Raw genomic sequence first — 113,730 nt, forward strand, 5'->3', positions numbered from 1 at the left:
CTTCCAAAAACTGGGCAGGGGCAAGAGAATAGCCCACAGAATGGTGGCCTTTTTGGTCAATACTAGGCCACTCCACCATCTGAGGCATCAGTGAGGGAATCCGTGAATTCCACATAGATATGATGGGCATAGACCTCTAATATAACCCTCTGTTCACCATCATTGGTCACTTTCATCAGGAGCATCATCATAAGCCCTCTTGTGGGGCTCTCCAGGACTTTACCCTCACTATAAAGTAGAAATGGTAGGGATTGCCCCACTCTACAAAGGGAGGCTGGCCCATCCTACTCTACCACTCAAGGTAGACTGGTCCTGAAATAAGTGCAGACTAGAATGTTCCTAGCTGTGACCATGGATTGGGAGCTCAGACTGAGGGACTCAGAGGTTACATAGGCTCCTGTGCCAAATGTGAATCAATATAGGTACTGGATCAGATTGGTAGAGTAAACAGTTAATTGTATTTATCTAAGTTCTTCAAGTTTGGAAGCCCCTCTCTACCCCAACTCAGCTTTCTAGCCCTATTCTCTACTCTCACACCATCTTCCCAGACAATATTTTCAGTCCACCTACATGTTAGATATCAAGCTCAAGCAAAAATTACTAAAGTCATGGCCCCCTAGGAAAATACATAAAATAGACCTTCTAGCTTCTTTCCACACTGAGATTTCTACTCTCATCTTCTCTATTCCTACTTTTTGGTTCTAGTTTATTAAATACTTTGCCTTCTTTATATCTTACAGTCACCAAGTTGTGGATGCTGTGATTCTGTCCTGACTTTCCTGGGCAGACTACCTCATCAGTGTGTCTTGGAACCTCATCTCTCCAGAGCCCTACCCCACTAGGAAAAGAGAGGAGACAGGCTGGCAGTATGAATTAACCTGCCAATGCCCATGTCCAGCAGAGAAGCAATTACAGAAGCCAGACCTCACCTTCTGCACCCCCAAAAGAATTTTGGCCTATATCCCCAGAGAAGGAAAAAAATGTTAGGGGAAGATGACCAGAGGTTCTGAACTGCAATTCTACCAAGACCCAGAAAAAGAGAGAGAAAAAAAGAACACCCAGAAGTAGCAATAGGTGAAGGTGTGACTTAAAAAGGAAGAGAAGGCAGGGCCATAGAAAAAATGGATATATATATATATATATATGTATATATATATATATATATTATTATATATATTATATATATATATTATATATATTAGTATATATTTTCTAATAATATATATATTAGAAAACCGATATCCCTGACTGTTGTTAAAATTCGGTGCTGGCCGGGCTAGCTTCACGGGCGGGTAACAGAGACGACCAGAGACGTACGGCTGGGCAGGGAAGCTGTATTTCTTTATTCAGGAACAACAATTTATAAACTAAGACAAACTAATCACCAAACAGAACTCTGCTGCCTCTTTCCCCCACGGCGGCACCAAGCACTCTCGAACTCTGCAACTCTGGAACTCTGGAACCCTCTCGGGGTTCCTTCAGGGCGGGGACAAGCGGGCCCGCAAAACTAGCAGGACTGAACCAATTTTCTTGGCAGGGGGAGAGCTAGAACAACCCAATGTAAAGCATACAACACCTGACCTTGCTACTGCAGTTTCCAATGAAGGGAATGGGGACACAGAACTCTAGTGGTGGGAATGGTGTGGAATTATACCCCTGTTATTTTGTAATTTTGTAAATTAATATTAAATCACCAACAACAAATTTTAAAGTACTGAGAAGGGAAAAAGACAAAGCTAGAATAAAAGAACTAATTATGGGGTCAGGTGGTGGCACACCCAGAAGAGCACATAGTACTAAACACAAGGACCCACACAAGGATCTGAGTTTGAGCCCCAGCTCCACACCTGCAGGAGTGAGGTTTCACGAGCAGTGAAGCAAGTCTGAAGGTGTCGATCTTCCCCGCCCCCTTCTCAATTTCTCTCTGTCCTGTCAAATAAAGTGGAAAAAATGGCCACAAAGAGCAGTGGATTTGTAGTGCCAGCACAGAGCCCCAAAGATAACCCTGGAGGTAAAATAATATAATAATAATAAGAAGAAGAAGAAGTTCCATAAAAGCAGTTTTGTATGCTTCAAAGATGAGAGTAGTTGTGAACAGATATTTCTTCCCACATGCTTTAATTATTATTTCTTGGGAGTCTACTCTGTGCATTATACAAATTTCCATGTAGGAGATACAGCAGTGGAGAAAACTAACAAAAGTCTGTCCTCGGAGCATGATAATTGGTCTGAATAATAATTTAGTCATATCTCTCTTACTCCTAACTAGAATAAAATATGGATTATGTAATTAAACACAAAACTACAAATCTACAACACAAAACTGGCTCTTCTAGTATTCATTTTAACTTGCACTGCATAGGAGTCAGGTGGTGTCTCACCAAGTAGATTGCACTTGTTGCCATGTTTGAGGACTTGAGTACCAGCCCTTGGTTCCCACAAACAGAGGGGGAACTTCATGAGCAATGGAACAGTGCTACAAGTGTCTCTTTTTTTCTACCTCTTCTTCTCTAAGTTACTCTCTCTCTCTCTGCATTATCTTTATTTATCTATTGGATAGAGATAGAAATCAAGAGGGAAAGGAGTGATAGAAAGGGAGAGACACTTGCAGCATGACTGGGATCCTTGCACATTATAACATGTGCACTCCACCAGGTGCACCACACTCAGTCCCTTCTGTCTTGTCTCTTATCGTCTGTAAAAAAAAAAAAAAAAAAAAAAGCCACTGGAAACAATGAATTTGTGCAGGTACCAAGACCTAGCTATAACCCTGGTAGCAAGGAAGTGATAAACAAAAGCTGTGCTATAAAGAGAGAAATTTCAAATACATACTTCTCATTTTAAGTGTTCATGATTTTCAAAATTCCATTTTTGCTATTTATTTCTCTCATGCTTTTTTTCTACATATATCCAAAAGCTGGACATTTTGATATACTAAAATTTACTTATATTTTCATAGTACTTTCAAACTCATTAACTTTTTCATAATGTAAATATACTTGTGTTAGTTTTGAATGGTTCGATAGCATCAATTTGCATAATATATTCTCTTTAAAAATCTATTCATTTTTTGATATGGGGAAGGGTAGAGAGCATAATAGGTATGCAAAGAAAGTCAGTCCTGTGGTTCCAAAGTCTCAGATTCCATCCCCCTGCACCACCATAAGCCAGAGCTGAGCAGTGTTCTGGTTTAAAGAGAGAGAGATGAAGAGAGGAAAAATCAAAGAAACACTCTAGCATATATGGTGCTAGGAACGAAACTTGAAATCTCATCAACATGAGTGTCTAAAGTTCTTACTACTATGCTTCCTTTTTTTTTTCCACTTTGGTCAACCTTTAATAATACATTGTAAATTATCTTCATGAAGAAAGCAGATAGGTTATCAAAACAATTTCATGCATTTTATGTCATCTTTACTATTTTTATTTCCTTTAAGTAAAGCTAGACTTGACTTTTAAAAAGGTAGTTTTTAAGACTTTCATATCACTTTGGAAATCTTTGCCAGCAAACAGTTAAGTACTACTTCATCGTAATCTATGTAAATGCTTTAAGTGGTTTAATATCTGTGACAAAACTTCCCAGAAATAAAATTTCTAAGGCAAAAAATATAAAAATGTACAATTTAATACCAGCAAGATATCTCAGTCAGCCAAGTTCCCCCCATAAAACAATCCTGGGAAGTTCTTGAAGACTTCCATGACACTTTCGACTGCCACAGGTACTTTCTGATGTATGGAAGTATGTATCCATCTCCCTCCTCAGCAATATGAGTTCATCCTAATTAAATTTTGCGTATTTCTCATTGTGCGAAAACCCTTATTCTTTTTAAACATAGTACACAATTTATCCATTCTAATCCTTTTGAGGGAATAACTGTTTATGATTATTATACTATAGTGGGTACAATTTCTCATCATCGTAAGTGTCTGAAGAAGATTTTCACTTCCAGTTTCGGTCCTTTTCCACCATCATGTACCAGGACTCCAGTGCCGTCTTGATCCCCATTCACCCCCTCCTTCCCCATAGTCCTTTGCTTTAGTGCAATATACGCTATGATTTTGTGTTTTCTCTCTGTTCTTGTTCATTAAGTGAGCTCTGGTTATGTGTTTACTTTTCCACCTATGAATGAGATCAAGTTTGATCCAATATAAGGCAAAAGAGATGATGCCATCATTTTCAACAGCACATTTAATAATGTGATACACACATATGTGCGCATGTGCATACAAAAACACACACACAGTGGTATATATATATATATATTGGTCCGGGAGGTGGTGCAGTGGACAAAGCGTTGGACTCCCAAGCATGAGGTCCCCAGTTCAATTCCTAGCAGTGCATGTACCAAAGTAATGTCTGGCTCTTTCTCATATCTTCCTCATTAGTAAATAAATAAAATCTTTAAATATATGTGTATGTGTGTGTGTGTGTCTGTGTGTGTGTCACTTCTTTCTTAGCTACTCATCTATTGCTGGACATCTACATCCCTTCCAACTTCGGGCTATTATGAACTATGCTGTTGTGAACATTGGTGTACATTGATCTCTCCTGATAGGTGTTTTTTCTTAAGCTTTATTTATTATTGGATAGAAAAAAACAAGAAATTGAGTAGGGAGGGGGAGATAGAAAGGGAGAAAGACAGAGACACACCTGCAGCCCTATTTCACCACTCATCAAGCTTTACCCCTGCAGGTGGGGCCTGGGGGCTTGAACCTGGGTCCTTGAACACTGTAACATGTGCGCTTAATTAGGTGCACCACCACCTGGTCCCGGTTTTTTATTTTTTACTACTATGCTTCCTTATAGGCCACATCTTACTACATTTTCAAGCTGTTATTTTCTTTATGAAGGAAAAGTATATACAAATAAGAAAATGACCAGGCAGGGGGAAACAGCAAAGAGACTCTTATGCTTGAGACTCCAAAATCCCAGGTTCAATCTCTTCCACCACCATAAACCAGAGCTGAGGAGTGCTCTGCAAAAAAAAAAAAAAAAAAAAATGACCAAAATGATATGTTGATAACAACTTAAAGGTGCTATAACTTAGAGGTGAAGAAAAGTTTTGGTATAAATAGTGAAAGTTTAGATGTGAGTATACTCCAGGGGATCAAAGGAAAGCAGGTAGAACAGTAGATCTTTATTTTTTAGTTATCAGTAGAGTTATAGAATGTTAAAACATACTAACAAAGACACCAATCTAAAATATTATTTAAAGCCCAGGTACAACAATGTATTTTTGTCATAAAAATTCTGTCCATATTCATTTATTATCCATATTCATTTTAGAAAACTTAACCACAATGCAGTCTGTGTCTTTTAAAATTATTTTCTATATTGTAAAAACCATCTATCACATTATCATCCATTTATCACAAAGTCAAAGATTCATATGGATTCATTCACTAGAATAACAAGTGAAAGTAGATGTACCAGTTTTAAAAGTTATTAGTCTTGATTCTTCCTCATTATTATTATTGACTTGAGTCCCTCTCTTCTTCAAGAGTCAACTTCATGTTGACTCTAAAGTATTATATTACAAGTGCGTATATAGTAAAATCATGATCATATTAAGGTCTAACTTTTTTAGTAGAAGTGGGGCCAAGATGGCTGAATAAAGTGAAGCTCTATGTCCTTTCCCTTGGTAGTGACAGTAATACATGAGGAAAATGTGTAGAAATGAACTTTCTACAGCAAGAGAAAAAAATAAAAATCCATGAAATGGGACATAGAAAAATTCCTTCTCCCAAGAAGGTAAAAAGCACCACCATTTAATGACAAACCACAAGTGGAGGAGATCTACAAAGCAGAGCACTTTGGTCAGTGGAAGTCAGGGGCAAGTTGTGCTGAACTCCAGGCACCCTAATCCTACAATTCTGCAACAATGTGAAATAGGAATTTAGAAGTCAAAGAAAAAGAGGGAGAATCTCATCTGCTCTAATCCTACTTTTTGGTTCCTGTTTATTGACCATCTTGTCTCAGCTGAAGTCATGCCACCTTCCAGACACCAAGTTACAGATGCTACCATGACTCCATCCTGACTTCTCTGGGCAGATGACCTCATCAATGTGTCCTCATCAATGTGTCCTCATCAATGTGTCCTAGACCCTCCAGAGCTCTGTTCCACTAGGGAAAGATAAAAACCAGCTGGGGATATGGATCAATCTGTTAGCACCCATGCTCAGCAGAGAAGTAGCTCCAGAAGCCAGAGCTCCTACCTTCTGCTCTCCATAAACAACCTTGATCCATACTCCCATCGGGGGAGAAGTGATAGGATAAAGATAAGAGGACTCTGCACTCCATCAGCACCCAGAGAGAGAGAAGGAAAAGGAGAGGGACATAATGGACGAAGCTACGATGTCATGAGTGGCTTAGAGGGGAAGAGAGGATTAAATCAGAAAAAGAAGGAGCAACTATGTATAAATGTGGACAGACAGTTATAGAGAAGATGGTTGGTCCAAGTCTACAACTTTAGGGGAACTGTGGTGGATTGCAGCGGGGAGAGTGAAGATTCAGAACTCTGGTGGTGAAAATGGTGTGGATTCAAACCCCTGTCAACATGTAATTCTGTAATATAAAAATAAATAAATAAGAGAGGGAGGGGCTGGATGGTGGCACACCTGGTTGAGCACACACGTTACAAGAAAGAGAGGGTGAGTCAAGGTAGACTCTCTCCCTGGGCATCTGCAGAAGCTTGTCAGAGCTCTAGTGGAGACAGTCACATCAGAATTCAGTTTCCTAATAACAGGTCCTGGAGTTGGACCCCCAGCTCAACCTGTCAGAATCTATGCCCTGCCAAAACCAGTGCATGCAGAACCTTGGGTGGCAGGTATGGTGTGGGATATACAGTGTAATCTTAACAATCGTACAGCCCAATATTAATCATAAATTAAAAAAAAAAAACAGTGGTCCAGGAGGTGGCACAGTGTTTATAAAGCATTGGATTCTCAGCCATGAGGTCTCGAGTTCGATCCCAGGCTGCACATGTACCAGAGTGATGGCTGGTTCTTTCTCTCCTCCTATCTTTCTCATGAATAAATAAATAATTTAAAAAAATAAATTAAAACTTAGTGCATTGTAGAGCTTTAAAATGAAATACTAGGTACATGTCAGACTTGAACCCCTCTCAGATCACCTAGTGACTGCTGAGCACTAGCCAACACTGAGTTTTTCTCACTGATACCCAGGTTCTAAATCTAGTCTGGACATATTAATTGTTGGAGTTAAATTCTACCTAATTTGGTTTTTTAAATTTTTTTAATTTTATTATCTTTATTTATTTGATAGAGACAGACAGAAATTAAAAGGAATGGAAAGATACAGAGGGAGAGAGACCAAGAGACACTTGCAGCCCTGATTCACCACTTGTGGTAACTGGGGACTTGAACCCAAGTCCTTGAGCACTGTAACATGTGCACTCAGCCAGGTGCACTACCACCCAGGTCCTGCAGTTCTACTTAATTTGATAATATCAGGTCATCTCCTCCCCCAGGGTCATACGAGACAGTACAGTCTTTTGAGGTATCTAGGACTCATTAATAAAATAAAACTTTTTCATTAAAGAAATATAACTATGAACCTTGACCTCTAAAACAAGTCTGTACTTAGAGGCTAGCATTTTAAAATTGGGACTGTTAGTAAAAATATTAAATAAAAATAAACAATAAATGGGGGCCAGGTGGTGGCGCACCTGGTTGAGTGCACATATTACAATGCACAAGGACCCGGGTTTGAGCCCCCGGTCCCCACCTGCAGTGGGAAAGCTTCATAAGTAGTGAAGCAGGGCTGAAGTTGTCTCTCTGTCTCTCTCCCTCTCTATCACCCCCTTCCCTCTTGATTTCTGGCTGACTACCCAATAAATAAAGATAATAAAAAAATTTTAATAAAAAAATAAACAATAAATATCCTAAATGGTCTCACTAGCTCTGCATCTCTTCTATTACTTTGTTCTATTGACAAAATAATCTTCTTGCACCATTAATATATTATCATCATATGTAACTCAAAGTCCTGTGTACTATGACAGCAGTACCCTCATATCTCAATTTATCCTTGCATACACAATATAATCACAAATCATGAGACTACTTGCAATTTCTGCAGCGCTCCGTGAACCTCTCCCATCTCCTTGTTACTTTTCAACTATTTCATCAATTTAGAGGGTTTTGTAAAAGTCTATCTGTACACCATTACACACCTACTCCTGGACTTCACATAAAATTGACTTCCTGGGACTGTGTGGTAGTGCAATGGGTTAAGCACACAGTGTGCAAAGCGCAAGGACTGACATAAGGAACCCAGTTCGAGCCCCAGGCTCCCCACCTTCAGGAGAGTCACTTCACAGGCAGTGAAGTAGGTCTGCAGGTATTTATCTTTCTCTCCCCCTCTCTGTCGTCCCTTCTCTCAATTTCTCTCTGTCCTATCCAACAATAACAACAGCACTGGCAACAACAAGGGCAACAAAATGGGAAAAAAATGGCCTCCAGGAACAGTGGATGCATAGTGAAGGCACCAAGCCCCAGCAATAATCCTAGAGGCCAAAAAAAAAAAAAAAAAACAGAACACACATGTCTTCTATTTGTGAATTTGCCCAGTTGACCCCATACTCTGAAACTATAATCAGTTAGAATTTCTGTTCCCAATAAAACTAAGCCATCTTTGGGGATTTTCAGTGGAAACTATATTCATGGAAAGTTTCCCACAATGAGTAAATCAATTATCATGTTAAAATATTAGGACTGTAGTTGAATAATATATTTTATTTTACTAAGTATATTTAGTATGTGTTAGTTTCTGATTTATTCTTATTGAAGGTTATACAGTCACTGAAGTATCATACAAAAGAGTTGAACTGATATAAAAAATTCTAGTTCTTTTTACAACTATGACACTATCTCCCCAGACAATAACTTGAGTCCACCTGCATATCACATGTCAAGCTCAGGCAAAAACTAGTAAAGTCATAGGCCCTTTGGAATATACCTAAAATAGACCTACTAGTTTTTTTCCAAAACAGAGACACCCAAATTTCCATCTGCAATATTCTTGCCTTCAGGTTCATGATTAGTCAACAATTCAGCTACCAGGTTCCAGATGCTACCATGATGCCAACCAGACTTCCCTGGGCAGACAACCCCACCAATGAATCCTGGAGCCCCTCCTCCCTCCAGAACCTGCCCCACTAGGGAAAGAGAGACACAGGCTGAGAGTATGGATCGACCTGTCAATGCCCATGTTCAGTGGAAAAGCAGTTACAGAAGCCAGACTTTCCACCCTCTGCACCCCATAATGACCCTGGGTCCATACTCCCAGAGAGATAAAGAATAGGAAAGCTATCAAGGTAGGGGATGGGATATGGAATTCTGGTAGTGAGAATTGTATGGAATTGTATCCCTCTTATCCTATGGTCTTGTCAATATTTCCATTTATAAATAAAAATTACATAAATTTTTTAAAAATTCCTTCCTTTTGGAAGTCTGTGGTTTACATTAGCTCAATTTCCACATTTCTCTCCCCTCTCTTAATCTCATTTCCCTTGTATATAAGGATTTCAGCTTTTTTCACACTGAATTGTCAAAAACATCTTCCTCTCTTAGTTCTAGTGCACATCAACTTTCTGACTACTTACATGGTTTCTGGGCGCCTTGAAACCAGGAAGAGTTGTATACTACAGAAAGGACTAAATTATAATAATAGGAAATATATATCTCTATATATTCAGTCTTATGAGATATATTCTGTGCCTGAGAAACTGATCACCTTGAAGTTATAATAAAAGTCAAAATTTTCAATAAGGCTAAGACTCAAAGAAAGACTTCAGTTTAGATATTCAGTTCTTCACTAAAGATTTATAGTGGTCGACCAGTTCATTATCACTATCTCAGCACACTCTTATTTAATTCCAGTGGAGAATCCTAATGGAATTTATTTTTTTGATGAGAGAAATGAAGCTATATTTATAATTGCAATGGGTACACTCAATCACTTCCTAAGTTTAAATAATAATTGCACAATATAGTATGAAATGTTGGGTTTAATTTAAAAAATTCTTCCCTTCAAATGTTTTTCAACCATAGAATAAAATATGTTCAGTAGATTGTTCTCAGTGCCAACTTCCTTATAAAAACTGAGAATATGAGAATAAAAGTGAATCAGAAGTGTTTATATTTACAAATAAAAGTACCCAGAGAAGTAAGACTTTGTTAACATATTACCATGATTCCATTCACAATATGATAGGAGGAATTATAACACCAATTTTCCATTGTGATTGTCTACTATTAGTAAGAAAAATTCCAATCACTGGCTATAATATCAATTTTAAACGTACTGATTTATCTTTTACTATATAAAACATTTTAAGCACAGTTTTTTTTTTAAAAAAAAGTGTTTAAATACAAAAAGTCTAACAATAAGAGCTGCTATAACTAACCAAATTTTTTATAATAGTACTATGGTATAATCAAGCCCATTAAAAACAAGTTTTAAGTTAGGACACAAGAGAAAGTAGAGGGAAATGTAAATAAAATATTAAGGGCTTTAAATTTAAACAACATTACAATGTAATTATTTAATTTATAGACTTTGTAATAGATAAAGAAAAAATATTTTCAAAAAAATTTTGATATATCTTTCCTTTTCGGAAAAGATACATTTCTCTCTATAACCCAGTGGCCACCTTACAACAATGACAATTTCAGTTTTAAATGAATCCCAAATAATTTTTTACTTTTTCAAAAGTCACACAACTGATGATTACTGCTGGAAGCACTTTTATGATGTTGGGGGTGAGACCCCTAAAAAATCCTCTTGCTCCTTCTTTGTTATAAACATCTTGAATGAAATCAATCATAGAAGGTGGGCTTTCTTCCAGTGCTATAAATTGAAGAAAAAAACCAATGTAATGTAATGGTTAATATACATTTAGTTCAGTGGTCAATGAGAATTTACAGATTAAAATTACTTCTGAGAACATTTCTCTCTACTTCTAGTTCATTGTTCAATAAGGTACACACTAGAAATATGTGGCTATGTAAAGTTAAGTGAAATTAAAGATACAATTTTACTTTTCCACTTGCACTAGCAACACTGCTAGTATTGAAGAGTCATGTGGGACTGACTAGTGGCAACTATAATGAATAACAGATATAAAATATTACGAGTTTTTTGCAGAAAATTATACTAAACAACACTTGAAAATCATAAGACACCTCAAAGGGGCATTTAAAATAAGGATATCACATAGTTTAATAGGGAAAATGAGTGGGTGATGGGATGAATAAACCTAGGCTATGTTGCTCAGTTTCAAGCCTGGAGTACCCACCACACTGAAGTATGTTTTAAAACTGTGGTATCTTTCCCTTCTTTCTATCTGGGAAGGAAAATAAAGTGCAAAGTGGTGAAGCTCCAGTGATGAGAAAAAAAAAAAATCTGGGAGCCAGATGGTGGCACACTTGGCTAAACACACAGTGCTAAACTCAAGGGCCCATACAAGGATCCATGTTCGAGCTCCAGGCTCTCCACCTGCAGGGAGGACACTTCACAAGCAGTGAAGCAGGTCTGCAGATGTCTATCTCTCTCTCCCTCTCTATCTCCCCCTCGACTCTCAGTTGCTCTCTGTCCTATCCAATAAAGTGGGGGGTGGGGGGATGGCCACCAGGAGCAGTGGATTTGTAATGCTGGCACCAAGCCCTGGAAGTGATAAAACCCTGGAAGCAAAAAAGTAAAACATAAAAATTCAAACTTCTTACTAAAAAAAAAAAAAAAAAATGGAGGAAAATGGTAGGTAAATTGGTTTGAAACATGCAAACGAATGAAATTGAACCACCATATATTCAACTCTGAGTGAATCAAAGACATGAAAATTTGACCAGAAGCTATCAAATGCATAGAAGAGTGCATTGGCAAGACACTTCACAATCTATGCTTTGGAAATATCTTCAAAGACTCAAGAGCAACAGCAAAGAAAAAACAAAAATAAACAAATGGGACAACATCAAACTAAAAAGCTTCTGCACAGCAAAAAAGGACCATCACCCAATGAGAAATGGGTGAAGGTCTTTATATGACATACTTCAAATAAAGAATTAATAACCAAAATGCATTTTTTTATTTTTATTATTTATTTATTTATTTATTACCAGAGCACTGCTCAGCTCTGGCTTATGTTGGTGCAGGGGATTGAACCTGGGACTTTGGAGCCTCAGGAATGAGAGTCTGCTTACATAACCATTATGCTATCTACCCCTGCCCCCAAAATACATTTTTTTTTAAAAAGGTAAATTTATGCACCATAGCTCATGCACACACACACAAGGAAACCCATTAGAAAATGGGCAGTGACATAGACAGAAACTTCACCAAGGAAGAGAACCAGAGGGCAAAGAGATACATTAAAAAGTGTTGAAAGTCACTGATTATCAGAGAAATGCACTTTATACCTATGAGAATGTGACAGATTAGAAAGGAAAGAAACATCGAGTGTTGGAGAGAATGTAGGGGGAAAGGCACACTTCTTAACTGCTCGTGGGAATGTGTAAATTGGTCCAATCCTTGTGGATAACAGTCTGGAGATTTTTCAGAGTACTAGAAATGAACCTTCCCTGTGACCCAGAATTCTTCCCCTGAAGATTTGCCCAAATAAAACAAAAACTATCAGAAGGGATCTATGGCTGTAGAGTAGCAGCAGACTTCCTTCGCTCTCCCAAGTAAACTAGGAAAAGCAACAAAAGTACATGAAAATTCAATAAAATACAACTAGGATTTCTTCAGAAATTCACCAAGCTCCAGGTGATATGTGTGGCTTATGGACAGAAAAGGGGTGAGAAGAAGAATCCTGGAACTAAAAGGCTGGTGTCAGCGACAGCTGGTATCAATGGGGAGATTGGCAACTGAGGCATATCACTTTTGGATCCAATTTAAAGAAACAGTTGTTGGGGGTCAGGCGGTGGTGCACTCGGTTAAGCACACATAGTACAAAGTGAAAGGACCCTCAAAAGGATCAGGATTCAAGCTCCTGGCTTGAAGGGAGGAAGCTTCACAAGCGGCAAAGCATGCCTGCAGGTGTCTGTCTTCCTCTCTCTCTCTCTATTTCCCTCTCCCCTCTCAATTTCTCTGTCTTATCCAATAAAGTAGAAAAAACGTCAAAAAAAAAAACTGTTTAAAAAGAAAATTACCTAAGCTACAGGTGAGTACAGACATGTGAGGCTTGTGGACAGAAAGGGGATGAAACTGTCAAATGTAAAACAATCTCCCAATAAAGAAAAAAAAGCGGGGGGATGAGGGAGCAATTTCCAGGACTAAAAGGCAGTGCTCAGGGACAGCTGGCACCAAATGGAAGACTGTTGGTTGAGGCACACCACTTCCAGGTCAAAAATAAAGCAACAAAAAACTGGTAATAATAATAATAAATCACAGGGGTAGATAGCATGATGATTATGCAAAGAGACTCCGAACAAAATCTTGACAAATTGAATCCAACAGCATATCAAGAGAATAATTCACCAAGACGAAGTGAGATTCATCCCTGGAACACAGGGATAGTTTAACATCTAAAAATTAATCAACGTAATTCATCATATCAGTAAAAAGAAAGATAAAAATCACATGCTTATATCAACTGATGCTAAAAAAAAAAAAAAGGCATTCGACAAGATCCAACACCCACTTATAACAAAGACCCTCTAGAAACTGGAAATAGAAGGATCACTCCTCGACATTTATGACAAATACAAAGCTAACATCATTTTCACTGGAGAAAACTGAAAGCTTTTCATCTAAAATTGAGAACCAGACAAGGAAGTCTACTATCTCTACTGATAGTTAGTCCATATGGTTCTCATGGTCCTCACCACTGCAATCATACAGGAAAGACATATCAAAGGCATACAGATTGAAAAAGAAGAAATCGACATATCACTATTTCCTGATGACATGATATATACCTAGAGAACCCCAGAGACTCCACCAAAAAGCTATTTGAAATAATTTGTAACTTCTGTAGAGTAGCAGGATACAAAATCGATACACATAAATCTGTGGCATTTCTATACACAAACAAGCAGTCAGAGGAAAGGGAAACAAAATACTTAATTCCATTTACAACTGAGCCCCAAAAGATAAAATATCTTAGGATAAGCCTCATGAAGGGAGAGAAGGACCTTTACAACAAAAACTATAGGACATTGCTAAAAGAAATAAAGAAGGTCACACAGTCGTGAAAGAACTTTCTTTGTTCCTGGACTGGAAGAATAAACATTTATAATGGCCATTCTACCAAAAACAATCTACAGATTCAATGCAATCCCTATCAAAATTCCAGTGGCATTTTTAAAGCAAATTGAAAAACTTGTCCAAAAATTTGTGTGGAACAACCAAAGGGTACAAATTGCCACAGCACTTCTGAGAAAAAATGAAAAATATGGAGGTCTCACGCTCCCCAACTTCAGTTTATACTAAAAATAGTAATCAAAACAGCATAGTACTGGAATAACAATGGACTTCTGGGTCAATGGAGCAGAGTCAAAAGCCCAAAAATTACCCTACCTTATATCTGGCAAAGGGGCTAAAACCATTCAATGTGGTAAAGAAGGTATCTTCAACAAATGATGCTAGAAAATTGGACAGCCCCGTGTAGAAAAGTGGAACTAGACCACCACCTAACATCATACACCAAGATCAAATCAAAATGGATTAAATATCTAGATATTATACCAGAAACTCTAAAATTTATTTAAGAAAATGTCAGTGAAACATTACGGGACCTTCACATCAAAGAAGACGTATAGAAACTCAACCTCATGGGCATGGAGAATGTAAACAAAAGTAAATAAATAGGATTACATGAAAAGTTTCTACCCATAAAAAAAAAAATTACACAAGGATAACCAGGTAACCCAGGAAATGGGGGAAGATATTTGTACATCACACATCAGACAAGTGACTAATACCAAAAATCTATGTAGAATTGGTGCAGATCTACAAAAAAAGAAAAATAACCCAATGAAAAGTGGACTAGAAAACTGGATCAGGGAAGAGAGTAGTTCCCTTATATGGGAAAGGTGTATAAATATTGTTGACTGAAAACCCCATCGGTTTGATGTGATCTGGGACCCATATTCAGCAGAGGAGCCTATGTGACTTCTGCATCCCTGTAGATCCGAGCTCACATTCTGTGGTCATGAGTAGGAACATACCAAGCTGCCCCAATATCAGGACCTATTTTCCTCAGGTGTAGCATAGAGTGTGTTGTCCATCCTCCCTTCAGAGAATGGAACATTTTCTACCGTTGTTGATCCAAGATGAGGGCAAGGTCCTATGGGGGGACCAAAAAGGGGTCTTTTCTATTGTTCCTGATAGAGATGACTGGTAATAATGGAGAGAGGGATTTATTTGAGGTCTAGGCCCATTAAGTCTGTTTGGGAATCTCAGGACTCCCCGAATAGGGCCCCAGCTGATGGGGTGGCCTTATAGTGACTAAAGAGTTATCATTAAAGTATGCCAGTTTCTTGCCCTTATTCAGCTTTTGCTGTCCTTGTTTTGATAAGGCTAGTTTGGGAGTGAGTAAAGGAAGTATAATAGGAAATAGGTGAGGAGGGTATCTGAGCCTAAGCAGACACTATTTCATTATGAACTTCATACTGACTCACTGCAGACTATTGTGTACTTTTGCCTTCAGGTATATATTTTGCCTTCATTTATGGATACATGTGAACATATGCCCTATCTCATGGGACCTGGTCTATATCTAGGTTTTGGGACTTTGTTAGGAAGTGAACCACCTGGAATGGAATTAGAGAATCCTATGAAAGGAAAGGTCTCACCCAAGTAATGATGCTGAAGGGTTGACATTCCATGTCTGACGTCTCTGGACACAGTCCCAGAGAGTTAAAGAATAGGAAAGCTATCAAGGGAAGGGATGGAATACGGAGTTCTGGTGGTGGGAATTGTGTGGAGTTGTACCCCTCATATCCTATGGTTTTGTCAGTGTTTCCTTTTTATAAGTAAAATAAAATAAGAAATGTGGACTAAAGAACTGGCCCATAAACACATGAAGAAATGTTCTACTTCGCTTATCATTAGAAATATGCAGATTAAAACTACACTGAGATACCATCTCACACATGAGAGAACGGCTTCTATCAACAAACCAGAAAAAGACAGGTGTTGGAGAGGTTGTGGAGAAATGGAAACTCTGTCTCACTGCTGGTGGGAATACAAATTGGTACAGCCCTTTTGGAAGGCTGTATGGACAGTCTTTAAACAAATAAAAATGAAAGTGCCTTATTATCCAGCAATACCACTCCTAGGCATTTTCCAGTGGACACTCAAACACTAATTACAAGAGACATATGCACCCCATCTTCATAGCTACATTATTCACACTAGTCAAAAGGTGAGAATAACCAAGGTGTCCAATAACAGATGAGTGGCTGAGTAAGTTGTCTGCTCATCTATTAAAAGTGGTGAGTTCACCTTCTTCACCTCATCTTGGGTGGAACTTGAAGAAATAATGTTAAGTGAGATTAGCTAGAAAGAGAAGGATGAATATGGAATGATCCCACTCACAGAAAGAAGTTGAAAAGTAAGGACAGAAGGGAAACACAAAGCAGAATTTGGATTGGAGTTGATATATTACAGTGTTCAGGTCCTGGAAAATGATGGCAGAGGGAGAATTGGAAGTGGGGTTAGATTATTATGTGGAAATCTGAGAAATATTACAAATGTACAAACTACTGTTTTACTGTTTACTGTAAACCATTAATGCCTCCAATAAAGACAGGGGAAAAAAGAGAACCACTTTCTAAAGAAGAGATATACATGGCCTACAAACCCCTAAGAAATGCTTCACTGCACTTATAATTAGAGAAATGCACATTAAAACTACACTGAGATACTATCTCACACCTGAGAGAATGGCTTCCAACAACAAACCAGGGAAGGACAAGTATTGGAGATGTTGTGGAGAAAAGGAAACTCTACTATATTGCTAGTGGGAACGCAGATGGGTACAGCCCCTTTGGAAGACTGTATGAAGGGTTCTTAAACAAATAAAAATGAATTATCTTATTATCCAGCAATACCACTCTTAGGCATTTATCCAATGGACAGCCAAACACTAATTAGAAGGAACTTATGCACCCCTATGTTCATAACTGCATTATTCACAAAAGCCAAAGAGTGGAAGCTCATCATCAGATGAGTGGCTAAAGAAATTCTCAGATATATATTCTATGGACTACTACTCTGTAATCAAAAAGATGGTATTATATCCTTTGGGACAAAATGGATGGAACTGGAGGTGATTATGCTTAGTGAAATAAGAGATGAAAGACAACTAACAGATCATTTCACTTATTTTTGGAATCTAGAGATCTTGTTTACATGAACGTACCAAAAAAAAAAAAAAAAACAGGAGCAAGCAAACTATTTCTAAGTCTTATGAGAGAACTATGGTGGTTGTCTTTGGGAGGTGGGAGGGTAGGCATACAGAACTTTGGTGGTTGATGTGGTGTGGAGCTATACATTGTAGTCTTACAATTTTGTAACATACTATTAATAACAAAAAATATAAATAACAAGGAGGGATATATATATATATATATATATATAATATATTATATAATATATATATTATATAATATATATAATATATTATATATATATAATATATATTATATATATATAATATATAATATATATATATATATATATAATATAGCTGTATATATATATATATATATATACAGCTATATTCATAGCAGCACAATTTGTAAAAACCAAAACTTTGAAGAAACCCAGACCCCCGATGACAGATAAATAACTAGGGAAATTATAGTATATATGCACAGGAATACTACTCAGTTGTTAAAAATTATGAAGTAATCTCCTTTACATCATTTTGGACAAAACTTGAAGACACCATGTAAAGGAGATAAGTCAAAAAGAGAAGGATAAATGCTAAATAGTCTCACAGATAGGTGGGGGCTTAAGAAGTAAAGACAAAGGTGAAATATAAAGCAAAACTTGGACTGAGTTTGGTGTACTGCAACAAAACAAAGTACTATGGAGAGTGAGAGGCAAAGATGGGATGGAGAGAACCTTGGGTGCTATTGCACGATACATGGGTAGCTGGGAAATTGGACCCATGTATCAACAACTGCACTGTAAACCATTAACCTTTCCCCCAATTAAACTAATAAATAAAAATGTCATTTACCACTTGACAAGATCCCTTAAATGGTTTATCCAGAAAAATGGCAACTGAGATTATATGTGGATTTTCTACTTGAAAAGTGGTAAAAGTATTTACATAAAAAACCTAACATTTTACCAGAGAAAAGCAAAACAGAGGTTCTCCTTTCCGCTTAGTAACTCCTTACTAAATGGATTAGAAAACAAAACAGTAGAGCTCAGTTTCATAACCACATTAAGTTCTTGATGGGAGAAAATCACATGCTCATACTGAGCATTTTTTAACTTAATTTTTATCATGACTTTATTAAAGCTATTTTAATATATTTTCTTAATTACTTTATAAAAGAAAAACGCACCTTTAGCCTGCATGTGAGTTCTAATAAGATTCAGAGGAAAACTGACTACCTGACCACAAGTATGAGAAAATGTACTGAATGCCAACAAAATCATGATTCCAGGGTTTAAAGAGTCTTCTGCGTGATGTTCTAGCCAGTAGTTCTTCAAAAGCTAGCAGAGAATAGAATAGTTAATACCTTTAACTACCATGTATGTCTAAATAAACTAGTTGCTACATTTCAAAAAATAATATTCAGAAGTTTATTAAGAAGTTGCATAGTATCTTTCCATAGATATTATCTTAACTCCTATTTAAAAAGACAAGTCATATTGTCTCCATTTTATAAATCTGAAAATGAGCTCAGAAACACTATAAAGTATTGAGTCGCAAAATTGTTCAGTGAGAGTAAAGTTTGGTCACTAGACAGTTAAGTGTTCTTTAAAAGGCTATGCTTTAAATAACTAATCCCCCAATAATTCTTTTAAATATTTATGAAAATACTATTCTCAATCAAAAAGATATTTTATTATCTGAAATAGTATGAGTGGAACTGGAGGTTAGTATACCAAGTGGATAAGTAAAGAGGTGAAGAACAACTACCAATGGGTGGGTTTGCTGGTATGTGGAATACAAACGTCTAAAACAAATGGAGGAGGAGGAAGGGAGAGAAAATAGAGGGATAGGGAGGAGAAAGAGAAAAAGAAGGGGGAAGGGGAGAGAGGAAGGGGAAGGGGGAAAGGAAAGGGGAAGAGGAAGGAGGAAAAGGGAAGGCGAAGAGGGAAGGGGGAAGGGGAAAGGGGAAAGAGGAAGAGGAAAAGGAAGAGGAAGGAAAAGTACAGGCTCGAAAGGTAGTATAATGATTATGCAAACAGACTTTTCTACCAAGGCACCAAAGGTCTCAAATTCAATCCCCAGTACCACTATAATCTAGACCTGAGCAGTGCACTGGTAAAAAAAAAAAAAAAAAAAGAGGAGGAGAGGAAGAAGAAGGGAAAGAAGGGGAAGAAGAAGAGGAAGAAGAGAAAAGAAAAAGGAAAGAAAAAAGAAAATAAGAAAAACAAAAGGAAGTAGCCAGATTATAGCCAGATTGTCGCTATGACTTTATGAGAACTTTGTAGGGCCTAAAACCGCTAATAGGTGTGGTAAATTACACCACTATGGGCATGTGAAATGATACACTTGATATCTTAAAATTTTGTAAACCACTGTTAAATCACTAATGAAAAATGAAAAAAAAATTATGAAAGACTAATCCACACACTTCTTCTATAGAAGTAGCTATCCTGGTATATCAAAGAGAAGGTACACAAGACGATTTCCAATAAGTGTAGGGGCCAGATGATGGCACACCCAGTGGAGCACACAGGTTACCATGAGCCAGGACCCAGCTTAGAGGTCCCTCCTCACCTCAGGAAGGACACTTCACAGTGCTGCGGGTGAATTCTCTCTCTCCCTCTTTATCACCCCCCTCCATCTCAGTTTCTCTCTGTCTTTATCCAATCAATTAATAAAATGCTAATAATAATAATAATAAAGTGGGAATAAATTGGAAAGCTGCCTGACAAATACTACAATTTGATACTCTCACCTGATCCCCCAATCCACAAATTTCATTCTTCACTACCCATGCAATATCTGTTTTCTCAACCTTAACTGACTTAAATGCACTTAAGACTCTTCTCTGAAGGAAAGAAAGAAAAAAAAAAAAAAAAAAAGCCTGAACCCTAGGTAGGTCTCTTCCCAGAAAAAAACAGCAGAGTTTCTTAGAGTATAAGCCAGTAATCTCATTTTTAATAGATCTTCATGTAGGTAATTCTGATATACATATCCAAACTTAAAAAAAAACTTATTTTATCAACATATATATAATTATTACTACCAAAAGGCTAATTCACAAAAAATGAAAATATTTAGAATGCAATTATCAAAAAAAAACTCACTTCTTTATCAGAAGCTGCTTCATAAAGTCATTTTAAAAAATATTTATGTGTTTATTTCACTTTGTTGCTCTTGTTGTTTTATTGTTGTAATTATTATTGTCATCGTTGTTGGCTGGGACAGAGAGAAATGGAGAGAGTCAGGGAAGACAGAGAGGGGGAGAGAAAGATAGACACCTGCAGACCTGCTTCACTGCTTGTGAAGCCACTTCCCTGCAGGTGGGTTGCTGGGGGCTCGAACCAGGATCCTTACACCAGTCCTTGTGCTTTGCGCCACCTGCACATAACCTGCTGAGCTACCATCCGACTCCCCATAAAGTCATTTATAGCCACATTTTTAGAATAAAAACTATTACTATTTGAAATATTCAAATCTAATACATAATGTCATGTTATAAGAATAAACTCACCTCATAAACAGCAAGATCAATGCCTGCATAAGGTATAATTCCTAACAAGTTAGGAACATAACCTTTGAAAAAGACTCTGACACCTTCTTGTTTCAGAATTTTCTTGGCACAATCAATAGCCCCTGTATACTGTCCAGTTGTACTAATAGCTAGTCTGGTCTTTAGGACCTAAATATGAAAAAAATAGAACCTAAATATGAAAGGATTTAATAAAATATTTTGATCATATTTATTTAATGAGCAATCCAGTAAATTGCAATTAAACATCATGTTAAATTCTCATTAACTGACTCAATTATGAAAAAATTAAACAGTAAAATATGGGTTAAGGTATCACTCAAACTCTGCTATGCTGCAAGACAACATATTTCTGAAATGAAGTCAGTATCCGGGATGACATTATTTTATTTATATGTATGTATATATATATATATATATATATATATATATATATACACATATATATATATGCTAAAGTCAAAATCCAAGCTAAAAATGTATATAGTCAAGTTAAAGTAAAGAAAAGAAGTGGTCAAATTTTATTTATATATGTTCACAATATTTACTCTAGGAACTACTGTTAACAGTGACGTCTAAGGGCAGGGGTAGATAGCATAATGGTTTTGCAAACAGACTTATGCCTAAGGCTCCAAAGTCCCAGGTTTAATCCCCTGCTCCACCATAAGCCAGAACGGACCAGTGATCTGGTTAAAAACAAACAAACAAACAAACAAACAAAAAAACAGTGTGGTCTATAAATTATAAGTTAATAAAACTTGGGCTCATTGTGTGCTCTTGAAATAGTAACATTACAGGGTCTATGATGACACTTTAGGCTTTTCTCATCATTATTCTTATGATCTATGTAATTCTCCTGATTAAAAACCTCACATCCTGTTCTTTTGATTTCCACTAGTACAAATTAAGAGTTTTATATATACTTCAAAAAAGTGGCTCTCCAAAATAGCCACCCCTCAAAAAAATATATATATATATAGTTTTAATTGGACAGGTTATATATCTTGACGGGGGGGGGGTGCCTCTGGTTTTATGAACTTTTCAGGATCTCATACTTTGGTTACCCAAAAGTATGAGATTCTATTCTTAAAACTCTGCTCTTTCTGTGGCAATACATTCCTTTTAACCTATACTGTCTGCTTTTCATCTGTTTTACTGGCATATTTTCCTCCTCTTCCTCTCTAAACTGAGATCTTCCCATCAAGGCACTTTTCATTAGAAATTTTTTCTGGGGCTGGGTCGTGTTGCACCTGGTTGAACACACATGTTACAATGCACAAGGGCTCAGGTTCAAGCCCCTGGTCCCTACCTGCAGGAGGAAAGCTTTGAGAGTGGTGAAGCAGAGCTGCAGGGGTGTCTCTCTCTCTCTCTCTCTCTCTCTCTCTCTCTCTATCTCCCTCTCTATCTCCCCATTCCCTCTCGATTTCTGGCTGTTTTGATCCAAGAAATAAAGATAATAATTTTTTTTTTTAATTTCTAAGCAATCTTGTAACTTCATCTAATACATCACTCCAGACAGATCATACAAATCTTAAAATTTCTCAAATGTCAGCATCACACCTGCAACTGCTGAAAATCTGGCTGCTGATCAGAAATTCACATTAAGTTTTGCAAACCTAAATAGATCATCTTGCAGAGTCTGGCCCCATTGCTATTTTTCTACTTCTATTAGAGAAGTCTGGCCCCATTGCTATTTTTCTACTTCTATTAGAGAAGAACTCGGACAGAGCTATCCTAAATATTCAGAAGCAGAACCTAGAAAGAACTTCCAAACTTCCTTTCCCTTTCCTCTGATTTTCACTTCTCAGACTTTCAGTTCTCAAGACAATTGTTTCCAAATCCTAATCAACACTGGATTTCAAACCCTTACTACTTCCCTGAATCATGACAGTGTATGGCATCTAGTCATCTCATTTCTCTAACCTCTATCAGGTTTATATTCCAGGAAGTCAACATTCCTAATTGTTTCAGGTTTTTTTTTTTTTTTAAGAAATCAACTTCCTTAAACTGCACTGAGTATTTCTAATCTTATCCCAACCCAATTTCTGTGGCAAATTTAAATAACTGCATTTTGACCTCTATTCTTTTGCTCAGTTCATTAATTTCCATCTAAAAGGTCATTCCCCAATCATCTCTGAATTTCCAATTCTATGTCAAACTCACATTCTAAGCATGTCTCTTATATGTCCCTAACTAGAAATAAATGTCTCCCCCTCGGAGTCTCCATGACACTTTATTATTTATCGCTCTTAGAACTTGTACTTTGGATAGACATTATGGACATTTTACTTCCCCCTTCTGTATGCACTCCATGAAAAAGCCTCAATGCCTAGCTGAGTTTTATTTTCTAGATTTAAAAAAATGCCTTGAATTTAAAAAAAGCATTAAAAAGCCTGATCAATTAATAAAATAAGTGATGCTACCAAACAATAAATAAATGAAATGATTTATCTTCTTGGTACATCTACAATACTACCATAATCCTAATTTTTAAAAATCTGCAGAGGTGAACTGACAAATTGATAATAAGACTGAAATCCAGTAGTTACAAATCTGTTCACTGTACAAAGTCCTGATTACTTTTAATAACTGATCTGGAATTCAGTTATTAAAAGTTTTAATTTGCATTTAAAATATTTCTTTAAATTTTGGTCCATACTCCCAGAGGGATAAAGAATAGGGAAACTTTCAAAAAAAAGAAAAGAGAAACTTCCAGTGGAGGGGATGGGATACAGAACTCTGGTGGAGGGAATTGTATGGAATTGTAACCCTGTTATCTTCCAATCTTGTTAATGATTATTAAATCTCTAATAAATTTAAAAATAATAATAATAGTAATCTACCTTCTGCAACCCTCAATGACCCTGGGTCCATGGTCCCAGAGGGATAGAGAATGGGAAAGCTATCGGGGGAGGGGGTGGGATATGGAGATTGGGTGGTGGGAATTGTGTGGAGTTGTACCCCTCCTACCCTATGGTTTTGTTAATTAATCCTTTCTTAAATAAAAAAAAATTTTAAATAATAATAATATTGCTTTAGTTAAAATTTTCTAACAATACATACCTCCAAGGGATAAACACAAGTCTGAGAAGTTGCACCAGCCAATGAACCAGATATAAATCTCTCAACAATTCCTATTTTAGCACCATCAAAACTAAGCCATTTCTTATACTGTATAAAAAAGTATTAAAATATATAACATTACAGATATGGAAAACACATTGCTTTTAACATTTATAAAATTAATTAGTAGTATAAAATTGCACTTTAAAGTATTCCAGATACTCAATGTTAGTGCCTAATAAAATACTTAATTTTTAATTGTTACACAATTAATTATATAAGATAACAATTTTAACAGTACATCCTTACTATTTAACCTTCTATTTACATATATTCCCATCCATAATATGTTAGTAATATATAGTTATCTAAGTATATTCACGAATGCAGTATTTCATAATGGGACTGCAAATAAGACAAAGGAAGCAGAGAACATATCTTTTCTCTCTTTTTAAACCACACCTTGCATGTGAAACTTGCTTAATATTGCTCAATTAATAGATAATCAGGAATAGTACTTTAATGTCGGAGACATTTTGTTGCAAAGAATAAAAGTTTATTTTGGTTAGCTCACAGTATCCTGTGGAAACAAGGAAAATGGAAATATTAAAGTTGAGAATTTATAGGCAGTAAGGTAATCCAAGTGTCATGCAGATTTAAGATCAGGAGATCATTTAGGATCCAAGACCATTTTCTCACAGATTATCTTCTTATTTCCTAGGAAAGATGCTTGTCCATTTGCTTTTCCTAGTAGCCTGTCATCAACATAATTCAGTTACTTTCTGTCAACTAATTCTCTGGTTCTCAAATCAGTCAGTAACTCATCAGAAAGTGTGATTAATTCAGTTAATATGACAAAGACTATTACATTCTCAGTGTTCAATATCTTCTTCCTTTTAGTAACACAGCTGGCTCACTTACAAACTACATTTATTGAATAAGATGTAAATTAAGATATCTTAAAGATGCATATGCTAAGAGTGGCTTTCCTTCATGTGAATTCACATATAGATATGACAAAAGAGTTGCTCTAGTGGTCCAGATGGTGGTTCAGTGAGTAATCATGAGTCCCTGAGTTTGGACTCTGGTATCCCATGTGCCAGAGTGATGCCCTGGCTTTCATCTTATTTGTCTGCCTGCCTGCCTGTCTATCTGTCTGCCTGCCTGCCTGTCTGTCTGTCTGTCTATCTATCTATCTCAAGAGCTATTCTATTATCCCTGGATAACTAGCTCTATTTTATTCAAGTTATTATGTTTTGCAATCTCTTCATTACAACAGCTTAGAATGAACTCTAGGAAGTACAGAAACTACTTACTAGAGGTTGGGAATGGCAGAGTGGGTAATGTGCTTGCTTTACCATATGTGTGACCCCAGGTTTGAGTCCCACCAGTACATGGGAACATCAAGGACAGCACCAGGAAGGAACACCATAGATGGCATAGTGCTTTGATATCTTTCTCTTCCTTTATCTTAATGTCTGTTTCTCCTATATGTCTGATTCTCCCTCTCGCTCAAAAAATATGGCATTAAAAATTAAATTGGGGAGGTGGCTTAGCAATATTGCATATTAACAAGGCCCTAGGTTCATTCACTTGCCCCACATTTTAAATAAAGAAAATAAAACTGATTACCAGATGTCAGATGCCACCTGAGCTAAGACTGAAAGTACTTAGCACTAACATGGCCTAAAAAAGTAATGATATTGCTAATGTTCTGTAGAAGTGCCTAATAAAACTGCCTCCTATGACAGTTTATAATTTAGACATTAGATAATGTGTTTTTTGAGCCTGAACCCCTAGGAAAATTGACCACAAAATCTTAGAATGTTGGTGCCCACTCTTTTCTGTTTTGGGACATTTGCTTGTTCATTTGTTTTTGCAAGGACTACTAGAAATGCACTAGAAAATTTTTTTTCTGTGTTGGGGCTTCCTCAAAGCTTTCTTGTAAACAGAGATGGAAGTGAATTTTCTTTCTTAAAGAGCTTGCCTATCTAAAAGAAAAAATCAGATTAAGGTTATTGTCATCTGATCTCAGTCTACAGTTTCAGTTAATATCAAAGGAGCTGCTTTAAAATAAGAGAGGTCTGGGCTCAGGAAGGTGGTTCAACAGTAATGTACATGCCTGACATGCATGAGGCGTCGGGTTTGATCCCCAAATTGTACACATACCCTTTCTTTCCTATAAAATATAGATTAAAATGACAAATAGAATTACTACACAGAAAAATTGGAAACTACAGTACCAAAAGAGAGATCTTTCAATGTGGTTATTTTACATGATACTAAGTGGAAGTAAATAAAAAGGCAAAATTTTAAAAAAAAAATTTTTTCTAGAAAACTTGGAAGACTAAAATACAAAACTGTGTTAAATTTATTTCTAAAGAAAGTACTAAGTGACCAAAACTTACTAGACAAATACCTGGTCATGGAAGACATGTAGAGTTACACATAATATCTGGACAGTCTATGCATACTTTCTGAGAGAGCACCATTTAAGGCAAAAGTCTTTCATCTTTCTTTTTTAAAAAAAAATCTTTTTATTTATCTATTATTGGATAGAGACAGAGATAAATTGAGAGTGGAGGGGGAGATAAGAGAGAGGGAAAGAGACAGAGATACCTGTAGCCCTGCTTTACCACTCATGAAGCTTTCCCACTGCAAGAAGGGACAGAGGCTTGAACCTGGATCCTGTGCACTGCAGTGTGTGCTCTTAACCAGGTCCGCCACCACCTGGCCTCAAAGTCTTTTGTCTTTCTGCTTTTCTCCCTTTCTTTCTTTCTTTCTTTCTCTCTTTCTTTCTTTCTTCCTTTCTCTCTCTCTCTTTCTTGCTTTCTTTCTTCCTTTCCTCCTTTCTTTCTTTCACTATTTCTTCCTTTCTCCTTTTTTCATTGGATAGAGACAGAAATTAAGAGGGGAGAGGGAAAAAGACAGAGAGACACCTGCAATCTTACAGGTGGGGACCAGGGGCTTAAACCTCAGTCCTTACACACTGTAACGTGAACACTTAATTAAGTGCACCACCACCCTGCCCCTCTGATTTTCTTTCATAGTGCTTTCTCTGAAAATTCTAGAGAGGCTGTCCTTCCCAGAAGTATTGGGAAGTCTCAAAAACAACTCTTTTGATTTGGAAAAGGAATTGGTAGACAAATGTTTCACTTCTCTTCCTTCAGGCAGACAACTTTGGGAGGTATTCCACAAGCTTCTTAGACATTCTAGCAGAATCAAGCCCCTACTGCCTGCAGCTGAAAGTTCATTTATGTACCCTTCTACTCATTTTTCTTCATATCATGTTTCACTATCTCTGCTTCATCACTCCTGTTTCTATCTAAATAAACTACCTGAAACAAGACTCTGTTTTAGAAGACATAACTAAAAATACTGTAAAGTATTACAAAAAAATACTTTTTGTAGGGATACTACAAAAGATTTATACACAAATTGAAAGACAGATTATGAGAGTAGATCAAAATAAGATCCAACTATAAATTGTCTCCTATTAATCCATTTTAATCATAAAATCCCATATTGATTCAAAGTAAATTAATAATACAGCCTATTTTTTAAATATTTATTTATTCCCTTTTGTTGCCCTTGTTGGTTTTTTATTGTTGTTTTAGTTGTTATTGTTGTTCTTACTGATGTCATTGTTGTTGGATAGGATAGAGAGAAATGGAGAGAGGAGGGGAAGACAGAGAGGAGGAGAGAAAGATATAGGCACCTGCAGATCTGCTTCACCGCTTGTGAAGAGACTCCCCTGCAGGTGGGGAGCCGGGGGCTTGAACCGAGATCCTTATGCCAGTCCTTGTGCTTTGTGCCACCTGCACTTAACCCACTGCACTATCGCTCAACTCCCTAGTATAGCCTATTTCTAAGTATAGGTAGGGCAGCAGGTAGAGTGGAGAATTTTCAAGTGTGGGGCCCTGGGTTCAATTTCCAGCACTGCATATGCCAGAGAGATGTTCTGGTTCTCTTTCTCATAAATAAAAAAATCTCTATTTTTAAAAAGTAAGTGAATAGAGAAAATATACCATTCCAACACTAATTAAAACATAGCTGTACCTATATTGATTTTAGACAAAGACTTCAAAGTAAACAAAGTTATCAGTACTGGAGAAGACAATTAAGAGAGATAAAGTGGTTGATTTTCCAAGAAGATAAAAATCATTAATGATTGTGTGCCTTATAACAGAGCATCAAATTATGTAATAACCTAGGGCATACTGTGACATTAAGACAACTAGGATTTTTGGAACTGGCTGGTGGCGGTGTATCCCACCTGCAGGAGGATGCTTCATGAAGAGTGAAGCAGGGCTGGAGGCGTCTTTCTCTCCCCCTCTTTACCTACCCCTCCACTTCCACTCTCAATTTCTCTGCCTTATCAAATAAAGTAGAAAGTAAAAAGAAGAGAAAAAAGTAAGAAAAGAAGAAGAGATTAAAAAAAAAAAGAAAAGAAGAGGAAAGAAACACAAATGGCCACCAGGAGCCGTGGGCTCATAGTACTAACACAGAGTCCCAACAATAACTCAGGTGACAATGAAAAAAATCGTTAATAATTAAGACTTTTGGTCATAGTGGGTTGTGAATAAGGACTGATAGAAAGAAAAGCATCACATGCATGTGCAGTTATTCTACTAAACAGTATGGGCATATTATCAAGATAGTTGAGTTAGATCTTGTTCACTACCTCAGACAGCTCAATGAAGAAACGCAGTTTACATTCTAAGAATACACAGCATTCTGAGCAAAAATTACAGGAATGGCTAATGTGAACTAGAATTTACCAGAAGAACATACTTGAGGTGAATCATACAAGCATTTGAACAGAGGAGGTATGTATAAGGTGATAATGATGGATAAGGTAGAGTTTATTGGTATGAATACACACACACACCACCACCACCACCACCATCACCACCACCACCACCACCACCACCACACCACACCACACCACATACCACCTGAAACCATGCTAACATATTACTGTGATGGCTCTTCAAGTATGGCTTACAGCAAAGAGGGCAGAGTTGCCAAATCTTCACGGCGTTAATGGAGGGAAGGATAAGTAGTTTCAATAAAGTAGAAATGTTACAAGAAACTTTCAGTTTCTAGGACAAGAGGAATAACTTTCTAGACAGAGTCAATGATAGCTGTTCTCTGGGTTGACATAAGGGGATACTGTCATGGTGCTTAGTTCATTAGTATGAGTAAGAATTAAAAAAAAAAAAAAGAAAAACAGAATAGAAGGAGCCAAGTAGTTGAATTTAATGAAATAATTGTTGAATAAATAAGCAAATCTCCATTTCAGTAAGAGATGTCTGTTTTAAGATATGCATTACAATAAAAATTAGTGTTCATTCATTTTCAACTGTCTGAATTAAAAAATGATACTATTAATAATTTGAGGTCTTCTGACCTTGTGAAACAAGGTTCCACAGAACTGATTTAATGCCAGGTTCTATAAAAATGTTTAAAGAAAAAAAGAATTACAGATTTACAGGGGAAAACTTGAGACCTAAACAAAGCACTCTTAGACTTTTATGCAATGTCAATTAACTTATAATATTTGGAAATTGCTATAGCTCATGTTAAAGTGAATTATTTAATTAAAAAGTAAAATCTCTCTGACAAACATGTACTAAATAAAACATTGAAACTACCCAAAGAAAAACCAACACTGAAATCTTTTGTGAGGGCTCTTTATATTGTGACATTAAAATAATGACTTATAGGGAGTCGGGCTGTAGCTCAGCAAGTTAAGTGCAGGTGGCACAAAGCACAAGGACCGGCATAAGGATCCTGGTTCGAGCCCTGGCTCCCCACCTACAGGGGAGTCGCTTCACAGGCAGTGAAGCAGGTCTGCAGGTGTCTATCTTTCTCTCCCCCTCTCTGTCTTCCCCTCCTCTCTCCATTTCTCTCTGTCCTATCCAACAACAATGACATCAATAACTACAACAATAAAACAACAAGGGCAACAAAAGGGAATAAATAAATATAAAATTAAATTAAAAATTAAAAAAAAATAATGACATAGTTATTAGTTATGATACTATAATACAATTCATACATAATTCAATCAAAATCAATATAAAAACAGTAAAACTATGAGAATACAATTACGAATATTTACACTGATAATCACCAATATACACTGTAGTTTTATCTCTTATGGTATTATCTCTAAATTGTAAATTATTCTATAGTTTCACAGAGAATAACATTTTACCTGTTCATAGGCCCCAAACTTGAGTGCTGTTTCTGGCGCAATTTTTAAAGCATTAACACTATTTCCTCTCCAAAGAGAACGAATTCCTCCTTCTTTTATCATCAACTCAAACTCACTAATCAATCTCATTCTCCTTGACTGTAAGCTATGAAACTAGAAATAACAACACATTTGTTTATTTTTTCTGATAATATGCACTTATAATTATTACCAGTAGAATAACTACACATATACATATAAGTTTATGATATTTAAAGTTTTATTTTCCTCTAGAAACATATAAAATTGATATGTGATTTTTTTTGTCTCATCAAATTAAAACAGTTAATCTGATATACAAAGCAAAGACACACAGCTTAGAGAAAATATGAATAACTTACCAGAGAATTTCTGTATACACAAGATGTGTTGCTGCTATTAAAATATTATGAAATTATTAAAGATTGCATTAAAAACTGAAAAATTAATGACGTAAACTGAAAAAAGAACGGATGAAAATACATCAGAGTTTCATTTAGTGGATACGATCATCATCTCTGGCATTATGCTATTCCACTGCAGAATACTGTGCCCCAGTATGGTTCCGTAGCCCCCATGTCCACTTGGTCGTTTCCAAATTATATTCCTCCATGAGGATAATTTCTGGAACCATCCGTTCCACCCCGGTTCCATGGCTGCCAGTTCTTAGTAACATCACCCCGCCAGATATTCGTTGGGATGCGGCATCATCTAAGTTCATTTCCCACGTCTAAGCTCAACCGGACCTGCCAGTATACGCGGATATCTTCACCCACCCTGTCCAACGCTTGACGTCTCGTCACCCAATCTGGTCCCCTACGCCTACACTGAACTTCTCTGTTCCAGACTCTTGGAAACAGAGTTGGCAGTCAGCTGAGGTAAAGAACAAACACTTCATCACAGACCCCTGCAAGCGTCAACCCGGCTTTGACCTAGCACGTTATGATTGGGCCCTCCTCAATCGCTATCGAACAGGCCATGGCCGGTGCGCCGCTATGTTCCATCGCTGGGGAGCCAGAGATGACCCGAACTGCCCCTGCGGCTACAGACAGACTATGACTCACATAGTCAACGACTGTCACCTCTCCAGATTCAAAGGAGGTCTCAAAACTTTACATCAGGCTCAACCTGACGCTGTTGACTGGCTACGGAAGAAGGGAAAACGCTAGAAGAAGTGGATACTATGGAGTAGTAAAATGTTTTAGACTAAATTAAGTCTCCCCAAAATCCCTTTATTGAAGTCCTTGCCTCCAATACCTCAGAATGTGCTCTAACTTGGAGACAGAAACTTTACAAAGGTAATTGGATAAAAGTGAAGTCATAAGGATGGGCTCTAAAATCTAATAGTGACTGGTATCCTTGTAAAAAAAAAAAAATTTGTACACAAGTATCTACACAGAGGGAAGACGAGACGATACAAAGCAATAGAGAAGATGGCCAACTACAAACCAAAGAGGTCTCCAACAGAACTTTTCCTCACAGCTCTCAGAATCCAACTTTGCCAGAACCTTGTTCTTAGATTTCTAGCCTCTAGGACTATAAGACAATGCCTTTTTATTGTTTAATCCAGACTATAATGCTTTCTCTCCCTCCCTTCCGTCCTTCTTTCCTTCTTCCAGAGCACCGCTCAACTCTAGTTTATGGTTGTACTAGAAATTGAACCTGGGACTTTTGAGCCTCCAGCATGAAAGGCTTTTTGCATAACAATTATGATAACTCCCAGACCCTAGTCTGTGATACTTTATCTTAAAGTTTCCCTAGTAAAGTAATATAAAAAAAGATTATAGATCATGGTAATGTCTTCCCTCATATTTTCTGTACTTTCCCAGTTCTCTGTTACAATACTTTATGATAAAAAAATAAGATCTTTAAGAAAGCAAAAATTGAAACATTAATAAAATAGCTTTGTCTATAATATAAAAGAATAATAATGTAAGAATAAAGTGAAGAGTGGGATATAACATAATGGTTATGCAAATAGACTGTCATGCCTAAGGCTCCCAGGTCCAGGGTTCAATTCCCCACACCACCATAAAGCATAACTAAGCAGTACACTAGAAAAATAAATAAATAAATAAAATGAAATAGGCTTTTCATCTCCAGGTCATCACTCAAGTGCTTCTCAATGCAGTGAAATAGGCCCTGCCCCTTTCTTCCTTCTTTAAACCTTCACTAAGTTCAATATTTCTCTAGAAAAAGAAAAAAAAAGATATATGCTGTGGATAGAAAAAGCTTAAAAAAATTAATGTAAGCAATGTACAACAAATATTTTAATTAAAAAATGTACAATGGATATAAAATATTCATATCATTATATAAATGCCTAGGCACTTGGGGTAAATAATCCTAAATATTAAAGTATCTAAATAACCCTAAATATTAAAAATGATTCATAAAAAAGACTTAATTATTACGAACTATAATAAACAATAGTTTTAAATGGTGTTGAGAAATAGGGTAGCCACATGCAGAAGAATAAAACAAGATCACTGTACCTCACCATGCACAAAATTCAATAGATCAAAGGATCAAATGTTGGACCTGAAATCATAAAATATAGAGCATTCTATGATGTCATTATTAAAGATATCTTCAGAGACTTGAGTCCAATAGCAAGAAAAACAAAAGCAAAAATAGACTAATGGGATTACATTAAACTCAAAAGCTTCTTCATAGTAAAAGAAGACATCAGCAGGCATATGAAATAAATACTAAATGCCATTTATTATCAGAAAAACGCAAGTCAGGCAACCACCTCACACCTGTGAGAACAGCCTACAGCCATAAGGACAGAAATCAATGCTGGAAAGGATGTGGGGGTAAAAAAAAAAAAAAAAAAAAGGAACCTTGTTAGTAGTAAAGAAAATTGGGGCAGCCGGAATGGAAAACAGTATGTAAATTCCTCCAAATAATTAAAATAGACATCCCATACTAGCCAGTAATCTCTCTCCTAGGTAAACAACAATCACTCAAAATATTTGCGTACTCATATTCATAACAGCACTATGTACTGAGCTAAGATTTCAAAACAACTCAAGTACCCAATTGCAGATAAACAGATAAGGAAGATGAGGTAAATGGACAAAACTATAAGAAAAGATGAGGCTGGCACCAGCAGATGATTCAACTGGTAAAGTGTATACAACCACGAGTGATGTCCCAAGTTCAAACCCTCCACAGGAAAAGCTTTGCCCTACTCAGATTGAACAGTGCTGTGGTATCTCTCCTCTCCTCCCACCACCCCTCTCTTTCCTTCTTCCTGTCTCCTTTCATCTCATGCACTCTATCAAAGTAAAAGAATTCTAAAATAGACTTCCTAGCTTCTTCCAACATGAAGACTCCAAATCTCATCTGTGATAGTCTTATCTTTAGGTTCCTGATTGTTAAACTGTTTGTTCTGCTTTATATCTTAATGCTTTTCAGTCACCAAGTTGCAGATACTACCATGATGCCAACCTGGGCAGATGACCTCACCATTATGTCCTGAAACCCCACCTCCTTACACCACTAGGGAAAGATAGAGACAGGCTGGGGTATGGATCAACCTGTGAGTGCCCATATCCAGCAGAGAAGTTAGACCTCCCACCTTCTATACCCCATAAAGATCTTTGGTCCATACTCCCAGAGGGATAATGAATAGGGGAACTTCCAATGGATGGGGAGGGTATATGGAACTGTGGTGATGAGAATTGTATGGCATTGTATCCCTCTTATCCCACAATCTTGTCTATCATTATTAAATCACTAATTTAAAAAAATAATAGGGAGTCAGGCGGTGGTGCAGCAGGTTAAGCACACGTGGTGCAAAGCTCAAGGACCAGCGGAAGGATCCCGGTTCGAGACCCCAGCTCCCCACCTGCAGGCGAGTTGCTTCACAGGTGGTGAAGTAGGTCTGCAGGTGTCACTCTTTCTCTCCCCTTCTCTGTCTTCCTTTCCTCTCTCCACTTCTCTCTGTCCTATCTAACAATAACGACATCAATAACCACAACAATGATAAACAACAAGGGCAACAAAAGGGAAAATAAATAAATAAATATTTTTAAAAATTGTTTAAAAAGAAGAAGAAGAATCCACCAGGAGCAGAGAAATCATGCAGGCTCAGAAACTGAGCAACAGTCCTGGTAGGAAAACAGTAAGTAAATAAAATGAAAGAAAGAAAAGATGAGCTCTTGTCTGTTGCTACAACATGAATGGAACTGGAGAGAATTATGCTACGTGAAATAAGCCAGAAGGAGGAAGACAAATACCAGATGCTCCCACAGATAGTTAGGATTTAAGAAACCAAAAGATAACAATAGTAAAACATTTAAGATTCCTCTGGTCTATATCAGCAGATAAAGAGGGGTCAAAATGGGAACTGTAGGTGCTTTAGACTACAATGGGGGGAAAAATTACACTGTGGTGGTTTTTGAGGTAATACTGGCACATATCTGGGGGAGATGAGATGTTGTACCCCTGAGACAACTATTCCATAAAACACTTTCCCAATTAAAAAAAAAAAAAACAGAAACAGGGCCGGGGGGGGCAGATGGTGGTGCACCTGGTTAAGACTCATATTACAGTGTGCAAGGACCCAGGTTCAGGCCCCTGGTCCACACCTGCACAAGTGGTGAAGCAGGGCTGCAGGTATCTCCTCCCCCTCTCTCAATTTCTCTCTGCTTCTATCCAACAATAAATAAATAAAAATATCCTTTAAAAAGGAAAGAAATAGGGCCAGGTGGTGGTGCATCTGGTAGAGCACACTTTTTTTTTTAATTGAGAACTGGTCATATTGTTTAATTTGTCAATAGACCTTAAAGAAATATGATTGAAGAATCAAAAACAGAAAGTGCCAGTTGCTAGCAACAAGGAGAAGGGAATTATATAAATCTGGTGGGGGAGAAAGGTTGGTGAGTCTGAAAGTCATTCTTTGTAAAGAAGAAACTTTAGTGTAGTTTTAGTAAGACATTTCCTCTGACCCAAGATAGCCAGGAGTTGGGTGTCTGGTGGAGCCACCTATGAAACTGCTGCTGAAATGGATGACACTGACACAGCACTGACCTGGAAAAAACTCAGGAACCCCATGGCAATGTGCAAGAAATAATCTCATGAGATACCCCAGAGGTTTATCCTTCTGTCCCAAAGGATAAACATTCATAATACACCAGGACACCCGTTCAGGCCCCCATCCCTACTTGCAAGGGGGAAGGTTCACAAACAGTAAAGCAGTGCTACAAGTGTTTCTCTTCCTCTCTCCTTCTCTCTCTTCCTTCCCTCTCCACTTCACACTGTTTCTATACAAAATAGATAAGATTTGAAAAAATAAAAATAAAATGTTAAAAAGTTTTTTTTTAAGGTAGAGACAGATGGAGAATGAAAGAGGCTACAGCACCAAAATTTCCTTCAATACAGTCTTCTTCTAGCGTTTGCCCTTCTTCCGTAGCCAGTCAACAGCGTCAGGTTGAGCCTGATGTAAAGTTTCGAGACCTCCTTTGAATCTGGAGAGGTGACAGTCGTTGACTATGTGGGTCATAGTCTGTCTGGAGCCGCAGGGGCAGTTCGGGTCGTCTCTGGCTCCCCAGCGATGGAACATAGCGGTGCACTGGCCATGGCCTGTTCGATAGCGATTGAGGAGGGCCCAATCATAACGTGCTAGGTCAAAGCCGGGTTGACGCTTGCAGGGGTCTGCGATGAGGTGTTTGTTCTTTACCTCAGCTGACTGCCAACTCTGTTTCCAAGAGTCTGGAACAGAGAAGTTCAGTGTAGGCGTAGGGGACCAGATTGGGTGATGAGACGTCAGCGTTGGACAGGGTGGGCGAAGATATCCGCGTATATTGGCAGGTCCGGTCGAGCGTAGACGTGGGAAATGAACTTAGATGATGCTGCATCCCGACGAATATCTGGCGGGGAGATGTTGCTAAGAACTGGCAGCCATGGAACCGGGGTGGAACGGATGGTTCCAGAAATTATCCTCATGGAGGAATATAATTTGGAATCGACCAAGTGGACATGGGGGCTACAGAACCATACTGGGGCACAGTATTCTGCAGTGAAATAGCATAATGCCAGAGATGATGATCGTAGTGTGGAAGCGCTCGCGCCCCATGAGGAGCTGGCCAGTCTTGCAATGATGTTATTCCTCGCGCCCACCTTTGCTGCAGTTTTTATGAGATGTTCGTGAAATGACAGGGTGCGATCGAGAGTAACGCCAAGATAGACTGGCTGGGCTTCATGCCGGATTCTCGCATCGCCAAGCTGCACATTAAGCTCACGTGAGGCCGAGGCATGGTGTAGATGGAAAACAGATGATACCGTTTTAGCAGTGCTAGGAATTAGTCGCCATTTTTTACAGTAATCAGATATCAGAGACATGTCTTTCGTGAGTGTTTCCTCGAGGATGTCGAACTTTGATGCCTGAGTTGCACAGCAGATGTCATCAGCGTAGATGAACTTCCTTGAAGAAGTTTCTGGGAGGTCATTGATGTAAATATTAAATAGCGTAGGAGCCAGAACAGAGCCCTGGGGGAGGCCACTTGAGACAAGTCTCCATCTGCTAGACTTGTCACCCAGATGTACCCGGAATCTTCTGTTTTGGAGAAGAAACGATATAGTGTTGGCCACCCATGGAGGCAGGCATCTGGAGATCTTGACCAGGAGACCACGGTGCCAGACCATGTCATAGGCTGCTGTGAGATCAACAAAGACAGCACCAGTCTTTAAATTCTTCTGGAATCCATTTTCAATGTAAGTTGAGAGGGCCAGGGCTTGTTCACAGGTAGATCTTCTTGGGCGGAAACCAGCCTGGGCAGGTGATAGGAATTTCTCTGTAAGATGAGAAATACATGACAGAAGCAGCCTCTCAAGGAGTTTGTAACACACGGAGAGGAGAGAAATTGGTCTATAGCTGGCAGCCAGTGTTGGGTCTTTCTTTGGTTTCAAAACCGCTATAATCTTCGCACAGTGAGGGCTGGGATTGAACCTGAATCGTCCATGTGGTACAGCAACACATGACACAAGTGCACTATTTCATTGGCTTTTAAAAGATTTTTTAAAAAAACTATTTAAATGTTCAAGAATAGAAAAAATGACAAAAATAAAATTATGGCATATCCACTTGAAAAACGGTAGCCATTAAAACTTTTACTTGAAGAGTGTAAAATCACACACACACACACACACACACACACACACAAAATGGCTATGTGATACTGTTCACCACAAAAATAAACAGGATATTAATTACTAATAAAGTGAGTGGTACTCTATGAAGAGGGACAAGAAGGAAATTCAGTTAAGTATTAATAGGGCAAGAGAGATAGCTCCATGAAAGAAAACCTGCCTTGTACACATGGTTTCCTGAGTTTTATCACTAGCACTGGTTAAAGTGGTGAAAGAATGCTCTGGTCTCTCTTCTTCTCAATAAAACAAAATAAATCAGAATGATAATTATTTTAAGTTATTTTTATTGTGGGGTTAATGGTTTACAGTATAGGACATAGGCACAGCCTCTCATCTCTCGATTGAAATAACTATCATTCTGAGTGATAAGATAAAATTTTTCTTTCTACTTTTCAACTTTTTTTTTCTTTTTTTTTTTTTCATATAGCCACTTTCAGGGGCCTTAATGACCTCAGTGTCATTAAGGCTCCTAAAATACCATTGCTTTTGCCAGTTATAAAAAAATTCTATAGAAACATAAGTCAGGTGAGCAGATTCATTGACTGGCTTTCTAGTTTTCAATTTTCTAGGTATTCTTCATAGTAATATTTTTTTTTATTTTCTAAATAAAATAAATGGATTGCAGGTCATAAGGTAGGTCCATTTCTAATCTTATGAGAGTTCTCCAGACTACTCTCCACAAGGATTGGACCCATTTACATTCCCACCAGCAGTACAAGAAGGTACCTTTGCCCCCACAACCTCTCCAACATTTGTTGTTGTTCTCCTTTCTGATGTATGACATTCTCACAGGGGTGAGGTGGTTATCTCATTGTTGTCTTTATTTGCATTTCTCTGAAAATCAAGGACTTGGGGTATTTTTTCATGTTTGTTGATCTTTTGGATTTCTTCTGTGGTGAATATTCTGTTCATATCCTCTCCCCATTTTTGAATGGGGTCATTTGGTTTTTGTTAGCTCTTTATATATTTTGGTTATTAGCTTTTTGTCTAATGTATGGTATATAAAGATCTTCCAGCCTGTAAGGAGTCTCTCCATTTGCATGGTGGTTTCTTTTGCTATACAGAAGCTCTTTAATTTGATGTAGTCCCACTGGTTTAGTTTTGTTTTAGTCTTCCTTGCAACTGGATTTGTATCATTGAAGATGGCTATAAAATTTAGATGAAAAAGAGTGCTGTCAATATTCTCCTCTATTTATTTGATAGTTTCTGGTCTAACATCCAAGTCCTTGATCTGTTTGGAGTTGACTTTGTGTGTAGTGACATGTTTGGTTTCATTCTTCTGCATGTTTCAACCCAATTTCCTCAACATTCATTGAAGAAATTTCCTTTCTCTATTTGATTGTTTGAACCTCCTTTCCAAAAAGTAGGTGTTCATAGGTGTAGGAGCTTATTTATGGGCTCTCAATTCTAGTCCACTAGTCAGTGTTTCTATTTTTGTTCCAGTACCTCGCAGTTTTGATTACAATAGTCCTTTGATATAGTTGACTGGGCATGCCTCCAGTTGTGTTTTTTTCTCAAGATTGTTTTGGCAATTCTAGGTCTTTTCTGGTTGCAGATAAACATTTATATCTTTTGTTCTATTCTCTTAAAAACAAATGGTAGGATATTGATGGGGGTTGCATTAAATCTGTACATGGCTCTCGGTAGAATATTCCATTTGATGATGTTAATTCTTCCAATCCATGATCATGGAACATCTATTGTGTCTTTTTCTATTTCCTTGAATAGTGACTCTTAGTTTTAGTATACAAGTTTTCCACTTATTTTCTTAGGTTTCTTCCTAGATAGTTTATTGTTTTTGCTATCTGATTTCTACATTTCTTCTTCTGACTTAGTGCTTGCATAAGGAATGCCACTGACTTTTGAATGTGAATTTTGTAGCCTGACACCTTACTATATTGCCTGATGATTTCCAGGAGCTTCCACTGAATTGTTTAGGTTTTTCTATGTACACTATCATGTCATCTGTAAACAATGACAGTATAACTTCTTCTCTTCCACCATGTAACTTAAATTCCTGGATTTTGCCTGATTGCTATAGGTGTGCTGTGTATGGACTCCACTAAGTTAAGTAATTTTCCATCTATTCCCATTTTTGTAGTGTTTTGATCATGAAGGATGTTGGCTTTTGTCCAAGGCTTTCTCTGCATCTATTGAGATAATCATGTGAAGGCCAGTAGCCCAGTGGTTTAAGCAAACATGACACAAGCACAAGGACCACAAGGAACCTGGTTTGAGCCCCTAGTTCCCCACCTGCAGGGGGTGTTGCTTCACAGGCAGTGAAGCAGGTCTGCAGTTGTCTTTCTCTCGCCCTCTCTGTCTTCCCCTCCTCTCTCCATTTCTCTCTGTCCTACCCAACAACAATTACAACAAAGGGCAACAAAATGGAAAAAATAGCCTCCAGGAGCCGTGGGTTCATAGTGCAGGCACTGAACCGCAGCAATAACCCTGGAGGAAAAAAAAGAGAGAGAGAAAGATAATTATGGGTTTTTTTTTGTTCTGCTTTGTAGATGTAGTAGATCACATTTATTGATTTGCGTATATTGAACCAGATGTGCATCCCTGGGATAACATTCTTTTAACCCTCTACTCTTCCCACTTTAGTAAATTCAAGTTTCCTCATTTAGTAACCACATTTTGAATATTAAGACAGATAACTGTATTATCTATTTTTTGGTTTACCAGATTTCTTTTTTACAGATCCATTTTATTTAGAAAATATGACTTTTAATAAATATTTTTCTTTTTTAAATAATATTAATTCTATAATAAATATTTAATAAAATCAAGTACTAAAAATAGAAGTGTTGTTCATTTTATTTCTTTACAAAAATTACATCCTTCATTTTCTGAGCACAGATTATGTACAAGTATTATACTAAGCATTTTATAAAATTTCACTTAATTAAGAAAAAAAACTCTAGCATTATAATTGGCATTTATTTATTTTATGGAGACAGATAAATTAAGAGGGAAGCTGGAGATTGGGAGAGAGAGAGATACTTGCAGTACTACTTCACCACATGTGAAGCTTCCCCTTTGCTAGTGGGGACTGAGAGACTGAACCCTGGTTCCTGCAGATGGTAACATGTGCTCAACCAGATGCATCACCACCTGGTTTCCATTTAATAGGCACAATTAAGTGTGATCAAATAACTTGTCCCATTATAAGGTAAGTAAAAGTTGGGACTCAAACCCAGAATTTTGTAATTACAAAGTCCTTTGTCTGAAACTACCTCGGACCACACAACATATGGAATATATCAAGAGATTATAAAAGGAATTGAAGCAGACAGATAGTGGGTTGTGTGTTAGTGTCATATGCCATTCAAAGTGTGTTCATTACACTTATGATCCCTGGAAGTAAAATGTATTTATCTTGTTAGATGCATTAATCAAGATATCACCACATATGTGAGAAATAATAAACAAAATGGGAAATTACATTTACTTTTTCTTCATTTTCTGTATTCTCTGTATAGAAAATAGCACAAAGGGAGTCGGGTGGTAGTGCAACGGGTTAAGCATAGGTGGCATGAAGCAGAAAGATCCCGGTTCAAGCCCCCGCTCCCCACCTGCAGGGGAGTCATTTCACAAGCGATGAAGCAGGCCTGCAGGTGTCTATATTTCTCTCCCCCTCTCTGTCTTCCCTTCCTCTCTCCATGTCTCTCTGTCCTATCCAACAACACCTACAACAATAAAAAAGAAAGAAAAATAGCATAAATACCACATTTTATTATTATTTGTCTATTTTACCTGGTATACTATATGTTATGTAAGAGGAGTAATGTCTAAATTATTTATTCCCATAACCCCTAATGCATATTAAGTACATACTATTTAACAGGCCCTAGATAAATAAATATAGAATTAGAAAGTATTTATTTATAAAAATACCCTTCAAAAGCCTTTATTTTCCAAAATATGTCCTATCTAAATTTAATTCTTAATATGCACAAAGTTTTTTCAGTAGTAAAACATAAATATAAATTAAAGATCTCTAAATCATTCAAGACTATAATTATTATACAATTAATTCACTGAATAAATATTTAGTTCTTTCCTGTGGTAACTAGAAAGCAACCAACCTCTTCAAGATGAAGCTGAACACCTCCTTTCCAGTTTCCCAGTCATATGCTATGCAAAAGTAATTGAACAGGATTATGAACATTGGTTTCCTGCCTTTATGAAAAATTTAAGGTCACAGATGTTTCTATGATGGTCTGAGTGAAGAACAGAAGAGTTGTGAGGTCCAAATCAATAGTGGAAATGAAAAACAAGGTATCCCCATGAAGCAGATTATCTTGACCTATGAATACTTCCATTCTCTACTAAGGGGAATTCCTATTGTGGGCCAAGGAGAATTAGGGGGGGTAAAAAAAGAGGTATAAATCTGTTCAAGTTTCACTATAAATATTAATCTTGTGTTGAGTGTTCTCAACATTTTTATTGCAATAAAAAAAAGTTAGGGCCAAGATGGCGACTTTGGAGCCGCAGCTGCTGTGAGCTCCAAGAGGCAGCAGCTTGCAACCCGGGATTCTCCTGGATAGGGTAGGACACTGGGCTGTCTGTAGGAGGGTGAATACAGACTGGTCAGATGACACCAAAATACAGTCCCATAATTCTCTCTGGGGCTGACAAATGGAGGTCAGGGGAACAAAGGAAAATCCTTTGATTATTTCTGAGCTAACCCCCGCCACCCCAGTACCAGCAGCGGAGCCACTCCTAGCAGGATCCCCGCTGAACTATTTTCTTTACCAAGAATCCTGCCTCACCAGGGGTGTCATTTCAAGCCTCTTCCTTTAACTTCTCTCTTTTTTTTTTTTTTTTTTAGTGGCTGGAGCTCTATTTGAGTGACAAAATACCTGACCAATCAGAGCCTCATCCCTGCCTGGGAAAGACTTCCTGGAGGATTTTTTTTTTTTTTTGATATTTCTTAAAATTGACTGTCTTTGCTCAGACTGCCTGCAGCCAATTGAGTGGTCAAAGCAGCAAACTGACTGTTAGGGGTTTTCAACATTATTTTATTTTATTTTATTACTACTATTATTATATACATGTGTCCCTTTTCCAAACACCTTCTTCAGGCTCACCAAAATTAACTGTTGTTAGGAGTCGGGAAGTAGCGCAGAGGGTTAGGAGCAGGTGGTGAAAAGCGCAGGGACTGGATTAAAGATCCCAGTTCGAGTCCCTGACTCCCCACCTGCAGGGGAGTCGCTTCACGGACGGTGAAGGAGGTCTGCAGATGTCTATCTTTCTCTTTCCCTCTCTGTCTTCCCCTCCTCTCTCCATTTCTCTCTGTCCTATCCAGCAACGATAACAGCAATAATAACTACAACAACAATGAAACAACAAGGGCAACAAAAGGGGATAAATAAATAATTTTTTTTTTTAAATTTTTAAAAATTAACTGTTGTTGTTTTTTCCATTGCTAGGTGACCGATGTCCTATCCATTGTGAGAGGAACTTGTTTCTCTCTACCTCTTCTCTCCACTCTCCATTTTCACTCCTCCTATCTAATTAAAAAACAGGGAAAAAAAAAACTCTTTCCTTTCACTGCTCTTCCTTTTTTTCTTCTTTATTCCTTCCTTTCTTTTTTTATTCTTTCCTTCCTTCCCCCTTCTTTTGTTTTCTGAATTCACTGATACTCACTTGTGAATTATTTGGGGGAAGAAATCTGACTTGAAGTGGACTATATGTGTGTGTGTCTTCTCTACTTCCCTTTCTCCTCTTTCTATCCCTAGAATTTATAATGGACAGTAGATTTGCATAATTGTCTATTCTTGCTTTCCCTTTTTTCCTGTCTCTTTCTTTTTCTTTTGTTTGGTGGCTACTTTTTCTTGGACTGGAGGTGCTGTTTGGCTAAATAGTATTGGTTGAACTGCATCAATCCTTGCCTCAGTTACTATTGTTGTAATTTCTGAGGCTGCTGACTGTACTTGTCATAAAGGTCTTTAGTGCGGCTTGTACTCAAAACACAATAACTGAAGAACAACATAACAGAAAAATAAAAAACATATCAATAAAAAATGGTTAAATCAAGAGCAAATAAATCTGCTACCACAATGTATCAGGACAGGAGCCCAGAAGAAACTCCAAATCAGTCAAAAGTACCCATAGATAAGAAAAGTATTCAAGCAATAGTAAACCTAATAATCACAGAAATGAAGACAACTATGGAGAAAAGGGCTATCAAATTAGGGAAACAACAGAGGAGGACCTCAAAGAAAATACAAGCTACTTCGAGGTAATTAGAGAAATGAAAGCTGAGATAGATGAGCTAAAAGGCCAACTAGCAGAACAAGCTAATACTATAACTGAACTGAAGAAAGAAGCTGAGGGGAGTTTAAAGCAGATTAATAGAAGCAGAAAACAGAATTAGCCAGACAGACGATGAAGTAGAAAAAACAAAGAAAGAGGTAAAAGAGCTCAAAATGAGATTAAGAGACACTGAAAACAACAAGAGATATATGGGATGATATCAAAAGAAGTAACATTCATATAATTGGCCTACCAGAGGAAGAAATAGAGGAAGGAGAAGTAAATATTCTAGAGGAAATAATAGAAGAAAACTTCCCAAACCTAAACAACAGAAAGGACATTAATATTCAAGAGGCCCAGAGAATCTCAAACAGAATCAACCCAGACCTGAAGACACCAAGACACATTATAGTTACAATGAAAAGAAGTAAGGATCCTAAAGGCTGCAAGAGAAAAACAAAAAGTCACATACAGGGGAAAACCCATAAGACTATCAGCAGACATCTCCACTCCAACTCTAAAAGCCCGAAGAGAATGGCAAAATATCTATTGAGTCCTGAATGAAAAAGGGTTTCAACCAAGGATAATATATCCTGCTAGACTTTCATTCAAACTAGATGGAGAGATCAAAACCTTCTTAGACAAACAACAGTTAAAGGAGGCAACCATCACCAAACAGGCCCTGAAAAAGGTACGAAAAGACCTCTTATAAACAAGAACATCACTATAATACTTGCCATATATCAGAGCAAATAAAGAATTATTGAATAATGGCACTACAGTACATTCAATCCATAATATCAATAAATGTCAATGGATTAAATTCACCCACTAAAAGGCACAGAGTGGGAGGATGGATCAGAAAACACAAACCAACCATATGCTGTTTGCAAGAATCCCATCTAACCCAACAAAACAAATATAAACTTAAAGTGAAAGGATGGAAAACTATCATACAGGCTAATGAACCACAAAAAAAGGCAGGAACAGCCATTCTCATCTCTGATACCATAGACCTTAAATTAAATAAATCAATAAAAGATAGGCAAAGCCATTACATAATGATTAGAGGATCCATCAACCAAGAAGAATTTAACAATTATTAACATCTATGCACCCAATTACAGACCATCTAAATACATCAAACATCTACTGAAAGAACTACAAAAATACATCAACAGTAATACAATAGTAGTGGGAGACTTTGACACTCCACTCTCACACTCAGATCAACAAAGCAGAGAATCAACAAAGAAACAAGATAATTAAATGAACAGATGGACAGACTAGACCTCCTGGACATTTTCAGAGTCCTTCACCCCCCAAAACTGGAATACACATTCTTTTCAAATCCACACAGCACATCCTCAAGGATAGACTACACGTTAGGCCACAAAGACAGTATCAACAAATTCAAGAGCATTGAAATCATCCCAAGTTTCATCTCATACCACAGTGGAGTAAAGCTAACATTCAACAACAAACAGAAAATTACTGAAAGTCACAGAATTTGGAAACTCAACAACATAATGTTTAAGAACTGCTAGGTCTGAGAGCCACTCAAGCAAGAAATTCAAATGTTCCTGGAAACAAATGAAAACAAAGACATAATTTATCAAAATATTTAGGACACAGCTAAAGCAGTATTGAGAGGGAAACTCATAGCCATACAATCTCATATTAGAGAACAAGAAAAAGCTCAAATAAATGGCCTTACTGCATGCCTTAAGGACTTAGAGGAAGAAGAACAAAGGTGCCCTAAAGCAACCAGAAGGATGGAAATCACTAAAATTAGAGCAGAAATAAACAACATCAAAATTAAGAGAAGCATACAAAAGATCAATGAAGCCAAATGTTGGTTCTTTGAAAAATTAAATAAGATTGACAAACCCTTTGCCATATGCACTAAAAAAAAAGGGGGGGAGAAGACCAAAATAAATAGAATTGTAAATGATAGAGGAGATAACACAGCTGACACCACAGAAATACAGAAAATCATGTGAGATTTCTACAAAGAACTATATGCCATCAAGCTGGAGAATCTGGAAGAAATGGAAGAATTCCTAGAAACATATACCCTTCCAAAACTGAACCAAGGAGAACTACAAAACCTAAATGCACCAATCACAGAAAAAGAAATCGAAACAGTTATTAAGAATCTTCCCAACAACAAAAGTCCTGGACCAGATGTCTTCACAAATGAATTCTACAAAACTTTCAGGAAACAGCTAATACCTATACTTCTAAAGCTCTTCCACAAGATCGAAGAAACAGGAACACTCCCTTCCACCTTCTATGAAGGCAACATCATCCTGATACCAAAAGCAGATAGGGACACAACAAAAAAGGAAAACTACAGACCAGTATCTCTGATGAACATAAATGCCAAAATATTAAATAAGATCCTGGCCAACCAGATACAGCAGTATATCACAAAGATTGTTCATCACGACCAAGTGGGATTTATCCCAGGAATGCAAGGCTGGTTCAATATATGTAAGTCAACCAATGTCATTCACCACATCAATAAAAGCAAAGCCAAAAACCACATGATTATCTCAATAGATGCAGAAAAAGCCTTTGAAAAAATCCAACACCCATTCATGCTCAAAACACTACAAAAAATGGGAATAGATGGGAAATTCCTCAAGATAGTGGAATCCATATATAGCAAACCTACAGACAACATCATACTCAATGGACAGAAAGAAGCTGAAAGCATTCCCCTCAGATCGGGGTCTACACAGGGCTGTCCACTATCACCATTACTCTTCCACATAGTATTGAAAATTCTTGCCATAGCAGTCAGGCAAGAGAAAAAAATCAAAGGAATACAAATTAGGAGGGAAAAAGTCAAGCTCTCACTATTTGCAGATGATATGACAGTATACATAGAAAAACCTAAAGAATCCAGCAGAAAAATACTAGAAGTTATCAGGCAATATAGCAAGGTGTCAGGCTACAAAATCATTGTGAAAAAATCAGTGGCATTTCTTTATGCAAGCACTAAATCTGAAGAAGAATTCACCCAGAAATCACTCCCATTTACTGTTGCAGCAAAATCAATAAAATACCTAGGAATAAAATATTGCTCCAGGTCGCTGATTGTCAGAGAAATGAAAATATAGACAACACTGAGATACCACCTCACTCCTGTAAGAATGGCATACATAAAAAAGGATAGCAGCAACAAATACTGGAGAGGCTGTGGGGACAGAGGAACCCTTCTGCACTGCTGGTGAGAATGTAAATTGGTCCAATCTCTGTGGAGAGCAGGTCTGGAGAACTCTCACAAGGCTAGACATGGACCTTCCATATGACCCAGTAATTCCTCTCTTGGGGATATACCCCAAGGACTCCATAACACCCAACCAAAAAGATATTTGTACACCTATGTTCATAGCAGCACAATTCATAATAGCTAAAATCTGGAACCAACCCAGGTGCTCAACAACAGATAAGTAGCTGAGAAAGCTGTGGTATATATACACAATGGAATACTATGCAGCTATTAAGAACAATGAACCCACCTTTTCTGACCCATCTTGGACAGAGATAGAAGGAATTATGATAAGTGAGCTAAGTCAGAAAGATAAAGATGAGTATGGGATGATCCCACTCATCAACAGAAGTTGAGAAAGAAGAACAGAAAGGGAAACTAAAAGCAGGATTTGACTAAATCTGGAGTAGGGCACCAAAGTAAAAACTCTGGGGTGAAGGTGAGGGTGGATATTTGGTTTCCGGGGTGGCGAGGTGGTGGGAATGGTGTTTATGTACACTCCTATTAATTTGTAGTAATATAAATCACTATTTAATTAATATGAGAGGGGAAAATAGTTTGTCTCAAACTTCTTAAAGCACAGACTACGTCTTTTTAGTGCACAGGCTGAGTCTTTGATATGCTGACTTCTCAAAAGCCTAGACCAGGGAGAACAGAAGCAACCGGTGGCACAGCTATATACAAATAATGTCAAAGGACATAAATTATGGTGATGTTCGGTTTTATACAGCAAATCCTAACAAAAGGGATTTTTCAAAGTTAACCCAATTACCAAATAATGTTATTATAGCAATAACTAGCTATTGTCTTCTTAAACCCTAAGACAGCAGGAACCTCCTGCTCCCTCTATAGAACCTATATTTCCTCCAGTTCTGCAACCTCTGGGATGGGGCTCACTTTCCTGCATGCTTCTCACAAGTCATACCAAATGATATTGCATCCGCCAATCCCAACCTAATCAATGCAATGACTACCACCTCAGCATGCTTCACTTCAGATTGTGTCCAGAGACTTCAGGTGTGCAATGACAACCCTTCAGCTTCATTACTCAGGTGAGACCTTTCCTTTCATAGGATTCTCTAATTCCATTTCAGGAAGTTCACTTCCTAACAAAGTCCCAAAACCTAGATATAGACATGGTCCAGTGAGATACAGCATATGTTCACATGTATCCATAAACTAGGGCAAAATATATACCTGAAAGCAAAAGTACACAATAGCCTGCAGTGAGTCAGTATAAAGTTCCTAATGAAATAGTATCTAATTAGACTTAGATATCCTCGTCACCTATTTCCTATTACAGTTCTCTCACTCACTCCAAAGCTAACCTTAGCAAAGCAAGGACTGCAAAAGCTGAATAAGGGCAAGAGACTGGCATAATTTAATTATGACTCTTTAGTCACTATCAGACCACCCCATCAGCTGGGGCCCTATTCAGGGAGTCCTGAGATTCCCAAACAGACATGATGGGCCCAGACCTCAAATAAATCCCTCTCTCCATTGTTACCGATCATTTCTATCAGGAACAACAAAAAAGACTCCTTTGTGGGCCCCCCATAGGACCTTGCCCTCAACTTGGATCAACAATGATAGAGAATGTTCCATCCTCCAAAGGGAAGATGGACAACATACTCTATGCTACACCTGAGGAAGACGGGTCCATACTGGGGCAGCCTGGGAATGTTCCTACTCATGACCACAGAATGTGAGCTCAGATCTAAAGGATGCACAGGTCACATAGGCTCCTAAGCTGAATATGGGCCCCAGACCAAATCAAATCGATGGGGTTCACAGTCAACAATATTTATACCCCTTCCCCATATTAGGGAGCTACTCTCTTCCCTTATCCAGCTTTCTCGTCCTTTTTCTAGCCATGACATCATTTCCCTAGACAATAACTTGGATCCACCTGCATATCAGAATTCAGGCTCAGAGAAAAAAGAAGGAGAAGAAGGAGAAGAAGAAGGAGGAGGAGGAGGAGGAGGAAGAAAAAGAAGAAGAAGGAGAAGGAGAAGGAGAAGGAGAAGGAGAAGGAGAAGGAGAAGGAGAAGGAGAAGAAGAAGAAGAAGAAGAAGAAGAAGAAGAAGAAGAAGAAGAAGAAGAAGAAGAAGGGGAAAAACTAGTATAGCGACAGGCCCTTTGAAATATAACTAAAATAGGGCACCAAAGTAAAAACCCAGTGGTGAGGGGTAGACATGCAGCTTCCTGGGCCAGTGGGGGGTGGGAGTGGGCGGGAGGGATGGGTCACAGTCCTTTGGTGGTGGGAATGGTGTTTATGTACACTCCTAGCAAAATGTAGACATATAAATCAGTAGTTAATTAATATGAGAGGGGGAAAATCAATTGTATGTCTCAAAGTTTCTCAAAACACAAACTGAATCTTTTTAATATATAGGCTGTGTATTTGATATGCGGACTCTCTCAAAAGCCTAGACCAAGTAGATTAGAAGCATCCAATAGCACAGCTATATACAAGATACTGGATACTACTATACAGCAAACCATAACAAAGGGACTTTTCAAAGTTAACCCAATTACCAAATAATGTGATGATAACATTAACTATCGATTGTCTTTTTGAACCCTAAGACAGCAGGAACCTCACATCTCCACTATAGAGCCCCTACTTCCCCCAGTCCTAGAACCCTTGGATAGGGCCCACTTTCCCGTATGCATCTCCCAATCCAAACCAAATAATATTGCATCCGCCGATCACAACCTAACCAACGCGATTGCCACCTCAACATGCTTCACCTCAGACTGTGTCCAGAGACTTCACGTGTGGAATGACAACTCTTCAGCTTCATTACTCGGGTGAGACCTTTCCTTTTATAGTACACTCTAATTTCATCTCAGGTAGTTCACTTTCTAACAAAGTCCCATAACCTAGATATACACCAGTTTCTGTGAGAGAGAGCTTATGTGCACATGTATCCATAAACTACTGCAAAATATATACCTGAAAGCAGAAGTACACTAGAGTTTGCAGTGAGTACCTCCCTAACACTTCCTCTCCACTATTCCAAGCTTGGGATCCATGATTGCTCAACAAATTGTTTGGCTTCGTATGTTAACTCTCTTTTCAATCACCAGGTTCCAGATGCCACCAGGATGCTGGCCAGGCTTCCCTGGATTGAAGACCCCACCAATGTGTCCTGGAGCTCAGCTTCCCCAGAGACACACCTTACTAGGGAAAGAGAGAGGCAGACTGGGAGTACGGACCGACCAGTCAACGCCCATGTTCAGCGGGGAAGCAATTACAGAAGCCAGACCTTCTACCTTCTGCAACCCTCAACGACCCTGGGTCCATGCTCCCAGAGGGCTAGAGAATGGGAAAGCTATCATGGGAGGGGGTGGGTTATGGAGATTGGGTGGTGGGAATTGTGTGGAGTTGTGCCCCTCCTACCTTATGTTTTTGTTCATTAATCCTTTCTTAAATAAAAAATTTAAAAAAAAGAAATATAACTAAAATATGCCTACTATCTATAAAATGGAGGACCCCCCAACACTTCATCTGCACTATTCCAGCCTTTAGGTCCATGATTATTCAACAATTTGTTTGGCTTTGTATGTTAACTCTCTTTTCAGCCACCAGGTTCCAGATGCTAGCATGATGTCGACCAGACTTCCCTGGACAGACAACCCCACCAATGTATCCTGGAGCTCTGCTGCCTCAGAGTGCTTCCCCCACTAGGGAAAGAGAGAGGCAGGCTGGGAATATGGATTGACCTGTCAACACCCATGTTCATCGGGGAAGCAATAACAGAAGCCAGACCTTCCACCTTCTGCATCTCACAATGACAATGTGTGTATCCCCAGAGGGATAAAGAATAGGAAAGCTATCGAGGAGAGGATGGAATACTAAGGAGATCTGGTAGTGGGAATTGTGTGGAGTTGTACCTCTCTTATCCTATGGTTTTTGTTAATGTCTCCTTTTTTAAATAAATTTTTAAAAATTTAAAAAACAGGGTAATGAGGAGTAGAATATTCTTAGGCTCAATGTTACTAAGGTGCTTTATCACCTAGGGTTCAAAAGAGCTAACTGAACTGGCAAATTTTTCAGTTTCCCTAGAGAAGATGATGTCCTCTCTCTTTCTTGTGAATAAAATAAAATAAAATCTTTAACAAATAATAATAAGAGGTCTGGGAGCTGGCAAAACAGCTCATTTAGATAATGTGCTGCTTTGTCATGTAAGTGGCACAGGTTTGAACCTTCCTCCCATCATATGGAAAGAGGCTTTTGTACTATGGCTCATTTCACCCTTTCCCTGCCTCTCTGGCTCTAAACGAAGTGAAGCCTGCAAGTTGATGCAGCAGGTAGCATACTGGACGTGTGCGTGAGTGTTTAAGTTTGTTTCCTGGTACTGCATATGCCATAGAGGTGTTCTGGTTTTTTTCTGATGAATAATATAAAATAAACCTTTATAAACAAACAAACAAACAATAGATATCCTCCAGACTGTTGTAAGAGAGACTTTGAATAAAAAAAGTTATGAATCCCAAGACAAATGTGCACAAAATTCAGTACTGCATTGCTCCACGCATCTTATAACACAAATACTAGTGTACTGCATTCCAAAGAAATACATTACTAAGGAAAATAAAGAAAAGGACAAATAACATACTAAACTTTTGGTCAAAAGTGAGATGATATAAGAGTAATAAGTATATAAAATCAGATACCAACTAAATAAAAATATTCATAACCTATCATCAAACACCATTGATAAAATAATAATGATAAAACACCCAACTATTTAAATTTAATAATAGAAATTTAAATTCAACAGACTGTAGATTATTTTTTATATTTTTGTAGATAAAGGATTGAGCAATCAATATATTTTAATTATATTTAACAAATTAAACCATGCAGTATCCTAACAACTACATTAACTATTTATTATTTAGTAAAACTAATTAGACAGCATAACCTTAGTGAAGTAGTAGCCAATAATATACTCTATGCAACCTTTTTTCAACTCTTATAAATTTTCTTAGTTCTTAAGTACAGTAAAATAATGTTGTTATGCTGGTCTTAGGGGCTAAACATAACCAGTAAAATTATCAATAGTAAGCTTTAACAAGTAAATAAATATAGTTCAATTTTTTTAGAAAAGAAAAAAGAAACTTCTAATAGAATGGTTCTATTAGCTCAAATAAAATTAATTAGTACAAAAATGTCTTTAAGAAAATAAGAAGGGGGCCGGGTGGTAGCGCAGTGGGTTAAGCACACAGGGCAAGAAGCGCAAGGACCAGCATAAGCATCCAGGTTTGAGCCCCCAGTTCCCCACCTGCACGTGAGTCACTTCACGTCACAAGAAAATAAGAAACATTCTTTTAAATATTTCATTTATGCATTTTAGTGAGACAGAGAAACAGAGTGAGAGCAGAAAACTGATAAACTCTGGCATATGGTGGTGCTGGGAATTCAGCCTGATACCTCTGAGCCTCAGGCATGCAAGTCTTTTTCCATAACTATTGGTCTGTCCCTCTACCCTAGAAAATTAAGAAACACATTAACATATATATGTTTTTTCCTTTGACACCACAGCTTCATTGGGCACTTATACCTAGCACAACATTACAGTGGACTCTTTTTGTCCTAATAGAGAAGGATAGAGATAAAGCAGAGATAAGAGAACACCGCTGTACCTCTTGTAATGTTTTTTCTTTGCATGGTGCTTCCATGTGGGGGCTCGATCCCAAGTCCTTGCACAGTGTAAAGTGTTTACCAGTTAAGCTATCTCCCACTCCAGATTTTTTTTTTTTTTTAGATAGACAAAATGGCAGAGAGAAAGTGAAAGAGGCCACAGCACCAAAGTTTCCTTCAGTGTAGTTAGGATGATCAGGCTTGAACCTGGGTTGTACACATAGCAAAGCAACATACTATCCAAGTGAGGTATTCCTCCAGCCTAGAAAACTCAGTCATTAAAGAAAACTTTAAAAAGTACTAGTTTCAAATCTGTCAGACTTTAGGAGGTGGAAGGGTGGGGACACAGAACTTTGGTGGTGGGTGTGGTGTGGAACTAAACACAGTAATCTTTCAATCCTGTAAGCCACTATTAATCACAAATAGAAAAAGAAAGAGATGAGAAAGAGAGAGAGAGAGAAGGAGGAAGGAAGAAAACTGTCAGAATAGTTTAAATATTTTTCAGGGAAATACTGAGAGTTTTTCAAGTTACTTTAATATTTCAGGGGTAATTAAAAGCATGCAAACTACCTGCATCATAACTTTCCATCGGTCAAAAGGTGCCGTACATGTCCGAGCAACTGCACCAGCTATTCCCCCAGCCACCAAACGTCTCCACCAATCTCCAGAATGCTTTTCTTCTTCAGTAAATTCATCTGGAATAGCTAAACTCTCCCCTATGTCAACTACCTAATAAAATATAAAAATAAATATTAGACAACAAGAAAAAGGTTAAGTACTTGGTTTTTTGCAAGGACCTACAATCTAATATTATGTTTTACATATTTTTGTCAATGAAGTGACAATTTCCTAGCACTTGGAACTTGTTTTTAGCACGTAGAGATTTTAAGTAACATAACATATATATTGTATTTATTTACTTACCACCTGGACTCCACTGCTCATCTCTGACTTTTTAGATAGAGGGAGACAGAGACTAGGGGAAAAGGGGAGAAATTATCACAGCATCAAAGCCTCCTCCCATGTGGTGGTCAGGTCCAAGCCCCATAGATAACCCTAGTGGCAATAGTAAAAAATAAAATTGGGGGACCAGAAGGTAGCGCAGTGGGTTAAGCACACATGGTGCTAAGCACAAGGACCGGCATAAGGATCCCGATTCAAGCCCCTGCAGGGGAGTCGCTTCACAGGTGGTGAAGCAGGTCTGCAGCTGTCTTTCTCTCCTCGTCTCTGTCTTCCACTCCTCTCTCCACTTCTCTCTGTCCTACGCAACAACAATGACAGCAATAACAACAACAATAATAAACAAGGGCAACAAAAGGGGAAAAAATTAAAATAAGTAAGTTGTTAAAAATACTGTTTTTTAATTTTTTATTATAATTATTTATTTATTTATTTATTTTTTTGGATAGAGACAGCCAGAAACTGAGAGGAAGGGATGATAGAGAGGGAGAAAAACAGAAAGACACCTGCAGCATTGCTTCACCACTTGTGAAGCTTTCCCCTTGCAGGTGGGGACCAGGGACTTGAACCTTGGTCCTTGTGCACTGTAACATGCACACGCAACCAGGTGTGCCACCATACGGCCCTCAGCACCCCCCTTTTTTTTCTATTCACAGATACACCTTTTACTCATTTGTCAGCTCCGCAAACTATAGTTTTACTTTCTGTACTTTGTTGAAATTCATTCACAAAACCAGACTCCTTATTAAGATCAGTGAATATTTTCTAGATCAAGTCTGTGTTAGATGTCACTCTCTTCATCAACATGTTCTCAATAGCATAAAATGAAGAGTGCCTAGAGCAAGACTATTGGCATAGTATTTCTCTAGCTTTTATATTTTCTAAGCTTACTGATTCAACTGGAAAATTCTAGATCCAGTAGTTGTGACTTAGAAAGAGAAGATGGACCACGGAAAAAAGTGGACAAATATAAATAAATGTAGACAGTTATAGAAATAGTAGTCAATCATGTCTGTGAGCATGGGAGAACTACTGTAGTTTCCAATGGAGGGGAAGCAGATGCAGAACTCTGGTGGTAGGAATGGTGTGGAATTATATCCCTGCTATCTTATAATTTTGTGGATCAATATTAAGTCACTATTAAAGTCAAAATACAGCATTATCTTACGGAAGTACGTTTCCAGAAACGAACGATTTCATTGATATCTTTTGCAGGACGAAGTAAAAAGTAGTACTTCCATTCATCCCAGTCTATTGTAAGTGTCTCATCATTACTAATGCTGAAAATTAAAAAATAAATCTGAGTGATTATAACATTTGTAATAAAATTAGTAACATTATATATAAAAAAAGTAAATCCTCCTTCCATGCGTAATGTAAAAGTCACTCTTTTGACCCTCATGAATATCACTGTGTATTCACATTTTTAACAAGTGATATCTTTTTTCAGGACAGTTTTAGATTTTCATAAAAACTGAGAAATATAGCAGAGTGCCTATAAACCCTTATACCCAGTTTCTCCTATTGGTAACAACTTACATTAATGTAATACATTTGTTACATCTAGTGAACCAATAGTAAAGCAAAAGCTCATACTTTACTCAGACTTCCTTAGGAGTTTTTTTGGGTCCCTTTTTTATTATTTCTTTGTTTGTTTTAGGACTCCATATGAGAAACCACACTCAATTTAGTAGCCATGTCTTTGTAGGTCCCTCTTGGCTATCACAGTTTCTCAGACTACTTATTTTTGATAACTTTAACATTTTTTGAGTAGTACTAATCAGGTATTCTGCAAAGCATTTCTCAAAAAAAAAGAATTGTTTTGATTTTTAGTTATCTTCTTATTTGCATTATACTTGCCTACAGTCTCTCTTAAAGGGATTTTTCTAAGTTATCTTTATTTCTTTTTTTATATGTATTTATTTTTTTCCCTTTTCTTGCCCTTGTTTTTTATTGTTGTTGTAGTTATTGTTGTTGTTATTTGATCCCATCATTGTTAGGACAGAGAGAAATGGAGCGAGGAGGGGAAGACGGGGGGGAGGGGGGGGGGATAGACACCTGCAGAACTGCTTCAGCGCCTGTGAAGCGACTCCCCTGCAGGTGGGGAGCTGGGAGCTCAAACCTTACGCCTCCTTGCGCTTAGCCCCACGTGCACTGAACCCGCTGTGCTACCGCCGACTCCTGTTACCTTTATTTCTATGTCACCTTCTGTTTCTTTTTTTAATATTTATTTATTTATTCCCTTTTGTTGCCCTTGTTGTTTTTATTGTTGTAGTTATTGATGTCATCTTTGTTGGATAGGACAGAGAGAAACAGAGAGAGGAGGGGAAGAGAGAGAGGGGGAGAGAAAGACAGACACCTACAGACCTGCTTCACTGCTTGTGAAGTAACTCCCCTGCAGGTGGGGAGCCGGGGACTCAAACCGGGATCCTTACACTGGTCCTTGCGCTTTGCGCCACCTGAGCTTAACCCACTGTGCTACCACCCAATTCCCTGTCACCTTCTGTTTCTATCTCTGAGCACTTAGTCCTGTTTTACCGAGCATTCAACAAAAGTTTGTTTAATTAGTGAAACATAAAATTAACTGCACATTATACCTTTTGGTTCTAATATTTTCCTCTGACCTCTGTTTATTGTTTATATATTTTCCCCTTTTTTTGCCCTTGTTTTTTATTGTTGTTGTTATTGATGTCGTCGTTGTTAGATAGTACAGAGAGAAATGTAGAGAGGAGGGGAAGACAGAGAGGGGAAGAGAAAGACACCTGCAGATCTGTTTCACCACCTGTGAAGCTACCGCACCTGCAGGTGGGGGAGCCAGGGGCTCGAATGGGGATCCTTACACAGGCCGGGTGCACTTGACCTACTGCGCTACCGCCCCACCCCCTATAGCTGTTTTTTTTTTTTATCAGCTTTAAAATTATTGTTAACTTAAGCATTTAAAGATTCGCCTTTCACCATGCAAAATTCAGAATTTACTCAACTTTTAAGCATTCTGAATAAAAAAAATAAAATAAAAACATCCAAATGTTTTTTTTTTCCTTCCATAGTTAGGAAAAGGTAGAATAAATTGTTCTAGTGACACTTTTCGAAATGTAAAATCAAAGAAACAATTCCATTCTGCCAACAACAACAACAAAAATGGTTTAGTATCCACTCCTAGTCAAGATGAATAATAAAACAATTATTATAAGCACTTATAAAACTCGACACAATCTAAGAAACAACTGCTTTGAAGTCCTAAACTACAAACAGGAATGATAATGATACTAAATAAAAGGGAAACACATGAGCTGAGCTCCCCATTAATGCTGGCCCCTATCTGAAGATAATTTTTAAACTGTACCATGGAAAAGTAGGAGCATAAACAGAGAACAAGTAGAAGAAATGGAGATTAGAACTGAGAAATACTGAAGGAGCATGAATTTAAAGAACAAAGTTTGGTGGGTTTTTCAGAAGCTACACAGGCCCCTTTAGTATCTTTGGTCAAATCCTAAATTATGCCCGACTCCATCAGTCTGACAAAAACAGTTATGTAAGGACTGTGAACTTAAGTCTATAGCTGAGAAATGACGCAGTAGGAGGAAGGGAGAGAGGGAGAGAAGAAAGAAGGAAAAAGAGGGAAAAAAGGAAGAATGGAAGTAAGGAGGGCATTATATTTATAGCAATTTCTTACAATGACTATTAAATAAAATTAAATTACTGAAAATAAGAATATAGGCTAACCTTTGTAAAATTTCTTTTGCCTGAGCCTTAGAAATATTTACACCCAGTGATTTGAAAGCAGCAATGACTTCTGAAACTTCTATTACTCCTTTAAAAATTGAAAAATAAAGTCAGGTTAAAGTATCCAAAAAGGTAATGAAGCAAAATATTCTTAGACTGCAGTAGTCCTAAAAGGTCTATATGTCTTATACACCTACAGTCCTATATTCACAGACTATAGCCTGAAAGCTATAAACACAAAAAGACACAGAGAGAACAGAGCATTGCTCAGCTCCAGCTTATGGTGGTTCCAGGGACTGAACCTGGAACCTCCGAGCATCAGGCATGAAAATCTTTTGCACAACCATTATGCCGTCTACCCAGCCTGATAGCCAGTCTTTTAAAATGTGATTTTTTATGTTAATGTCATTAACACAAAATATAATATTATGTAATATAAAAAATTCTTAAGAAAATTGAGTCCACTATTCAACTCACTATACGAAACTTCAGAGAAACCAAAAATTACTAAAAACAATGTCCTCCAAGGAATTTATCAGTTTAATATGAGCTAATAATTTAAAATCTGTATGACACTGAGCTAAATACATGTTATGAATAAAATGAAATGGAGGAATAAGTACAGCAGTGAAACACATGAATCTGAATGAAGCACTATAAAGAATAAAATATGAAACAATCTAAGAAATAAAATCACTTTGACAAGGTAACTTTCTGAGTAAGGTACACTGTTTGATTGGTTGAACAGGATAGTTGATACCTCGGAGGGTAGTAGTGATTTGGAGAGGATGCAAGAGATGATTCTGAGATATAAATAATATTGTTTCTTACCTGAGGTGTTTTCATGTTACATGTTTAACTTCTAAAATTTATGGAGCTTTTACTTATAATTTATGCATTTTACTATTTCAATTAAATCTTCCCCCCAGGGAAAGGCAGACTTGAAATGCCATATTAACCAGCTTTGACTTTGGCAATTTCCCAAGTCTACCTTTGCTCAAATTATTATCTCTGCTCAAGAAGCCCTTTCTTCTCAATTCTGTTTATATATTGACAAAGCACAAGTCTAAATTGCCTCTGGGTAGTATTAAGCTCTTACTACATCACTTTTATAGAAATAATCACTTTACTTTGTTAGTTACACATCTTTATTCTCATTCACTTAAAAAATGTATGCTTTTAAAAATCTAGTGTGTGTGTGTGTGTGTGTGTGTGTGTGTGTGTCTCTGAGGCCCAGTGCCACCACTATAAATCCACCACTCTTAGTGGTCTCTCTCTCTCTCTCTCTCCCTCTCCCTCTCCCTCTTCCTCTCCCTTTCCCTCCTCCTAATTTTTATTAGATAGGACAGAGAGAAATTGAAAGAGAACAGAGAGATAGAGAAAGAGAGAGATAAACACCTGCAGACCTGCTTCATTGCTAGGGCAGGTGAGGAGCAGGGGCTAGTACCCAGGTCCTCGTGCTTGGTGATATATGTGCTTAAACCGGTAAGTCACCACCCAGGCCTCTCCTAAAGAATCTTTTAACGTAGTTCCCAGTGCACTAGCCCACATGTAGTGCTCAAAAATTGATTGTTTCATTAAACTAAAATACATTAACTTTCACACTAGAAAAAAAAAAATTGGGGGCCAGGTGGTGGCTCGCCTGGTTGAGTACACATTACGATGCACAATGACCCAGGTTCAAGCCCCTGGTCCCCACCTGTAGGGGAAAGCTTTGTGAGTAGTGAAGCAGGGCTTTTGTGTTTCTGTCTCTCTCCCTATCACTCCCTTCCCTCTCAATTTCTGGCTGTCTGTATCCAATAAATAAATAAATAAATAAATGACAAAAAAAAGATAAAAAGTGATATTGAAAAAAATTCAAGCTGGGACAGGGGAGATAGCATAATGGTTATGCAAATAGACTCTCATGCCTGAGGCTCCAAAGTCCCCCCCCCCCCCCCCCCGTCTCCCTCTCTCTCCCCCTCTGCATTTCTCTCAAAAATAAATAAAATATTTTTTAAAATTTCAAGCTAAAATGCAGGGGGAAATTCAGTAATTAAATCCAGAATATATATATATATACCATGGCTGTGGACTAGAAAAGAGATTCAACATTGTCTTCAATTATATGCAGAAAGCTTTCAGTGAAGAGATAGATCTGAAATAGATTTGATAGGGTAGCAATAGTTAGATGAGCAGAGGAGGGTGAGAAAGATAACAGAACTGTTATGCAAAAAGTTCTCATGCCTGAGTTTTCAAAGTTCTATGTTCAATCTCCTGCACTACCATAAGCCAAAAGTGAGCAATGCTGTGGTTGAAAATAATAAGTCTTTAAAAGGAAACTAAAAGATAACACTTCCAACATAGAAAACCCAGAGAGAAATGCAAAATATTCCATTAGTGTACCAGTAATTTATTGCTAAGTAACAAACCAAAAAAAAAAAAAAACCGGTAGTTAAATTCAATCTGAATTTTACTCACTCATTGGTCCTTTTGTGGTCACTCATGTAAATTCAATCACATGGAAGTCTGACTACATTTGGAAATTCAACATGATTTCACTCACATTGTCATTTCAGATGTAGCACAGTTGAGCCTAATAGGTATATTTCTGCAAAGTTTTCTCTCCTGCTGAGCACCTATACCACTTGTCTCATGGCTCAGGATGTTCAAAAGGAAATATACCATGAAAAAAAAAAAAGCTCCAGTGTTCAAGTACTTATCAAGCCTTGTTAATTTTCTCTTTTTTTAAATTTATTTATTTTCCCTTTTGTTGCCCTTGTTGTTTTATTGTTGTGGTTATTATTGTTGTTATTGATGTCATCATTGTTGGATAGGGCAGAGAGAAATGGAGAGAGGAGGGGAAGACGGAGAGAGGAGAGAAAGATAGACACCTGCAAACCTGCTTCACCGTCTGTAAAGCGACTCCCCTGCAGGTAGGGAGCCAGGGACTCGAACCAGGGTCCTTACAACGGTCCTTGCACTTTGTGCCACCCACACTTCACCCACTGCGCTACCGCCCAACTCCCCCTTATTAATTTTCTAACGTCTGAAGCAAGTCAAATAACCAAACTCAGGTCAGTGTGGTTGAGGACTATGCAAGGGCATGAATAATAGGAAATGTGGTTCACTGGGACAGCCATTATAAAGCAAATTACTAATTCTTCCTGAGTCTTCATGTTTTCGTGTATTAAATGTAGCTGTTATGAGGCTGTGTGAGAGTCAAATAAGTTACAGAAATAAAGTGCCTCAGGAAGTATCACAGTGGACAAATCATCGAAATCTTGGACATAAGATCCCAAGTTCGATCCATAGCATCACATATGCCAGTTATGTTCTGGTGCACTCGTTTTCTCTCTCTCTTTCTCTCTCTCTCTCTCTCTCTCTCTCCTCTCATTCATAAATAAATAAATAAATAAATAAATAAATAAATCTTTGTATGTGCTTACCTTAAAAAATAAAGAAATAAAACAAGGAAATTGACCTCTACACAGAGATGATCTGGGATAGCAGTAATGAGCCAGAGAGTAAGCAGTTCAATCAGTAACATCTCTGGCATGTTGTCAGAGCTTCATCTCTTCAGTTCTGGTGGGCAACAAGCAGTTCTGGTGGCAACAAGAGTTCCATACCCACCGACAGAACATATGATTTGCCACACATATGACCCAAGTTCAAGCCCAGCCCCTACATACTACAGGATGCTTTAGTGCTGTGGTGTCTTTCCTTCTGTCTTTCTATCTGAAACAGTTGACCTGGAGTGGTGAAGCTCCAGTAATGACAGAAAGAATATAAAAGAAAAAAATTTTAAAAGGATGCTAAGAAAGAAAGAGTATTCTCTATTATTTCAGAGCTACAAACATTAATTTGATCCCACTCACAGAAATTGAAAAATAAGAACAGAAGAGAAAACACAAAGCAGAACTTGGACTTGATTTAATGTATCTCACCAAAGCAAAGGACTCTGGGGTGGTGGGGGTGTATTCAGGTTCTGCAATATGATGGCTAAGGAGAATGAAAGTAGAGGTTAGAGTATTATGTGGAAAACTGAGAAATGTTACACATGTACCAACTACTGTACTTTATTTTACTATGCACTATAACACACTAATCCCCTCAATAAAAGAAAAAAATTAAAAAATAGTTCTCTGATACCATGGACTTGCATCATACATGGTGAAAATAATCCAGAGTGAAAGTCCAGAACAGCACTAGAGTAGGAACACCATCAGTCCTAGGTCTGCAGCAAAAGATGACCAAGTCTAATTTATAGACATTTACAAGTAGCACTTCTGAGCTTCTTGAAGTTTTAAGAGGGAGGATCCAAAAGAGCCCAAACTTTCCCCTGCAAAGTATATGGAAACTTGGAGCACTGAACTTTGGGTGTTAAGGGAAATAGAATATCTAACTTGACTACAACCAAAATTTTAAAAATCATAAATAACAAATGTTACTTTTAAATACACTGATACTTTCTATTTATATGTTATAAAAGCATGTGGATAGACTTATTATTAAACCAGAAGTCTGGAATCCATAAAATAAAACTATTAAATAGATGATAATCACACAGAAAATATAAACTTATATATAGTTTATGTTTTATTCTTAGAATTAAAAAATATTAAGAGGCAATTAATAGCCAATATGTCAATTTTTGATGGTATTAGTAAGTTATAGGCCAATAAAGGTAATAGTACTAACAGTTGTTATCAAATTAATCTAATTGTGGATAAAACAAGCACAAACCATCACTATTTCTGTCTAGACTCTTAAATGCCAGCTTCATTTTTTTCTCATGTTCTTGAAGGTATTTCATAAATTCTTCAAAGTCCAACTTATTATCAGCATTGGTATCTGCAGCTTTTAAAATAGCCTACAAGAAAGAATAAAATCATTGCAGAGACGTACAGCAAGTAAAGCAACTATACTATGCTAACAGTAATACAGTTCATTTATACTAATCACAATTTCTAGTATTGTCTTATTTTTTTTTCAGTCACACAAACGAAACTAGGTATATTAAGTGGTTCTTAATTTTTCCCAATACTCGAAGCAGTATAGAATATGTCATTCCAAATAATCATAAATCATAAATATTTACTGAAGGTAAATAGTAAATGGCAAGTACCTTGAAAGAACAGACATACTAATTCTTTGCTACTAGAGACCTTACTATTAATATATAAAATTCTGCTGGTGGCTCGGCAGTAGAGCATAGGACTTGCATGTGTAAGGCATCTGTTTCAATCCCTGACAAAGCCATGTTTAGGTCTCTCTCACTTATAAATTCAATCTTTATTTTTTCATCCTGTATGACCCACAATTTAGTAGTTTAGGGCATAATCTTATAAAACAAGGATGGATATTCAAGTTTTATTGGGACTTTGCTTTTTAAATAAAAATTAATAATAATAGCCATTTTAAATTTTGATAATAGTTGTAGCTGAGGTAAGCTTGGTTTACAATCTATATTCAAAAGTAAAATTTCCCTCTTCGAAATGTGTTGTAACACCTTACCCTCCACCAAAGTACCAACATCCTTTCACCAAAAACCACTGGATTTCCTACAGCCTTGCAATACCAATACAGTGACATACCCCAATAACCTCAATTCTGTAGTTCAAGATAAAAAGTTTGTCTTCAGCCCACCAATGTGTCCTGGAGCTGTGCTTCCCCAGAGCCCTTCCCTACTAGGGAAAGAGAGACAGGCTGGGAGTATGGATCTACCTGTCAACAACCCATGTTCAGTGGGGAAGCAATTACAGAAGCCAGACCTTCCACCTTCTGCATCCCATAATGACCTTGGGTCCATTACTCCCAGAGGGATAAAGAATAGGAAAGCTATCAGAGGAGGGGATGGGATACGGAGGTCTGGTGGTGGGAATTGTGTGAAGCTGTATCCCTCTTATCCTATGGTTTTGTCAATGTTTCCTTTTTATAAATTTTTTTTTTTAAAGTTTGTCTTCACTTGACTTAGTTTTTTATTTCCTCCACATGGGGAGACAGCATTCAGTACTTTCCTTTTATAAAGACCTCTTTAGTATTTTTTAGGGCTAGTTGGTGGTAAAAAAAAAAAAAAAATCTTTTATTTGCTGCTTCCTCAGGCTTAATTTATAACCTAATGGGATAGAGTATTCTTGGGTGGAGGTTTTTTTCCTTTCAGAGTTTTAAATATGTCCTGCCATTTCTTTCTAGAGTTTCTGTTGAGAAATCTGCCAATGGCCTTATGTGAATTTCCTTATAGGTAACTTTTTGCTTTTCTCCAGATGTTTAATATCCCCTCTTTATCATGAATCTTTACCATTTTAAAATGCCTTGGTGAGCTAAGGGTATATTTTGTTTGGAACTTTTAAAGCTTCCTGTATCTGAGAGTTCTTAAATAAAATGGAAATGCCTCTTGACCCAGCAATACCACTCATAGACCTTTATCCAATGGACACAAAAACAACTAATTTGCAAATATACCGGTGTGTGTGTGTGTGTGTGTGTGTGTGTGTGTGTGTGTCCCTATGTTCATGGCTGCAATATCCAGGATAGACAACATATGGAATCAACCAAAATACCCATCAACAGATGGCTGGATAAAAAATTTGCACATATTCACTACTACTTGGCAATCAAAAAAGATAAGATTGTATTTTTCAGGATAAAACAGGTGGAACTGGAGGTGACCATACTAAGTGGAATAAGAGATGGCAGACAATTAATGCATGGCTTCAGTCTTATACAGGATATAGCTAACTAAATCAAATAAAGTTATTTAAAAAAAAGTTGAGAATTTTTAGTGATCAGAGTAATAGGTTTTGGGTCAGAGTTCTCTTTTTATTAATGTCAGTCTATATTATGAGAAAGCTTATCTATAGGCCTATTGCTGTCAAGAGGGTACATTTCTCCCTGATAGGCAGCTGTACACTTCACCCTCCACCAAACCATCATCCTGTTCCACCACAGGGACTTAGGTCTCCATCCTTTCTTTAAGGCAGCACAGCTCTCTCAAAGAATTTCCTAGGCCATGACACAGTGTGGACACACACACATAACTGTTAGGGAACTAAAATGAGTGGAGTAGTATCTAAAATCTGGTCAGCACTGAGGGAAAATAACTGTTTTCTGTTGCTATCCTAAAACATCTATCTAATTTTTAAATATTAAATCAAGAGTAAAAAAAGGAAGCGTCCCTAATATATGTGAGGGACCAAAGCAATCAACTGAAAAGCAAACCCAAGGTCTGACTTCCCTAGCTTTATGGTGTGCACATCAGAATGAGAGAGAAGTTCTGGGTGCCCATTTCTGTCATCTGGAAGAGATCTTGAAGCATGAACCCTGGAATGTGAATGTCCTAATGTTAAAATATGTTGAACAGCTAGAAATGAGCAAGTGGAGAGAGTTTGGGGAACTAAAAACACCCATCTTGGAAGACAGCTCAGATATGTCAATCACAAAAAGAATATAAATTTAAAAAAAAAAAAAAAAAAGGAAATCCAGTATCAGATAACTAAGGGTAACTTCCACAAATTGAGATTTTCCTCTCCCCAAATTCAGATAGAATGTATTATGACTAATGCAGGATGCTTGATGACCTATGAATAGCCATGTTTGGCACAGGTGCTGAAAGAACCTAACACTTTAAGTGATATATATATATATATATATATATATATATATATATATATATATATATATATTTGGGTTTTATCTATTTGCCAAACCTCTGTGGGATTTTTTTTTTTGGCATGCATTATGGGTAAGCATGTGCAAAGCACATAGCACCCGGCTTATCAATCAAATGTAATCTCTGCTTCATACATTTACCCTAGAGTGCAGATTCTGCCCCAAATAGCTTTAAAGGGTCCTTCACTTTCTGTAAAGGAGGATGGAGACAATTTAATCCTCTGCTTAGTAAGCCTTCTCTTTAACAGTACTATTGTTTGGGGTTGGGGGGAGGAGGTGATAGCTTAACGGTTATGCAGAGACTCTTCGAAATCCCAGGTTGAATCCCCCACACCACCATAAGCCAAAGCTGATATGGTTAAAAAAAAAAAAAAAAAAAAAAGTACTACTGCTAAAATACTTTGCTTCAAACTTTCTTGTGCCAAAACTTTCATTCAGTTCCTTACTGAATATCATAAGAACCAAGGCAACTGTGTTTCAACTGTGTGTCCTGCAAGTACAGTGACACTAAGAAATCACTGCTGAGCTCTGGCTTTTGGTGATGCAGAGGACTGAACCTGGGAGCTCAGAGCCTCCCGCATGCAAGTAGTCCCCAGCCCAAAAAAGAAGTATTTTAATCCTGTATCCACAAAGGCAAAGAGGGGGGGGAAGGGAGAAGAAGTAGAGGGGAAGAAAGAAGAAAAGGGAAACAAAAACCTTAAAATTCTAATGGGTTCAGTAAATATGCCATCGCCAGAAACCTCCCAAAACTCCCAAGAGAAGGCGTTGGTTGGTCTTAGGTGAGATATATATACATATATTTTAATTTCTTTATTGGGGGATTAATGGACTTCGGTGAGCTTTAAGAAGTTTGGGGAAGTGCTTCCCTGGGCTGGTTCGGAAAGTCGACCAAGAATCCCACTCTGATTCCATGGACCCTTTTGAAGGAAGTGCTGAAAAGGGGGGCAAGTTTAGCCCCAACCTTTCTCCAGATTTCCCCGCGCTCCTTCTATCCTGCTCACTCACTTTCTCCGATTGCGGAGTAAACGACGAGCTCCAGTTATGCAGCCCCTCCCGGAGCTCTGAGATGTCCAGGACCCCGTTACCATCGCGGTCCAAGTCTTCGAAGAGAATCCGGTAGCGAAAGTAATCCTCCTTGTCCTCCTGGCAGGACGCCGCGGGCAGCACGAAGCCCCGCAGCCAGCGCAGCATGGCCGCCGCCCCTCCCAGCCCAGCGACAGCGGCCCGCCGCCCGCCGCGCCCCCGGCGCCGCCTCCACGACGACCGACCACCAGCCCGCGGAGCCCGGCTGCTCTGGGCCGCGGGTCCCCGCAGTCAGCGCGGCTGCAGCAACCGCCAGACCCAGCCTGCGCTGTTCCAAGCCGCCTGGGGCGAGGGGACCCGCGGCACCGCCCGGAGGACGCCTCGCGAGAGCGGCCTCGAGGGCCCAGAAGGCTGCAAGGGAAGGTGGGTGAGCCTGGGAAGTTGAGGGACACCTGCAGCATCCCGCCCCCGGCAGGGAGGGGGGCGGCGTTTGAACCCAGGTGCCAAAACAATCTTGAGAAAAAAGAGCTAGAGGTATCACATTCCCAGATCTCAAAAAGTAGAAATAGCAGCGGGTTAGGCGCACGTGGCTCAAGGATCAGCATAAGGATCCCGGTTTGAGCCCCCTGGCTGCCCACCTGAGCCCCCTGGCTGCCCACCTGAAGCGGTGAAGCAGGTCTGCAGGTGTCTTTCTCTCCCCCTCTCTGTTTTCCCCTCCTCTCTCCATTTCTCTCTTGTCCTATCCAAGAACGACAACAGTAATAACTACAACAAAGGGGAAAATGAATAAATATTTTAGAAAAATTAAAAATAAATAAATAAATAAAAACTGTAGAAAAAAATAACAGAACTGGAGCGATCACATTCCTAGATCTCAAATTGTACTATAGAACCATTGTAATCAAAACTGCCAAGTACTGGAACAAAAATAGACACACTGACCAATGGCATAGAATTGAGATCCCAGAAATAAGCCCCACACCTATGGACATCTAATCGTGAACAAGGGTACCCAGACTATTCAATGGAGAAAGGAGATTCTCTTCAACGAAAGGTGTTGGGAAAATCAGGTTGAAACATGCAGAAGAATGAGACTGAACCACATTTCACCACACACAAAAGTAGATTTCAAATGGATCAAGGACCACTCAAGCAAAGAGACCCCTTACAGAATGGGAGGACACCTTTACATGCCATACATCATACAAGAGGCTAATAATAAAGATATATAAAGAGCTCATCAAACTCAGCAGCAAAAAGCAAATGACCTCATGCAAAAATGGGGAGAGAATATGAGAATATTCACCACAGAATGGATCCAAAAGGTCAACAAACATGAAAAAATGCTCCAAGTTCTTGATTGTCAGAGAAATGCAAGTAAAGACAATGAGATACCTCTCTCTTCACCCCTGTGAGAATGGCATACATCAGAAAGGACAGCAACAGCAAGTGCTGGATAGGTTGTGGGGGCCAAGAAACCCTCCTGCGTTGCTGGTAGGAATATAAATTGTCCAGCCCTTGTGGAGAGCAGTCTGGAGAACTCTCAGAAGGCTAGAAATGGGCCTACCCTATGATCCTGCAAATCCTTTCTTGGGGAAATGCCCTAAGGAACCAATCACACCTATCCAAAAGCATCTGTGTATAGCTATGTACATAACAGAACAATTTGTAATAGCCAAAACCTGGAAGCACTGTAGGTGTCAATAACACATGAGTGACTGAGTAAGCTGTGGTGTATCTACACAATGGAATACTACTCAGCTGTTAAAAACGGTGACTTCACCATTTTCAGCTGATCTTGGATGGAGCTTGAAAAATTCATGTTAAGTGAAATAAGTCAGAAACAGAAGGATGAATATGAGATGATCTCACTCTCAGGCAGAAGTTGAAAACCAACATCAGAAGAAGGGAATACTACTCAGCTATTAAAATGGTGATTTAACTTTCTTCATCTCATCTTGGATGGAGCTTGAAGGAATCATGTTAAGTGAGATAAGCCAGAAAGAGAAGCATGAATGTGAAATGATCCCACTCACAGAATTTGAAAAATAAGAAGAGAAGAGAAAACACAAAGCAGAACTTGGACTGAATTTGGTGTATTAAACTAAAGAAAAAAAAAACAAAAACTCTGGGACAGGGGGTGGGAAAGTATTCAGGTCCTGGAACATGATAATGGAGGAGGACCTAGGTGGGAGTTTAGAGTGTTACACGTGGAGAACTGAGAAATGTTACACATGTACAGACTACTGTATTTTAGTGTAAACTGTAAACCATTAACCCCCCCCCAAGAAAGCTAAAAGAAGGGGAACAAGCGGCAGCTCATCCAGTAGAGCAGACACTTTACCATGTGCCAGGACCCCCAACCACTATATGGGAATACCATACAAAAGGAAAGCTTCATCAGCAGTGGAACAGTGCTGTGGTATCTCTTTTTCTCTGTATCTCTCCCTCCCTCTTTTCCTAGTTTTCTTTACCTCTCTGTCACCCTCTACCTTAAAAAAAAAAAAAGTATGCCAAGAGTAGAGGCATTGATAGGTGTGATGACCCAGTGAATATAATAATGTTAATAATAATTTATTTTCCCAATGGCACACAAATAAAATAAAAATAAACATAGTAGCCTGTGACTGGGGGTATAGATTGACCTGCCAACATCCATATCCAGCAGAGAAGCAATTACGGAAGCCAGAACTTCCACCTTCTACGCCCCAAAAAGAACTTTGGTCCTTACTCCCAAAGTGGTAAAGTATAAAAGATAACCAAAGGACTCTGAACCCCAATTCCACCAGGACATGAAGCGTTGGTCACCAGGAATCTTGTTTTTATACCATCACTGAGAGGATAGTGAATCTGGAAAACAACAGAACTGCTTCTCTTATCTGAAAAAGAAGAGGGGGAAAGGAAGGACACTCAGAAGTAGTAATAGATGTAGGTATGATTTAGAAAGGAAGTGAAGGCAGGACTAGAGGGGGAAAAAAGGAAGAAATATATAGGCATACAGATACAGATAGATAGTTATAAAGTCAGCCTATATCTGTGACCATGTGTGAACTTTCACAGTTTCCCATGAAGAGGATGTGCACACATAACTCTTGGTGATAGGACTGCTATGGAACCATGCCTCTATTATCTTAATATTTTACTATTAAACCACTAATAAAACAAATGGTAAAAATGATTTATTTATTTATTTATTTTGATGAGTGGCTGAGCAAGATGTGGTATATATATATACAATGGAATACTACTCAGCTTAAAAAGAGAAAAGTTACAGCCTACAAATGGAACTGAAAAATAAGAGAAATGTGGACACTGTTCTGTGGAAGATGGGCATGGTGAAAAAAGATCACACACACCATTTGCCCTACTGGGCCTCATCCAATACAATAGTATCCTCATGAAAGGTCCAGGATTAGGTTAAGCAACCAGCAGTATTAAGTAGAGAGGTTGAGAATGCAACAGTTTGTTTAACCCCTGGAACTGGGGTCTCAGGTGGTGTTAAGAATAAGCTGGGACAGAGGACCTAGTGGGGGTTGTATTGTTATGTGGAACACTGGGAAATGTTATGCATATACAAACTGTTGTATTTACTGTCGAATGTAAAACATTAATTCCTCAATAAAGGAATTTTTTAAAAAGCACAATTTGTAATAGCCAAAACCTGGAAGCAACCCAGGTGTCCAACAACAGATGAGTGGCTGAGCAAGTTGTGATATATATATACAGTGGAATACTACTCATTTATAAAAAAAAAAATGGTGACTTCACCATTTTCAGCCAATCTTGGATGGACCTTGAAAAATTCATGTTAAGTGAAATAAGTCAGAAACAGTGGTCCAGGAGGTGGCACAGTGGATAAAGCGCTTGACTCTCAAGCGTGAGGTCCTGAGTTCAAGCCCTGGCAGCACATGTACCAGAGTGATGTCTGGTTCTTTCTCTCTCCTCTTATCTTTCTCATTAATAAATAAATAAAATCTAAAAAAAAAAAAAGAAAGAAGTCAGAAACAGAAGGATGAATATGGGATGATCTCTGTCTCAGGCAGAAGTTGAAAAACAAGATCAGAAGAGAAAACACAAGTAGAACCTGAACTGGAATTGGCGTATTGCACCAAAGTAAAATTCTCTGGGGTGGGTAGGTGGGGAGAATACAGGTCCAAAAAGGATGACAGAGGGCCTAGTGAGGGTTGTATTGTTATATGGAAAACTGGGAAACGCTTATTTACTGTTAAATGTAAAACATTAATTCCCTAATACATAAATTTTTTAATTAAAAATTAAAAAAGACAATACCACAAAGGAAAAAAATATTTATTTATTTACTAATGAGAGAGGGAGATGCCACGAATTGAACTCAGGACCATATGTTGAGTTCCCAAAACTGAGGCCAGAAACAACAATGGTGCTAGCAAGCACATGACACACTTCCAAACCCAAGATGTCTATTTGCTCTCTTCTCCTTTGTCCAAGGCTTTCATTAGTCTTAGGCAGACATGAGTATCTTTCAGGCAAGCATGGCTGTTCCTGTGTAGAGTGAGGTGACTTGTGACTGTTTACCATGGCTCGCCATCCTTCCTTGATCACATGTTTTACTTCCTTCTGGACTTCTGCTATTTATGTTATCTAAATAGCTTGGTGGAGTAATTTGGGGGCAAATAATTGCTTCTAAATTAATACTGCTGACTAAATCAATTGCTCCTTTACTGTACAAATGTGAAACTACATAATCTAAGTAACATAAATACTCTCATATAAATACTCTTTGTGCTTTGCATCTCCTGCGTTACTGCCCAACTCCCTATTTTGTTTTCTAAACTCTCCAAGCTATATGGGAAGGGAAAATTAAATGAAAAATAACAACAGGAACTACAGTATAGATTCTAATGCTTTGGCAATATATTTCCCTACTTAATATAACTAGTAATACTACGATGGATAACATGGTTGTTACTCATTCGAAAAAATAAACATAGTTTTCAGTAAAGATAGCAAGTAAAATATGTTTAAAGTAGCACTTATGTTTAAAGAGTAAATAAAAGACTGCAGTGGTGCCAGCTAGGGAGACAGAAGTGCTGTGGTGTCTTTTTTTCCTCCCTGTTTCTATCTATCCAATAAAGTCAGCCTAAAGTGCTGATGCGCCAATGTGAGGAAGGAAGGAAGGAAGGAAGGAAAGAAGGAAGGAAGGAAGGAAGGGAGGAAGGGAGGGAGGGAGGGAGGAAGGAAAGAAGGAAGGAAAGAAGGAAGGAAAGAAGGAAGGAGGGGAGGGAGGGAAGAATGGAGGAGGGAGGAAGGGAGGGAGGAAAAGGGGAGAATTCAGGGGGATAATCTAATGTAATTTTACCTGATGATCAGTAGAGGGCGATAGAATGTCATAATGGCAATTTTAAAGTGCATTGTCAACATGCCATTTGTCTCAGCATAATTCATGACATTAACACTTTCCCCAACCATTGACATTTATATGAAAAGTGAATAAATCTATATTGAGTAAAATTATATTTGTTCTTTAGAAAAATATGAAACACATGATTTTCACTTATTGATGTTTTATTTTTCATTTCTGTGTTTTTTACAGTTTTCTCTGTCTTACAATATCATGAAACTCATTAATCTGAGATAAGTATTTATTGCATTATTTTTCTTAGAAGTGTTTCAAAAACAGTTTATCTAATCAAGAGTGATCAAAGAAATGAAATGCAAAGCAATGGACATTGAATTAGCTCTGGCTGTTGACAAAGATAAAGGATAAATTTTTGTATTATCTTTGGGAGATACCTTCTTAAAGTGTGAAGTTTGTACTTTCTCATTTACATCCTGTTTCTTTAGCTATAATTCACACATATAATGCAACTATTGTATTCATGTTAAGTGTGTTCCGTAGAATCAGAAAAGCAAAGACAAGCATAGGGCAGAGGGAGGCTTCTCTTTTTTCTTTTTGTTAACTTCTTTTTTACCTTTATTTATTGTAGAGAGACAGCCAGAAATTGAAATGGAACAGGGAGAGAGAGAAAGAGAGACAACTGCAGCACTGCTTCACCACTCGCAAAGCTTTCCCCCTGCAGATGGGGACTGAGGGCTTGAGCCCAGGTCCTTGCGCATTGTAACAGGTGTGCTCAACCAGTTGTTGAGGCAGGGAGGCTTCTCTTTAACAGATGTGTTTTGTTTAAAATTGTTATGGATGTTTCGAATAGATGTGAAATGTACCCATTAAATATAAACATTTCTGTAAAACGATGCTACCTCAATAATGATAAGCAATTGCATATCTCTTCTGTAGAAGGTCGTCTGTTCAGATAGTCTACAGACATATGTAGAAATGCTCCTCTTTACTTATTATTAGAGAAATGTCAGTTAAAGCTACAAGAAGATATCACCTCACAATGACTCAGATCAACAAACAGGTATGAATTCGGTGTATTGGTATGAATATTGGTGTTTGAATGACAAGTGTTGGTGAGATTATAGTGAAAAAGGAACACCATTACATCTCTGGTGGGAATGCAAACTGGTGTAGCCCCTATGAAAAACTATATGGAGAACACTCAAGAAAATCAAAATGGAAATACCTTATGATCCAGCAGAATCACTCATAAGCATATAACCAAAGTACAGGAATACTCTAATTCAAAGGGACATCTGTATCCATTTACAAATAGCTGCTTCATTCATAATTATCAAGGAGTGGAAACAACCTAAATGCCCATGAACAGTCAAATAGATAAAGAATTCATTGGGACATAGGTATAGAAATACTACTCAGCCAAAAAAAAAAAAAAAAGAACTGTGTCCTTCAAGACAAAAATGCCTTATGGGGGTCGGGGTAGGGGAATGAGCTTTGGTGGTGGATGTGATGTGCAACTATAGCCTGTAATTTTATAATATTTTATGTTTTATATATATATATATAATTGCCACCAGGGTTATCACTGAGGCTTCACGGCAACAGTACAAATCCACTGCTCCCAGTGGCCGTTTTTTTCTTTTTTAATTTTCATTAGATAAAAATAATTTTTATGGGAGTCGGGCTGTAGCACAGCGGGTTAAGCGCAGGTGGCGCGAAGCTCAAGGACCGGCGTCAGGATCCCGGTTCAAGCCCCCGGCTCCCCACCTGCAGGCAGATCCCTTCACAGGCAGTGAAGCAGGTCTGTAGGTGTCTGTCTTTCTCTCCCCCTCTCTGTCTTCCCCTCCTCTCTCCATTTCTCTCTGTCCTATCCCACAACAACGACATCAATAATAACTACAACAATAAAACAACAAGGGCAACAAAAGGGAATAAATAAATAAAATAAAATAATAATTTTTATTAGATGGAAAGAAATTGAGAGAGGGAGAAAGAGAGACACCTGCAGACCTACTTCACTTTTCATAAAGTGAGCCCCCTATGGATGGGGGGTGAGGGCTTGAACCTGGTTCCTTGTGGAAGGTTTGTGAGTGCTGAAGCAGGGCAGCAGGTGTCTCTCTGTCTCTCTCCCTCTCTATCTCCCCCATTCCTCTCAATTTCTCTCTGTCTCTATCCAATAATAAATAAATAAATATAAATAAATAAATAAAGCAGATATTTGGAATGTTGAAGAAAACTGGAAATCTATGTTTACTTATATAAGAGAAAACCAAGAGGGGCCAGGTGATGGTGCACCTGGTAGAATTCACATATTACTATGTTTATGGGCTCGGGTTCAAGCACCAAGCACCTAGTCCCCACCTGCATGGGAGAAAGCTTCATAAGTGATGAAGTAGTGCTGCAAGTGCCTCTCTTTCTCTCCCTCTCTATCTCTCCTTCCTCTCTCAATTTCAGTCTCTATCCTAAATAAATAAAACCAACTTAAGAGAGAGAGAACCAGGAAGATAATGGATACCTGGATAGTGCCCTAGGTCTTGTCATGCTCATAACCTAGGTTTGAGCTTGGCCTCCACTGTACGGGAGGAAGCTTCAGTGCTGTAGTATCTCTTCCTTGCTTTGTCACTCTCTGTATCTCAAAAAGTCAGTCCCAGGAGAGAGAGAGAGAGAGAGAGAGAGAGAGAGCAGAATATTTAAAGAAGGATTTCAGTATAAGACAGGGCCTGTCTTCATCACAAAAACCCATAGAAGCTTCACATATAGTTGGTGGTGTCTCATAGGGGAGGGGACAATAGGAAAGGTTGAACAGGAATCACTAGAAGTCTATCTTTCTACAATCCCTATCCTCTTATTCCTAAATATACAAAATACAAAGCGCATTTGACTCCAGCCAAAGTGAAAAACAAAATACTTTTTAAAAAGATTTTTAAAAATAATTTTTAAATTTTTATTTATTTATTTTTTTATAGAGACAGAGAAATTTAGAAGGGAAGGGGAGATAGAAAGAGAAAGAGGTTCGAGCCCCCGACTGCCCACCTGCAGGGGAGTCGCTTCAGCGGTGAAGCAGGTCTACAGGTATCTATCTCTCTCCCTCTCTGTCTTCCCTTCCTCTCTCCATTTCTCTCTGTCCTAAAAACAACGACATCAATAACAACAATAATAACAATTTAAAAAAGTAAAAGAAAAGAAAGGGAAAGAGAGACACAGAGAGAGAGAGAGAGAGAAACTGCAGCCCTGCTTCACCACTCTTGAAGCTTTCCCCCCGCTGTTGGGGACCAGGGACTTAAATCTGGGTCCTTGCATGCTGTAGTATGAATTTAACCAGGTGTGCTACCCCAGGCCCCTCAAAACATGTTTTTTTTTTTTACCCAAGATGAGGCAAAGGCAATGACTTCTTGTCTTGAAAAATTGTATAAACAAAAACAAAACAAAAAATTTAATGAAATGGCTGAAGAGAAAGGACTGCTGTTAAGGTTTGATGCCACTACCTCAAATAAAATTCTGCATACTATAGGGTGAGGTAGTACACACAAAAGAATGCTCACATTATCATGTTTGAGGATCCAGGTTCCATCCCCAGTCCTACCTGCAAGAGAAAAGCTTCATAAGTCATGAAGCAGTGCTACAAACATTTCTTCTCTCACTCCCTCCCAATCTATCTATCACCCTCTATTAAAAAAAAAAAAAGGCAGAAAAAATGACTTCCATAAAACAGTGGTGCAGGGAGTTGTTCAGGCACAGCAATAACCCTTGTAGACAATAAAATGAAACAAAACTCTACACACTTGCATTGTGCAGCAGCCAGCCCTCCCCTAGAAAAACTAAGTCTCCAGAATTCTTACCCTAAAATGAAGGAAACATCTGAATAAGTTGATTTATAGAAGCAATGAGTGGCTATCTGCCAGGAATTTGTACTCTATATTCCTTAGTGTGATGCCTCTTTGGGGAAGTGGTTGTATAGTCAGGTACTTAATTTTCTAGTCTCTCTTACACCCAGTGTAGTCCTCTAACTCGTGGAATCTTGAGTAGTGAAATGTGTGCCACTCCCAGACCAGAGATTTTGAGAAAATTGATGAGCCTTTTCACCTTCTTAGGTTTTGTTTGTTTATTTGTTTGTTTTTATTAGTGATTTACAAAATTACAAGATGACAGAAATACAACTCCGTACCATTCTCACCACCAGACTTCTGAATCCTCAATCCCTCTATTGTAAGCTACAGCAGTTCTCTTAAGGTTGCAGATATGGGTTAACTATTATTTCTACAACTACCTGTCTATATTTGTATATATTTGCCTCTTTTTTTTTTTTTTGATGATCCTATCGTCTCTTCCTTTCCAAGTCACATATATACCTATTACTACATTCAAATGTCCCTCCCTTTTTTTCTCCTCTCTCTCCAGATCTTGATGGTCTTGGAATTCAGAGCCCTCTGGTCATTTTCCCCCTATCATTTCTCCCCTATTGAGAGTATGGATCAATATTCTTTTATGGGGTGCAGAAGGTGGGAGTTCTGTTTTCTATAATTGCTTCTCCACTGGACATGGGTGTTGGCAGGTCAATCCATACTCCCAGCCTGATTTTATCTTTCACAAGTAGGGTAGGGCTCTAGAAAGGTGAAGTTCCAGGATATATTGGTGTGGTTGTCTTCTCAAGGACAACAGGATGGAATCACGACAGCATCTGCAATTTGGTGGCTGGAAGGCAGCAAAATATAAAGCAGGACAAAATGATTAATGAACAGGAAACAAAAAGTAGGAAAAGAGCAGATGAGAATAGGGATCTTAGAAACTAGGAAGTCCATTTCAGGAATGTTCTTAGGGGCCCATGACTGATGTAGTTTTTGGTTGAATTTGACAGCTAACATGAAGTTGGACAAAAATATTGTTTGAGAAGAAAATGGTGTCAGACAAGAAAGTTGGATTAGGGAAGAGAGTAGCTCCCAATCTTGAAAAAAAAATCTATGAATAAAATTAACTGTTTAACCCACCCACCTGACCCAGGGACTATATATATTTATATTTCACACATAAGCCTGTATAACCTCTTGAGTCCCTGGTGGTCTGAGCCCACAGTTCATGGTCACAGCTGGGAACATTGCAGGTTGCACTAATTTCAGGACCAGTCTTCTTGGGAGTAGCAAGACAGGATGACTCGCCTCCATTTGGAGACTGGGGCAATCCCTCCTATTGCTACTTTATTTCACTTTCTTGTTTACCCTTTTGGCAGCTAGAGGAGGTTACAAGGCCCAAGGAGATGTTAGCAACACTAGTGGAAGGAGCTTGGGCTTGTGAATCACATGTTAGAAAGCCAACTGCATTTGCTTAGGATGAGGATAAAGAAACAAACATTCACTGTGTAAAGCCATGGATAACTTGCATTTCTGTAATCAATTTCTGTCTCCCACACGGATAGAAAGAAAGGAAGAAAGAAAGAAAGAAAGAAAGAAAGAAAGAAAGGAAGAAAGGGAGAAAGAGAGAAAGAAAGGAGGGAGGGAGAGAAGAAAGAAAGAAAGAAAGAAAGAAAGAAAGAAAGAAAGAAAGAAAGAAAGAAAGAAAGGAGGGAAGAAATCCAGCTTTCTGCAATGACGCAGAAGTTGCACAGGCTCCTCTGCTGAATATGGGCCCCAGATCAAATCGATGGGGTTTACAGCTAACACTATTTGTATACTTTTCCCATAATTGGGAGCTAGTCTCTGCCCTGATCCAGCCTTCTAGTCCTATTTCTAACACCATCTCCCCAGACAGCGCCTTTGGCCCACCTGCATGTTAACTGTCAGGCTCAGGCAAAAATTAGTAAAGTCATGGGTCCCTTGTAATATACTTATAACAGACCTACTAGCTTTTTCCAAAATGGAGACTCCAAATCTCATCAGCTATAGTCTTACCTTCAGATTCTTGACTTTTGACCAATTTGTTCTGCTTTATACCTTCATGCTTTTCCTGCCACCAAGATGCAGCTACTACCATGGCACCAACCTGACATCACTGGATGGATGTGCCCTGGATCCCCACCTCCCCTGGCCCCTACCCCACTAGGGAAATATAAAAACAGGCTGGGAGCATGGATTGACCTACTAACACCCATGTTCAGCAGGGAAGCAATTACAGAAGTCAGACCTTCCTCCTCTGCACCCCATAATAATCCTGGGTCCATACTCCCAGAGGGGAATGAACAGGAAAGTTTCCAATAGAGGGAATGAGATACAGGACTCTGGTGGTAGGAATTGTGTGGAATTATATCCCTCTTATCTATGGTCTTCTCAATATTATTAAGTCAATAAAAACAGCAACAACAAAATATCTTCCACTTCTTTACAGCTCCTGCACTAGATGACTTCAGTGCTTACATGCTGGAGACAGAGATCTATTAAATCATTTTTTTTTTAAATCCAGCTTGAGTAGTGGTAGGAGATCCTGGAGTAGGGATGGTGCACAGGGACTCAGTGTGGTGGCTGTGGTGGCTGTGGAACTGCCAAGAAACAATTATTAACTCCCTGTGGAAGTGAAGTAGAATTTCATCAGAACCTAGGGCAGCTGTGAAGGCCCTGATGCTATGTATATTAAACTGATATCATCTGATGGCCGTGAATTTATTATAAAAAGAGAACACTCATTAATATCAGGAACAATAAAAGCCATGTTAAGTGGCCCAGGTAAGTTTGCTTAAAATTAAACCAGATTTTGAGACACCCCTTCACATGTGCTATCAAAAGTATGCATGTACTTTATATATTACCAGCCTTGCTACATGAACAGCCCTACAAAGCTTCCAAAATTTCGAATTGCACCAGAAATTTCACTGGAACTTCCTAAAATGTTAAATTAAATGAATTATAATAAAAATAAATAGATAAATATCCAATATAAAAGTTTCTTGGAAATTAGGTGTGATTGCTGAAATTTTGAAATTAGTAAGAGTGAAAGGTAAAGTCTAGTATGTCTCTTAGAACATAAAGCTGATACAAAAAAAAAAGGAAGAAATTTTAAGAGAAAATATGAAACCAGTCCAGAAGCTATCAAAGTTTCAAAATAGAAAGTAGCAGGAAAGAATCAAACTGATATATATATATATATATATATATATATATATATATATATATATATATTCCTGAATTAAAGAAGCCAGCAAATAGATGTTTCAAAATAGAAACTAGCAGGAAAGAATCAAATTGATTTTTTAATTATGTATTTTTCCCTGAATTAAAGAAAGATACAGGTGTTTCTAGTACAGAGGCTGAGGGCCAAACAAAATAAATAAAAACTGATAACCCAGATATATCACAAAAGACTTGATTAGTAGCTACTATTAATAAAGTATTTTTAATTAATTGTGTTACTGGGGTAAGAACTCATGGCATGAACGTTACCTTCTTAGCAAATTGCAAAATGTGGTTCAGTACAGACTCCATGTAATACAGAAGATTTCTACAACTATCCACCTTGCATAATTCAAACTCTATACTCATTGAATATCAATTCCCCATGTTTCCTTTCCTCCACACCTTAAAAACTACCATTCTATTTTCTGTGTTTATGAATACTATTTTAGATAACCTAACCGAAGTCACCTGTATTTATCCTATTGTAGCTGTCTTATTTCATTTAGCACAATGTCCTTAGGGTTCATTGATGTCATATTTGGCAGAACTGTCTCTCTTTTTATGACTGGGTATTATTTCATTGGGTACATATGCAAATTTTTGGTAAATCCACTCATCCATTAATTGATGTGCAGGTTGTTTCCAAAGACCATCTATTGTGAATAGCACTGCCTTAAAGATGAGAACATTTTTTTACTATGATTATTTATCAGAGACTGTCAGAAATCAAGAGAGAAGGGGGAGATAAAAAGGGAGAGAGAGACAGAGAGACACCTGCAACCCTGCTTCACCACTCACAAAGCTTTCCCCCTGCAGGTAGGGACCAGGGGGCTCAAACCTAAGTCCTTGTGCATTGCAACATGTGCACTCCACCAGGTGCACCACCACCCAGCCCCATGATGAAGACATTTTTGAAGCCCTTACATAGGAAAAGGAAAGTTATCTACCAAGGAATAGTAATAAACTAATATCAAACTTCTTGTCAACAATTCTCTGCAAATAGTAGAACAGCACTATAACAGTTTTGGAGAGAAAAAAAAGTGTTTAAATATAGAATTCTATGCACTCTTGAGCATACTAAAGATATTTTTAGATTTACAAATGTTCAGGTTTTTATCTGCCATCTGTTTTACTGATGAAGACTTTTGGGATGTATTCCAGGGAAATGAGGTGCAAATAAACAATGAAGATTATTTTAAAGAGAAAGAAAGAGAGTATAAGTAACCTGGGAATCTGATAAAAGAAGTAACTGTGAGATTATGCATGAGGTTTAAAAATTCAACAGCTTTTGTCATCAATAAAAGAAATTCAGTAGAAAATCATTGGGCCTTAATCTGGCTTCTTATTTCTATTCTCATCTCTAACACTATCCTTCCTGAGAATATTTCTAGTCCATCTCCATGTTAGTTTTACAAGCTCAAGCAAAGATCACTTAAGTCATGGGCTTCTAGGAACATACCTAAAATAGACATCCTAGCTTCTTTCCACCCTAGGCAACCTATTATCTGCTCGATTCCTACTGTTTTGTCATTATATATATATATATATATATATATATATATATATATATATATATATATATATATATTTTTTTTTTTTTTTTTTTTTTTTTTTTAGTCACCAAGCTACAGATGGTATCATGATTCCATCTTGACCTCCTGGGCAGATGACCTTGCCAATATATCCCAGAACCTCACCTCTCCAGGGCCTGCCTGCTGTAAGCACCGCAGCCCCTGGTTCGTGTTCTGCAAGCAGCATCCGCACCACAAGCAGCGCCAGTTGTAGGGGGCGCCCTCCCGGCCGGGCACCCTCTGGACAGGGGCACCATCCGAGATGGGCACCCTCCCACCGGACCTGGCAGCACCCATCAGACTCAGCAGCACCCTCCCTCCGGACTGGCCTACACCCACCAGACCCAGCAGCACCCTCCCTCTGTACTGGCCAGCACCCACCGGACCCAACAGCTCCCACCCACCAGGCTGGCCAGCAACCGCATCCTCACCAGCACAGTCGGGCTGACCCTGGGGGGCTGGGAGCATTAAATTCTATTCCGGAAAAAGAAAGAAAGAAAGAAAGAAAGAAAGAAAGAAAGAAAGAAAGAAAGAAAGAAAGAAAGAAAGAAAGAAAGAAAGAAAGAGAGAAAGAAGAGAGAGAGAGAGAAAGAAAGAAAGAAAGAAAGAAAGAAAGAAAGAAAGAAAGAAAGAAAGAAAGAAAGAAAGAAAGAAATTGAAGTTGGGTTGACTTCAATATCCTTTCCACAAAGTTCCACCAACAGCACTACAGAATTGTTCTCTCTTTGTTAGTTCTTGGGGAAGGATCCAGTTATCAGAAGAAAGTTCTGCACTTGTAGCCTCACTGTTGCACTCCAAGCTTTGGGATTCCTTCACACACACACACACACACACACACACACACACACACACACACACACACACACACACACACACACACACACGAGTATATATGCATTCACATGTGAAATACACACAGATATGAATATATATGCATTCATATGTGAAATAGCCTAGATGTCACTGTTATTGTTTCACTGGATTGCTTTTCTAGAAGCAATTATTTAAAACCCCAAACCAGAAATACATTGTAGACAATGGAATTCATTGTAGTACAATGGAATTCTGGTTATTTAAAGACAAACATGATGTTGTATGTAAAAAAAAAAATCTGTTCTTAAAGGCAACAGTGTGATAATTACTTTTTTGTTCAACAGTGGAGAGGTTTACTTCAAAATGGAAGGGATAAGGAAGAATGTTTCTGACTCTGTGTGTGTGTGTGTGTATGTTAATATGGTGTCACAGACTGAATTATTTCTAATACATAGTAAGATGCATATTCTGTATGAAAGGCAGAAATCTGATAATTAAAATGGTGAATTCTCATAAGTTATAACTACAGTGACATGGATTTTCACAAGCCCCCAGCTCCCCATCTGCAGGGGAGTCGCTTCACAGGCAATGAAGCAAGGCGGCAGCTATCTCTCTTTATCTCCCCCTCTGTCTTCCCCTCCTCTCTCCATTTCTCTCTGTCCTATCCAACAACAATGACATCAATAACAACAACAACAATAACTACAACAATAAAAAAACAACAAGGGCAATAAATAAATATTTTTTTTAAATTTTTAAAAAATATTCATGGTTAGAAAACACAAATAGAGGGTTCCCGGAAGATGGCGGATTGAGAAGCTGCTAGTGGCTTGAGCTCTGATCACATCTTCTGGAAATGGTACGATTTTCTGCCTTTAGTAGGGCAGTCAATAAGGGGTCCTAGGGGTGACACCAAGGAGGTGACTATAACTTAATTTGGGTTAAGAATTAGAGTAGAAAAAAAGGGAACAATTTCTTTTTTCCTTTTAATTATTAAGCACACCGCCCCCCCCAACCAGTCCCTGGGAACCAACTCCTAGCAGAATCCCCTGCTGAGCTTCTGTCTTTACCGAATTCCTGTCCCACCAGGGAGTATCATTCTTTTTTTTTAATTTTTTAAAAATATTTTTATTTTATTTATTTATTCCCTTTTGTTGCCCTTGTTGTTTTATTGTTGTAGTTATTATTGTCGTTGTTGTTGGATAGGACAGAGAGAAACGGAGAGAGGAGGGGAAGACAGAGAGAGGGAGAGAAAGATAGACACCTGCAGACCTGCTTCACTGCCTGTGAAGCGACTCCCCTGCAGGTGGGGAGCTGGGGTTCGAACCGGGATCCTTATGCCGGTCCTTGTGCTTTGCGCCACCTGCGCTTAACCCGCTGCGCTACAGCCCGACTCCCAATATCATTCATTCTAAGTCTATACCATTCTGAAACCTCTGGCCTTTTTTCTTTCTAAGTAGCCAACCCACCCACCTCACCCCGCATAGCTAATTAAATAATTAAAAATAAATTAATTAATTTAAAAAAACTCTTTCCTTTACTGCTCTTTTATGACTGTTCTTTTTCTTATCTTTTTCTTTTTTCTCTCTCTCTTTTTTTATTCTTTTTCTCATTCTTGTCATCCTTTCTTCCTTAATCCTACAGCTCCCAAAGCCACAGGCCCCAGCCCCCACACCACCAAACAGTGTGCTTTTTTGAATTCACTGATACACATTTGGGAATTATTTGGGGGAAGAATTCTGACTCAGAGTGGACTCTCTATGTGTGTATTTCTGCTCTAGTTCCCTTTCCCCTCTTGTTACCCCTAGAATATACAGTGGATAGCAGACTTGCATAACTGTCTATTCTTGCTATCCCTTCTTTTTTTTTTTCTCTTTCTTCTTCACTGGGATTTGGTTACTATTCTTTCACGGACTGGAGAAATTGTTTGGCTACCTGGTAGTGATTAAACTGCTTCAATACTTGCTTCAGTTGCTACTGTAATTCCTGAGGTTGGTGAGTGTAATTGTCATAAAGGTATTTAGTACAGTGTTCCTTGTACTCAAGACACAACAACTGAGGAATAACAGAGCATTAAAAAAAAAAGAAACACATAAATGAAAAAACTGGGTAGATCAAAAACAAATAAAACTGCTACTCCAATGAATGAAAACAAGAGCCCAGAAGAAACTACAAATCAGCCAGAAGTAACCATAGATAAGAAAAGTATGCAAGCAATAATAAACTTATTAATCACAGAAATGAAAACAACATTGGAGGAAAGGAATGGCAGTAGTAGGGAAACAACAGTTGAGACCCCCAAGGAAAATACTGATTATCTTGAGGCAATTAGAGAACTGAAAGCTGAAATAGCTGTAATGAAGAAAGAAGCTGAGGCAAGGGAAAGCAGACTAACAGAAGCAGAAAACAGAATTAGTCAGACAGAGGATGAGTTAGAGAAAACTAAGAAAGAGGTGAAAGAGCTTAAAAAGAGATTGAGAGACACTGAAAACAACAACAGAGACATATGGGATGATCTCAAAAGAAGTAACATTCGTATAATTGGCCTGCCAGAGGAAGAAAGAGAGGAAGGGGAAGCAAACATCCTAGAGGAAATAATAGAAGAAAACTTCCCAGACCTAAACAACAGAAAGGACATCAAGATTCAAGAGGCCCAGAGAGTACCAAACAGAATCAACCTAGACCTGAAGACACCAAGACACATCATAGTCACAATGAGAAGAAGTAAGGATAAAGAAAGGATCCTAAAGGCTCCAAGAGAGAAACAAAAAGTCACATACAAGGGAAAACCCATAAGATGATCTGCAGACTTCTCCACTCAAACTCTAAAAGCCAGAAGAGAATGGCAAGATATCTATCGAGCCCTGAATAAAAAGGGTTTCAACCAAGGATAATATATCCTGCTAGACTTTCATTCAAACTAGATGAAGGGATCAAAACCTTCTTAGACAAACAACAGTTAAAGGAGGCAACCATCACCAAACTGGCCCTGAAAGAGGTTCTAAAAGACCTCTTATAAACAAGAACATCACTACAATACTGGCAATATATCAGAGCAAACAAAAAAAATTTTTTTTGAACAATGGCACTACAATACATTAAATCCATAATATCAATAAATGTCAATGGCAAAACTCACCCATCAAAAGGCACAGAGTTGGGGGATGGATCAGAAAACATAACTCAACTACATGCAGCTTGCAAGAATCCCATCTGTCACAACAAGACAAACACAGACTTAAAGTGAAAGGATGGAAAACTATCATACAGGCTAACGGACCACAAAAAAAGGCCAGGAACAGCCATTCTCATCTCAGACATGATAGATTTTAAATTAAATAAAGTAAAGAAATGCAAGGCTGGTTCAACATCCGTAAGTCAACCAATGTCATTCACCACATCAATAAAAGCAAAGCCAAAAACCACATGATTATTTCAATAGATACAGAAAAAGCCTTTGAAAAAATCTAACACCCATTCATGCTCAAAACTCTACAAAAAATGGGAAATTCCTCAAGATAGTGGAGTCTATATATAGCAAACCTACAGCCAACATCATACTCAATGGACAGAAGCTGAAAGCATTCCCCCTCAGATCGGGGACTAGACAGGGCTGTCCACTGTCACCGTTACTCTTCAACATAGTATTGGAAGTTCTTGCCATAGCAATCAGGCAAGAGAAAGAAATCAAAGGAATATAGATTGGAAGGGAAGAAGTCAAGCTCTCACTATTTGCAGATGATATGATAGTATACATAGAAAAACCTAAAGAATCCAGCAGAAAACTACTGGAAGTTATTAGGCAATATAGCAAGGTATCAGGCTATAAAATCAATGTACAAAAATCAGTGGCATTTCTTTATGCAAACACTAAATCTGAAGAAGAAGACATCCAGAAATCACTCCCATTTACTGTTTCAGCAAAATCAATCAAATACCTAGGAATAAAGTTGACCAAAGAAGTAAAAAACTTATATACTAAAAACTATGAGTCACTACTCAAGGAAATAGAAACTGATACCAAGAAATGGAAAGATATCCCATGCTCATGGATTGGAAGAATAAATATCATCAAAATGAATATTCTCCCCGGAGCCATATACAAATTTAATGCAATACCCATCAAAGTTCCACCAAGCTTCTTTAAGAGAATAGAACAAACACTACAATCATTTATCTGGAACCTGAAAACACCTAGAATTGCCAAAACCATCTTAAGGAAAAGAAACAGAAATGGAGGCACCACACTCCCAGACCTTAAACTATATTATAAAGCCATCATCATCAAAACAGCATGGTACTGGAACAAAAATAGGCACACAGACCAGTGGAACAGAATTGAAAGCCCAGAAATAAATCCCCACACCTACAAGCACCTAATCTTTAATAAGGGGGCCCAAAGGATTAAATGGAAGAAGGGGGCTCTCTTCAATAAATGGTGCTGGGAAAACTGGGTTGTAACATGCAGAAGAATGAAATTGAACCACTTTATCTCACCAGAAACAAAAATCAACTCCAAATGGATCAAAGACCTAGATGTCAGACCAGAAACAATCAAATACTTAGAGGAAAACATTGGTAAAACACTTTCCCACCTACACCTCAAGGACATCTTTGATGAATCAAACCCAATTGCAAGGAAGACTAAAGCAGAAACAAACCAATGGGACTACATCAAATTGAAAAGCTTCTGCACATCCAAAGAAACTATTAAACAAACAAAGAGACCCCTCACAGAATGGGAGAAGATCTTCACATGCCAGAAATCAGACAAGAAACTAATCACCAAAATATATAAAGAGCTCAGCAAACTTAGCACCAAAAAAGCAAATGACCCCATCCAAAAATGGGCAGAGGATATGAACAAAACATTCACTACAGAGGAGATCCAAAAGGCTAACAAACATATGAAAAACTGCTCTAGGTCACTGATTGTCAGAGAAATGCAAATTAAGACAACACTAAGATACCACCTCACTCCTGTAAGAATGGCATACATCAAAAAGGACAGCAGCAACAAATGCTGGAGAGGTTGTGGGGACAGAGGAACCCTTTTACATTGCTGGTGGGAATGTAAATTGGTCCAGCCTCTGTGGAGAGCAGTCTGGAAAACTCTCAGAAGGCTAGACATGGACCTTCCATATGATCCAGTAATTCCTCTCCTGGGCTTATACCCCAAGGACTCCATAACACCCAACCAAAAAGAGGTGTGTACTCCTATGTTCATAGCAGCACAATTCATAATAGCTAAAACCAGGAAGCAACCCAGGTGCCCAACAACAGATGAGTGGCTGAGAAAGCTGTGGTATATAAACACAATGGAATAGTATGCAGCTATCAAGAACAATGAACCCACCTTCTCTGACCCATCTTGGACAGAGCTAGAAGGAATTATGTTAAGTGAGCTAAGTCAGAAAGATAAAGATGAGTATGGGATGATCCCACTCATCAACAGAAGCTGACTTAGAAGATCTGAAAGGGAAACTAAAAGCAGGACCTGACCAAATTGTAAGTAGGGCACCAAAGTAAAAACCCTGTGGTGAGGGGTAGACATGCAGCTTCCTGGGACAGTGGGGGGTGGGAGTGGGTGGGAGGGATGGGTCACAGTATATTGGTGGTGGGAATGGTGTTTATGTACACTCCTAGTAAAATGTAGTCATATACATCACTAGTTAATTAATATGAGAGGGGGAAAATTAATTGTATGTCTCGAAGTTTTTCAAAACATAAACTGAATCTTTTCTCAATATATGCAGTGTAATTGATATGCAGACTCTCTCAAAAGCCTAGACCAAGTAGATCAGAAGCAACCAATAGCAGAGCTATATACAAGATACTGGGTACTATACAGCAAACCCTAACAAAAGGACTTTTCAAAGTTAACCCAATTACCAAATAATGTGATGATAACATTAACTATCGATTGTCTTTTTGAACCCTAAGACAGCAGGAACCTCACATCTCCACTGTAGAGCCTCTACTTTCCCCAGTCCTGGAACCATTGGATAGGGCCCACTTTCCTGTAAGCCTCTCCCAATCCATATCCAATAATATTGCATCTGCCGATCACAACCTAACCAACACAACGATTGCCACCTCAACATGCTTCACTTCAGACTGTGTCCAGAGACTACACGTGTGGAATGACAACCCTTCAGCTTCATTACTCGGGTGAGATCTTTCCTTTCATAGTATACTCTAATTCCATCTCAGGTGGTTCATTTTCTAACAAAGTCCCAAAACCTAGATATACACCAGTTTCTGTGAGAGAGAGCATATGTTCACACGTATCTGTAAACTACTGCAAAATATATACCTGAAAGCAGAAGTACACTAGAGTTTGCAGTGAGTATCTCCCTAACACTTCCTCTCCACTATTCCAAGCTTTGGGTCCATGACTGCTCAACAACTTGTTTGGCTTCATATGTTAACTCTCTTTTCAGTCACCAGGTTCCAGATGTCATCAGAACGCCGGCCAGGCTTCCCTGGACTGAAGACCCCACCAATATGTCCTGGAGCTCCGCTTCCCCAGAGACCCACCCTACTAGGGAAAGAGAGAGGTAGACTGGGAGTATGGACCAACCAGTCAACGCCCATGTTCAGCGGGGAAGCAATTACAGAAGCCAGACCTTCTACCTTCTTCAACCCACAATGACCCTGGGTCCATGCTCCCAGAGGGATAGAGAATGGGAAAGCTATCAGGGTAGGGGGTGGGATATGGAGAATGAGTGGTGGGAATTGTGTGGAATTGTACCCCTCCTACCCTATGGTTTTGTTAATTAATACTTTCTTAAATAAAAAAAAGAAAAATATATATATATTAAAAAAAAGAAAACACAAGTAGAACCTGAACTGGAATTGTTGTATTGCACCAAAGTAAAAGACTCTGGTTTGGGGGAGGGGGGGGAGAGTACAGGTCCCGGAAAAGGATGATAGAGGACCTAGTGAGGATTGTATTGTAATGTGGAAAACTGAGAGATGGTATGCATGTATAAACTATTGTATTTACTGGCGACTGTATAACATTAATCGCCCAATAAAGAAATTAAAAAAAAGAAAAGTGGAAAATAAAAAGTATAGTTGGTATAATATGGTAAACAGGAGAGAAGACAGGGAAACAAGGGCCTGCAAAATAGCTCACTTGGTTAGTGCATCACTTTGTCATGTGTCCAACCCAGGTTTGAACCAGGCCTCCACTTTATTGAAGGGAAGCTTTGGTACTGCAATTTCTTTCCTTCAATCTCTCTCTCTCTACCTCTTTCCATATCTCTATTCCTTTCACTCTCTCTGCCTATCTCTTACTACTTCAATCTAAAAAAGTTTTTTTTAAAAAAGAAAGCAAAATAAAAGAGCTTACCTTACCAAAGAATCCATAATGTGCTTCTCACCAACTCCATAGAATTGCCACCATCATCTCTGTATAGGTTATTGCTATAGTTTCTCAGCTAATCCCCCTTCTTCCATGACCGTCTTCACTTACCCTCCACATGGGAACTATATAAATTCTTCTAGGGCAAAGGAGATTTCATAATGGCTATGCAAAAAGACTTTTATTCCTGAGGCTCCAAAGTCCCAGGTTCAAGTCCCTGCACCAATTATAAGGCAGAAGTGAACAGTACTCTGCTGCTAAAACAAAAACCCATGTTTGTCTAAATACAAGTCACACCATGTAACTTCTCTCCCCCAAATCTTGTAATGCTTACCACTAGAGTAAAAACAAAATGCCTTTATGGCAGTCCATGTACTTTTTATTATTTTTATTTTTTATGTATAAAAAGGAAACATTAACAATACCACAGGATAAAAGGGGTACAACTCCACACAATTCCCACCATCAGAACTCCGTATCCTATCCCCTCCCCTGGTAGCTTTCCTATTCTTTATATTACCTCATCTTCTTAACTCTCTGACCTCACCCCTACTATAGTGTACCTGCTCGCTCTATTCTAGCCATGTTAGCCTCCTTTGCAATTCTTGTCACTAGAAGTCCAATGTGCTATCCATTGAGCAACAGAGCCACCTCCTTGGCAACTCTTGAATGTGCCTAGAACACTCCTACTTAGGAAGCTTGTTGTTGGGCACCTGGGTTGCTTCCAGGTTTTAGCTATTATGAATTGTGCTGCTATGAACATAGGAGTACACACCTCTTTTTTGGTTGGGTGTTATGGAGTCCTTGGGGTATAACCCCAGGAGAGGAATTACTGGATCATATGGAAGGTCCATGTCTAGCCTTCTGAGAGTTTTCCAGACTGAAGTGTTATTGTGGTGTCTCTCCTTATAGTTTGTCTCTCTTTCTTCCTTTTTGTCCCTTACATCCTCTGTTTCTCTCTATCTGAGACTGAAAAGAAAAAAAAAATCCTCTCAAAGCAGTGGGATGGCAGACGTGAATCCCTTATTGGGGAAAAAAAGTTTCATATTTTATACTTATTTTTTTAATTATCTTTGTTTATTGAATATAGACAACCCGAAATCAATAGGTATGGGGGAGATAGAGAAGGAGAGACCAAGAGACACCTGCAGCATTGCTTCACTATTCATAAAGCTTTCCATATTCAAGTGGGGACTAGGGGCTTGAACCTGGGTGCTTGTGCATAGAAACATGTGCACTCAACCAGGTGCACCCCCACCATGCCCCAATATTATATATTATATATTATATACTTCTGATATTATATACTTCTGATATTATATACTTCTGATATTATATACTTCTGATACTATTTGTTTATTTTGAGATACCAGAGCAAAGCTCTGTCATATGTAGTGACAGGGATGGAACATAGGGCCCCATTCATGTAAGGTGTTGCTTTACCTATAAAGCTACCTCCTCAGTCACAAGAGGTGTACTTTAAATGGGGAAAACAAGACATGGCAGCAATTGCATATAACTAAAAGTGTAGAGGTAATTACTGGAATATTAAATAAGTGTTTTTGTTTTGCTTTGTTTTGTTTGATATGATAGACAGAAACCTAGAGGGGAGGTGTAAACAGAGAAAGAGTGAGAGATGTTTGTAGCACTGCTTTATCAATCATGAAGCTTCCTCTCTGCAAGTGAGGACAAAGGGTTTGAACCTGGATCCTCGTACCTGGTAATGTATGCACTCAACAAGGTTCACCACCACCTGCCTCCTAAGAATACGTTTTTAAAAGAATGACTACTAACTTTATATGTATACATTGCGTATAAGCACAAAAACTTGGAAGATACAAAACAGACTACTTGCCCCTATAACATCTCAGGATTTTGTTTAAAAGAATAAAAAGGTAAAAAGTGATAATTATTGGGGAGTCTGGCGGTAGCGCATCGGGTTAAGCGCAGGTGGTGCAAAGCGAAAGGACAAACATGAGGATCCGCATTCAAGCTCCTGGCTCCCCACCTGCAGGGGAGTCACTTTATAGGCGGTGAAGCAGGTCTGCGGGTGTCTATCTTTCTCTCCCCCTCTCTGTCTTCCCCGCCTCTCTCCATTTCTCTCTGTTTTATCCAACAGAGATGAGATCAATGACAACAACAGTAATAACTACAACAATAAAACAAGGGCAACAAAAGGGAATAAATAAATTTTTTAAAAGTGATAATTATTAAAAAATTATTTCAATGAGTCCATCAAATAAAGGAAGCTCATTTGCCTTTTGAAAATGGTACTGAGAAGTGCAGCAAAGAACTGTTCTTTATCAGTATAAATTCTTCAGTACCATTTTGTTTTAACTATACATGTGTACTAATTTGACAACAACTGAGAGAGAAAAATAAATTCTAGAATAAGAAAAACAATGAATAGTTCTAGGTTCACTCTAAATTTCACAAAATACTATGGCCAGGTATAATCAGTGTTTCACCATAACCATAAAATATAAAGTGAGAGGGCCAGTGATAGTGAACTACTTTGCCAGGTTTGCCAAGTTGGAGCCTGGTCCCCCACCACACTGAAGGAAGCTTTGGTGCTGTGGTCTCCCTCATCCTCCCCTTTCTCCCTCTCCCTTTTTACACTTATCCCCCTTTCTTTCTCCTACCCTCTCCCCCTCTCCTCCTCTCTCCTTCTCACCCTCTCTCCCTCTCTCTGATTGCTTTGTCTCTATCTAAAATAAAATAAGGTGAAATAGCATTAACTCTTTGGTTCTAAACACTTGAACTTCCTGATATGTATCCGTATGGCTTTCAAAATGTTTTTCTATTATCTAAAATAGTCTCTATATGAAAACAACTGTTTTGTTTTGTTTTGTTGTTCTTAATCTGCTTGTCAGCTGTGAGAAAATTAGTTTAATATTTAGTATTTGACCTTATTTTCTCCATCCTGGATCATGTGGGTTGGCTTTGACTCTGTGAATTTGCCAAAAACAAAACTAACATGCGAAACCAAACATCTGTCACAAAGCAGCCAGAGATTTATGCTTTATCTAAAGAAATGTTAGCTATAGCTGGGATACAGGAAACATTAAATCAGATGGGCCCAGTTCTGATTAGATTGTATAACTACCAGTGCCAAGGTCTCAAAAGAAAACCTGCTTCTTCCCACTCTCAGAGAGATCTACAAAACCCAGCTTTCCCTTCTGGAATGCCATCAAGAAAGAGAATGGAGAGGAAGGTTCTACAGAGGATTTATGCTGAACTACACAGGGATCTTTGAGTCACTTTTGTAATCTCTACAGAATTCCAGAATTAAGACTAAAAATGGCCTCCAGCCTCTTATGCATCGTTCAGCCTAGCACATGACAACAGTGTTCTTCCAACTTCTGGTAAGCGTGGAAAAAAGTGATAAAGACAGCTTTTGGAAAGACTTAATGAAAAAGAGACATTCTTGTTCCCAACATTGATGAAGAGGGGTGGTGAATAGGGAGTTAATACCAAAGAACAAAGAGATTCTTTTTTGAAATCTTATTTATTTATTTATTTATTTATTTATTCCTTTCGTTGCCCTTTTTTTTTTTTTCCAATTTCTTTATTGGGGAATTAATGTTTTAAATTCAACAGTAAGTACAATAGTTTGTACATGCATAACATTTCTCAGTTTTCCATTTAACAATACAACCCCCACTAGGTCCTCTGTCATCCTTTTGGACCTGTATTCTTCCCCACCCCCACCCCACCCCAGAGTCTTTTACCTTGCTGCAATACGCCAATTCCAGTTCAGGTTCTACTTGTGTTTTCTCTTCTGATTTTGTTTTTCAACTTCTGCCTGAGAGTGAGATCATCCCATATTCATCCTTCTGTTTCTGACTTATTTCAATTAACATGATTTCTTCAAGCTCCATCCAAGATGGGCTGAAAACGGTGAAGTCACCGCTTTTAATAGCTGAGTAGTATTCAATTGTATATATGTACCACAACTTGCTTAGCCACTCATTTGTTGTTGGACACATGGGTTGCTTCCAGGTTTTGGCTATTACAAATTGTGCTGCTAAGAACTTAGGTATACACAAATCTTTTTTGGATGGGTATGTTGGGTTCCTTAGGATATATTCCCAGGAGAGGAATTGCAGGATCATAGTACAGGTCCATTTCTAGCCTTCTGAGAGTTCTCCAGACTGTTCTCCTCAGAGGTTGGACCAATTGACATTCCCACCAGCAGTGAAGGAGGGTTCTTTTGACCCCACAACCTCTCCAGCATTTGCTGCTGCTACCTTTTCTGATGTATGATATTCTCACAAGAGTAAAGTGATATCTCATTGTTGTCTTTATTTGGATTTCTCTGACAATCAAAGACTTGGAGCATATTTTCATGTGTTTCTCAGCCTTTTGGGATCTCGTCTGTGGTGAATATCCTGTCCATGTCCTCTCCCATTTTTGAATGGGGTTACTTTTTTTCTTGAGGTTGAGTTTAGCAAGCTCTTTATATATTTTGGTTTGTAGCCTCTTGTCTGATACATGGCATGTAAACATCTTCTCCCATTCTGTGAGGGGTCTCTTGGTTTGGGTAGTGGTTTCCTTCTTTTTAATTTGATGTAGTCCCATAGGTTTATGCTTGCCTTAGTCTTCTTTGGAATTGAATTTGTTTCATTGAAGATGTCTTTCAAATTTATGTAGAAAAGGGTTCTGCCAATATTTTCCTCTAAGTGTCTGATAGTTTCTTGTTGGTATGCTTCTAAATCCTGCTTATAAGACCTTCTGTTTTGATCATCACATTAGGTTTACTTGTATTACTTACGATGTATTCTATTTACATAACCACTGTTAACTAAGCACCCCCCCTGTCTCAGGGACATTGGTTTAATCCTCACTGGTTCGTGCTTTTCCCTTCTCCCCACCCCTATCCCTAAGTACTTCCTTGTTCTTGACTCTTCCCCCTCAGAAGAGATGCAAGACAGAATTGTGTTGTGATTAGAAGAGATTAGATTGTTGAACCACATCCCACTCATCAATAAAGAATATTGCTTCCCAGCTCAGCTATGAGTCCCTGGTTGTCTCTCTCTCCCGCCCGTGAAGCCAGCCCGACAGTTTCTGGTCTAACATTCAAGTCCTTGATCCACTTGGAATTTACTTTTGTGTTTGGTGAAATATAGTGGTTCAGCTTCATTCTTCTGTATGTTTCAACCCATTTTTTCCAACACCATTTGCTGAAGAGACTCTGCTTTCCCCATTTAAGACTCTGGGCACACACACAGGCACAGACAAAATGTTAGAGTTTGGAATCACCACTTTACCTTTGTAGTAATAAAGTGATCTCAGTGACCAGAGTAACAGCAAGATTCACATTTAAAAGTTATTTAGTGGAGATGAAGAAACTATTCTGTGGGGACTCCTGGGGGCAGGGCTACAGAGTAGCAGCAGCAGCTGTGTTTCTCTCCTCTCCTCTCCTGGGTCAACTAGGAATACCAAAGGAGATCATCTGAGATCTCAACAAGGGAGGAATAGAAGGACTTCAGGAACCCACCAAATCACCGGTGAGTGCAAATACCTGTGGCGTGTGGACTGAGAGGAGCCTAAGGAAAGACTGAGTAGCTGGTAATAGTCTAGCAGTTTACCAGTTGAGGCATCACCTCCACTCTGTTTTATCAACAGAAAGACTGATAAAGGGAGGAGGGGACTACCCTAAGAATCACCAAATGCAACTGTGAGTCTCCATTGCTACTGCACTCAGAGGCTGGGGCAGCAGGGGTGAGGCACTGTGCTGACATCTGGGAACAGAAAACTGAGAAGAGCTACACCTGGGTGGCCTGTATAGTGGGAGCCTTTTCACATTGTTCTCCTGATGAGAACATGGTGAATAATTGCCTCAAAACGTACAGACTATAAACGGGACTTGTTCAGAAATTCACAGGGCCCAGCTGTGCTGGACGATTTCCTAGATAACTACAAGCTTCCAAAATTAAATAAAGAGGAACTAGATTATATGAACAGGCCCATCACAGCTAATGATATTGAAACAGTTTTCGAAGACCTTCCCAATAATAAAAGTCTGGACCAGATGGCTTTATAAATGAATTCTACAAAACCTTCAAGGAAGAGTTAATACCTCTACTTTTATTTTTTATTTATTTTTTAATGTTTATTTGTTTATTCCCTTTTGTTGCCCTTGTTGTTTTATTTTTGTTGTTGTTGGATAGGACAGAGAGAAATGGAAAGAGGGGAAGATGTAGAGTGGGAAAGATAAGACACCTGCAGACATGCTTCACAGCCTGCTTCACAGCCTGTGAAACAACTCCCCTGCAGGTGGGGAGCCAGAGGCTTGAACCAGGATACTTACATGGGTCCTTGCACTTAATCCACTGTGCTACCACCTGACTCCAATACCTCTACTTTTAAGTCTTCCAGAAGACTGAAGACACTGGAATACTCCCTTCGAGCTTCTATGAAACCAATATCACGTTGATACCAGAAGCAGACAGGGACACAACCAAAAAAGAAAACTACAGACCAATATCTCTGATGAACATAGATGCTAAAATACTGAACAAAATTCTAGCCAACCAGATACAGCAGTATATTAAAAAGATTGTTCATCATGACCAAGTGAGTTTATCCCACTTGAATTATGTATATTAAACACTGGTTTAATATACATAAGTCAATCAGTGTAATCTACCACATCAATAAAAGCAAGACCAAAAACCACATGGTCATATCAGTAGATGCAGAGAAAGCCTTTGACAAAATACAACAACACTTCATGATCAAAACGCTACAAAAAATGGGAATAGATGGAAAATTCCTCAAGATAGTGGAGTCTATATATAGCAAACCTACAGCCAACATCATACTCAATTGTGAAAAACTGGTGAAGCATTTCCCCTCAGATCAAGTACTGGACAGGGATACCCACTATCACCATTACTATTCAACATAGTGTTGGAAATTCTTGCCATAGCAATCAGGCAGGAGCATGGAATTAAAGGGATACAGATTGGAAGACAAGAAGTCATACTCTTCCTATTTTCAGATGACATGACAGTATACATAGAAAAACCTAAGGAATACAGCAAGAAGCTTTTGGAAATCATCAGGGAATACAGTAAGGTGTCAGGCTACAAAATTGATATTCAAAAGTCAGTGGCATTCCTCTATGCAAGCACTAAGTTGGAAGAAGATAAAATCCAGAAATTAATTCCTTTTACTATAGCAACAAAAACAATAAAATATCTAGGAATAAACCTAACCAAAGAAATGAAAGACTTGTATACTGAAAATTATAAGTCACTCCTCAAGGAAATAGAAAAAGACACAAGAAGTGGAAAGATATTCCATGTTCATGGGTTGGAAGAATTAATATCATTAAAATGAATATACTACCTAGAGCCATATACAAATTTAATGCTATCCCCATCAAGATCCCAAAAACATTTTTAGGAGACTAGAACAAATGTTACAAATGTTTATCTGGAACCAGAAAAGACCTAGAATTGCCCAAACAACCTTGAGAAGAAAGAACAGAACTGGAGACATCACACTCCCAGGTCTCAAATTGTATTATAGGACCATTGTCATCAAAACTGCTTGGTACTGGAACATGAACAGACACACTGACCAGTGGAATAGAATTGAGAGCCTGGAAGTAAACCCCCACACCTATGGACATCTAATCTTTGACAAAGGTGCCTAGACTATTAAATGGGGAAAGCAGAGTCTCTTCAACAAATGGTGTTAGAAAAAATGGGTTGAAACATGCAGAAGAATGAAGCTGAACCACTATATTTCACCAAACATAAAAGTAAACTCCAAGTGGATCAAGGATTTGTATGTTAGACCAGAAACTATTAGATACTTAGAGGAAAATATTGGCAGAACTCTTTTCTTCATAAATTTGAAAGACATCTTCAATGAAACATCCAATTCCAAAGAAGACTAAGGCAAGCATAAACCTATGGGACTACATAAAATTAAAAAGCTTCTGCAAAGCAAAAGAAACTACTACCCAAACCAAGAGACCCCTCACAGAATGGGAGAAGATCTTTACATGCCATACACGAGACAAGAGGCTAATAACCAAAATATATAAAGAGTTTGCCAAACTCAACCACAAGAAAAAAAATAAACACATCCAAAAATGGGGAGAGGACATGGACAGAATATTCACCACAGAAGAGATCCAAAAGGCTGAGAAATACATGAAAATATGCTCCAAGTTTTTGATTGTCAGAGAAATCCAAATAAAGACAACAATGAGATACCACTTTACTCCTGTGAGAATGTCATACATCAGAAAAGGTAGCATCAGGAGTCCGGCGGTATCGCAGCGGCTTAAGCACAGGTGGCGCAAAGCGCAAGGACCAGCATAAGAATCCCGGTTCGAATCCCGGTTCGAGCCCCGGCTCCCCACCTGCAGGGGAGTTGCTTCACAGGCAGTGAAGCAGGTCTGCAGGTGTCTTTCTCTCCCCCTCTCTGTCTTCCCCTCCTCTCTCCATTTCTCTCTGTCCTATCTAACAATGACGACATCAATAACAACAATTACAACAACAATTTTAAAAAAAGGGCAACAAAAGGGAAAATAAATAAACATTAAAAAAAATTAAAAAAAAAAAAAAGAAAAGGTAGCATCAGCAAATGCTGGCCACGTTGTGGAGTCAAAGGAACCCTGCTTTACTGCTGGTGGGAATGTCAATTGGTTCAACCTCTGTGGAGAACAGTCTGGAGAACTCTCAGAAGGCCAGAAATGGACCTGTACTATGATCCTGCAATTCCTCTCCTGGGGATATATCCTAAGGAACCCAACACACCCATCCAAAAAGATTTGTGTATACCTATGTTCTTAGCAGCACAATTTGTAATAGCCAAAACCTGGAAGCAACCCAGGTGTCTAACAACAGATTAGTGGCTGAGCAAGTTGTGGTCTCTATAGACAATGGAATAGTACTCAGCTATTAAAAGCGGTGACTTCACCGTTTTCAGCCCATCTTGGATGGAACTTGAAGAAATCATGTTAATTGAAATAAGTCAGAAACAGAAGGATGAATATGGGATGATCTCACTCTCAGTAGAAATTGAAAAACAAGATCAGAAGAGAAAACACAAGAAGAGCCTGAACTGGAGTTGGTATGTTGTACCAAAATAAAAGACTCTCGGATGGGTGGAGGGGGAGATTACAGGTCCAAAAAGGATGACAGAGGACCTAGTGGGGGTTGTATTGTTAAATGGAAAACTGAGAAATGTTATGCATGTACAAACTATTGTACTTACTGTTGAATGTAAAACATTAATCCCCTAATAAAGATTTTTTAAATGGGGGGGAATTATGTACAAATGTGGACAGATAGTTGTCGAGATGATGGTTGGCCCATGTCTACAACCTTTAGGGGAACTGTGGTAGACTGCAGTGGGGAGACTGAAGATTCAGAACTCAGTCCAAGTTTTAGTTTGTATTTTCCCTTTCTGTCCTTGTTACTTATGTTTCATCTATAAGCAACATCATCCAGTACTCACCCTTCTCTTTTTGACTTATCACACTTAACATGATTCCCTCAAGCTCCATCCAAGATAAGGAAAAGAAGATGATTTCGTAGTTTTTAATAACTGAGTAACTATATATACTTTCTTAGCCATACGTCTTGCCTTGGGCCTCTGTGTTCTTTCCAAGTTTTGACTATTACAAATTGTGGTGTTATGAACACAGGTGTATATCTGTCCACATGGGTATATGTGTACTTTTTATAGAGATAAAGAAATATTGAGAGGGAAGAAACTGTAGAAGAAAGGGGAAGATAGAGAGGGAGGAAAAGGAAAAACACCTGCAGCACTGTTTCACTACTCATGCAGCTTCCCCCTGCAAGTGGGAGCCAGGAGTTTGAACCCAGGTCCTTGTACGTAGTAACATATGTACCACTGCCCAGCCCCTTTTATCTGAGTTTTTAAATTTTATTTTATTTATTTCAGATGAGATAAATGTTCACATGAGAGAGATATAAACCAGAGCAGCACTTTGATACATGCAGTGCTAAGGACTGAACCAGGGGACTCAGGCACACAGTCCCTGAGCTCTACCAATTAAGTTATATTTTCCACCTATTTTTTTTCTTTTTTTTTTTTTTGATTCATATAAAACCACCAGAGTGAGGGAAATTTCTCTGTAGTCCCCACTGGTCATATTGACTTGTCAAACATGTAGCAGTAGCCTTCTTGTTCCCACATTGTCATCTTCCAACATGCCAAAAGAAAGGAAGATACTGAGTGTTATAACATAGCTTAACTTTTGGCCCCTTTCCCCTCAAACAAACAAGCAAACAAAAATTAACTTTAGGGGTTGGGTGGTGGTACACCTGGTTGAGTGCACGTGTTACAATGCAGAAGGAACCGGGTTCAAGTCCCTGGTCCCCACCTGCAGGGAGAAAACTTTGTGAGTGGTGAAGCAGGGCTGCAGATGTCTGTCTCTCTCCCTCTCGATTACCCACTTCCCTCTGGTTTTATGGCTGTCTCTATCCAATAAATAAATAAATATTTTTAAATGTAACTTTATATAATTAAGACCTTACTTCTAAAGATTTAAATAAAATTAAAGATGTCCTGAAAAGTGTCAGGAAAAATAGATGTATTACATACTCATTCCTACTATAGTTCTTTGCAGATAGAAATTTGAAATCACAAATTCAGAGTAAGCTACTGCTTAAAAGAGTTTGTGTTATAGTGGTCTGGGAGGTGGCATAGTAGATAAAGCATTGGACTCTCAAGCATGAGGTCCTGAGTTCAATCCTCAGCAGCACATGTACCAGAGTGATGTCTGATTGTCTCTCGCCTCCTTTCTTATTAATTAATAAATAAAACCTTTTTAAAAAGAATTTGTGTTATAAATGAACAATCCTTAAAATATTTTTATCTTACCCAATTCTACTAAAACCTGAATATATTCCTTCTTTTTTTTCCTTTAAATTTGTTTCATTACATATTCATTTATTATAGACTATATTCATTGTGGGTCTGATGTGTGTTTGAGTGTGGATGGTTGCTGCCCCCCCCCCCAAGCTGGTCTATCAGTCTCCTCTTGGCATGCCAGCCTTGTGGTTGAGCATGATGTAGCCAGAATATGTAGGGAGTTCCAACCTTCCTATCAGCCTTGCCGCTTCACCCACCCCACCCCCTCTGGTGGGCTTCGCCATTCTTATATTTCTATTTCCCCGTTCCTCCATCACCATCCATAGCTTCTCATTACCTTGCTCTCTTTTCCTTTATAAGGAGATATTGACCTCATTGGCCAGCTGGCTACTTCTCCTGCACAGCTACCCCTTTATAAACTTGTAACTGTGTCAATAAAGTTGTTCAGTTCCCTGCAACGGTACCCTAAAGAGGTTTGTGTATCGTCTGCCGCTATGGTACTGTAGGAGACCCCTTCAGCTAGCTCGCCCCTGGCCTCTGCTAGCCCTAGGTTCCCTGCTCTCTGTCTGTCTCCTGGTGGCCAACAGGCCAGACATAGAAGTGGGAGCCAGGCTGGCTCATTACCCTAGAGGAACCCCGACAATTCATAGCATAGGCCTCAGAGTTACTATAGAGCTTTGATTAGTTAATATTTATAAACCACTGAAAAGAGTAACTGTCACATGTAATGTAAATCAAGCAATTAATATAACTCATTCACTTTTGAGGCAACTTTATTTTTGTGATTAATAGTGGGCTACAAGATTGTAGGGTTAGAGGGTATGTATCGCTTCATCCAAAGATTATACAAATAAAGAATAGGCTTTTCAACTAGGAAATTATATTTGGTCACATTAATCATGATAATGACAGTAATTGCCTGCAGGCTATTTATTTGAAATATAATAACCACATTAGATTTAATCTTGAATGCCCCTGAGTTTAAGTTTTCTAAGAATACATAAGCTAAAAGCTTAAATCAAGTCCATCCTTGTTGCACACTTATTTTTTTTTGTTGTTGTTAAAGATCTTTAGTGTTATTTTAAGAATATCCTTAGTTGCAGATTTTGAATGCAGTGAAAAAAAAATCTATATGCCTCAGATAGTTGGCTAACCAAGAAGGTCAGGTTAAGGTTATAAGAGGCATTTCTCCAACTCATCAAATTGATTATATATATATATATATATATTTTTTTTAAGTTATAAAGGAAGGCACATTGAATATAAGTAATCTGAACACTCATTATTATAGTATAAAATCCTTGGTGTCCTCTAGCATACTGCACATTTTTATCATAAGCTACTGTGAAAGGGACTTGAATATTTTTATTAATGATTTAATTTTGATTCATGAAACTATAAAAAATACTAGAGGTGTAGTTCCATATGGTTCCCACCACCAGAGTTCTATGTCCCCATCCCCTCCACTGGAAACTGCAATAGTTCTCCCAAGGTCACTAATATGGGCTGATTCTATAACTATATCTATGTTTTTCTATTTGTTTCCCTATTTTTTCCACAGTCCTGCCTTCACTCCCTTTCTAAGTCACCCCACACCTCTTACTTTTCTATTTTCCTCTTCTCTCTCAGATAAGAGAAACAGTGCCCAGAGCCCTCTGGTTATCTTCTCTTATATTTTACCTCTCTAGGAGTGTGGACCAAAATCCTTTTGGAGGTGCAGAAGGTAGGAATTCTGGCTTCTATAATTGCTTCTCCACTGGACATGGGCATTAGCAGGTTGATCCCATATCTCCAGCCTGTTTCTATCTTTCCCTAGTGGGGCAGGGCTCTGGAGAAATGAGGTTCCAGGAAGCATTGGTGAGGTCATCTCCCCAAGGAAGTCAGGATAGAATCATAATAGCATCTGGGGTTTGGTGGCTGAAAGGCAGAAAGATGGAAATCAGGACAAAATGATTACCTAAGGAGCCATAAGTAGGAATAGAGCAGGTGAAAGTAGGGACCTCAGGATGGAAGGAAGCTAGGAAATATATTTTAGGTATGTTCCTAGGAGCCTATATTCTTTTTTTTTTAACTTTTTAAAATCATCTTTATTTACTTACTGGATAGAGGCAGCCAAAAATAAAGAGAGAAGGCGATAAATAAAATAAATAAATAAAGAAGGCGATAGAGAGGGAGAGAGACATAGAGACACCTGCAGCCCAGCTTCACCACTCACAAAGCTTTTCCCCTGCAGGTGGGACTGGGGATTGAACCTGGGTTCTTGTGCATTGTAAAGTGCACTCAACCAGGTGTGCCACCACCCCCCAGGAGCTTATATTTTCAGTAATCTTTGCAAAAGCCTATTTTCTACATCAATCCTAGTCTGTTTCTTTTGCATTCCCTATGTTTGCTGAAAGTACCACCATCCTCTCTGTCACAGAAGCTTATAATATTAATTATTTTAACTTCTTTTCTTTCTTCCATCACTATATCCAATAGGTTATCAGTGCCTATTGATTTTAACTTGCCAATACCTTCTCATGAGTACACTCCTTTCTAATACCCTTCTAGTGGATGTGAGGGCGATCTGGCTGTGACGTCTGTCACCCCATTGATCGCCAGAGTTGATTTGGCTAATCTGGCTGGCTAGATAGATATCTCCTTCCTCCCTCACCGCTCCATGTGCGTCCCTCCGGAAACTGTGTGCTCAGTCGAAGAGGACTGCCTTTCCCAATAGAGACAGACCAGTGTTTGGTGGAGGGTATAGCTGTGTTCTCCTGCTAGAACCTCCAAGCAAGCTCTCTAATACCCTACCAGTATCCTAATCTATAACCTCATAACCTATTGTCAACACACTATAATAACTAACCTTCTAGCAGATCCCTGCATATAACTTCTCCTGTGTCCAGTGTATCCCAAATATTCCTGTCAGAATAATTTTCCTAATGAAAAATTCTAATTTTTTGATTCCTTGGCTCAAATACTTCACAACCTACAAAATACAGTCTAGACTGACCAGCCTTCATTTAAAAAACCAGGCTGCAGCCACAACCCTTGTTTCTAATATGATTTTCCTCTACTCCTTTTTAAAAGAGTCATCTCTTTTGCTTTGCTCAGAGTCATCTCTCTACTTCATCCATTCCATCTTTTCACCTTGGCTCAATTTGGAAATAACCTTTCCTTCTTTCTCTGCATTGTCAAATTCTATGTTTCTTTGAAGGCTTGAGGCCTAACTCAATGCTATATCCTCTGCAGTCTCCTCTTAAGGCCTCATCTAAAAACAATTGCTTCCTCCTTTGAAGTGTTCTGGGGTTTTTTTGTTTGTTTGTTTGTTTGTTTGTTTTTTTATCTAAATGCTTCTTTGTCAACTTTCTTCCACAGTTTATTGTCCCTACCCTCAACTCCTTGAAAAAATCCAAACCATTTGTTTTTGTACCCTCTAGCTGAGTCTTGCTGGTAAACAGTTGCATACTAATTGAAAAAATAGGTATCCAGATAAGAAACATTTAAAGAAAATAAGAAAAGGCATGACCTGATGCATAGGAAAATACTGGAGTTGGTATTATAGCTAGACGCCAGTAAAAAAAGAGAAAGGAACATTGGCGGGGACGAGGAATCTGCTATCTAGGTAAAAGAAAAAGAAAGAAAAAAGAAAAGAAAGAAAAGGGAGGAGGGAGGGGGGGAAATCTGGTGGTAGTTTTCCCTGTTAAATGCACATGCTATAGTGTACAAGGACACGGGTTCAAGCCCCCAGTCCCTACGTACAGGGGGAAGGCTTCACGAGCAGAGAAGCAGAGAAGATGCTGCAGGTGTCTGTCTCTCTTTCTCTCTCCCTTTCTTCCTCTCCACTCCCCTATTTCTCTCTGTCCTAACAAATAAACAAAAAATATTTAAGAAATAGATATATCCTCAAAGTATTAAATCTGATAAATTCTACTGCAATGCTTATGGCTAGTTTTTAAGGAACAAACATACTTAACCCTTCCATTACTGTTTTCCTTTTTATTAACACTAATTGGTGCTACTGATGTGGCACTAGGTAGTTGAAATATCATAAATATCATTTGATACTACATTGATTCTAAAACCAAACCCATCAACTGGCAATTTGTTTCCTGAAAAAAGGAATCAAAGTTTATTTTTGTTTCACTGTAAACTTTTCAAATCACCGTTAAAACATCATCAGGGCTGGGCAGTGGCACACACCAGAGTGGCACTATATGCAATATATAAAGAGGGGACCTGCACTTGTGGTGAAGCAGTGCTTCAGGTGTCTGTCTGTCTGTCTCACCTTCTCTACTTCCCTTCCATCTCAATTTCTTTCTGTCTCTATAAAAAAGTAATTAGTTAAATTTTTGATCATTAAATTTAGTTTTCTATACATCTTAATCAAAGTGCTAAATACTAAATGAAGCAATCTACAAAATGAGAGCACAGATAAAACTTGTCAGCTACTATCTATTTTTAAAAATTTTTTGTATTATCTTTTTATTTGATAGAGACAGTCAGAAATCAAGAGGGGCCAGGGAGTTAGAGATAGCATCTTATAGTTTCTTGAATCTACTCGCAAAGCTTTTCCCCTACAGGTGGGGACTAGGGTCTCGAACCCAGGTCCTTGTGCATTGTAACATGTGTGCTCAACTAGATGCATCACCACCTGGCCCTTGTCAGCTACTATCTCTGAGTGATAATTCTATAAGAAATAGGACTGATGAGAGCTGAACAGAAATAAGGTGCTCCAAGTATTCACTGAATTAAACTTATATAATGTTAGCAATGTAGAGAATCTTGGAGATGTTTTTCCTTAAGTGTAGAAAGTGCTGTTTGGGGAGTTGGGCCATAGCACAGTGGGTTAAGCACAGGTAGTGGGAAGCACAAGGACTGTTGTAAGGATCCTGGCTCAAGCCCCTGGCTCCCCACCTGCAGGGGATTCGATTAACAGGCGGTGAAACGGGTCTGCAGGTGTCTATCTTTCTCTCCCCCTCTCTGTCTTCCCCATCTCTCTCCATTTCTCCCTGTCCTATCCAACAACAACGACATCAATAATAACTACAACAATAAAAAAACAAGGGCAACAAAAGGAAATAAATATTTTTTTAAAAAAGAAAGTGCTTTTTGCATGTTTACTGAAACACATGTTAGGATACATTTATTTACCTTTTCTCCACATTAGCTCCTTGAAGACAAGGCATTGTAATAATCCACCTGCCCCACCTACTCTGATACTTGAAAATGGTACGTATGACTATAGATGCTTATAGAATGATTGAGTCAGTTTCTATACACCTTCTGTCCAATACTATAACCATTAATGACATGTGGCTGTTTAATTAGAATTTAGAATTAAATACAAATTAAAATTTAATTTCTTTAGTATGCAAACACAGCTCAAGTGTTCAGTAACCACATATGACTACTGACAACCATAATGAATAGGACAGAGAATATTTCTGTAGTTGCAGAAAATTCTATGGCATTGATGACCTTGACTATTTTTACAGAATAAAATAATCTCACATTGTCATTCTTTCAAAATCAAAAAAATTGTGGTTAAAATCTGGAGCTCCTAAATAAATTTCCATTGTAATATATATATATATATATATATATATATATATATATATATATATATATATTTTTTTTTTTTTTTACCAAAGCACTGCTAAGTTCTGGATTATGGTGGTGCTGGGGACTGAACCGGATGCATTTGGTGTCTCCGAAATAAAAATCTTTTTCATAACCATTGTTACTAAGGCTTAACTCTGTTTCATTTTAGATTTCCAGTTACATATAAACCAGTAATGTTATGGGAAGTATGGTCTTTGCCTTTGCCAAGAAGTTATTTCATTATTGAATACAATTTATCAATTTACATGTTTTATAAGCAAGCAAACAAACAAACAAAATGTACCTGGAAGTTCTGTCTCTGGGCCAAGAGTCAGCTCAACTAATAAAAATTACACCTTACTAAGTGCAAGGTCATAAACAACATATGTGGAATATAAGTGATTGAATCAGGTGAACTTGAAGAACAAAAAAAGTGATCAAACTGTCTCTAAGATTTTGTGAGAACTAAGATGGTTATCACTGTGTTTTAGGGGAGAGAGGTGTGTATGTGTCACAGTACTTTGGTAGTGGGTATGGTGTGGAATTATCCCTCTGTAATCTTATGGTCTTATAAATTATTATTAAATTACTAATAGAAGAAATAATAACATCAAAAATCATCCCCCATAAAGAATTTTGGTCCATCCTCCCAGAAAGACAAAGAATAGGGAAACTTTAAATAGAGAGGATGGGACATGAAACTCTGATGGTGGGAACTGTATAGAATTGTGCCTTTATCTTACAGTCTTGTTAATCATTATTAAATCACTAATAAAATTTTTGAAAAATAAAAATTATCAAAAAAAGAAAAGAAAATGTTCATTTTTTTCTTTATCCTATTTTATTCAAAGGACAGAGAGAAATTGAGAGGGAAGTAGATAGAGAAGGAGAGAAAGGTAGACACCTGTGAACCTGCTTCACTGCTCCTGAAGTGTCCCCACTGTAGATGAGGAACAGGAGCTTGAACCCAGGTCCTTGTGAAGGTCCTTCCACATAGTACTATGTAACTCCAGCATTCCTTCCTGACATCATTCCCTCCACCTCTCTCTCTCTCTCTTTTTTTTTTGCTTCCAGGATTATCGCTGGGCACTGCTCCTGTGTGTGGGGAAAGGGCTCACTGTCTAAGAAGTCCAAGCCATTATTTCCATGACAGTCTGAGTGAGTTGACCCCGAACCCCTCCCAGAGGGGTAGGAGGCAGGTCCCTCCTGATCTCGTGAATTTATGATGGGTGGGCTTTTTCAGATTGGGTATCTTCACGCACATGCTTCCTCATTCCCTTTGAACAAAGGCCATGAATTACTGTGTATGGCCAACTGAAACCTACTACAAATATCCTGGCTTTGCTCAACTGTCCCCTTCCCCCGTGTCCTGAAGTGCTTGTAATTCATCCTTAGAGAAAAAAGCCTTCCTATGTATTCTGAGCTCATGACCAGACCTTATACAGTAACTTTCCCGTTGTGACCAAATACCTGATTGGTCAAGATTTAACTTTGTACTGTGTATGGATTAATGATTACCTTAACCTTTCTCAAACCTTTTGGGTATATCTTCTTGCTTGTATCCCCCAGTAAACAAGTTGTCTCTCTGAAGTTTCTCCCAGAGAAGGTTGTGTGTTTCCTTCCTCTCTACATACTCTCCCTCCTTAGGGCCTCCCAGGACCCCCAGGGTCTGCCCTGTTCTCTGCCCCCAATGGCCAGAGAAGCGGAGAGCCTGGGACGACCCATACCTGCAAACCATTTTTTTTTTTTTTTACATTTTATTGGATAAGACAGAGAAATTGAGAGGGAAGGGGAAGATAGACAACTGCATGCCTGCTTCACTACTAGTGAAGTGATTCCCCCCCATGAGTCCTTGCACTTCATACTATATACACTTAACCCAGTGCACTACAGGCCACCCCCTCCAGAGATCATTCTCTATCCTAACTAATTATTGTTTGTTCACTCCTAAGTCTCTCTACCTATCAAATAAGAAGGTCAGCAGATTTGTTAGTGGTGGTTAGAATTTAAGTCTAATCTTTGCTGTATAATGAGCCTTAATGACTGTTGCATAAAAAAGCTTTTTTTTTCAACCTTACTTTCTATTCTTTGAAGCATAGAGCAGTTTTTCCAATCCCTGTATGCTTGAAAATCACTGCAAGTGCTCATTTCATTTACAGCCAGGAAATATAACTTAGTAGCATCCTATTTTCCAATCTCTTCTGGAGAGATGGACTTTGCAAGTACCTTATCTACTATCTACCTTCTAACTTTTTGGAAGAGTTTGCAGGCATGCAAACTCTGAAGTTTCTCTGAAGAAACTTGTTATGTATTTTCATTCTTCCAGTAACAAAAATGTTATCTACTGCCTGCCTTACTATCAATAGTTTTAGACTTTTGCACCTTATTTGTGTAACAAATTCTGTGTTAGTTAAGGTAATGCTAACTGTTAGTACAAAGTAGAAATTTACATCTCAAAAGGTCACAGTAAAAACTAGCTTCTCTGTCTATGTAACTCATAACTTCTTTTATCCAGTCATCTGACTACTTTGTAATCAAAAAGGGTGACATCAAATATGTCCTGGAGCTCAGCTTCCCCAGAGACACACCTTACTAGGGAAAGAGAGAGGCAGACTGGGAGTATGGACCGACCAGTCAACACCCATGTTCAGCGGGGAAGCAATTACAGAAGCCAGACCTTCTACCTTCTGCAACCCACAATGACCCTGGGTCCATGCTCCCAGAGGGATAGAGAATGGGAAAGCTATCGGGGGAGGGGTGGGATATGGAGATTGGGCGGTGGGAAAAAAATAAAAAATAAAATAAAATAAATAAAGCATGGATTTGAAACAAAATAAAGTCTGGAGAATAGTGAAAAAAAAAAACACAAAAAGGGTGACATCATATCATTTGGAACAAAATGGATGGAACCAGAGGTGGTTATATTAAGTGACTTAAAGAGGTGTTTGTGGGGGAGGGCATAGGACGTTGGTGGAGGGCATATGGACTTGCACACATTGTGAGTATGAAACTACACTCCCATAATCTTATAATATTGTAGAACTGTGTCAAATACCTAACAAAGAAAAAAAATTAAGTCAGTTTCTTGCTCACATAACAGAAAGCACCCCTCATAATGGGTGGAGAGATGAGGGAGTAATCGTAATCCTTTAGTTATATGCTTGCATAAGGACCCAGGTTTATGGAGGCTCTGTCACTTTCAACGTGTAACTTCCACAGTTTTACCTGACATCAAAATATAGACAATAGATGCCAGAAGAGAGATATGTAGGAAGTTTCTATTAGCCAGGCTTTGAATTGATATCATTACTTGTGCTCCAGTTCCATTGGCTAATGGGATTTAAGTGAAAGTGGAATGTACATTGTTCAAGTCAAGTCCTTGAAGCAGAAAGGATATACTTTCTTCCCTTTTAAACTTGCCTTTTTTTTTTCTTTCTTTCTATTTTCTGGCTGAATTGAGAAATGGTAGCTGGAATTAGAGAAGCCATCTTGGGCCATAGGTCAAAAACCATGTTGAGTATGATGGAGTAACAGAACTTAGGTCTCCAATGATCATGGAGCTCTGTCATTCTAATATACGAACAAATAAAAATACAGGTGCAAAATGTAGGTGGTTGCCTTCCTGCTGCCATGGCCACTTGCAAGTAAGATGTGATGGCAGGTCTGTGCCATCCAAACTCTTCATATAAGTTCATTATAGTGGCAATAAAAGTATTCTATTGTTAAATTCCCATCCCAACTAAATTAGACACTAGAATAGGTTAGCCTTATGCTGTAGACACTAGCAATCCCTCCAGACCTCAACATCTTAATACAACAAAAGTTTCTTTCATTGTGACAAAAAAAAAAATTCTGCAGGTGTGAATAGTTGCTCTCCATGTGCTGTCTGTGCACAGATTCAGTGCTCAGTCATTTTAGTCGTGTGGTTACTACATCTGTGACATGACTTTGAATTCAACTGTTACTTCCATTCCGCCAATCTTTCCAAGGGTTTTAGAAGCACTTAACTGCCTAATGGTAGTCTCTCCCCACCATCCCCCTCTCTTTCTTGTTTTCTCTTTAATAATATCCAGAGTGGCTTAGGGCCTCTGTGGTGAACCCTGATGGAATCAGATGAGTGTTAATAGCTTTTTTGTCCCCTTACCTCTCCATCAGTACTCTATCTCTCTGCACCTCACTGTGCCCACAAAAGGTCATCCAGACTTCTCTCATCCTCTGAATTCTGATCAATTTTAGATTGTGGAAGTATTCACCTCAAACAAAAAAAATTCAGTTATTCCACCAAAATAAGTTTATCCTGAAAGAACCACAAAAAAAGACAACTTGGTAAGTACAGTCTCATAGTGAGACTCACATGCATTTCCCTTAATCCCTGTAGCCATTTCTATGTCCTCCATAGAAGTACTCCAGTGATTATTGATGCCTCCTTTCCCTTTGTCTAGAGCAGGGAAACGACATTACTTCCTCTGGGAAATGCAAGGTATATTGGAACCTGGAGTTTGCTGACTGAAATATCTTTTTAATTTTTCTTTAATTGATAAAAAGGAAACACTGATAAAACCATAGCATAAAAGAGGTACAACTCTACACAATTCCCACCACCAGAACTCCATATCCATTCCCCTTCCTTGATAGCTTTCTTATTCTTTAACCTTCTGGGAGTATGGACCCAAGGTCATTGTGGGATGCAGAAGGTGGAAGGCTTCTGTAATTGCTTCCCCACTGACTATGGGCATTGATAGGTCCATCCATACTCCCAGCCTGCCTCTCTCTTCCCCTAGTGGGGTGAGGTTCTGGGGAATCGGGGCTCCAGGACACATTGGTGGGGTCGTCTGTCCAGGGAAGTCTAGTTGGCATCATAGTTCCAGTTGGCTAGCATCTGGAACCTGTTGGCTAAAAAGAGAGTTGACATACAAAGCCAAACAAGTTGTTGACTAATCATGAACCTAAAGGCTGGAGTAGTGCAGATGAAGAGTTGCGGGGGGGGGGAGTTTGTCTCCGTTTTGTAGATATCTAGTAGACATATTTTAGTTACATTCCAAAGGGCCTGTGGCTATACTAGGATTTTTTCCTTTTTTCCCTGAGCCTGAAATCTGATGTGTTGTGGATCCAAGTTATTGTCTGGGGAGATGATGTCATGGCTGGAAAAAGGACCAGAATGCTGGATCAGGGAAGAGAGTAGCTCCCAAATATGGGAAAGGTGTGTAAATATTGTTGACTGAAAACCCCATCGATCTGATGTGATCTGGGGCCCATATTCAGCTTAGGAGCCTATGTGACCTCTGTATCCCTGTAGATCTGAGCTCACATTCTGTGGTCATAAGTAGGAACATTCCAAGCTGGCCGAATACCGACCCATCTTCCTCAGGTGTAGCAGAGTATGTTGTCCATCCTCCCTTCAGAGGATGGAACATTCTCTACCGTTGTTGATCCAAGTTGAGGGCAAGGTCCTATGCGGGGCCCACAAAGGGGTCTTTTTTGTTGTTCCTGATAGAGATGACCGGTAATAATGGAGAGACGGATTTATTTGAGGTCTAGGCCCATCATGTCTGTTTGGGGATCTCAGGACTCCCCAACCAGGGCCCCAGCTAATAGGATTGCAGACTGAATTCTTTCCTGGCCTCCTAACTTCACTAACATAGTGTTTCTGGGATGGAGAAACAACTCAATTGTATAGTGTGCTGCTTTGCCACATGCACAGCCTTGTCAAGCCTGGCCACTACAGCACCGAAGGAAGCTTTGATGCTATGGTCTCCTTCACTTTCTCTGCCTGTCTCTATGTATTGAATAGAAAACAATAGATAGATAGATAGATAGATAGACAGACAGACAGATAAATGATGTTTCTGTGTATTAACTTTCATAGGTGGTACCATCAGGAGATCAGAAAGCAGGAAGGTGAGAGAAGTCTGGTTATTTATTTATTTATTTGTTTTTTATTTTTCAACTCTCCACCAGATGGTGCATCCCTTATCATATTCTCAATTTTGTAGAAAGCCTTTTCATTAAACTTTTCTCACTTAAACATTGAATGTGGTATCTTCTTCCTGCCCAGCCTTTGATCATACAAGTGATTTACTAGATGAAAATTTAAGTCTAAAAAGAGTAATAAACCTCCCGCCTTCCTTCAGTTTTACAGCAGTTGGAGATCTCTATGAAATGCAAACCTGAACCTATCATTCCTCCGCTTTAATCCATGAGTGGCTATTATACTGCTGTCACCACACCCCACTCTGAGCTGCCGCCAGACTGAACTACTTTCAGTTCCTCTTGCAGCAGAGTCTCTCTTCCTCTCTACCTTCTTCCTGGAAACTGCTTCCTACCCCCACTTTCATTATCTAGACATCAGCTTAAATGTCATTTAGCCCCAGAAAGTCTTCTATAAACCTACTCAACCTTGATAGATGCATGCTCTTACAGCAGCCTTTACCCACTATCACATACATGTAGAATTCAACATTCCATTCCACTGTACTGCAGCTGCCTGCTTATTTATCTTTGTCCTTCAACAAACTGGAATATAAAGGACAAAGAGCTGCATCTCAGATCTCTGGGGCCTATCAAAGCGCACACTACAAGCTCTCAACAAATATTGACTCATTCCTGAATGTTATTTCAAAAGCTTGAATCCTTGTCTAGACAATGCCCTCTCTCTTTTCATTCACTGACAAAATAATTAATAATAATAATAATTACAATAAATAAAATTAAGGGAAAAGAGGTTTTAGTTACCCACTAACTAATACTTTCCATTCACTTCCCAAACCACTCAATCTTAATTTGTTAACATCTTTTATGAGCTTTCTCTTGACAAGATTACTATTGACCTGCTAGATCTTCAATTCAATAGCTTGTTGACAATCCACCACTTTCTGGAAACTCTTTCCTTTACTTTCCATGGGCTATGAAGTTTGCTCTTTTCTTGTTCTCCTCCTTCTTTTGCCTACCCCATAATTATCCTTCAAAGTAACTTACTTTTTAAAAAATATTTATTTATTCCCTTTTGTTGCTCTTGTTGTTTTATTGTTGTAGTTATTATTGTTGCCGTCATTGTTGGATAGGACAGAGAGAAATGTAGAGAGGAAGGGAAGATAGAGAGGGGGAGACAAAGATAGTACCTACAGATCTGCTTCACCTCTTGTGAAGTGACTCCCCTGCAGGTACGGAGCCAGGGGCTCAAACTGCGATCTTTATACTGGTCCTTGCACTTTGGGCCAAGTGTGCTTAACCTGCTGCGCTACCACCGGATTCCCAGTAACTCACTTTTCAAGTTTTGAACTTTAGCCATCAGTAAGTACTCTAGTACTTAAATGCGTATCTTTGTAAATTTTTTTTAAAAAATTATTTGTTATTTATTAAATAGAGACAGAGAAACTGAAAGGGAGGGGGAGATAGAAAGGGAGAGAGAGAAAGAGAGACACCTGCAGCCCTGCATCACCACTTGTGAAGCTTTCCTCCTACAGGTGGGAATGGGAAGCTTGAACCTCACATGCATATCTGCAGTCTTTTCACCTGAACTAATTCCTTCTCTCCCTGGGAATTCTTGCACACAATTAAATTAATGACTTATCTCTTCCAGTTCCAACTTGCTATCCTCCTGCTTCCAAAACTCAGTCAATGGAGTTAGCATGCATGTAATTGTCCAACTTAGAGACCTCAAAATAGTTTTAACTCTTCTCACTGTCCTTCCCTTCATTATCCTGTCCAAAGATCTAAATTCTGTCTTGGGTCTTTCTTTCCTCCACCTGAAAGGTTCTCCCACCCTCAATTTTTCCCCAAATCCTATTCATTCTTTGAAATTCAAAACACTAGAAACTTTGACTAATCCCTTCTTCCTCAAAGCTCTGAGCAAATTGCTTCTTCTTTCTGAGCACATCTTAAAGCTGGCTTTTGTTATTGAATGAATGATTTGTGTCTTTCTCACTCAATTGGAGAATTCTTGAAGGTAGGTGTGGTTTGGTTTTGTCTTTTTCATCATTGAGTCTAGCTAGGTAGCTAGAATTTTAGGTGATTAAAAATATTTCAGGGTCCTCTAGATAGCTCACTGGCATAGTGTGCTGCTTTGTGATGTGTGCAGCCCAGGTTCAATCCCAGCCTCCAATGCACTGAAGTCCAGTTTCAGTAATCTCTTTCATTTTCACTCTGTCTCTCTCCTTCTCCATCTTCCCCCTCCTCTCTCAAGTTCTGTCTCTATCCAATAATAAATAAATTTTAAAAAAATATCTACCTCTGTCTCTGCCTTTCTATTTCTATCTGAAGAAGTTGGCCCAAAGCAGTGAAGCCCCCGCTGTGATGAGATAGACAGACAGATATAGATCATAAGAATAATTGAATGAATAAATGAGTAAACTGGGAAGGAGAACCTCTTTAATAACCCCTCTCCAGCATTAAATGTTACTAGCGTATAAAATCCACACATTATGTAGTCAAGTAGTAGCACACATTGTAACAGTAGGCATCCACCACCGGTGGTGCATCTAGGGAGAACTTGTACTAGTTTTTTAATTTTTTTTCTATTCTTAGCATTCTCTATACATTTGAATCTTTGCCCTTTTTTCCTCCTTCGTCCTCGTTTTATATTCAAAGTTCGTGAATTTAGACTACCTAGAGGGGTTATGGGATGTCTCAATGTTAGGGTACTGGACTTTCATGCCGAAGGCCCCAGGTTCAATGCCCTGCACCACCATATGCCAGAACTGAGCTTCTTAAAAAAAAAAAAAAAAAAAAAAAAAAGAGTACCTACAGGGAACGCCAGTTTTAGGCTTTCCATTAGAAAACAACAACATGAAGATTCTAAGTAATCCTCTAAAACTCACGATTTTCAAACACAAGGAAAAACAGTCTCATGGGGGGTGGTCGGGGAAGGCGGCAGGACAAAAACTGAAAGGATGGCTGGCGAGGAAGTTGTAGAAGGAAGTGCCTTTTGGGTGGGATTTGTCTCATTTTAACCCCAGAGAGGCATGACACCCAGCTGCCCGCCTTCCCCAAATTTCCCTAACCCGCCCTCCCGCTTCCGCCCCGCCGTGCAGTGCCGACCGCGGCCACTGGGGGCAGCAGGGCCCCGAGGCGCTGAGGTGGCGGCGGTGGCGGCGGAGGCAACGGCGGCTCGCTGAGCTGCTCTCACGGCTCTCAGACGGGCGGCGCCGACCTGCGCACGGAAAGGGGCCCACGGCGCGGACGAGC

At 38.5% G+C, this 113,730-nt stretch overlaps 1 protein-coding gene and 1 non-coding gene across 3 annotated transcripts; both read right to left on the minus strand.

Moving 5' to 3' along the window:
• Positions 1–10,046: 10,046 nt before the first annotated feature.
• LOC103118115 (mitochondrial adenyl nucleotide antiporter SLC25A24-like) lies at positions 10,047–66,263 on the minus strand. 2 transcript variants are annotated; one of them, XM_060202172.1, is made up of 10 exons: positions 65,890–66,262; positions 61,960–62,086; positions 57,235–57,322; positions 54,680–54,791; positions 53,122–53,280; positions 30,182–30,334; positions 23,959–24,066; positions 20,878–21,045; positions 18,550–18,700; positions 10,047–10,873 (listed from the first exon to the last, which is right to left on the minus strand). In XM_060202172.1, exons 1-10 carry the CDS (start codon positions 66,073–66,075, stop codon positions 10,701–10,703), a joined length of 1,425 nt encoding a protein of 474 aa, XP_060058155.1. In that variant the 5' UTR covers positions 66,076–66,262; the 3' UTR covers positions 10,047–10,700. The 2 variants fall into 2 exon arrangements, with proteins under 2 accessions (XP_060058155.1, XP_007528352.2); XM_007528290.2 differs by lacking the exon at positions 30,182–30,334 and having other exon boundaries at positions 65,890–66,263.
• On the minus strand, positions 37,777–37,906 carry LOC132541640 (small nucleolar RNA SNORA33). Its single transcript, XR_009552770.1, has one exon. It is a non-coding gene; the product is annotated as a small nucleolar RNA SNORA33 (small nucleolar RNA).
• Positions 66,264–113,730: the final 47,467 nt, after the last annotated feature.

This window comes from Erinaceus europaeus, chromosome 11 (assembly GCF_950295315.1).
Source record: "Erinaceus europaeus chromosome 11, mEriEur2.1, whole genome shotgun sequence".
NCBI lineage: Eukaryota > Metazoa > Chordata > Mammalia > Eulipotyphla > Erinaceidae > Erinaceus > Erinaceus europaeus.

Excerpts from the sequence above, each read along its gene's own strand:
- LOC103118115 (XM_060202172.1), bottom strand. The coding sequence starts at position 66,075 with ATGCTGCGCTGGCTGCGGGGCTTCGTGCTGCCCGCGGCGTCCTGCCAG. Across the intron at positions 62,087-65,889 it reads TTACTCCGCAATCGGAGAAA|GCTATTTTAAAAGCTGCAGA; the intron begins GTGAGTGAGCAG and ends TCTTTCTTGTAG. Across the intron at positions 54,792-57,234 it reads GCAAAAGAAATTTTACAAAG|CATTAGTAATGATGAGACAC; the intron begins GTTAGCCTATAT and ends TTTAATTTTCAG.